This window comes from Trachinotus anak, unplaced genomic scaffold (assembly GCF_046630095.1).
Source record: "Trachinotus anak isolate AG129_WGS33_773 ecotype Australia unplaced genomic scaffold, CSIRO_AGI_Tana_v1 ptg000032l, whole genome shotgun sequence".
NCBI classification, from domain to species: domain Eukaryota; kingdom Metazoa; phylum Chordata; class Actinopteri; order Carangiformes; family Carangidae; genus Trachinotus; species Trachinotus anak.
Genome location: NW_027273883.1, coordinates 7,039,543 through 7,178,999, shown reverse-complemented (window position 1 = coordinate 7,178,999; position 139,457 = coordinate 7,039,543). Strand labels below are relative to the sequence as shown.

The 139,457-nt window shown below is 39.9% G+C and overlaps 12 protein-coding genes and 1 long non-coding RNA gene across 33 annotated transcripts; 6 read left to right on the top strand and 7 right to left on the bottom strand.

Moving 5' to 3' along the window:
- The first annotated feature begins 17,512 nt into the window (after positions 1-17,512).
- On the top strand, positions 17,513-18,690 carry LOC139613242 (uncharacterized). The gene is made up of 3 exons (XR_011686706.1): positions 17,513-17,835; positions 17,924-18,137; positions 18,303-18,690. It is a non-coding gene; the product is annotated as an uncharacterized lncRNA (long non-coding RNA).
- A 5,781-nt stretch (positions 18,691-24,471) lies between these two features.
- On the bottom strand, positions 24,472-25,517 carry hamp (hepcidin antimicrobial peptide). Its single transcript, XM_071470394.1, has 3 exons — positions 25,229-25,517; positions 25,050-25,127; positions 24,472-24,886 (listed from the first exon to the last, which is right to left on the bottom strand). Exons 1-3 carry the CDS (start codon positions 25,313-25,315, stop codon positions 24,779-24,781), a joined length of 273 nt encoding a protein of 90 aa, XP_071326495.1. The 5' UTR covers positions 25,316-25,517; the 3' UTR covers positions 24,472-24,778.
- A 10,072-nt stretch (positions 25,518-35,589) lies between these two features.
- On the bottom strand, positions 35,590-48,378 carry usf2l (upstream transcription factor 2, c-fos interacting-like). 4 transcript variants are annotated; one of them, XM_071469458.1, is made up of 11 exons: positions 48,091-48,297; positions 47,547-47,587; positions 47,146-47,252; positions 45,817-45,936; positions 44,977-45,130; positions 41,737-41,830; positions 40,093-40,131; positions 38,134-38,192; positions 37,655-37,749; positions 37,418-37,546; positions 35,590-36,478 (listed from the first exon to the last, which is right to left on the bottom strand). In XM_071469458.1, exons 1-11 carry the CDS (start codon positions 48,123-48,125, stop codon positions 36,389-36,391), a joined length of 963 nt encoding a protein of 320 aa, XP_071325559.1. In that variant the 5' UTR covers positions 48,126-48,297; the 3' UTR covers positions 35,590-36,388. The 4 variants fall into 4 exon arrangements, with proteins under 4 accessions (XP_071325559.1, XP_071325561.1, XP_071325560.1 ...); XM_071469459.1 differs by having other exon boundaries at positions 36,239-36,478; positions 41,737-41,824; positions 48,091-48,258; XM_071469460.1 differs by lacking the exon at positions 40,093-40,131 and having other exon boundaries at positions 48,091-48,378.
- A 2,020-nt stretch (positions 48,379-50,398) lies between these two features.
- On the top strand, positions 50,399-56,338 carry etfb (electron transfer flavoprotein subunit beta). Its single transcript, XM_071469647.1, has 7 exons — positions 50,399-50,536; positions 51,986-52,144; positions 52,497-52,655; positions 52,790-52,852; positions 53,600-53,758; positions 54,018-54,233; positions 55,281-56,338. The coding sequence occupies exons 1-6, from the start codon at positions 50,483-50,485 to the stop codon at positions 54,186-54,188; spliced, it is 765 nt and encodes a 254-aa protein (XP_071325748.1). The 5' UTR covers positions 50,399-50,482; the 3' UTR covers positions 54,189-54,233; positions 55,281-56,338.
- Positions 56,339-57,223: 885 nt separating this feature from the next.
- Positions 57,224-63,282, top strand: vsig10l (V-set and immunoglobulin domain containing 10 like). 2 transcript variants are annotated; one of them, XM_071469644.1, is made up of 12 exons: positions 57,224-57,429; positions 57,798-58,121; positions 58,813-59,085; positions 59,194-59,460; positions 59,709-59,954; positions 60,076-60,354; positions 61,690-61,782; positions 62,041-62,265; positions 62,379-62,498; positions 62,580-62,620; positions 62,852-62,938; positions 63,022-63,282. In XM_071469644.1, exons 1-12 carry the CDS (start codon positions 57,363-57,365, stop codon positions 63,094-63,096), a joined length of 2,097 nt encoding a protein of 698 aa, XP_071325745.1. In that variant the 5' UTR covers positions 57,224-57,362; the 3' UTR covers positions 63,097-63,282. The 2 variants fall into 2 exon arrangements, with proteins under 2 accessions (XP_071325745.1, XP_071325746.1); XM_071469645.1 differs by lacking the exon at positions 58,813-59,085.
- Positions 63,283-68,013: 4,731 nt separating this feature from the next.
- Positions 68,014-72,239, top strand: lim2.5 (lens intrinsic membrane protein 2.5). The gene is made up of 5 exons (XM_071468422.1): positions 68,014-68,259; positions 69,742-69,954; positions 71,166-71,315; positions 71,525-71,659; positions 72,074-72,239. Exons 2-5 carry the CDS (start codon positions 69,777-69,779, stop codon positions 72,133-72,135), a joined length of 525 nt encoding a protein of 174 aa, XP_071324523.1. The 5' UTR covers positions 68,014-68,259; positions 69,742-69,776; the 3' UTR covers positions 72,136-72,239.
- LOC139612646 (free fatty acid receptor 2-like) lies at positions 71,889-75,970 on the bottom strand. Of its 2 annotated transcripts, XM_071468419.1 has the most exons (3): positions 75,391-75,970; positions 74,836-74,904; positions 71,889-73,425 (listed from the first exon to the last, which is right to left on the bottom strand). In XM_071468419.1, the coding sequence occupies exon 3, from the start codon at positions 73,416-73,418 to the stop codon at positions 72,507-72,509; it is 912 nt and encodes a 303-aa protein (XP_071324520.1). In that variant the 5' UTR covers positions 73,419-73,425; positions 74,836-74,904; positions 75,391-75,970; the 3' UTR covers positions 71,889-72,506. The 2 variants fall into 2 exon arrangements, with proteins under 2 accessions (XP_071324520.1, XP_071324522.1); XM_071468421.1 differs by lacking the exons at positions 74,836-74,904; positions 75,391-75,970 and adding an exon at positions 74,011-74,618.
- Positions 75,971-76,012: 42 nt separating this feature from the next.
- Positions 76,013-80,864, bottom strand: LOC139612644 (myelin-associated glycoprotein-like). Of its 2 annotated transcripts, XM_071468416.1 has the most exons (5): positions 80,259-80,864; positions 79,261-79,560; positions 78,887-79,150; positions 76,505-76,780; positions 76,013-76,423 (listed from the first exon to the last, which is right to left on the bottom strand). In XM_071468416.1, the coding sequence occupies exons 1-5, from the start codon at positions 80,734-80,736 to the stop codon at positions 76,281-76,283; spliced, it is 1,461 nt and encodes a 486-aa protein (XP_071324517.1). In that variant the 5' UTR covers positions 80,737-80,864; the 3' UTR covers positions 76,013-76,280. The 2 variants fall into 2 exon arrangements, with proteins under 2 accessions (XP_071324517.1, XP_071324518.1); XM_071468417.1 differs by having other exon boundaries at positions 76,299-76,780.
- A 193-nt stretch (positions 80,865-81,057) lies between these two features.
- LOC139612640 (B-cell receptor CD22-like) lies at positions 81,058-95,561 on the bottom strand. 7 transcript variants are annotated; one of them, XM_071468402.1, is made up of 12 exons: positions 95,397-95,561; positions 94,456-94,546; positions 91,025-94,340; positions 90,307-90,654; positions 89,788-90,099; positions 88,608-88,871; positions 86,838-87,101; positions 85,157-85,420; positions 84,702-85,016; positions 83,793-83,871; positions 83,137-83,236; positions 81,059-83,051 (listed from the first exon to the last, which is right to left on the bottom strand). In XM_071468402.1, the coding sequence occupies exons 3-12, from the start codon at positions 91,068-91,070 to the stop codon at positions 82,635-82,637; spliced, it is 2,409 nt and encodes an 802-aa protein (XP_071324503.1). In that variant the 5' UTR covers positions 91,071-94,340; positions 94,456-94,546; positions 95,397-95,561; the 3' UTR covers positions 81,059-82,634. The 7 variants fall into 7 exon arrangements, with proteins under 7 accessions (XP_071324504.1, XP_071324503.1, XP_071324502.1 ...); XM_071468403.1 differs by having other exon boundaries at positions 81,058-83,051; positions 91,025-91,110; positions 91,755-95,561; XM_071468401.1 differs by having other exon boundaries at positions 91,025-91,070; positions 91,755-95,561.
- A 405-nt stretch (positions 95,562-95,966) lies between these two features.
- On the bottom strand, positions 95,967-102,790 carry LOC139612645 (titin-like). The gene is made up of 5 exons (XM_071468418.1): positions 102,299-102,790; positions 100,724-101,008; positions 100,338-100,428; positions 99,914-100,016; positions 95,967-99,833 (listed from the first exon to the last, which is right to left on the bottom strand). The coding sequence occupies exons 1-5, from the start codon at positions 102,654-102,656 to the stop codon at positions 99,579-99,581; spliced, it is 1,092 nt and encodes a 363-aa protein (XP_071324519.1). The 5' UTR covers positions 102,657-102,790; the 3' UTR covers positions 95,967-99,578.
- LOC139612643 (sialic acid-binding Ig-like lectin 5) lies at positions 102,474-117,264 on the top strand. 5 transcript variants are annotated; one of them, XM_071468412.1, is made up of 12 exons: positions 102,474-102,613; positions 105,460-105,649; positions 105,722-105,793; positions 105,980-106,058; positions 110,109-110,298; positions 112,359-112,760; positions 113,258-113,569; positions 113,648-113,911; positions 114,817-115,089; positions 115,501-115,603; positions 115,693-115,858; positions 115,954-117,264. In XM_071468412.1, exons 6-12 carry the CDS (start codon positions 112,685-112,687, stop codon positions 116,107-116,109), a joined length of 1,350 nt encoding a protein of 449 aa, XP_071324513.1. In that variant the 5' UTR covers positions 102,474-102,613; positions 105,460-105,649; positions 105,722-105,793; positions 105,980-106,058; positions 110,109-110,298; positions 112,359-112,684; the 3' UTR covers positions 116,110-117,264. The 5 variants fall into 5 exon arrangements, with proteins under 5 accessions (XP_071324513.1, XP_071324514.1, XP_071324515.1 ...); XM_071468413.1 differs by lacking the exon at positions 105,980-106,058; XM_071468414.1 differs by lacking the exon at positions 102,474-102,613 and having other exon boundaries at positions 105,630-105,799.
- On the bottom strand, positions 104,025-110,686 carry LOC139612639 (NLR family CARD domain-containing protein 3-like). Its single transcript, XM_071468396.1, has 8 exons — positions 110,569-110,686; positions 110,094-110,443; positions 109,388-109,465; positions 109,175-109,225; positions 107,272-109,078; positions 106,885-106,971; positions 105,907-106,074; positions 104,025-105,770 (listed from the first exon to the last, which is right to left on the bottom strand). The coding sequence occupies exons 2-8, from the start codon at positions 110,419-110,421 to the stop codon at positions 105,446-105,448; spliced, it is 2,844 nt and encodes a 947-aa protein (XP_071324497.1). The 5' UTR covers positions 110,422-110,443; positions 110,569-110,686; the 3' UTR covers positions 104,025-105,445.
- Positions 117,265-117,407: 143 nt separating the features above from the next.
- Positions 117,408-137,926, top strand: xrcc1 (X-ray repair complementing defective repair in Chinese hamster cells 1). 5 transcript variants are annotated; one of them, XM_071468409.1, is made up of 18 exons: positions 117,408-117,505; positions 117,834-117,985; positions 118,141-118,233; positions 119,555-119,662; positions 119,764-119,922; positions 120,262-120,339; positions 120,954-121,077; positions 121,241-121,347; positions 123,595-123,751; positions 123,838-124,081; positions 125,176-125,292; positions 131,900-131,981; positions 132,089-132,191; positions 134,255-134,303; positions 135,847-135,986; positions 136,270-136,360; positions 136,493-136,568; positions 137,105-137,926. In XM_071468409.1, the coding sequence occupies exons 2-18, from the start codon at positions 117,935-117,937 to the stop codon at positions 137,210-137,212; spliced, it is 1,887 nt and encodes a 628-aa protein (XP_071324510.1). In that variant the 5' UTR covers positions 117,408-117,505; positions 117,834-117,934; the 3' UTR covers positions 137,213-137,926. The 5 variants fall into 5 exon arrangements, with proteins under 5 accessions (XP_071324510.1, XP_071324506.1, XP_071324507.1 ...); XM_071468405.1 differs by having other exon boundaries at positions 117,434-117,533; XM_071468406.1 differs by lacking the exon at positions 117,408-117,505 and adding an exon at positions 117,545-117,678.
- Positions 137,927-139,457: the final 1,531 nt, after the last annotated feature.

The window sequence follows — 139,457 nt, the reverse complement described above, 5'->3', positions numbered from 1 at the left end:
TTGGTTCTTTGTTTTTGCACTGCATGACTTTCCATTCCCACATTTTTTTTTTTTTTTTTTTTTTTTTTTTTGTCAGTGCTTGAAATTGTAAATTCTAGGAATCAATCCAGGACTTTAAATAACAATCTCTTTACAATTTTATCTACATAAATATTTTCTGACCTACTCGTCGCCACTGATTTATTTTACACATCAATGATTCAAACTGTAACCAGCTCACAAACGCTTTTCGATTGTCTGTTGAAGAAGCTGGTGGTGGGAAAAGTCTTTTTTCTGGGAACGTTGCCTGGTGCACAGTCAGAGCTTCCTGGAATAAATAGAAGAATGGGCAGATAAAAGATGACACTACAGAAACTACAGAAACGTCACTAACAGAACATTTTAGTTAATAAAAATACATGACTACACCACCAAACAACTGAGATCTCAACATATACTGATGCTGTGAAAGGTCTGTTTACAAGAAGAATTTTGTTTCAGTTCTGTGAAAACATCCATCTCCAAAACATCAACGTTTCATGAAGAAAACAGCTTTGAATTCATCTTTCTGAGATGATTTATTTTGTCAAACAACTTCAGTTTATCTGAAAAACTCAAAATCACTGTTTGAACTGTGTTGATTTGTAAACACAGTAAAAAAAAAAAAAAAAAACAGGTCTATATTTTCAATTGTGATTCATATTCACTATAGGTCAAACCTCAACTATTTAAGTAAATATTGATGTAATTATATGGTAAAAAAAGAAAAATGCAGATCAGGTCTGAAACTTGATTTAAGTGCAGTGCAAAACCACACTGCTCACCATAAATGGCACCACTTAAACAGAGAAAACTGAGGATTTTGCAGATGAGCACTTAAAACATCTTCCTCCCAGATTCTCCCCTCAGTGCAGATCCAAACTGCTGCCTCTCCCCGAGCCATCCTGGTTAGCTACTATCGCTGAGTTAATGGGCCTTGTCCGTCTCTTCTCTTTTCCTTTAGCTGGCTCTATAGACCCTGCCTGTAACCATCCCTGCTCCCACAGCCCACTCCCCTCCCCGACCCAGTCGCACATATCCCCAGGACACACTCCACTGGGCCCCCTGGCTCTATTCATTTCATGCCCTTCACTCCACAGGCCACAAATCTCTCTCTTTCATTCTTTTGCCATCTCTCCCTGTGTACACTATCTCGATCTGCTTGATGTACGCTGTCCCATTTGTCGTACCTGTGATGTCAATTTCTGTCTGTCGGTGCTTTGTTTGTGTCCCCTCCCTCTGCTCCTCCTTTCATATCAATTCTTCTCTTCTTTCTTTCTTCGCCTTTCTGTTTCTTCCTTTCTCATCTTTCATTACTTCTTCCCTTCTTTTCCACACAATCCTCCAATGTGTTTACCCTTCCCCTTTCTTTCCAAATCCTCCAGTGCTTTATTGGCACAATGTGCAATTCATTGCCAACACATTTCTCATGGCTGAGGTGTAGCACCACATTCAAATATATTATAGAATCTGTCATGCAGAAACATTACAGGATATAAATATTTATTCTCTACTCTTCTATGCTGCTGCCTGCCTCTCTCTCTCTCTCTCTCTCTCTCTCTCTCTCTCTCTCTCTCTCTCTCTCTCTCTCTCTCTCTCTCTCTCTCTCTCTCTCTCTCTCTCTCTCTCTCTCTCTCTCTCTCTTCCTTTGACTGCTCTTGTTCCAACCTGCACTGGGTTAGGTCCAAGCCTGTGCCTGTGCTCACCCAGTGAGGAAAAGGGTCTTGTTTATCAAAGAAAAACACTTCTGAAAAATTGATCCACCATATCAAAGACCTCACCTCTTAATGAAAAAAAAAATCCATTTCTGTGGAAGCCAGACCAAACAACCATAAAGCTGATGCGCATTTGGCAGTCCCTCTGGGACTGGTAGACACAGAACATTTAAGCAGATAAAAAATAATTCTGTGCAGGTAAGAAATGATGAAACGCTTGGAGAATGCAATCATCCCCTTACATGTATTATTTCACATATCTCTCTAATTATCTCTTCTATTTCATCGTGGCCTTTGAGAGACGGCACCATTGCAGAGGATCTCAATGAAAATATGAATTATGTTCACAAACAATAAGACAGAATTGGCCTCCTTGATTACATTTTGCCCACTTGCTTCATTTTTTTTCCTGGGGAAAAAATGAAAACACTTCATCGCCCTGGACTAAACTAAAATTCAGTATTGAGATAATTTGCTCATTAAGCCAGAAACCCACAAACAAAGCAACCAGAACAATTATAACAGTCCCAACAGCAAAGGGCTTTGTGTAGCTGGTGTAATTAGAATGCTCACACTTTATCTTGTTCTCATTGTGTTGATGCTAAAGTAATTGACTTTTTATGATTCACCTGTTCTTTGATTCTATCCGATGTGCTGATGTAGTTACTACATTCACCAGCTTTGAGAACCATAACACGGTAATCCCTTGACCTTTAGAGGTTACATGACCCTTTCTGTTGTCCATGCTCCACTGTTTGAACATGAGTTGTATAAACACCAACTCCAGGCAAGTCCAGGCGTCTCACTTGTCTGATCAGCTGGTTGGCACCACGTGCAGTCATGACTGGGCCCTGAGTGACAAGGAGCCACTACCTGGCAGGAATAAAAACCAGTGAGGTAAAGAGTTGATTCCCACAATGCCTGGAGCTCTGAATCAGCACTGGGACAAGCGAGACAGGGCATCAATCACAGCGCTAGTCTAGTGTCAGCCTCTTCCTCCTTTCCATGTAGTTCTCTGCAGGATGAGTGCACGTCTTACAAATGAATCAGTGGAGCGATGAAGGCTGAATGAGGATAGGTTTTTAGGTCATACAGGATGCTGCATTCTCAGTGAAAGTCTGGCTGATCATGCTGCTTAGTTTGACGAGAAGAGGAAATGTGATTTATGAAGATGTATACATGTTCATACACAGTCTGCACATGCTGGGTTTGACTGTTTATGTATGCTAATGCATTTCTGGTGTTTCCACACAAGTGACTGATTTCCTCTCCTATAAATATGTGCAGCAGATTTTCATTTTTTTTCTACCCGACATACACATTCGGGGCAAGTCCATGTCAGCTCGATATATGGCCACATGAACCCCAAGGTATTTATGGTGTTGCCTGATGTATGTGTGAGAATGAGTGCATCTGCAAGGTTTTTGCTCTGGTGCATCAGTGTCAACCCGAGCGTTTCTCTCCTACCTGTCCTTGTTACATGACTGCTGCCTGTAGCTGGCACCACCAACAAGCCTGCAGTAATTAAAGTGTTTGATCTCCTTTCCCTCCCTGCCGAGACACACATTTCCAGACCGGCAAACACTACGCTATTGCCACTGTGATCAATGACTGAAGGAGAAGCGAGAGCCACAAACTGACAGTGCAGAGATTGAACAAGGGGGTGCGGTGATGGTGAGGGAGGGTGGCTTAGGGGGTAGAGGTGGAGAGGCGGGGAAAGTTAGCAGAGAGGAAGAGTGAATGGGACAGGGGTGAAGTGAGGGCTGATGGAATCATTTTAGGAATGTACAGGCTCTATACTGGGCGGCACATTTGGAAAAGCATCAAATTCTCATTATTGGCAGCTGCAGTACTCACATTACAAGAGGCTGCGTTTTTTCCAAAAGAGCTCCCTAAGTAGAGAACAAATCCACTGGCTCTACATATGCCTCTCCAACACAGCGTCAGGTCAGGGGAAATTACATTTTAATAAAACAGCTTCTAAGCTGCAGAATACTAAAAAAAAAATCATGATGTGTAGAAAGCGCTATGTCTATGAAAGAGCTATGTCCACATGTATTGCAATTTTAATTTCAACTGCATTATTCAGCGAAAATGCCACATGATTTGCAGGCCAAGCTTTGAGTGTAAAGCCCAGCTAACACATTTTTAAATAAAAAAAAATGTTATGTGGTTTTATGTTACCCTTATGGGGCACAAAATTGATTTTTCTGAGCTATACTTACTCAGCCGCATCCACAAAGAGATGATCTAGTGACATTTATACAGTACACTCATGAGGCACGCATACACACACACACAGATTCACACACACACACTTCACAAATGCAAACACATAGATCTACAGCCAGATACCACACGCACACACACACACACACACACACACACACACACACACACACACACACACACACACACACACACACACACACACACACACACACTGTAACAACAAGTCCTCCAACCTGAACAACCATAAGTTGTTTTTTTCAACCCTCTGATAAGACCCATAGGAGTGCGTCCTAAAATAGCACCCCTAGGGCGGCAGGTGTACCAGACCTCAGTTGTCATGGTTACAATAATAAACACACTGGCTGTACTGAGAGCGGCGTACCTACCTTAGTCGTCATGGTTACTATAATAACGGTCATTGCTTGGTTATGTCTAGTTAAGGAAAAGATGATTTGGGATAAAATAAGTGCCATCAGACAATCTTTGTTGTCATGGTTACAATAGTAACAGTGTTCGTCCTACAGTCATGGAAAATAGAGACAACATAAACTGCTGGTTTCACATGGGAGGTGAACACTGCTCTCCTGTGTAGTACACCTGTGTTTTGCTGACCCTATGCACTATGTCACTGCATTTTTCCCTTTGCTGATGTCATAATTACTGCAGCCCAAAGATGTTGCCTAACAACAAAACGTAACTATGGGTTAACCTCATGCATAAATGACCTGTGGGCTCTTTTTCTACAGGAGGACAAAATTTAATGTATCAGAGGAAAACAAAGATTCCACCAAATATTAGAAATGGCCTCCGCACTAAGACCCTGCATTGTATTCTGGTTTGTCAGGGCAACTGTAGGTTAGTAAAATGCAACACTTTCCTCTTTTATGCCCAGACAGAAGTGCTAGCTCTGAACTAAAACCCAAATCTTGTAAGCCAGACATGTCTCCCAAGTCTCTCACACTGCGAGTCACGTCTGGTCCTCCTCCCTCAGCTCAGAGACAGTAGGAATAAGGTGGCTGGAGCCACAAAGTGAAAAAAGAATGATCTGAAGAGGTCACTTTAAGCCACAGGTGATGTAGAAGCAAGAATAACAATGGCAGTGTGTGAGTAAGGCAGCATTAGCTGTGCTGATTCAAAATGTCCCAGAAATGTCACTTGCAGCAAACATGCACTTGCAGCATCTAAAACGTGATTTAATGTTTTTTTATGTTTATGTATTCACAGCACTTGGTTCAGATTAGGGAAAGATTCTGGTCTTGATAAAATATTGAAAAAGTCAACACTGACTTGAAACATTCACTTTATAAACCTTTCACCAAAACCACATCTTTGCCTGAACTTACCAGAGGTGCTTTTGTTGCCTAAACCCAACCACACAGTGATCTCCTGTCCTGCATTTTGTTCTCCCATCATACACCCCAACCACCTCCCTACAATGTGTGCATGGCAATGAAAATGTTTTCATTTATTTCAATTAATGAAATATTGCCACTGAACATACTCCAGGGAGCATTTCCCTTAAAATGTTATTGGCAAAACAAATTAGTAGTATATGTGCATAATTTCTAGGAGACAGGGTTGCATTGAATAAAAAGTAATCTGGGGTTTTTGCTGAGTTCTTCAGTATCAGTGTTCTGTCTAGTGAAGTGGTTGCCTCAGAAAAAATGTCCTCAAGGTGTATAAAAATCTAATTGGCTCTCATAATGGTACAAGCAAGAGAAAAGATATGTACACAGACAAGGACATATAGTCTTTATGTCTCTTCCTTTGAGCTATCCATCAAGGTTGATAATGATTTCTCCTCAAACAGCAGAGTTGGGTAAACACAGCAAGTTGGCCCTGGTTTCATTCCACGTGGCTGCAGAAACCAAAGCGAGACCAACACACTTAACCGCAGGTGGGCTGAGCAAACTGCATGCTGGCAGCCTCCGTCTCAGCAGCATGCTGATGGCGTTTGATGTACTTCTCACATCTTTTATTCCTTGCCACACACACAAAAAATAAATAAATAAATAAATACACATACACACTGAAAACACACAGGACACACAGAGGGCAAATGCAGACCTGCTCAGACCCAAGTCATGTACTTTGCTTGTAGACTCCCTGACATCTGTCTTCACTTTCTCTCTCACACTAATATAAACCTTCCTCCCACCTTCCGTCCACCTCTTTCTCCCCTCCCAAGCCTACATTCCCATTCTCCACGACTCTGCGGCTGACTGACCTTGGAGCAGCGAGGACGGATCAGAGACAGACAGGCCGGGAGAAGGAGCCGCTATTCATCTTATGTCGGCATGCCAGCCTGGCCAAACAAGCTTGGGGAAACAATCCCAAGCAAGGGAGAGCTGCAAGCATCGCCGGCCTGAGTGGCACGATCCGTCAAATTACCTGAGCTCTCTGGACTGTGGCCCGGCCCCATATCGAGAGGCCAGCTGCAGGCTTATGGCTGAGCACGTGAAAATACACACACACACACACACGCACAGATGTAAGACTCCTCCAGCAACATGGGATCACAGTATTTTCCATGACATTTATTTTTGGCATCGTGTTGCTCTTCTGTACTTGATGTCTTTGTGCTTTTGACTTTGATTCACCCCAGTCTTCTACACGCCTTGTTTATGGTGTCTCCCTTCTTCACACTACTCATTTAAATATCTCATATTGTCAGGATGAAGCACTTGAAGTTCTCTCACGCCCATCCCTCCTTTTTAGCCTGTCTAAAAGCAGCTAACCCCATCTTCTTCTGTCACTCGCCATTTTCCCCCCGTCTTGTGGGATGCACCGTCCCAATCACTGCTTATATTGTAGCCCTTCTATCCTTCACCTCCTCACCCTCCTCCCTTTCTTTTTCCTCTCCTCTGCCAGTTTCTGCCTCTTTCCTTCTTTTTTTAGATTTAAAAAAAATTTCGACACCTCTTCAGATCCACTGCAGTGTGTTTTTTCTTCTAACATGGTAATCAGTTTGCAAATCAGTGCAGTGTCAGGGAGAGTGTTGCCAAGTTGTTTGGATCACTCTGCCTTAATCTGCGAGATCGTTGCGGACTGCGGAGCACGCAAGTCTGGAGTGGATTTATGTTTTAAGGGAGGCTCAGAAGGCGGAGAAGAAGGAGATATTACATTTGAGAAATGAAGTGCTCTATAAAAATATCCCAAGCACCCAGGATGCGACAGAATAAAGAGGCTCAGAGTCATAATACTGTTCTTTATCATTCATTGATGAATTATATTTCAAAAAGAACTAGTTGGATGATTAGGAATCCACTTCCTGCTGTCCCATGCTGGCTGATGAGTCTCACTTTTCAAAAATGGCAAAACTTCCAAAAATCTACAGAAAGAGCTGACTTTGAAGTTTGATCAGTAACTGGTGATATTCTCAGAATGATGTTAAGCACAATAAGGTATGAAATCACTCTGTGTTTCTAATGCATATTTTATGGTTGTGCTATAGCATACACCAGGAGTAAATAGTCAGTAGTAAATTGTCAGTGGCTTTGTCTTTGTCTTGTCATGATAGTATACAGAAAAACAGCTAAAGGTCATAATGGTTTACAAGCTAAGAAGTCGATACTTTATCAGCCCTAGCTAGAATAATGGGAGGCATAAAACAGGAAGAGCAGGACGTGGGTTTTTATACAAGTTCCCCCCAGGGACCTTATCTTACCACAAACTGTTTCTACAGGAGATGAGAAAAAAGCTCTCTAAGCGTGGCGGGCTTTCCTCTTAAAGTTAGTCAGTGTTTCGGTTTTGGTTTTGACAGCTTTAATATAGTGCTTGATCAGGGATGGGAGCAGAAACGTTGAAACTGGAGGCAGACCAGGACACAAATTCAAAGAAGCAGGGCACCTTGTAAAATTAGTAAAAATACATTATGTTATTAATAGTCACATTGTTTATTTACTACAATAAATGACTACCAAACAAACAATTTTAAATATTCTAATTTGAAGTAATATCAATAAATAGACATTATTTGTCATGGGCTATGGGTCCCTGGACACAGACATGTAGAAGGCATCTACCCATCTACATACATTTACATAACATTTACTCATTTGGCAGATGCTTTTATCCAAAGCAGCATTCAAGTGAGGGGCATCATTAAAGCCTCAGTGCAGAGATCTTGGTGTAAATACTAAATTCTACATCAATTCAATAAGTTCAAAGAGAGCAGGTAAAGAAAGTGAAGAGAAAGTGCTAGTTAGGCATGTTAGGATGTTAGAGGTTTAAGAATAGGACATGCTCTCGGAAGAGGTGAGTCCTCAAGAGATTTTTGAAGATAGAGAAGGAAGCTCCTGCTCTGATAGCATTTGGTAGCTTGTTCCCACCACAGACAAGAGGAGTCTGGGCTGCAATTGTCCTGTGTGCAGGGATGGCAATGCCAGACAACATTTCTTGGGGGAACACAGAGGCTGAGAAGGAGTATAAGCCTGTTTGACTGAGTTCAAGTAGATGGGTGCAGAACCAGAAGTCATTCTGAAGGGAAGCAGGTCGATGAGTAATGGAGTGCCACGTGCCCTTTTAGGCTGATCGAAGACCAGATTGGCTGCTGCAGTCTGGACCATCTGTAGGGGTTTCAGTGTGTATGAAGAGAGGCCTGCCAGGAGAGCACTGCAGTAGTTGAGGCGAGAGATAACAATGGCCTGGACCGAGAGTTGGGTGGTGTGCTGAGTCGAGATGAGCGCTATGCACCCAGACTGTAGAGACACAAACCAACAATGTTACTGAATGTGGTTGCTCTGTGTTTTCTTGTGGTTGTTTTGTATCTTTTCGTTGTCATGCGATTGACTTTCCAACAAAAAATGTTAAGTCACTTCATGCAGAGGATCTGGTCCAGGGGCCCTGGGCCTTTGCCCAGTAGGTCTGTTCAGTAATCTACTAAAGCTAGACTTGTTCATGCCAGTCTGCATGGCCCCTACGCTACAAGGGCCCCCACCATGCATGCACTCCTCCAAGCAGCCAAGAAAGAAGTATAATAAGACCAACTAGGCGTCCATGGTGTCCACAGCTGTCCGTAGCTGTCCATGCGCGCATCTGTAAGGTAGTGTAATTGAGGCCTAACGAGCCAACAACCTATCACCTTGATGACTTTGATAGGGGCAGCATTAGATATCATAGGGGCCAGTGGCACCCAGGGCCACCACTCTGGCTCTTTCACTCTGCCCATGATTGGCTGGAAGAGCAGTGATACAGGATGTGAAGTGAGCTATGGTGGATGAGTGTAGGTGTCATGGCAGCAGATTTACAAGGTAGACTAACTAGAGCCAGGATTGGCACAATTCTCCAACTGAGGGAACAGCTGGGTGTATCTCTGCCCCCTCTTCCCAAAACCATGTTCCTCTTCATTTAGCTCGTCACGCAGCAGCAAGCACAGACGGGGTATTTTTCCAGGGGAAGTCACATTTGAGGACAAGGGGGGGACCCCCCCAGCTGTGCCACACGGTAGCCACTTGGCTGTGGGAATGTGGGTGTGTGTGAGGCATTTGTTTGCAACAGATGACAGACACATACTGTACCCTCTAATACCCACACCAATGCAGTGCCAGGAGCAGGGATGGATGGATGGATGTTTGGGGAATGAGGCCGGGGTTTGCTGATTTATGCTCTGTAGTGCCACTAGAGAGCTGAATCAGCAGAACAGGGAGATGCTGTGTGTGTATCTAATAAATATCTCTTCTTCAACTCGGCATCTTTACGCGGTTTCTACCCAGGGGAGAGGAGAGGAAGCTTTTGGAGGCCTTTGGCCTCTGTGCGGAGCTTGTGTGATCAGTTGTTGATGAGAACCTTCCCCTCAGGACAGGGAATGACATGTCGGCTGCTGTAACAAGTTTATTGATCATTTAGATTGTCATGAAACGGCTGAGTCATCGAACACAGACACACAGACTCACATATACATAATGCATACAATAAGGCTTTTGATTAAGCTACTGTAGCTGCTCAGAGAACACATAAAACACTTTCTTTGAAATCCCTCCGAGGTGACATGAGAAACAAATAATGCCGTGTTGTTATCATTAATGTGTTGCTTTCAAGAGGTGCTTAGAAAATCCCTCTAATGCCTTCTCTCAGGGAATCATTTTAGAGTTACATAAGAGGATGTAAGGAATTTGGGAGGCGTATGCAGATGAGAGCACAGCGCAGCATAGAAACCAGTCAAGGGTGTTAAATGGCGCTTCTGAACTGGTGAACCAGAGTGGAGACGCAGACAAGTGGTAGGCAAGTTGTAGGTTAATAGATAATAGTAACACTTTAGATTACAGTCTGCAACATACAGCATAATTATTTACAACTGACTATGTAATTTTTTGTAATTTGTACCAGTAAAGTCAGTACCAATATATACCTGTAGGTATAAGGGAGCAAGATGTGAAGTGTGGGAAATTAAAGGGTAACAGTCTGTGAATTTATTCTGTATTTAACAGGTACCTATTCTAACATTACAGGATACACAGTATGACCTGCTGTGCATCAGTATTGCGGTTGAGAGGAATACTGAAAGTATTTCAAATTTTGATATTATTCTAATATTAGAAAGCACAGAATGGCCATCAATAACAAAACGAGGATACAGGCAAACAAGGACATTGTTCCTTTTTTCCAGGTATGGAGCACTTACTAAATAACTATGGGCTACATTTTTGGTTTTACTTTGGAACAAAGGTCCAAGGGAGAGAGTAGGTTATGCTACTATAAGCCTCAGAGGACAATCTCAGCTGCCACTCACCAGCAAACATGCCTGTTTATGACCCTTGTGCAGCTCTCATGTGATTTGCCATTGGCGGATAAAATTCAACAAGCCTGCTAGATTAAATATGTCCATCACTTATTATTCAACTATAATTAGTCTCCCTAACAACTGTGTTTGACTGGCATTGTGGCCCCTCAAGGTGCGCTGCAGTATAAAACGAGCCTATCCTTTTCAGTAATAGGCTACACCTGTGCACAGCTTCCTTTTGCAAAATATAGAAATACAATATGAGAAAACACAACATGTGGATCACGGTGCATCTTTATGGTTGATTTGTTATTTTGGCAGAAAAATAAGCTTATTAAAAACTTTTCCCATTTTTTTTCTCTATAACCATGGGGTAAGAACAATATGTGTAGGCTGTGTTAAAAAGTGATGATTGTTCCACCCTTGTTTCACTTAATAACAGTAGCCTGTAATATTAGAACAGGTGCCTGTTAATTAGAAAATACACACAGTATACTTTGTATACTATAATTTTAATTCCAAGATTTACATCCTTATTATTATCCCCTGAACCTCACATCATGTCCCCTTATACATATAGTTACAGATCTCAGTGCCAGTACATTGTTATTACATACACTGTAAATTGAGTTTATTACACTGTACTTTGCAGGCTGTAATCTAAAGCTTCACAAAGATCATGAAGGAGAAGATGGTGCATTTAGCACTGAGCAGGCTTGGGAGATGGCTGGTGAGATGGTGGAGGCTTGAGCCGTAGAGCAGGGAGAAGGAAACACAAAGACAATGCAGGGAAGCCAGGGAGACAAGATGAGGAGCCAGGAGTCAGGGGGATGGAGACAGAGCAGATGAACTGCAGAAGAGAGGAGACAAGGGTCAGCATACAGGCAACGGGCTGAAACAGAAGAGCAACTTGCAAAGAAATAAAGTGCAGACTGACCGAAGCAGAGGCTGCAATCTGGCATGGTGGTAGCGGCAGAGCTTGATTACGGTGATGAGGTGAAGCTAGTGGGGCTCTGCTCTGACTCCGGCGCCACCTACTTCCACTCAGACAATCACAGACACAGGGAGAGAGAGGCAGAGAGAGCCACTGGGAAAGTGACAACAGGTTAGGGAGACAGAATGAGATGCGGAGGGAGTGTCAGGGGAGGTTGCCGGAGCAGATGACAAAGGGTTTTCTTAATTAGCAATGATTTTCCTCCAGCGGTGGCTTTAAATGAACTTTCCTTCTCTTCGATAATGCTTTAGACGGGAGTACCCTTGCACCGCAAGAGATGGGTTACACAGGTATTCAGCTGGCCACAAGTCAGCACATGTACATTCATGTGTCTTCCTGTTGTTTACTGACCTGTTTACAGATAAAGAAAAAAATCCTTTTTTTCCCCAGCATTCGCTTTGAGAGAAGCTTCCCATCTTGTTTTGTTGCTCTTTCTTTAATATCCACTCTGACTGTCTTGGCACTATCTGAATTGAACTGAAATGAAATTGCAATTCCACCTGGAGAAAATAACGTAGGGACGTTTATGTAACGGGGAAGCAAGCTGAAGAATAAGGAGTGGAGGGCCTTGGGAGAGGATCTTGCCAGCAGTGGGGGAGGAGAGACAGAGGAGGAATGCCCGATCGATGGATGGTGCAACCCCAAAGCTCATTTTTAAGTCCAGGAGGAAGTTATTTGTGCAAGAGCCGTGGCACTGGAGATGAGGGGAGCAGTAGACACACACATACACACATTTGCCTACAGATGTGATGCCGTCAGCAGGAAACATAGCTCTCCTGGGACTCCAAACGGCCTGCTAATATCTGTCCCCACTGTACCGCCAGCACGTGACCTTACAAATCACCAGCCTCGCAGCATTCAACTTGCTGTGCCACTGTCGAGCATATACACAGAGGCGGCTAATCGGAACCATCCATTATATGGGGGCAGGCTTGTTTCAGGCCACCGGCCATTCATGGTGATGGATGTGAATGAAGGCTGAGGGAGAGACCAAGAAAGAGAGAGACCTTTGGAAAGTGAGAACATATTAAGTAAGTTATCTATGGCATTATAGTATTACATGAAAATGCACTGATGCATGATCTCAGAGCAATGTATATTCCTTGTATTAGTTTAATACATAAATTCCTAGACTAATTTGACTACTTAACTCTGGACATGCTCTCACAGCTTTGCAAATACAATCCTTTGCGAGAGGTGTGATTCTATATAAGTCTTTACAATAGAGCACTTCTGACATGCACCAATTGACAAAGCGTCTCTTTAGGGCGGGGCTGAGGAAAGAACCTTATTAACCTTTCTCTTTATCTTTCATGCTGATCTGAAACAGTTACATTTATGCAGCGACACTAAACGACATCCACTCTGGTGTTTCTGCCCACATTGCCTGGTAAGTGATGGAACGTGTGTGAAAGCTAGAATGACAAATCCATGCTGTATGATTTTGTAGCACAGTTACATTGACTAGAGACACACAGGGGAGGCCATACAGCTCCATAGTGGAGTGTGAGCCAGTAAAACAATGACAAGCCCTATCTATCCACCCCCGGGTGGCTCCTCCGAAGTCTAGCGTATTAAACTGAGCCCTGAGATAAAGCAGCTTCTTGCACAGTTCAGCCATGGGAGAGATGTACCCACTCTCCTTGTGTATTCCAGTCGTGTTGCATATTGTTTGATATAATCAACGTGGACCAGGGGGTACTGCGCGGCACTCAAACACACAGCCCTCCCAAGGGTAATATAATTCTGGGTAACACTGACATGATTTATGTAGATTTCAACACATGGCTGTGTGCAATATTGCATGTGAGGGGACACAATTTTCTACAGGTTTTGGGAGGCACTGAGATACATAAATGCTGCTGGGTGATGGGAGAGTGTATAGTATCTATATTCCGGCATGTGCACATGTGTGTACGGTCACAAATCAAGAGAGAATACAGCCTAGGGGTATGTTCGCATTTGCTGGGGCAAAATGTGTCAGAAGCTGACCCAGCGGCTATGCTTCACCTCAGATGCATTACATTACCCACGCAAGTTGCCTCATATCCCAATGTAGACAGGAAGTGGGAGTGCACAATAGTTTTGCATTGCACTTGTACACTGTATACATTTCCACAGTTTGACTGGGGCTCAAGAAGCCATGGAAAATAAAGGAAAAAAAAGTTCCACATGTCTGAACCAAGATAGGACTTTACATACCAATGGGATTGTCAGAGTGTTGAAGGTTTCCAAAGCACTGGACTTATTTTTCAGAACTAAGTCTGTCAAAACCTCTGCAGACGCCCACCCCCCTCCACACCCCCTCAGTTTGGCATATATGCATTGTGAGGAGAAGCAGAGCCTATGCTATTCCAGTAAGGCTGGAAGGCTGCGTTGAGTATTTGACAGCAACAGACTGGAAAATTTTATAGGTAATGTAAATCATGGCATATGCCTCGATGGAAAAGAAAGAGGGGGATGGCGGGGGGCTGAAGCAGAGTGATTCTATCGAGAACAAATCCTCCAAATGCAGCTTTGAATAAGAATGAAATAGATAAAGCTTGGAGGAGCCATCATAGGAACTGTAATATTAGACAAACAGGAGATTTCCAAGACTGTTTTCTGAAATATCACAAGACATTATCAGTGCCTACCAGCTAATCTCATGCTTTTGCCTGAGTTTAGAGGACAGTGCACTTTCTTTCCTTCTACTTCAGCTAACAAGGCGTGTGTGGTGTGTGTGGGTGGAGTGTCAGGGTAGTGTGGGTGACTTCAGGTCGAATCGGTGCAGGGAAGCGATGTGTGAGGATGCTGAATCTGCTGCTCAACTCGCTGCAACTGTCAGAAGGTTAATTCCATGAAATGTCTGTGGAGAGCTGCCCACTCAATAAACCTTGTGTCATTCTCAAGTCAACTGACATTTCCTCCTCTTTTACAGCCAACACAGATTTCTACATAGGCTCTGAACATTGCTTTAAATGAGAGGATCTGCTATTGTATAACAGCAGTTGGATCTAGAATAGGAAAAAAGTGACTTTAATTGACTAATCCAACTGAGCTCAACAGTATGTTGGCCTCAATACACAATTTTTATTCCCTTCCAAATAAACAATCTCTTTTGAATGAATGCAAACTGCTATATCAATTAAATAACAATAATAAAGAAAAGGGAAAAATATGCAGCAGTATGAGGGGGCCTCAGTATTCAGCTGCTCTCCTCCAGAGGGGATGAGTGGGTGGGAGGGGAGAGGAGCTCCTATCACTCCCTTCTGCTAATTAAAACTAACGACTCCAGGTGCTGCACGGCGCCGGGCAAAGAAGCGGCCGGGCGGCGTGTTTGTGTTGGTGGTTCGCCTTCATTACCACCTCCATCCATTCTCCTTAGAAACCCACCGCAGTATCGACTCGGGTCCCAACACACAATGTGCAAAGCAAGAAAAGAAAGGGGTGATCTAAATGCAAATGGTATGGTGTGATGCATTATAGAGGGCGTGAGGAGAAGTGATATAGGCAGCTGGAAGAAGATCCTTTCTTTTAGTCAAGGCGCTGGAATCTCAATGATGGCCACTGGTCAATAGCCATATCAGGCTTCTAAATGTTCTCCAAAAGCTCAGGAATGGGGGAGGTTGTTTCTCAGCAGCTCAGGAGTCGATTAACACGTTCTCTCCTTGGCCTTTGAGCAAGCCTGTGATCAATGGAAGACGGGAAGAGAGTGAGAGAACACCTATGTCTATTCTCAGCCTTGTCTTTTTAAATCACACCTGGTCTCAAGAGCCCTTAGGTCATCCTGGCATTCCTCTAACGCACTCTCACACTGTGGAGTGTGGCTTTACCCAAGGGCTCCACTGCACAGAACAATAATTATGACAAATAGTTACCTTCCCGATACTGTCATGTAATATCACTAGTGTAAAATACGGCTGATTTTTGAATCTGTAAAATGGATTTGAATAAAAGGCAGTCTGGAGCTGATGATGGTCTTTTAGTTCAAGTTGATTTGCCACTGACAGCAGGTATCACATCCAGCTGAAATCTAAAAAATGACTGGAGGATTAAGAGATTTAAAATCTGATTTTTGCACACACCAGCTGTACCATGATCTTACTGAAATTGTGTCTCTGACTGTGATGTGGAAAGAGAGAGAAATTGTGTGTTTCCTGCAGATTGGGCCATCAAAGTACGAAGCTTTTCCAACACCAAAGTGTTTTCCCCTGAGTCAACGACGCTGTAGACACAGAGGCAAGTGATCAGTGTAGACAAACAGCTTTCTTGAGAATGATAATCTCTTTTTAAAAAGCACAAAAAAAAAGTTATTTAATGTTTTTTCAAGTGAATTTGAAGATTTGTATGATGCTTCCATGCTATGCGAGCTCTAAAATTGAAACACAAGAGCTGGCTATAAAAATCACTCACAAGGAATCAAACATTGTTCCTGTCATGGCCACAACTGCATCATCTCCACATTTTTTTCTTCAGTCTTGACTTTGTTGTTGCATCTCATTAAAGTGGCTGAATACTGGTTCTTCCTTCCAAAATAAGAGCCTAGGTTCACAGAGGCAAGAACAACATGTTCATGTAAACTTGTACAGACTGATTTGTCCAGTCAGAATATCCAGCCATTAACCAATCAGGTTAATGGCTGGTTTTTATTCCTGTAGCATTGGTCGATGTTATGTGATGAGTATGTCACCCAGTGTCGCCCGGGATTGGCTGACACTTACAAGGATAAGCAGTATGGCTAATGGATGGATCCGAACTCAGTCAAAAGAAGGCTGCATTGCTTGGAAACACCTCCTGTGCTTGGTTGGCATAAAATTGGGAGTGGAGGACAAGCTACATACAGAGCACTTTTACCGCTGCGAGATCAAAAACTCAGACTTGAGACAGAGACCAGACAGAACCACTTCACGCTGTAAATACAAGCTCCCAGTAAATTCAACAGAGCTTTACAATTTCACAGGAATTATGGACTTTTTTCACATGTGTAAAGAATAAAATTAACAATGGTTGAATTCTATTTAGCTGCTCTGTTTTCAGGTTCATAGTATTGTGTATGTTGGCTCACTGTCACATTCTCACATATCATGGTTTACTGGAGCATTTGAATAAAACGCAGCTGTTAATAATATCATGAGTAACATCTGTGCTTTTCCTGCAATCAGACATTACATTTTTACTTACAGGTGAGACAAAATTTGTTAACAAAGGCTCAGTTCCATCATGTGTCTGAGTAAGTTATGACCTTCTCTTAGTGAAATGCAGCCATCATTAATGTTATTGGAAACACCTGTGTGACGAAATGTGTGCCGTGAAAAAGGCTGCAGTCGAAAAGCCTTTCTTGCTGAGTGAAACAACCCGGAAGTATCCACGTGGCAGCCATGATAAGAGCCGGTCGAATTCTCTCAATGATAAGGAACGGAGCTTCAGTGCTTCCTATCTTATCTCCTTTAAGGAAGAAAATGCCATCCCATAGTTCCTTGCTGTAGTAACATTTGAAACGACATATCATTGTAGTTTTATCACAGCAGATCCACATGAATGTAGGAACAACAGAGCACTGGCTCTATGTTTGTGGCACAGTCCAAGACCTGCGGAAATCCTCATATGACTGGCTGAGCTCCAAATCTATAAATATAGATTTCTCTTCTTTCAAATCCAGTCAGGGGTCATCCTGAAGAGCAAGCATATTGAATTTGTAGTTAATATCATCATAACAAAATACTATATACATAAATGTTGTTTCAGTAACCCCCCGCCCCCCTCCTCCCCCCAGTGTGTAATGCACTGAAAAATGTATTTTCTCTAAATGTGTAAGAAAAAAAAACTCTGACTAAGACTATGGAGTCTATGCAGTAAGTAGGACTAAATAAGAACACCTGAGTTAAGCCTCATCATCTTAAGTAAGAGCACATGCTGTTGGTCTCAAGGTGCTCATAAAAACCCGGAATGGAATAGACGACCAGATTACTAGTGTGAATCTCAAGACCACACAATGACAGAGACAAAAAGATTTTGTTCAAAAAAACTTTAGTGAGTATGAAAAAAACACTTCTAAAACAAATTGTGTCAAACTATCCTGTAATTGAAAGTAAAAACCACACCGCTGCAGCGGAGCCAAAGAAAAAGAATGAGTGAGTCTAATGCAAGCAAAAAGGACAGTGCAACAACTTCAGGTGAGATATCCAATTTTTATTGGTGTTTCTTATTCCTTATGTTCATATTATTTATGTTGCTTATCTTGAGTGATAACCACTTTTATAGACTCTGTGGAAAAACCTGAAACTGGCTCTCAAAAAAAGAGAATGCAGACATTAGAAGAGAGTGATTTATAACTGGTGGTGAGCCTCCACAAAAAAAGGCAAGACTGATCGGTTAAGGGACTTGCTGTCTGGAGTAACAGAGCACCAGCAACCTCTGGATGATATACCAGACAATGATCATTTGGACAGTTCAGATGAAGACCTGAGCACAAATGGTAAATACAGCAAAGAAACTAAACTAGTTACCTTTTTCGATAAATACAGTTTATTGTCTGTGTCAATCTTATTTCTTCTTTCATTCTAAGGACCATAAGAGTTATTTTGTGGTTCTTACAGTGTTTGTTTTTTTTTTTTTTTTTTTGTTTTGTTTTTTTTTCCAGAGGAAAAGAATAAGATCAGGCTGGAAGACTCAGTTCGCACTGAGTGTGCACCCTCCACATCTACTGTACCATCGATGAGTGAAGATGCTGCTCCCACCTTTCAGCAGAGAACAAAAAAACATGACCATCCTTGAAAAGTAAGCCACAGAATTTCATGAGCAGAAAATGAAATATCTGAAGGAGAAACGTGAAATGAGAATGAGAAGAGAGGGCTATGATGCAAAGAAGATACAGTAATGAGACAATTGTGAATACCAGCCACAATGAACTATATGATTTGTAAGAAATAAATGTTTGGGGTTTAGTCACTCATTTAATTGTTCTGCATATTCAATTTTGTACAGCATAAACAGTATCAATGCAAAAATAATCCTTAGTGAATACATTTTATTCCAGTGCATCTCATTTATCTGAAGTGCTGCAATGTGAAAGCAGCTCTCTGTGCAAGTCCCCGTTGGTCACTGTCTGCTTGATCGTAATCATCCATTGGAGGATCTGGGCAGCAATGCTACCTCAGGCAGTTGTGCAGCACTGCTGTAGCAATGATCACTTTGCAGCATTTTCTTGGGCTGAAAAGAAGTGTAGTTTGCAAACAGTGGAATCTATTCTTCCACGCTCCAAACATGCACTCAACCAATCCTGTGGTTCGGATACGAGCTCTATTATACCTTTGCTGCTCAGGTGATTTAGGTATGGAGTGAATAAAAAGTTCCTCTGTCCATGACCACTGTCACCAAGCAGTAGTCTATTATGTTGTCCTCTCTGAAACTCAGCACACAGCGATGAGTTGAGAAAAATCCTTGAATCATGAGTTGCATCTTTCCAACAGGCAACAATGTTTGAAAACTCCAAAATTAAAACAGTTTTTTGCGGTTCCTGTACTCCTCAGCATCAGGAGTGGATGGATGTTTAATGGGAACATGACATCCATATATACACCCAATCACTCCTGGAAATTGCCCATATTCATAGAATTGCACTTTATAGTTGGCTTGGCCATCATCATCATCATCATCATCATCAGGAAGCTTGATGTAAACACTTCGAAGTTCACAAATGGCTCTGCAAACTTTGAACTATTCTGCAAACAGTTGCTTCACTGGCACCACACAAGTCCTCAGTTTCACGATGAAAAATTCCAGATGCCAAAAACCTCAACGTGATCAGAACCTGGAAAGAAGTGGATATGGGCCTTCCTCTTTGAGAAAGAGTGGAGAGTCTTGGCTCAAGCATAGATATTATCTCCAGTGCATTTTCTTTGTACATACGGAAGCAGGCTCATAAGTTATTTCATCAAAGTAATTCAAGGGCTTAGTCCTATCAACAAGGACTCGTCTGGCTGGCCTCTGTATTGCATGTTGGTCCTCATTTAGATAATCCAAGTAGTCCATGCTCTCTCACAAACATTGTCGAGCTGGAGTTAAACCTGCCTCCTTGGAGGATTATTTAGGCTTCAGTTTAGTCTTAGACTATCTCTCATCCTCCTTCTTGCAATCTTCTTAGTATAATCTAGAACAGGCTTAATCTGCTATTTTAAGATGCATCTGTGCAAGTCCCTTCGAGTTAAATGAACTTGAATGAGCATTTTGGTCTGGTTTAAGGCTTAAACCTTGTCTGTGAAACCAGCCATATATTGCCTACTCATGTCTGAATAGACTTTATTCTGGCCCCTTTACTCAGTTGCTTATTTTTATTGAATTATTTTTTTAATGGCTGAACTCTTTCTACTTGTATATTTCCTTCATATTATCATATTTCAACTATTCAATCCTGTTTGTTTTATTTTTGTGGTACAGGAGGGAGTATATATCATCCATGTGTTATAAATAAGTTGGGTTTTTTTTTTTTAAAAAAAAAAAAAAAAGGGCCAAGTATAAGTGCAGTCAGAGTCTCTCTGTACAGCAGCCTTAAGTCCTAATGAATTCTCCTTCACATCTTTCTTTGACCTCTTGACGTTTTTCATTTAGGTCACGTAAAAGTGGTCAGGGAAAAGAGCTTATTTTGACTTTTCGACCGCACGCCTGTTGTCAGGCTTTGTCCTACACAACCCAGAGCAGGAAATAATGTACACGCCAACACACTCATTACTCAGGTGGCTGCAGTCTGCATAATTAAGATGAACCTGCTCCCATACTAAACCAATCAGAGCTGGACAACACACACTGATAAACTCACAAGAGGGGCACAAATGTATCTCTGTGTAAGGACTGCAATTGGAAAATGTTTTTGCAAAATGTGTAAAAATTTTATCCATTTTGACTTGAAAAGATGTAGGCCCCAAACTGGGACACAGCATTTCTATCTCAGCAGGAGAAAGACTTGATCCCGTTGTGCTCTCCATGAGGGATTCCCCTGTTCTCATAGAAAAGGAGGAGAAGGAAGATGCTGTTTTCACACAGCTTGCCACATCCAGTCTGGTTCTACCTGGTGGTGTTGTGCGAGTTGTTAAATGTTCCTGCCATGCCTTACCTGCCCACTTGACACCTGCAGTGAGTTTCACCTGACACCTGACTGCCTTTGTGATTGACCACCTGCCTGGTTCTCATTTGCTCATCAAGTCCTTGCTACAAAGGGAGCCAGAGTTCCCCACATGCTTTTGTCGGGTCATTGAAGTTGTGTGCCAGCTGAGGTCTTGCCTGTTGATATTTCCGCTGTCTGTTTGCACGTTTCTACCTCCCGGCTTGTTGCTGGCTGTAAGCCCGCTCTTACACAAAGTAAACTTCCTGCTGAACACCTCGACCGTCATGTGGACTCTTCACCACTTCTTCCTCCTACACATAAAATTCCACACACGCATTGTCACACTTGATGAGGTAACTTTAATTTGAATGAAATGCAATAAACAAATTTGCCTGGAGTGGAACTGCTAAGCTATCAAGGATGAGACAACACAGATCATTTTGCATGTGATGCCTTTGGCATTCTTGTGTCATTAGAAATTCTTACTGAAGTTGTATTTGCCCTCAATGATATTGATTTTCTTTTGATGACTCTTTTTTTTTTTTTTTTTTTTTCTCTTGAACATATGGCCAGGTCCCGGTGTAAATTAAGTTTATTGGATGAACTTGGGCTTTGACTGAAGCATTTATTCAGCTCTGTGCTTCTATTGTGCTGAGAAGAACATCATAATATGCAGCAATTTGATTTCAAGAATAACTCTAGGTTTGGTTACTGTAACTCTTATGAAGTTATAGGAGGGCACAATATACAGGGCTAAGTTGGAGTTGCTCTGAAATAAAACCTTTTTTGAAATGCATCTTGGTTTTTCTTGATGAATCACTATTAGAAACTGAAATTTTAACAAACAAAATAAGAGGGTTTTTTTTTTTTTTTTTTTTTTTTTCTTGAGTTGGTTCCTTATTTGATGTGATTTTATGAGAACAATACATTATTCTACTTAACAGACAGTTGATAAAATGAAATGGTGATTCATGAAAGCTTTTAAACATATTGTACTAAACAGTTCTAGGCAGAGCTTCTGAAAACTCCTCGGGTTACTGAAAGTCAAGCATTGCACATTTACACCAGATGATCATTTATCAGCTAAAGTTTAAAAGGGTATCTCACAAATGAGTACTTTTTTGATACTTGCACTTACTGTGTTGCCTTTTTACAGTTGTCTGTGACTTTTTGCTTATTATTTTTCTAAACCATATTTCATCTTAAGGATCTGGGAGCGTGGGTTGGAGTGGGGAGGGAGGAGGGGTGGAGTGGGGATTATCTAGGTAAAACTATTCAATATGTGATTTGTACACAATTTAAATTGGAAATCTAAATCAACACATTTTTCAAAAATAAAATGAAGAAAAAAAAAACCTTCCAATTTATTTGTATGTTCAGACAGATTGGAAAAAACTATTTAAAGAAAATCTTTAGTTTCCACGTTTGTCCACCGTGTGACGGTGACAGCCACATTTACAAATGGCTGCTGTTAGGTTATAATAAATATTAAAGCATGTCAGTTGCAACATTACTCTTGGGTGTGCACACTGAAGACACTGCAATTTATAAAACGATCACCGATCCTGAGGCCTTGATTATTATGAAAACGATTGTCAGAACTGACTGATTACAGTGAATTCTGGCTGTGTGTGTGTGTGTGTGTGTGTGTGTGTGTGTGTGTTTGAGTAACCACACACACACAGTCTGCTATAGGGCAAACATTAAACTGGGACTGTCTTTCCTGTGTTAGCACGCTGATCACAGCTTATCACAGATGATGTGCTTGTTTATTCTGGCAGTGATGCTGCGGATGACAGCTCATTGCTGTGGTGTTGTGCTGCACTTCCCAGAGATGATTTAGTAAGAGCAGTTTTGAAATTTGCTTAATCGGTTTCAAGGTCTGGTACTATGATGATACTAATCATGACATCAGTGATACTAAAAATTATATCTATTTTCATGCTATTTATGTATTTGGCCAGTTGGGGGCAGTGCACAATTTGTGAGCACAACACTCACGTTTCGCACCCAGTAGCTGGTGAATGTAAATCCAGTATTCCCTCTTTTTTACCTCAGTGCTTGGTCTCTACCAACTCCTGAGGGAAATATCTGGCTTTTTAAATGCTCCACCAGATAGTAGCTAACTTTGTTTATCTGTTGTTTGGTGCTGACATGGTAGTGTAAAGTGGGGTTTGTAGAGTTTCTTTTTTGCTGCAAACAGCTATCTGCCTGACTGAAGGTGAACCAAAACAGTGAAGTTGCAGGGCCAGAAAGTAAAGCAATGTTCTGAAACTCTCTAACTCTACAAAGCTTTGTAAAACCGAGGGAGCTGCAGATTCAGGAGATAATCCTCTCTGTTCATCACTGCAAGAAACTCTGCGTATTATTGCATTGTTTTCACTGTGTCATTATTAAAAAAGCTGATTATAGCTGCTTTAAGTTGAAGTATATTTATGTTAATACTGTATCTAAACATGTTAAAGATGCCAGTTGTAGGAAATCAAATTACTTTGTAGTTACATAAGTGATGGAGGCAGGTAACCTAGAAACCTGGAGAGATGAGTTGAGAGACTCAATGGTTCAGTGTGTACGGAAATAATACGAACAATATGTTATGGTCTTAACAATCACCAGATTTCAGCCTAACTGAGCATCTATGGGAGATTTTGGACTGTCATATTAGACAGCGCTCTTCACCAAAAAGGGAGCAGCTTTGATGGAGGATGATCTGGAAGCATGGCGCTCTGGAGGCTCAGAGGCCCAGCTCCGTGCAAGATATTGTTTTTACCTTTAGTTTGTCACCTATTTGTCTATAATCATAGAGGAAAGACATGATGGGATATGTTTGGAGCACTGTAGTGGTTTCTATATGTCAACATGTCACTGCTTCACTCACTGTGCCCGGCTTTTAATCAGTGATACACACTCCACATGGAACAAATGTTGTGAACTGCTGCGAGGAATGTATTAAAATGAAGCAAACGGAACAAAGTTGCAGTTCAAATCAGGATCAAATCTTTCACATTCCTCTGCTTCATTTTCCTTGTGGATGAACTTTGAGTTTCTGCATGTGGTCTCTTTCCATTTTTTTTGTTCAGCTGTGGTGTCTACCACAATTTATTGATTTCTTTCACTCTCACGCACACTCAAAAAAGCAATAGCAGGAGTGTAACCCATACAACACACAGAACCTCCCGTAATTTAGACAAACAAATATATAGATTCAGTGATCCCATCTTGAAAAGGACGTACATGTGAGTCTTTCTCAGGATTTACCCTCTTACTGTGATAATCCAGTTGATTATCAGTTTGTTTTGTTTTTAGTCTAAACACCATGGGACCTCCTGCAACACAAATGCATTCATTTTCCCTGGCTTGTAACAAGATTTGCCCAGGTTTCGTGGTAGATATCACGCTCACTGTGGTAGAATAGTGAAGGCTACATCCTTCATAGTTATGTTGTGATTCTCACCTCTAGTAGCTGCAATAAGTGGCTCAGCAAGCAGGGGACATACTGTCGATTATTGATCATCTGAGGTGCCACAACTTTGAATTTTTCACACAGATACTGAAGCAATATCTCTGCTGCAACGGTCGCACAATAAAAACACACAGAATATTCATTCATGTAGGTAACATGGGATCTACATGCCCGAACTGTGAAAATACTTTTGCTGTTTAAAATGCTTTTTCTTTGTAATTAAAAAAGAAAAACATGTACATTTGCTTTAGATGTTTTTTTTATTTTTTTATTACAGATTTAATTTAGATAAAGAAACTGTTGTGTCTGGATTGACATGTCATTGAGTTTACAAAAAGAGTTTCCGGTTGAAAGTATTACAAACATACAAAATAAATACATAGAGAGGCTCATTTTGTTTCCAGTGCTCTTCCATGAATCATACCTCTTTTTAAAAATGATATAAAAACATGTTTATGTTCAATGGTAATGCATCAGAGAAAGAAGTCTAGAAAAAGGTCATTTCCTGGGGTAAGCGTAATAAATTAATATTTCGAGGTTGTGGCGGGAATCTTCAGAACTTGCAGCAGTAACCACAGCCCTTGTAGCCCCTGCAGCAGTTGCAGCACCAGCGGCACAGGGAGAGGTGGCTCTGACGCTTCTGCCTGATGTGATTCGGCATCTGTGTGGAGGACAAGAGATATGAGCAAGGTGCCCCATCTCCAGCGTGTCATCCCCTCCATGTGTGGAGAGAGCACCGGGGTACTCCATGGGGAAAACACAGCCACTTAAATTTTCATTTGCTCACAGTAATTGGCTTAATTCATCCAGTCAATTGAACATACCATCCACGATTCCATTGACATCTCTTGATGCGCCACAGCTGGAGTGTCATTGCTCCCTGCCTCCTCCAGCTCTTGCACCTGTTAATGAATTATGCACATTTAGGAGCCACATCTTAGCATCCTGACAAAACATTTATAGCTAATAAGCAAAAGAAGTGAGTTTAAGTCAAATTCCTTACCTCAGGGAACGGGACAGCAGAGCTCTCCAGAATGCAAACAAAGGCGAGCACGAGTGTCACTGCAACTGCAATGCTGAATGCCTTCATTTTATAGGATGTTTAAATGATTTGGTTATTAAATCCTTAGAAGATTAGAGTTGATGGGTCTTCTTTCTCATGGGTGTCAGGCCACCGAACAGCCTTTGTTCTTCAGCTCCAGTGATGGATGGTGATTGTCTGGGCAGGTGGATTTCTTCAGATCTCTCAGTGACCCCTGTCAGCCCCTTCTCGAGTCCTTCCACTCTCTGATCTGTGGATGCAGAGTGTGCTGTTATTTATACACACTCAGTGTTGCCTCATCACTCCATGAGGCCCGGCCCATTCCTGGCAGCAGTTACCTAACTCCACTGGGGAAGTTTTGGCCTCCTCATTTCTCCTCTTCATACTTCTGCAACAATGGGGGAAATTCTCTGAACTATTTTTGACTGTCGGCTCCACTGTGTGTTCAGCAATATCAAACCTATGATATCATAACTATGAACTTTTAAATTAAATTACTTCTCCACACACAATTCCACTCGTGAGCAAGTTGCAGCTGTTGCTGCCTGACATTTTTTTTACAACATATGAGAGCAATATGATGCTGTATTGTAGTGCTTAATACTTGCAGATGTGACTTTTCCTGGAGCAAGCAGGGAGAGAGCATTGGAAATTCCCACAGCAAAGGCCAAGACTGCATGGGTCAATGTATCGCACGGCTGACTGAGCTGCACTTGTTTTCGACCGGGGAAATCCTTCACTAAGGAGAGGGAGACACTTTGGAATATCCATTGCTCGGTCTAAAGGATGTAATTATAACCTCTCAAATGGAATAATTAGCCCTTCGTTTTCAACACATTCAGTTTTTGCATAATACACAGGAACCTGCAGTTGAACCAAATTAAATCCCTTTGAGAGCAATAGAATAGTAGCCAGGATTAAAAACCTCTGTTTGAGAGTCAAGGTGTTTCAGTGTGCATTAGTTAAAGATGAATATAATGTAATCTGATGAGGTATATCACATCTGAGTAGAAATAAAAACGAATTACTTAAGGTGTTTTTCCCCTGCAACGAAACAAAACAAAACATATATATGCAGAATTATATTTCCTGACTTAATGTATGCAACACAATCTGCTAACAACTGTTGATACTGTACATTCATAAAAATTTTAAAGTGTGAAATGAAAACGGTGTGTGTTTAATGACAATGACACAAGGATTGCATTTAAAAAAAACAAAAACAAAAAAAACCTCTAAAACTCTATAAGAATGATTTCTCCGCTTATCACAGGGGCAGCGATAAACACCTTTAGATTAATTAACCTGTCAGAGCAAGAAAACTTTTGCACAACAACACCAGGCAGTGGATAAATACGAAAATCAATAACAGTGGAAATGAAATAACAAAAAGGCTAAATAAAGGGACAAACTGATAAAGGGTGAGTTGTGCATGTTGATAAAATCAGGGGCCATTTGAATTCTCATTATACCTTCAAAGTCTTTCTAAATTGCCTGTGCTGACTCAATTAGTGACACAACATGTCTCAGGACCCCTGCGTCAGTCTGTCTCGTTCACTGATAACCCTGCTGGCCCCTGTGCTTGCCTTGGATGACCACAACATCAGTGTCAACAAATACAACCATGAATGGCTCCACATCTGTTGGAAGCTGTCCATACGTCTTTTTTTTGGAGAAAATCACACTATCTTTAAATATATGCAGTTTTGTTTCTGTGTGTATGACTGAGGGACATAAAGGAGGCTCGAGTCCAAAGTCTGGACAAGCACATCATCCCCACTCAATCATTTTGTTTGCCATGTTTCACAAAGCATGACTCAGCTCCTGAGAAATCTAAATGTGACCCTGGTTAATTATACTAGATAACTCCAGACTCTCTGTGAGTGTGTGAGCAAGTGAGAGAGGAAGAAAATTCTGAATATAAAAAGAGTTCAAATGTAAAAAGACAGAGTTTATAGATCTGGGTTTTCCCGAGCATGCGTGTTTCTTCGCAGCCACTGAGGCTATCAGTAATCTTCTGGCCAAACAAACCCAGGCACCAGCACGGCGGGCAGATTCACCTCAGCAGGCGCCACTCTACCTTTCTCTCCCGGTCGAGGGCATTGCCCCCGTCTGTCCCTGTTTCATCACCGTCCTATGCTCCTGTCCCTGTCCGTTTCTCACCCCCTTCCCCCTCTCCTGCTCCTCTCTCTCTCTCCCACCACACAAAACACTCCTCACCCCCAAAACATTTGCCCTCAAAGCAGCCAAACTGTTGCCCTGAGTGTTTACATCTTCCCTCAAAACTGGGCCACAGAAGGACCGGTGTTGGTACATCTGTTTACGGGGCTGGACGAATGCAATCTAACTGTCAGGCTGAGTGAGTGGTGTGGAGCTCGGGTTAATGGGTTGCTGCACTTTGAGAATGGGGACTGTGGGAAATTCCCCTGTGTGTGTGTGTGTGTGTGTGTGTGTGTGTGTGTGTGTGTGTGTGTGTGTGTGTGTGTGTGTGTGTGTGTGAAATGAAAAGAATGTTACAATATATTACTGGAACTTCCAGAGTATCATTGGACAGGGTCAATCCACAATTCCCTTCACTCCTAACAGTGTATCTGATTTAAACCAGTGGCTCCCAACCTTTTCCAACTCATGGCCTACTTGAAAATCTCAAATATTTTATATACTTGTACATGTATATGATGTGGTTCAGCGGCAAAGCGGTCTAACGGGTGATGACTTGTCCTGGCGTATCATACTTATCACAGTGATACGCTTTAATACTAAAAAAAAAAAAAATTGACAGTAGTTTTTAAACATTTTAATGCTCATTTAGTTTTAAGACATTTAAAAACTGTAGTTATATTTTTATATGTGGTTTTTTTTTGTTTTTTTTTTTTTTATGATTACAGTTTTTTCACCAAAACAAATATCCCCAATTTTCTTTTATATTTACTACTTTACATGATGTTGTACTGCTTGTTAAATCATGGTGACATTATATCTATTTCTGACCTTTGTTTAGGCCAAACTGGTCGTTGCTCAGGGCATAATACAGTTAATCTGGACTCAGTGAGTGAATTAAATGCATCCAGAATCCAAATTTGAGCTGTGATATGTCTGAAAATGCACCTTTAAAAAATACAATAATGATTTTAAATGTGTATTCCCTCCCTATTCCCCATTTATATTACATTTTGTAACAGTCCATACTGTTTCTTCTTCATGTAGAATCTGATCCTCCAGCCCAGTGTTTCTCCATTTGACTGCAGATGTTTATGAGATCTTTTTACTGCTTGAATCGTGGTAATATCTTGTCACAGCCATCTGTTTAGTGTTAATGTGTTTGTTGTGCACAGAATCAACAATTTCATATACAGGCCTCACTGAGTGACTCAAAGGAGCTTAATGGATTAATGATATCAGAAAATAATCATTTCAGAGAACACACTGTAATTTCTTCTGTGGCATCTAGAATTTGATTGTGAACTAATGTTCCTATTTTTGGTCGAAGATGCAAATATGACATTGTCAGTTTTCGTCCCCGCAGTATTTTATTAAACATTACTTACAGAAAGTATAACTCCCTGCTATTTCTTCTTTTTTTTGCGGGTACAATCCAAAACACATGCCCCCAAGCTTTGAGGTGGAGTCAAACATGTCTTTCAACATATGCAAAGAGAAAATGTTGAACTTTCTGATGGTTTGATCAGCACCTGAGATACTATTGAATCTGAGACCATGGTTTCTCAAAAAAAAAAAAAAAAATCTGAGCTCATTCATATCCCCTCATCTCCTGACAGCAGCAGAATACATACCTTTGTGCTGGTGCTACTATTATGAGCAAGACAGGTGCTGTGTAGTTATTAATGTTAGTCCCAGAAAGATGAGAGTCACTGTGGTACACAAGGTATGAGGAGCATGGTATGTCAGATGGAATAAGGCTCTTTCTGTCTGCCACTTTCAACAAATAACAACCTCCAAGAGACAGAAATTGCAGGACCGGCTGAGGCGGTGGACAATACCCGATCCTGACAGTGAACCACCAAGGTAAGACGAGCCTGCAGGACAAAGGTGGCAGAACAGGTTGGCCTGCATGAGAATCAGTCAAATGTGGACATGCCAAAAAAAAAAAAGGAAAAAAAAAGGCATTTTTCTAATTCACATCAAGGATTATGCAGCAGGCGGCTTTGTCCCACCCTCCAGGCAAACACGGAAACAGACATTTGCACAGTACTGACCAGACATAAACCGGTGTTTCAAATCCATTAAATATAATTCCAGCAATAACAATTTATTGCTCAAAGCAAAGACACTTTCCTCCTCCAATTAATACTTCAATTAATTGTAAGTGAATTATCTGCACTGAGAGGTGAAAGTGACAATCTGTGGTACACGCTTCACATTACGTTTGTTAGAGAAGAAAACCACGTGTGTGTATGACATTTACATTTCCCTTCCAAACTGACTTCATTTCTTTTTCTTCATTTCTTTTTCAGCACTAATAATTTAACAGTATAAAATAAGAGTAACAGTATTTCGACTATTACTTTGAACTGAAAATGCTTTATGTCATGCAGTGAGACAACCTGAACAAGCAGACACCACAAAGCAAATAGACAAAATTTACAAACAGAGATGAGACAAGACATTGATAAACAGAGCTAATTATCAAATCACTACAGGTGGAGAGTTATGTGTGTTGTTGGGAGACATAGTGCTGCTGGAGTGCAGCAAAACATAGCAACAAACCACCCAAGATACAAAAAATATAAAAATGTACATACATTTATTTAAATAATAACAAAGGATTTACACATTACAAATTAGCAGACAAACTAATATCCAAATGAACAAATGCAACTGGACACAGTTTGTGGAACACACTTGATTAAACCTGTGAACTGTACGACAGTGTGTGAGTGTGTGTGCATTCATAATGCCCTCTACTCTCTCCATTCAAAGTCTGTAACATTTGTGATCGATGGCATTGATGGACTGCTGTTTTTCAGGTTCTTTCTCCTCCATCTTGGTTCCCTTGTCTTGATTTAGCTTGAGAAGGCTCTTGTTAAGAATGTAGTGCTGCAAACAATCATTTTGATAATTGCTAATTCTGTGGATGATCTAGCCATTTATTGACTTCACACTTGAAATAAGACCTAGAGTCAAAGGGGAATAGCGATCTCAAATTGACTTTTCATCAGCTGTTATCTGTACAATACAAGCGTTGGTTTGAGAAAATCCAGTCAAGACCTTAAGTATTTGGACATTTACACATTTACAAATGTTAGGGGTTCAAATTTAATTGGACGCTTAAATGTTTCTTGGGCAGTTGGGCGTCATTTCAATGTTGGTTTGTGCACAAAGGAGCGTGCAGGTGACTCAGAGTTGACTGAGAGCTGAGAGTTGCCGTTTCATCTGAGCTGAAGTAAACATGCCACAGCCTGGCTGAGAGCGAGTCTGGGTGTTTAGGGAGGGGCGAAAGCGCACCGCTGCAGAGAGAAAAGGGGTTTGTTGGATTTACAACCCATGACAAAGCGAGAGCATTATGCAAAACAGAATGTGACACAAGTTTTATCTCAATTGTCTTGTCTTCATCATCGCCGAAGGCACTTAACGTGTGTCAGAAATGTGTCCAAACCTCCTCTCGTTGGTTTAAGATAACACTGACTTTGAATAATTACACTTCAAGTCTTACCTCTGCAGGAACTCACACAGTTGCTCTCACACAGTTCTGGTGGATAACTGATGCAGTGGCAGTGGTATGCTGTAAACAGCAGTATGAGGGCATTGCCACTGCAATCATGAAATGTCCTGCTGTCCGGGGAGAAGTCCCTACGGTACACAACGGAGGAGAAATTCACGTTTGAAGTCAGAGGAACAGTCTAACGTCATGACTGTCAGAAAAACAGATTTGAGGAACCACTGTAGAAATATTTTTACAGTCAAGAAAACATTCATGTGTTTATAACATTCATTTTCCACACAGTGTCATTCATGCGAAAACACTTGGTGCAGATCATTTATTTAGCTATTTATTTATTTGACTGGTGGTCACATGGTCAGTTATGAAATCAGTGAATGGTGGGGCATGTACCACCGTGATGATGGCCTATATGCGTAACCCCAGAGAGTCCTGATGTTGTTTTGTTGGAAACCTTTCACCACGTCCTCTTATTTCATCAAGAACCTCAGTCCAAATTTTTATTGTTTGATTTTCAAGGACATCTCTCCCGTCTCTATCAACAAAGTAGGTAATTGAGTTGTGTGCAATGCCCCAGTGTGTATTCTCAGGGCTTTAGCTTGTACCATATCCAATTTTTTTAAATCACTGTAGGAGATCCATAAGCCATTCATCCTTAATGAATAACTGATTTAATCATTGCTCTGTAAATCATCATCATTGACTCTCTGTCAGCCCTTGTACATCTGTGTGTACTCTTTATGACGTCCTTTCATCCGACCATATTCTCCGCCTCAGGTTCCTCATGTAGCTCTCTTCCAACCCTCACCTGTACCAACCTTGTAAAAGACATTTTTCTTTAATATCGAGAGTTGCTAGTTCTCTGAAGCATCACAAAGTAATGAATCAAATTTCATTCAGTGGTTGATAAAACCAGTTATACAGTCAGGTGTTGATAAGACCTTTAGTTTTTAGTCTGGCTTTTAATTAAATTCCTTTTATTTTATTTATATGTCCATTTATTTATATATTTTACGCTGTTTTACTGCTGTGTCCTTTTATTCTATACTTATTTTCTGGATCGTTTTTATTTCTGATTATTTATTTTATTTCTACTTTTTCTTTCTGGTTTTATTCACTTCCAAACATCTCCTCTCTTTTAACATTTTGTTAGTTTATCTTTACACTGTTATCTTCATTTTTATTTGGTTTTTAATTCCCTACCTTTTATTTCTGGTTTTGCTTACTTCAAAACATGTCCTCTATTTCAGTATTTTATTATTATATCTTTAGTGCTATAGAAAGTGTTAAACAAATAAAGTTTGGCTGGTTGATTGACTGATTGATCATGCCTTCCTCAGTACAATGGCTCTTTACTGTGACCTGTTCTGTTAGTAAATAAATGAGTTGTAACTTGATGACCTTTATTCATAAAGTCAATCTAACATTTGACCACGTGGTCCGTTATAGCTGACTGATGTATGTAAACTTGCCTTCGAAGAACAGTAGTTACATAACCTTAGAGAACGAAAAACGTCCAAGTCATAGGTGAGCTGCGGTACTTAAGTAAATAGCACCACAATACTGTATGGGGGCCATACTTAAAGGCAGAGGTTCCTAAAAGCGAAGTGCGGGGACCCCCAGGGAAATAACTTATTTTCACTGTAACTCTATCCACAAGTAACAGAATGACAGGATTTATGACTATCTTGGTCTGTGCTAAAACCTCTGAAAGCATGAATCTTATCAGATGGGGGTCCGTGGTCTAAACTGTGTCAGTTTAATGTGAAAACGTTTGAGAAGCACAGTTTAAATGTGAGTGATGGTATCATGATGGTGTATAGGAATGTATGCATGTGTGGAGATGGGATCACAAAGAAAACTTAATTTGAGCTATGCATGGTTCTCTTAAGAGAGCTCATACAGCTCTGGGGTGGAAGAGAGAGAGAGACAGACAGACAGAAAGACAGACAGACAGACAGACAGAACATATGTCCCAATCAGGGATGAACGTGGGATCAGAGATCAGCCACTCCAAACAGAGACAGGGACACACAGACGCCTGCCTGCCTGCCTGGTTAGCTTTGTGTCTTTGAACGGCAGCCGACAAGCATGGAGACATTAGAGGGGGGCAGCAAGACAAAACCCAGGCAAAGTGACCACATGGTGTCAGCCTAATGAACACTGATAAACAACGACTCTTTAAGTTATAAATAGTCTTACTGTTTGAACACGCACGGCTTCCCAGTCTGGAGCTAAAAGATTATACAAATCATGGCAGTTTTCTTCTTTACCAACAGCAGAATGATGCATAAATGACTTCAAACTCAGTGTCACCAAGCACTTAAATGCGCCTCTGATCCACCATTGATCTCTTTCACGCAAGGTCCCTCTCCATGTTCAAACTTTTAAGTTGGTCTTGATCAATTGGTTCTATGAAGTAGAGAGAATGCAGAGGTAACATATTTACTTCAAGGACACATAATCCTTTAAATTTATTTCTGTGACTGAAAATGTCAAAAACGTTCAGATCTGAGCTAAAGCAAAAACAGAATCATGGTGATCTTTAGAAAATACCTAAATTATAGATTTTTAGAGAATGCCTATGATGTTTGGAAAAATGAGAGGTTTGTACAAGGATGAATTGAGCGCAGTCTCAAGGGAGATTTGTGATCAGCGAGATTTTCACTGATTTCACTGAAATGAACGAGGATCCAGTGGAAAAAGGTGATGCAACAACTGCAGTTAGTCAAATCACACCAAAACAGTCCTGATGATGCAGATTACTTGAATTTTTAATGTGAAATGTTCATAATAATTTTAGTAGTAAAATAATAATAACTAATGTTGATTTCCAAACTTTATCTTTTTGATTTTTGCAAATGTGTCACAAATATGTACGTTTGTAAGGAAATGTCTGAATCAGGAAAAAAAAGCTTTTTCAGGGGTAAAACATTTTATGTACCAACTTTGGTGAAGATGGAATGAAATGTGCAGCAGACAATACGTTCAGGGTGTGGCCTAGTGAGCAATTTGTCAGATCCAGCAAAATCTGAATTTTGTTGTTACACTCCTCCACAGCTCAGGAGTTGTGAGACAAAATGTAAAATGAAAGTTTTTGAGATATTGTAAACAGATGGACAAATGTGAGGGACTGAAAAACCAACTTGTCAAAAGTAATAAAGTATTGATTGATTTTTTTTTTATTTTTTTTTTTATGTCTAAGGCCTCGGTAAGGACAATGAGCCACAACCAAAATCCATCAAGGTCATTGTCTAGTGAAAGTTTTATTTTCCACCATTTTCCTTAGAAAAGATGTCTTACGGTCTAACCTGAGAACAGTGAGGCTGCTACAGAGAGAAAAGGAGTCTTTTTTTCTTTCTTTTGCCATTTCAAAAAAGAAACGAGGGGGGGAAAAAAAAAAAAAAAAAAAAAAAAAAAAAAGGATTAGCCACGAATGACCTTTCATTTGTGAACATCAGCCCTCCAAAGTATTATTCATGTCTTCACATTCTCTGCTGTCCTCTCACTGGGGTGTAAAAAATCCTACTGCAAAACATCTATCATTCAACTTTGCCTAGGAGCCTTGTTTGATAGATCAGACACTTGCACTATCCATATCAGGTTTGGATCTAGCAGTAGTAGCAGAACAGCACTTCCAAAGCGCAAGCTGTTAACTGACAGAGTCAGAGGTAAGAGATATTAAAATGTGATAAGTCTGCCTGATTTTGCCAGGGGTCTGAGTGTTGGTTTTGCTTTGTTGCATCCTGAGCTGTTGATACAGGGAGAAGCAATCGTGCTCTAGTAAGTGACTCCGAAGCTTGATATCTCTCTTCCACTTTCACTCACACGGCCCCAAAGCGGAACAAATACACATCATGTATATTCATTCACAAAATCATCAACAATGTTAATATCGGCTTCTGCTGTTTGTACAGCCAATTACAGTTTACTCATTGTTCGCCTGAGTGGGTGGAAAAATGTGAGCTCACTTTCCAGTTTCCCACTTTCCAACTATTCCATCTTTTCATGGAGAACGAGTTGTGCTCAACTAAGAAGTGCAACAGAGAATTTCTGTATACTCCTTTTCCATAGTGAGCAGAGAGTCTTTGAGTACCGCTCTCCAGGGTGCCTCTTCCCCCGTGTGCGTTGAAGCTCCATTTGAAGTGTTGCAATACCAAAATAGAGCAAACAGCTTGAAATAAAACATGTGGGGATTATTCTTACACGTACTGAGACACCAGTAAATCACACGTGAAAAAAGGATGAAAATAAAACCCACAGTACCCATATATATATATATATATATATATATATATATATATATATAAATATATAATCTCCTATGGTAATTTAAAAGTTGGAATTTGCGCTGCACTCTCCAGTCCACAATCTGAGGTGAATGGGTTTGTTAATCACCTGCATGTTCCACAATTGTAGGTTTCCGTGTGTAATTGAAAAGCATTTAAACAGTTGGATCTTTGCAAGTGATTTTGTTGATATATATATATATATATTTTTTTTTAAAGTCATTATACCGGTTAAGCAAATGCCCAACAATTCAAGTATACCACTTTTTTTTCCTTTTTTTTTTTTTTTTTCCCCAAATCAAGCTTTAAGATTGCACACACATCATGGTAATTATTATGACAAAGGGCCAGCATGAAGTTAATGAGTTATTGATTGTTTACTCCCAGACATAATCTGCTCTAACATTCTGTAACATCTGTATTAAAAAATGAGAAATTATATTTACATAAATCAGCCCATAAGCAAAGGCCAGCACAGCTCCTTGTTTGTCTTTGGGTCTAGATAGGCTATGTGTGTGGCATTATTTCTGTCTACAGAATCATAATCTTTTGCATACTTTGATGTTGTTGTTTTTTTTTCTTTTCACTTGAAATTCAATCCGCTTCTCTGGGGTGCATGAGCTTCAGTGTAACTGGTCTCCATCAAGGCTTCTGTCAGCAAGCAGACTAATAAATTAAAGCAGCTAAAAACAACATATTAATACACAACTCATAAAAACAAACAGAATAAAAGCATGAACTAAGTCAAAATTAATAATTGGAGAAGGGGAGTACACTGACAGGGAACAAAGTTAAATGACAAACTTCATAGTCCATGAGTGAGGCTACATAAATACAAAACAAGGGAAGGAGTTCAGCAGAGGTTTCTCTTTCATAGGTAGTGCTGGTGAAGCACTCTGAAGGTGGTGAGTGGGCATCTTTTCTTGAAGCACATTTCTACTGAGTTGTAACGGGTGGTTATCTCAATATGATTGGAACAGTCAAGTACAGCCACAATTGGCCAGTGAAGGGTTCGCGACCTGGGAACCCAGGGAAGGATGCATTCACTAAAAAGAAAGTGATTCTTCACAAGTCCTTGTTTTCCTCGTCATCTCGCAGCGCCGGTTGTGTGTCTGAGTGGTGGTGCCCGTCCCTGCTCTTTTCGCCTCTCCTTCACTGCGGTGGCGTCTCTCCAACCATCTCGATGCCGTGCTGCTGGAGTTGCGCTCGGAGCAAAGCGTTCTCGTTCTTCAGCTCTTCAATCTTAAGAACAAAGAACAAAAAAAAAAAGAGAAAAATCTCATTATCAGTATCCTCATCCCCGTGACAGCTAAATATAGCTCAAAGTTTACAAACCAAACTTTTCCGTTTGAAGACTGAGTGTTGGCTGTGTGTAATCTACACACAGTGCTATGCAATCCCTGGGATTAGAGAGTAGTGTGTGCAGCCCTTTTTTTTTGTTTGTTTTTTTTTTTGTTTTTTTTTTTTAAACACACCCCTGTCCACAACCAACTGGATTATCACATCTTGATGAGGTTTGTCATCTCCACTACATTTCCCTTGGGTGAATTCCAAACTCACTGCCTCCCAGCTGAGGGACTGAGGAAAGGATATTGAGCTTTGAGCATCAGAATAAAAATATATTGCCAAGTGCCTTGCAGGTCTGGGATTCAATGTGGAGACGTGGAGGGGCTCAGAGCTGCAAGATCTCACAATACTTTGAGTGCATTAGCATGCAGTTAGTTCTCACACAACCCCTGTGTATATTATTCCCACAGTCTCTCCTAGCACTGATTTCAGGTAACACTTCTCATTATATGAGTGCAAACTCTTTGATCCTCTTCGTCAGGCTGTGATGATCAGCTATACGGGCTGAAACCTCAGGGGGGTTTGTTTTGGAGAAATGAAGATGCATATGGGGCTGGGCGGATTTCATGCGTCTGAGATTTAAGTGAAAGGATGTAGCAAAGCAAAACTCCAAAGCAAACTAATCAATTCAATGCAGTGGCAATCTTCACAGCCACACATGCAGCCCACGATGGCTGCCTTATTATGTGCAAGTTTATTTATCCGCGACACCCAACCACCTCAAAGGCGGATTTTGACATTATCATTCATAGACCTTCTTTACCCATTATTGAAGTCACGGAAACTTCACATGATGCCACATTTGCAAGCCGGAGCAAAGGCTGATATTCATACCTGCTGCCTGCACAACTCATTGTCCACTTGTATCCTCTCCACTTCCTTCAGACTCTCCTGCAGTCGCTGGTTGTTTTGCCTCAGCTCACGGATGTAGTCACAAGCTTTGGACAGGATGCCACCTTTGCTCTAGAAGAACAGAGACGGTGTCACGCAGTTGGAAAGGTGAAATTTTTAAAACAGAGACATCATTACAAAGGTTAGCAGCAGGGAGGAGTCGAGTCAAAGGTTGCCTACCGCTCCAGTCTTGGTGCTGTCCATATTGCAGTCTGGGATGATCTTAGAAAGGGTGACAATCCAGTTGTTGATCTTGTCTCTTCGCCGCCTCTCAACTGATATATTATTATACGATAGGAACAGATAACAGAAATTAAAAAATATATATAAAATAAAAGCAGCATTTCCTGGTGTACTACATTTTTAGACAGAGAGATCACAGATAATTGTGGTGTTTTCATTTCCAGGATGTTGTCATGTCAGTGATTGCAGGTGCTGCCTGACTTTGACAGCTAAACAGTAACCTCTAGTGGCCAGTCCTAAAACATATGTTGTCATCCATTCTTAATGGAATATTTTGACAGGGCTTGGTGATTTTCTTTCAACAACAAAAAATAAAAATAAAAAAAAAATAAAAAAAACCTGCTGTATTTCGGCACCACGCTGCACTGTGTTGCTCTGTCTGATGAAATCAAAAGCCACAATCGCTAATCACACACCTTCATTATGTTGCGCTCTCCTCCTTTCATCTCTTGGTGTTCGCGGTCCATCCATTTTCCTGCAGACAGACAGGATATAAAACACTTTTCAGACACTACAATATCTCACATCTCTACCCACCATACAATCAGGCAAAAATCCAATCTAATCCGCCAAATTCACCTAATCTTGTGCCTATTAAAACCTGTTCTTCAATGTTATCTCTATAATTCAAGTCTTCTGTAATCACATCCCTTGCCACTACCAATGTGCTATTTAAAAAGGAGCCTCTAAAGTTGTGTCATGCATTTAGTAGAAATACTGGGAGATGCGCAGCCACATGAGGCTGTATATTCAGTCCTGGGATACTGAGATCCATCCAACCTTCTTATTCTTGCTGGCTGTCCTCTTCCCAGGTGTGGCCCGGAGGGAGCGCATTGCTTTATTATGCTGTAAAATTACAGCACTGTAGAAAACCAGATGCTGTCTGTTGGAGTCTGGGCGTACGGCTAATGACACAACTGTCTCTTGTCTCTGTGTCTTCCCTTAGGTATTCTGTTAATTAAGTTTCTGAGACGTGACAGGGAGACTTATCCAACCACCCACCACGGCATGAGTGGGCCAATAACACACAGGTGGCCCACACGGTTCTGTCTCACTGTTCGAACAGACAATACTTAACTCACCAACCATGCTCAATCAGGCAAAAGAGGAGAAACAATTCAGAAAAAAATATTCCTTTGCCATAGGGAATGTTGTTCGGAGATAAGTAAGGCAAAGGAAATTAATGTGACTATTGTTTACTGATGCATGTCTGCTTGTCGTTGCATGTAGTTAATAATCTGTAAGGTCACTCTTGCTCCTCGTCTGTCCTCCTCCACAACACATCTTTATTCTACAGCAGTGAATTTGTGATCCATCAACACAACTCCACTGCTGATATCTTCGTCTGAGATAGTCAGTCAAGCCCAACTGCAGTCTCCCTTGTATCTCAAGACATCTTAATGGGATTTCAACTGTATTATGGATTCAGCCCAACAGTACTCTTGGGCAGAGCCTAAAAAAAGTGGGTGATTGTATGAATAACTAAATGTGCAGGCCTAGAAGAATATCTTTTTTTCCTACTTTCACAACTTATGGAGGCACACCTCAAATAAGTGCTCCTGAGAGTTATTGCCAAAGGAATGCAGAAAATTAGCAGGGCACAGTTCCACAGCTGAAGCACTTTATCCATATAATTTGAAGCATGGATTAAGTTTGTAAAGTCTTATATTGATCTTTGAAAGAGAAATACAATTTTCACTCCGTCTGCCCTCCCCTATTATTAGGCTATAGAATCACACCAAGCCAGGGCCTGGACAATGAGTGAGTAAAGTGTTTATTGAGACACAAGGGGACTGCAGCTTGGCCCTGTAATTCTCTCAATGGATGATATGAACAAAGATGAGCCTTACAACTATGTAGAAGAGATACGCTGAAATTGACATCACATGGTTTTCATGGGCTTAATTTGTCCCAAGATTCCTCTCATGTTAACCGAATATACAGATTTTACAAACCTCTAACGCTGTTCACACAGTGAAACCAGTAACTTGGTCCAAACTAGGCTAAATGAGGATAAAACTACAACAGAGGACACTTTGTAAATGACACTAAAATAATAGTATAGAGTGAGCCATTTGTTTCCAGATGGATAACAATGACCTAATTTCTAGGTCCTAATGGAAAAAGATGTTTGCCACAAGCACAACTAACAACAATGGATCGAGGTCAGCAATGAAGAAACGCTACATCTGTGTCTCACACATCAAGAGCAGGGAGAATCACCAGGGACTTATGGGTAGGAGAGGGGCAGAGAGGAGAGGTGGGCAGAGGTTTGTGTGCTTCTTCTCTCTTCTTGTGATCTAATGTGATTAGTTCATTTGCTGTTTAAAAAAAAAAAAAAAGGAGTGTGGGAGAAATGTGGAAACTGTCCTCACCAGTTTAAACCGTCATGTTGCAGCAGCTCGTTTTCATCTCTGCGAACGGCAGATAAGGTGGGAAGTTTTCATTCATTTCACTCACATGTCAACGATAATGTCACTGTTCATTAGTTTACACCTAAATATAACTCAAGAGGCTTGTGTCAAAATCATAAATGATTAATATCAGAGGAGATAAACAGAAACACACATATTGCAGACATTTTTAGAGAGATGAAAAAAAACAAAACAATTCTCTTCTTATTTCAACACAGCAACGCAGACATACACTGCAACAAAGCTTGCTCTACTCATGACTGGAAAGCAGTCTGTCGTACGCTGTGAACATCAAGCAAAATCAAAAATGGCAAAGCTGATGCCAGTTTTAAGGCGGATCCAGAACTCCACATAATGCTGCCCACAGGAAAGGAGCTTAACTCTTTGAGAAATCTTTGAGAAGTTCTTGAAAATCACAGAAGCACAGAAGCAGTGAATATCCTTGTTGTCAAATCAAATACTGTACATATCCAAACTGAAATGAAAGACAGAGCCTGTTAATAGTGTGGAGTGTCTCCTGCTTGTGTTTTCTTTGAATAATTACCATAATAAGAAGGTAAATGTGAGCTTATATGTTTCACAAGTTAAAGTTTAAATATAAGCCTGGTAGAAAACGAGGGACTATTCCCTTGGGTTATCGTTAACTCAATTTGATAATAGGTCATGTGTTCATTTTGGGTGACCAAACAAGCACATGTCTGTGCCTTGGTTTTTACCAAACGAGGAGAAAACACAGATGGTGTTTAAGAATCTTGCATTCCTCATCACTATTACCCATGTGCCAGCGTGTCTTTGGTACAAAAGTGCACTCTGAAAATAAAATAAACCATGCTGGAATTCTTTATCCGAGTAAGTACCCACAGCAGGCCAGAACCAGGCTGGTATGATGCAATTAAAGTGACAACTCAGTTTGTCTTTGCTCAGGTGAGCCTGCTGATTATCTTAATAACAGCAATCACCAGCATGTGGCTAACAGTTGGAGTGAGTCTGACATGGATTCTGTTTTGATGCATGATTATAATGATGCATGTTGTGAGTTTTAAGAAGATTTCAGAGGAGAATGACAAAAGGGGCCAACTGGGGTGTGTGCTAAAATGAAGATCCTCGATACTGAATGATATAAAAATCAACCTTCACAGCAAACGAGGCGAGAGATGAGGAAGACTCCCAGAGGAGAGACACAGTCTGGGGTGAAAGAAGAACTACAGTAGCCCTTCATGTTGTTCAGCCTCACTGTAGTTGGGATAAACATGGGAGTTGTTCTATAGTTGCATCATGTGAAAGTATGATCTATATCAAACAACTGGATGGTCCAGATGGTCAGTTCTTTCTCTCTGCTTACACTGCTGCTACAGACTACACCCCTACCCATGTCCCAGCATCTTGACTCCCACCGCTTCCCCATCCTCCGCCTGCATTAGCATCTAGATGTGTGTGAATTCTGCAAGCTTGCTTCCCTCAATATGTGTCAATGTTCATTTTAATGTTGTGCATCTCCGGCTCTGGTGGTTGTGGTTTCTTGGACTAGAAGAAGACACACAGCTAAACTCAAATGTGTGTTATTGTTGTAATTAACAGTTTAAGCCTTGACGGACTGATACTTACGCAGGGTAGGGCTGTGTGCGTGGGGCGATGGTTCGTGGCGTGCCTGTCTGAATGACGTCAGGTGGGGTCATCATCACGTAAAACTGACCTGTGGCTGTGGAAGGCATGGGAGTCATTAGTTAGTGATGAGGAACATGCTTTAATGAAATATTTTTACATTAAACAGAGGTGTCTATAGTGGAGAAGAGAAGAGAAAAAAATCCACATGGGCTCACACAAAACAGCTTTTACAAAGCTGGAAGGTCTCTCCTGTACAATCAACATGTAGTGGGAATACATGTCAATACTCTGCAAAGGGGGGCGGTGAATAGCCAAATAGGGTGCATACCACATGGGCTCCAATGCCCTGAGCAGCAAGGACCTGGTTTGACCCGCAGAGACCATTTGCTGCATGTCATTCCCCTACTCTCTCCCCGAGTTTCCTGTCTGTCTCTACTGGTTCCATAAAATGGCCAAAAAAATAACTAAAAGGAAATTAAAAAAAAAAAAAAAAAAAAAGACCACAACCCAGACCGACCCTTTTGAGAGAAAAATGCACCAACGCTGCATTAAGGGATGCAGACACCATCTGGTTCAGCACTGCTACAGGGCCTGTAGGACACAAACGCTTCATTTTGCTCTTGTTTGCTCCTGCAGACAGGACATTTAACTCCTTGACATTTTTTCAGATAGTATTTTCAAAAAAAGAAAATCAATTAATTTTATCAATGTTTATTTTTAATATCAAAAAATGGATTAAAATATATCACCAAAATCTTGACACAATTATAAAATTAAATTTTCTGCTCACACAGCCTCTAGTTTAGTCCTTTTCTATAAAAAAAAAACAACTTATGATTCGAGACTTCTGTGCACAATCAGCAACTCATTGGCATGTTTTGCTCAGAAATACTCTAAAATAAAATAGAGATTTAGAGCACTTCCCACCCCAGGTCCCAGTCCTGCCAGAATCTAGTTGACTGTCAGAGCCTCCAGTACTATCCTCCACTATCCCCCGCCTCATAGGAGAAGGCAGCTTGTAAAAGACTCTCCACCAACACCCTACAGTGCACTCCTCAGCCAGTATGTCATATCTGCTTAAACTGCCCCTGGCTCAGAGACGAGAAGGACAGCAGCCCACTTCCTCCTGCAAGGCCCTGGCTTTAACTGTCACCCACAGCAGAGAAACCTCATGGTCTTCTTCCCCTTCTGTGGCATCACCCGGCAGCCACTCACAACCCCCAGGAGGAAAAAGAAAAAAAAAAACACAGCAAAACAAAACAAAAATAAAACTACATTTCCCCAATGAAACCAGCAAGGTCCATCCAGAGTGTTGGCCAATCACCTCCTGTTACAGCAGATTTTCCTACTGAGTAAAGCCACAGTCTTAATGTTTTAAGATGCTCAACACACCCTAAGCATTTTACTTCCTACCTCAAACTGCCTTAACACTTCTGCTCTTGTCTCATTTTTGAAGTGTCACTTGAGGACAAGTGACCAAAACATTAGCTGTTTTTGTGGTTTTCATCATACAAGCTGTAATGGAGGTGAGTCAATTGATATGGCCTTAAGGATGTCAGACTGCTATGGGTGTGCGTCATGTGATTCAAGCAGACACACAAAAGCTCAGTGAGGGCGATGTGGATGTGCTGTGTTAGCCTGATAAGCTAAGTAAGTAATCAGTAATGGATATAACACATAAAAAATTTGCTAAAGGGGAACATACCATAGATCTAATGGTTCTGGGAAACTCAATGACCTTGTATAACCTTTGATTTAAGCCTGTACATTGGCGTTTTCTGGAATATGACTAAACTGCAATGTTTGACTGGTACATCTTGCTAAAAATCTATTTTTTAAAAAGGCAAATATGAGCTTAATATTACTTCAGTATAGCTACTCCTGGTTAAATATCACTCCAATACAAGTGAAAATTGTTCAGTCAAATCTTTACATGATTCAGAGTGCTGGAGTATTTGATTTTAAAAATACTTAAGTAATGAAAAGTTTGTGATTGCTTCAGAGTGCATTTACAGAACTTGTGACTCTGAAACAACCTACTGAATGAACTGACTTGTTTGTAGAACCTGTTGAATAAAAAACTTACAGAATATGCTACAAAGCCTGTAGAAACGGAAATAAAAACCCAATTGTGGAATTGCTGTAGATGCAGCTTCAACAGGAAAAAAAACAAACAAAAAAAACAACCTAACCTAGTTACACATCTCTATCTTCTAATGTAGGCATGATTAGGCCACTGCCAAGTTCAAACTGAGCTGTTCAAACAGCTCAGCAGCTGTGAACACAGTGAATGCTCCCTCACATTTTCAAAAATAAAAGGAAATGTAACCCTCTGACTAAATGCTCTGCTTCAAAGTAACTGCAACTTCATGGAAATGTAGTGGAGTCAGAAGTATAATATTTATCTTTTAAGTTTAGTGGAGTAAAAGTTAGAAGTTTCTAAAAAAAACAAAACAATAATATTCAAGTCAAGTAGAGACACTTGAAAAATATACTTAGGCACAGAATGTACTTTGAAAATACTGACAGTCCACCACAACAGAGTCTGAAGGCTACATCTTTTTCTCCAGGTCAACCAAGCCCTGACCAACCTCGTGGAAAGCAGAGGACAGCAACTTCCAGCTAGTGATATCCTCCTGACAGACCTCTTCTGGATGACCACCATAAAATTGCAAAGGCACTTAGTACAGCCAGATGACAACATATGGCAGTAAAGAGGAAGGGAAGGAGAGAGGGTGGACATGTGACGTGAAGCAAACACTAAAATATGATCAGCGCAACTAATTTTATTTCAGATATTTACGAACTGTTAAAGAAAGAATATTTCAAACTGTTTCTGGCCTTTAACTGAGCAAGGAATCAGATGTTGAACAAAATATCCTGCTGAGTGTAAATGACAGAAAATCTTTAATTATTCCAAACTTTATTAAGCAGCATGTAAATACCCTTTGATACACATTTTTCCAAAAATGTTGACGCACTATCAGGGGACATTCTGTGTCCACCTGTATCACAAATCATATTTCAATTTCAGTGTTCGGCATGAAAGAGCAACGTAATTGACAATCTACAGCGCTTTGTGTGGTCCTTTCACATCAGCCAACGCTGTGGTGATCATGGTCCATTTACAAGCACTGAAAAAAGGACTGTTGTTCAGTTTGTCACTGGAAATAATGTCTAAATTAGCCCTGTGGCACTGTGGTGAGCTTCAACCCAAATTAAGTGTGAGAACTGACTCACCCCCTGCCTGTGTGAGTGTGGGGTCCGTGGCAGCCTGCACAGACACAGTCCCATCGCTCACCGCAGTTGCGGGGAAGTAAGCGAAGCGCGTCTCCCCTCCCACCGCCTCTCCTGCTGGGCTTCCTCCATTACTAAAAGGGTTTTGGATCACAGCCTGTGACAGATAAGACAGAGACAGAGGAGAGCTTGAACAAGTAGCAATGGAGCAGTCACAGCAGGTAAACGCACACCTCAGTCTCTGTCAGACTCAATTCCAGTATCCCCTCTAGACCCCCAAGAAAGACACAGTGCAGTTTGACGTCTGGGATAAAGGAAGGGGGGAAAAAAAAGAATGAGTGATCTTGTTAGCAGAGATAACAACAAGACCGGTAAAGCCATCAGTGCATTACAAATGAAAACAAATTTGTTCTGTTCTTCCAAGGAGAATTGCATGTTTTTGACTACAAACATGTCCTAAATCTGGCTGAAACTGTTGTGCAATAAATATTTAACTCCGCAACAGCATCTGTAGTCTCTGTGAGTCGCTCTGGTTCAGGCAGATGCAGGCACATGCTTCTTTATACCACTTTGCTAGTTTTAGGAGCTCACAGGAATAACCTACAGTTGAAACACTGGAGTTGTGTGGCATCAGTGACGTTAGACTGTGCCTACAGAAACAACACTTATTAGGATACATTTGTTGTTGTTTTTAGTCTTTCCCTGTAGATTGTTGGAAATAGTAACACTGAAATAGCAACAGCTTTATCCTTCAAGACATGAACAAACAATACAGTTAGTCTTTAAAAGACAGGCTGTATATCCAGTCAGTTCTATCAATAAAAAAGGGGAAGACTGACGTACCTGAGCAACAGCCTGAGGAGCCCCGGTGAAGGCAGCTGTTGACACAACGCTCACTGCTCCGCTCCCATCATCTCTTCCCTCAAGGTGCTGGTCAGTCACCTGAACAACTCGGTACGTCACCTGCATGGTGGGACAAGACACAGGTGAGAGAAACAAACAAACAGAACAAGCAGCTGCTGTTTTGTGTCATTTTCTACAGTCCCTATGGCAGATGTATCATAGACAAATCAAAACAACCTTACCTGACTTGTGGATTTGTTTATCATATCTGCTGCTTCAGTTCAGCTGAGCCAAGTATCTCACACTATAGTCCTAACCTCAGTAGTGCATTGCTCTCACCATCCCACACAAAAGGCTTATGCATCAGAATGGGCTGATTCAATTTTAAAAACAAGTCGAGAAATGAGCTTGTTAGTTCCAAGAATCAGTATCTGTATCCCTCCATCATGTGACTCTCCACCTGACTGACATGTGACAGCAGCCCCATGCCAATCCTAGACCAGACTGGAATCACATGATCGCTCACACTACCGCTGTTTATGTCAAATGAGCCACATGGGTCACGGACTTAATTCCCTCCAAAGTAAATCATCCATATAAGGACAAACCAACTTGTATATCACACTACTTTCTACAGTTTATTCATTTGCATCACTGAACACCGCTGCTGTGAATACCACCATATTAGTGGACAGCAAGGAGACGCTCTTGACAACAGTCACCAGTCAATCATGGGACTAGTAATAGAAAAGCACACATTCATACCTTCAGGCAATTTAAAGCTCACTATCCTCCTGACTTGTCTTTGGAACAGGGGAAGCAGTTGACGCATCCGGCAAAAACACACAATAACGTAAGAAAACGCAATCTTACACAGACAAGACTATTCACTCGAGGAAATCTGGTTTTTCTCAACGTGAGGCCACAGTACTCACACCAAAACAGTCAGACTGACAAAGCTTATATTAATAATGAATGCGTACATGTGAAACAAAATGCTGTTTACCAACAATCACATCATCTTCCACTGTCACTATGCACGCGGCCAAATCCTTTCAACCACGTTTATCAATATGTAAAGTGGCGCTCTGTCAGTAGCTAATTTTGTGTCTCTGCACAAATACCCCTTGGACATTCATTCAACATGACATCTAAAGTAATTTTGGAGGGTACTGTTTTGTGTTAGGAGCGCTGAAAGGGTGCAATCTCACGCTAAACCTCTAAGCCCATATGACATTAAAGTCATTTAGTTTCTTCCTGAGATGGGCTGTTAAAAAAAAACAACAACAAACAAAGCTAGTGTCATTATTTCATCTGATAACTACTTACCTGCCCACCCTCAGTGCGGAACTGGTATTGTATGTTATGGTCACCAAATGCTGCAGCCTGCTGAACACTGGCTATTGTCACGGCTGTCTGCTCTTCTCCTGTTCCGTCTGAGAGAGGAAAGACGACAAAAGCCTTGTGATAATGGATACGAAGGAAAACTAATAAAAACAGCTCCCGAGCCCTGTTTTCATCTGCAAAAAAAAAACATCACTACCCCTGCATGTTTACCGAGATAATGAAATACATGCTATACTGTTACACCTTGTATTTACCGAATGAGACAGTTTATAGTTGTGTTGTAACCGATCATTATCTGCTTTTGGCTGCTGAACGACCTATACACATCACTGCTGTCCGTGTGCCAAATGTTGTCAATGACAGTTCAGTATGCAAATTCTCACCTTCAGATACCTGGACAACTTCTTCTTCTTGCTTTTCTTGGCTGCGAACCAGATGCACAAATAAGCAGTTAAAACAACAACAACAACACAGACCAGCTAACCTCCCGGAGAATAAAACGAATAAATATATTGCTGATGCTAAACTTTGCCTTTCGTGATGGCAAACTTGTGCAAGAAACCAGTCAACCAACAGCATTATCGCTAAGTAAATCACAAGTTTGCTATTGGTTACCTGCAGTGGTTGACAACTCAGTTATATTTGAATAGCTCGCTGAAGCTAACTTAGCTGTTGTACTGCTATAAGCTAATTACGATAATGTTTTTCTCAACTGGACATTTGTCCTCTGGGATACAACGAGTCAGGTATCTCGCTAGCAGAGCCATCCACCTCTCCTGCTAACTTAAGAGCAGTCTTTGGATTGAAATCGTTTTTGACAACAGTTTTTTAGGTCAGGCCTTGTTTAGCGTCGTAAACTAGCTATCCGAAATAGCATGTTGTAGCTAGCTTGTCTCAGTTAGCCATTTTGGCCGACTCTCGGTTTACCTTGCGGTGTCCAGACTCTGTTCGAGCATATCCATCAGGGTTGCAATAAAAAGTGATATTCGGTGTCACAGACGGAGATGGAAGTGCTGATCACGGGAACAAACACTCGGGTCATGTGAGAGAGACAGCCCAGGACACGTGAGGTATGGCTCGGTGTCGGAGTTAAAATGGAGGCCGCTGCCGCCGCTGGGTGATCCGAGGTGACTCCGCTGGGATCAGCTGACGCGCCGGAGGCTCTGCAGCTCACCGGTCACCCCGTTCAGAGCGACCGCGTCTGCCACACCAAAACTAACCACAACACCGTGAGACGCTGCCAGATAATGTCATGTCTGTGGTGCTGGACAGCTGAGCAGACAGAAGACAAAAAAAAACAAACAAACAAAAAAAACAGACTAATTAAAATTAATAATAATAATAATAATAAAAAAAACTGAATCACCTGTCTGGGCTGTGGGAGCAGAATTAATGTACCTGTCTGAGCGTCTGTATAAAATATCTTTAATGAGTAATTTTAGATGCATTAGGTAAAGGCTACTTTAATGGTCTGGCTCAGAAGTGAACAAGTGAAACGTTTGTGATACTTTAACATTATTATTATTATTGATCCCCGGTTGGTTGCAAAATGCAGTGTGTGTGGTTATTTTGATTCTCATTTCAGTTCAACACAGTGTCTTTAAAATCTCTTCTCAAAACTCACCTTTATATTTGAAGGGTGCACCATTAATAAAGTTATTATTATTATTCATTTAATTTTAAATTACCCTTTTGTTATTATTGAAGATTTCTGTTTATTTAACCGAGGAAAGTCAACATTTCCAGCAACACTTGCATGGAAAAGTGTCTGTAAAGTGCCATGTTCATATCTGCTGGTGATTATGGCTTAAGGTTACACTGCCATGATCAATAATATGCACTCACTTCCCAGTTTATTAGGTACATCAGACTAATGCAGTCCAATATAACAGCCACAATAACACTGCTCAGTTTTTGTTTAAGCTGGCAGTGAAACCTGACAGAAGTTGACTTAACATGATCATATAGGATGCTGTAGTTTGTAATGTCATGGAATTGTTTAATGTGTGTTACAAATTTTATGCACCCTGTTTATGTAAGTGAAGGTTGAGTAAATATTTGAAACACTTCACAGTATCGTAATATAGTGCATTTCACTGTATTTCAGTACCTAAACTACATTGTAGTAATGGTAAAGGTAAAATTAATGTTGTACTGTCTTCCAAATTTTAACTATGGAGAAAAAAGCGTGAGGGCTTGCCTTGAATATGTGCAAAGTAAAATGGCAAATACACTAGTCCATTCATTGCTCTCTTTCTCTGTCTCTTTCTAAATCACTTACATTAAGGATTTACAGAAAAGAAGGGAGCAACAGTCAAGACGGGAGAAGTAAAATGACAGCCAAGAGCAAGGTGAAAATAAATATGTTTTTACACATCCAAGAATTAAAATAAAAATAGAAAAAGCTCTAAGTGACGTGACCCTCATTACACTAAGTTTGCAGTTTATAAGGTACACCTAGATACGTTTACATTCACATTTACTCATTTGGCAGACACTATTAATAGTAAAGCTACAGTCCAGTGGGAAACCTTTGTGTAAGGTATTTAATAAGTGCTCAGATGATTGTATAAGGAAGTGCATCAGGAAGTGCTAGTTAGGTAAAACTAATACAGTCTAATAAAATAGTCCTGCAAGTAATCTTGATTCTACGAGGTTCCCAAGGGTAAGTTTTTATTGAAACCGTTTTAAAGATGTGTTAAATCAATTTATAGAAACACCTCTCTGTCTCCTGCAATGCAGTTCAACAATTCCACAAACTACATCCTCCAAAATTATCATACAGCTGAATCAACACGTCTCTAAAACCGTTTCAATAAAAAGTGAACATTATAAACACATCTAGGAAGGATTTATTGCAAGACTGCATTAGCGTGAACTTTACCCCACATAAAGCGGAACGTTTCTTCCTTGGGTTTTGTTCACGACACAGATATGAGAAGCACCACATTATTCACGGGTGATTTGCAGTAATTCGCACATTTTAAGCGGTTTGAGCAACAAAGCAATCGGCATCGTGAATTAAGAGAGATTAGTGGCTCTTTATCAAAAATCCTAAACAGGTTTTAGCCATCATGAAAAAGCGGCATCGACTGATTTTTATGTTGAATTTAACAACGACTTCAACCGCACCTCAGCCAATAGGAGTCGAGAACGTTGGTTTTTTGCTGCTTATCATTGGTCGGAATGGTAGGCGGCCCCCTCAGCTCCCTCCCCCTGGATTCACCCTAAAAAAATTCCGACCTCTCCTTCTCGGGTGAAGGTTCATTGCGGTGACTGTGTAACGTCTGCTACGGTTTAGTCAAACGTCTCATCCACAATGTCTGGCCGTGTTCTCGTCGGAGTTAAGCGTGTCATCGACTACGCAGTTAAGGTACTATGCTTCTACTGTTTTGACGGTCTTATTTACGGCTCAAAGTGTTTTTTTTCCCTGTGCTCACTCGTTTGACTTTATGCGTTATGCTAGCTTACGTTAGCCTGCTAACATAAGCTGGCTGTGGCACAGGAGCGAAGCAGACCACTGGCTGTCCACATATCTGACAGGTAACCTGTCAGTCTGCAGCTAAACTCATTTACGGGGTGTAGCATGATAGCAATCGAGATTATAGTTAGCAACGCTGCAGTGTTTAACGTCCTTCTGCTGATGTTTACAAGTTGTGTAACTTAATGATAGACTGAATCATTGGTATGATCTCCTTCAAGTCAGCTCAGGGGCTTTTTCCTATGTTTTATTAGTCTTTGAGACTGGTGTACGGTGCAGGCGCACATTTTCTGTAATCTCAAGGTACTTCTTTCACCTTTATGACTCATAACTTATGAAGCACGACACCACAATCATTATGTGTTTGCAGCAGTGTCATGTAACAGCAGGAACACTCCTGCTTCAGCTGCCTTTAGCAGGATCTGAACAGTGTCAGTGCTCAATACTGACACTGTAGCCCTCAGACAGATGATCAAAAAGTAATGAGTTTTTGCTACTATGCTGCTGTGTCAGATTTTGTCTTAAAAATCAAAATCAGTCATCATTTATTGTGATGATGATAATTTTAAAAAAGTATTTTTAGCATGATGTTTCACATTTGGATCAATTATTAAAAGAAAACATCTTTAAAACATGAGTATTTTGTACACGAAAGGTTTTATGGTACAGATACTACATTTGGCCAAAAGTATATGGACATCCTGGTCTATATACCTTTGTCTGCAGCTCTTTTTTTTTTTTTTTTTTTTTAATAGTTTTTGACTAGGTACCTTTTTTAAATTTTAAGGAACTCTTCATGCAATGCCAGTAGACAGACAGTATACTTCTAAAGGTGAGGCAACACTTTGTGGAAGATCCTTTGTTGTTTCAACTTGACAGTTGGAACGTGAGCTGTGAGCCAGGCCTTATCGCCCAATGCCACCGCCAGACTTCACAAGTACCCTTGTGACTCAGTGGGATCAAAACCCTGCAGCCAGGTTCCTGTTATAGCAGCTGATCAGTGCCCATGGTTTTGATATGAAAACCATGGACACAATCAGTCATGCTTTATACCCTCAAGGGAAGTTCCTCTCAATCATAATCTGATGATAAAGCACTGCAGAGCAATAAAAGCAGAGAGGACAGCTTTTCCAAAAATGAAGACATATTTTGCCAGCCACGGGGCTCCTGTTTAAACATGCCTCACAAGATGTCTCACCCTTTTCACCTCCATATACTGTGGTGGCTCACTTTCTGTGCGAGTCTCTGTCATTGCGCCTGAAAGCTTGCCCTAGAATCCAAACTGTCTGGATTGTTTGTCTGCTGGCACCCCCGCAGTGACTCTGTCTTTCTCCTTCTCAGATTCGCGTGAAGCCGGACAACAGTGGCGTGGTTACGGATGGCGTTAAGCACTCAATGAACCCCTTCTGTGAGATCGCTGTAGAGGAGGCGGTCAAGCTGAAGGAGAAGAAGCTTATTAAGGAGGTTGTGGCTGTAAGCTGCGGGCCACAGCAAGCACAGGTGGGTGAGACGGGGCCAGACTCTGCACCCCTGCCTCGTTAACCAATATCCTGGAGTAATGCACTGTGATGTGGCAGGCTGCATAGTTTTGGGAGGTGTGTTTCTTCCCATGGATATAAACCTAGAATAGTTGCAACTATATAATACAGTTTACACTGAATAAACAGTTATTGTTATAGTTACTCATATTGAGATAAATGTGATGTAAACTTTAGGCTCTACCGCAATGCATTTTAATCCTTTTGGGTTTGCCAACAAGTTTTAACTGGGGAGCAGCACCACCCAGTTTCTATAATCCCCCTCCCTCAAAGACGAGTTCTTTGACCCATATCCCCCCTCCCCCCCAACTCAGGAGACCATCCGTACCGCTCTTGCCATGGGGGCAGACCGTGGCATTCATGTGGAAGTGTCTGGAAAAGACTATGACACCTTGGGACCCCTGCAGGTCTCCAAGATCCTGGCTGCTCTGGCTAAGAAAGAGGACGCACAACTTGTCATCCTTGGCAAACAGGTCAGAGATCAGGATTAATTTCACTTAATATGCTCATTTAAAATCTCATCACACTTTCAGCTCTCATACTCTGATCAACACTCATGTCTTGCACCGCCGTGACCTTCATTTAATGACTTGTGTTGCTTTCACAGGCCATCGATGATGACTGCAATCAGACGGGCCAGATGACAGCAGCCTTACTGGACTGGCCTCAGGTGAGTTGTAACTTTCGTGCCGCCTTTTGAATGAGTCATGATAAAAAGGACTAATGCAATATTTCCCAAAAATAAGTCTGTATTGACCTAAAATTGATCTGAGTGAAATACTACAGGTTAGATTAAGTCAGTTTTTTTATTTTTTCTGTTGTTTGTTGTTACAAGAGTCGTATGTGTGACCTAGTTGTGCTCATATTAGCCTATGCCCCTGTCCAGACTGCCTTATCAAGGTTAGCGGAGACTAGTTTGAGTCAGTAAGAGCTACAGTGAACCTGCACAGATCAGCAAAGCAGGTTACAGGCTACTTGGACAGCTGAGGTTCCACTGGCTGACCAACAGATAGAGCACTTTGACAAGTTATCTCACAGTGTACAGGGTCAGCAGTCTGATCTACAATTTACAGTTTAAAACCAGACATTTTAACCAGCTCATTTCCAAAGTTATTACCATTTTCATAGAATTCTTACTCACATAGTATCACCACCCTTTTATTGTCAGCTGTTTATTTTTAAGACACATTTATCTGGGGAGTTGTCACAATTTAAACTGTAGTTGCACAGGATGGCCAGGAGATGGGGCATAATGACTGCCTCATGACCTCAAGTAAACTCACACCAGTTTTGTTTAGTGTTTACATTCCAGGGTTAGAGATGATGGAAGAAAATACTTCCCTGTTTTCCAGTTGTACAGTTTTAATAATAGTTCTTATTACATTTTATGAATCCATGCTCTATCTTCATATTTCAGGGCACTTTTGCATCAGAGGTGGCATTGGAAGGAGACAAGGTTAAAGTGGTGAGAGAAATTGATGGTGGCCTGGAAACTATTAAGATCAGCACACCAGCAGTGGTGACCGCAGACCTTCGACTCAACACCCCCAGATATGCCACACTGCCTAATATCATGGTAGGTTGCAAGAAGGAAACACAAGAGACAAAAAAGGCATGAAAATCATACTGGTTGCCAGAATCCAACTTCAATTTGTGTCCACTACAAAATGAAACTGTTCAAGGTTCAATAAATCCAGAAAGAATTTAGATTCGATACAGCATTCACGGCACTGAAAATAGTTGTAATGAAAAGTACTTTTTTAAAAACAAATTGCTTCTGACACAATATTACAAAATTTACACATTACTCTTCTCCTGTGTTCCCTTCCGTTCAGAAAGCCAAGAAGAAGAAGATTGCCAACATGAAGCCTGCAGACTTAGGAGTGGACCTCACATCACGGTTGGAGGTGCTGAGAGTGGACGAGCCCCCACAGAGGCAGGCTGGGATGAAGGTGGAGACAGTGGATGACCTGGTGGGCAAACTGAAGGAGGCAGGACGGATATAGAGGCATTAGGAGTGTAAGCAGGGGAGCACAGAACTGAGCAGAAGGGTGAGTATCACTGTAAATACCAGTGTAGAGCCTGACTTAAACTAGATTTTCACAACTAATTAAGAACAAATGTATATTTTCAGTAAGGGTAAACAATTTGTAATGATTTGTAACAATACGCTTTGTTATGTCAGCTCAGCTAGGGTTACAATTAACAGTTGTTTTCATCAACAATTAATCTGTTGATTATTCATTTAATAGTTTAGTCTCCAGATTCTCAGGGTAAAAGTGGAAAAGGTGCATCACAACTTCCCAGAGCCCAAAGTGACAACTTAAAATGTCCCATCAAGAGTCCAATATAGTTTATAATGACTTCAATCAGAAAACGCAAATCCTCACATCCTAGAAGCTGGAACCAGAGAGCGTCTAGTAATTTTGCTTATCAATTGACTGGCACAGTTAACTGATTATCAAAATAGTTTTTTAAGCCTTTATTAGGCTTGTATTAAGATAATGCCAGCAGAGAGATAGCAGGAAATGAGAGTGGGAGAGACAACAAAAATGGGGCAGTTTGTGGTTGTGTCTTAACCTCTCATTAAACCTCCCATTATCAAAATGGTTGTAGATTAATTTTCTAATTTTCCAACAATTGACCAAGCAACTAACCATTACATCTGTAATTCAAGCTGGTGACAGAATCTGAAGTAACAACCTGTAAATACCATTACATGTTAAGTATTCATAACATTGATATAATTTTTTTGCCTGGGCAGTAGACTAAGTTTTATTTTCAGGTTTTCTGGTAAAGGGGGCAGTTGAAACACTGTAAACCAAAAATTAATTGTTCTTGATAAACCTAACTCTGGATTATGACTTGATACAAGTTTGTGTGTGCAGAGAAGTTACCACTTGTGATGAATGATAGAATTGTTTGAGTGGAATATTAATATCCTTTTTATATTACCATCTCTTTGTGGCCAAAAACTAATTAATTGCTCTGACAAAGAGTATTATGTGTTTTGCGGTTATAAAAGCAAAACTAATTAAAGATTTTAATTGCAACTCTTGTCTTGAATTACATATCTACATTCTTTGCTCTCCTTGCAGGACTCTAATGAATAACTGGACTGCATTACATAAGCCTACCCAGAGGACTAGCTCATGTATCGGCCTAATCCCTCTGTTCGAGACAGTGACTCCTGAGGATATGCAGGGAGGTACTGACAGGAGAGGAGGAATACTGAGAAACACTGTCCTGCTGCAAACCCAGATAACTCCACTTGTCTTTTCTAGCTGACATGGATGGTTCTTTTATCATAAGCTATACTGATATAACTTTAGATAAGCAGCCTTTATGCAACAATTTAAACCCAGAAAACTTCCCTTCACTCATGCTGCTGTTTGTATTGCACTGTACACTCACACCACCTGTACGATGCATTTCACCTACCAAACACATGACTCACCTCTTTAATCTTGTACGTCTGTTGTTTCACATGTGAAGAGATGCAGTTTTTGTAAATGATATGTGTAAATATGGACCCAAACCTGTTGAGATGTTTACGTCCTCCAAGATAAGCATCATGTCTACTGGTCATCTGTATAGTTTGTTATGTAAATTCTCACTGGGTTTCAGTCCTCTGCCTAGACGGTGTCTCTCAGTATGAGCGAGGGAAGTTGTCCATAAATTTGAATTTTACCATAAGCGCCTCAGTTCTCAGTTGATTGTACAGAGCATTACCATGACAATAAAATAGCCAGTCTTTTTCATATCTAAACATGGTACATGTGTGACTGTTCTTTTGGCATTACTTTTTGTTTAAACCCAGCATATACCAACTACCCTGGATAGATGCTTATTATCCACAAAATCATGTCATATCAGCACTCACACATTTGTCCACACAGCATAGTTATCAATGTTATCAATGTAGTAGCATTGTTAACACCTATAAATGGGGAGGGAATTGTGGTATTCAACATTTGATATTATCATGATATTGTGAAATAATTTAATCCAAATCCAGTTGACAATCCAGTGTTGTTTATTTCAGGTTATTCAGGTAATTTCATTCCTGTAATTCTTGTTTTAAACTAATTCAGGCCAAAGGCTCTTACCAGTGTGTGTAGCATTTATGACATTAAATGATCTTTTGGAAAAATGACACTGTGAAATGAACTGTTACTGTGACAAGAAGCAGGATGAAATAACATTTGCTGAGTTTTAAACATTTACTGGATTATTTCACAGTCACATTATTTATTATACTTTTATTTATCCACATGAATATTTATTTCAAATTGTCTTTTTTAAAATTTAATTAAACACCTTAAGTCTGTACGTGAAGATAAGACTACTGCAGGGCTTTTGTATTAGACTGCATACATTTTTGTTCAGTGCACACAGTGTATGGCTGTACCTAATGAATTTACTGTTTAACACAAATAGGATATGTTCACTCTCACATTATTGGTTGTCAAGCAGACTGCTTTGATAAGGGTACCAGCTAGATAGAGCCTAGTGCAAACAACCTATTGCACAATAGATATGTTTTTCTCAAGGTCTGTAAATCCCAGTTATATCCAGTTACTCCCTGTAGAGAACCTTGTAATTTGGTTTCATTACAGGTAAAACAAGGAGTGATCAGTTGATAAGCTAGCACAACCTTGAGACGTTTATTTGGAGGGACATGCTGAATATGAAAGTGTCAGCATAAAATTAAGCATATATGGAAAAATGAAGTTTCCAATATTAAATGTGTGTGTTTAAATGGAGCCATTTGTTTTATTGAAATTCACCTTCAACAAAATTAGTCCCAGAGCTTTTTCCTGTCTTAGTTCCTGTAGTTGGCATCACATTACAAGGTTCTTTCCAGGTAACCTTCCAGGTAAATAACGGACCTGAAAAATAAAAGGTTACCGTCGCAGACACAAGGCATCAGCTGCACTGTTGTGTGTAATTAGACGGGGGGCGTGGCCTCACGTCCACAATCAAGGCTTTGACTCAGCACAGGTGAGTTGTTCATGCGCTCTGACGTCAGCGAACGCACAGGTGGCGCAGGACATCTCTTCACCCGTGGGTTTTTGTGCTGGAGACAGAACATACAGATCAACCACTTTACTTTGTTACAGGGGTCTAGGGTGTTTTTGAATTTGTAAGCTGCTCGGCTTCCGTCCTGTTTTACTGAAATGACGTGGTCGGATGGATTTGGGAGATCGGTTTTTCTGGGCATTTTACTTTGCTTGACTTTTCAAGGTAATTTTACAACGAAAATTTCCAGATGTCAGTTGTGAACGTGAGTCTTCCTGACTGTGCTTTGTTTGTACCTGGGAAAATTTAGAAGAAGAAGAAATCTGTCCGTTTGGGCAAAAATGATTTGTGTGCCTGTTGCTAATATTGTTCCCTTTGTCGAGGATTCATGTTGAAACATATTCATTCTATTCATTTGTGCTTATTTAAAAGGGAATAGACATCCACTAGTCCTATAAAAAGTAAAATAATATCTTTGGTATATATTTTCATTCATTTCACTGAACTGTTCCCTTTGGCTGACAGGCCGCCATATATTCAGACAATTAAGAAATCCATGTTTCCTCTCTAATTGCTTGCGTCCATGCTGACAGGTGCACACTGTCAGCTGGTGGTTTCTGCTGCCGGCCCCACCAGGGTGAAGGCAATAGCTGGCAGCGATGTGACTCTGGCTGTGTCCTTCAGCGGTGCCCCTGATCCAGCGGTTACCTGGTTCAGGGGGATTTTACCTGTGGTCACATGGACCATTGGCTCCAGCACTCCCCCAGACATAGCCAACAGGGAGGTGCTGAGGATTGAGAGAACTGGATCACTTACCTTTGTAAATGTGCCGCTCAACTACACCGGCAACTACACCATTGAAATGACAAAGTCTGGACTGGGCAAAGCTGAGACAAAGTTCAGTCTGGAGGTGTTTGGTGAGTACCTGACTGGGCTCTGATTTGGAGATGTGCTGTTGTAGTGGGGTCAGGCTTTAATGGCTGTTTAAACCGATGGATATATTAACCTGGACTTTCTACACCATCGCCATCATTGGAGGTTTTGTATGTGCTTGTTCCACAGTTTATATGCACTTAAAAAAAAAATTGCGATTGTCTATCTTAGATTTTAAAATCTGCTATAGACTTGTGAGTTTGAGGAAATTTTGTCAGAACTGTGCAGACTAGAAGCGAATGTGGGCTGGCTGAGGTTAATGGTTGGGCACATTTCGAGAAAAAAGTTGCCAAAGTAACTGGTTGTGTTTCTGAAAGCAGTTTCCTCAAGTGAAGATGGACTGCCCCATTTAAAAAGTCAAGCCACTCATGTTCCGTAACATTTTTAGTATCTAAATTTAATTCTTGACTGTGTACCATTTTAATATATATAAAAATGCATGAAATATATTTTTGGGCAGCAGCGTGGTGGAGGGTGACTGCTTCTCCAGAGGACCCGGGTTAAATCCCCTTCTCTGGAACGTGCTAAACCAAGACTCCGTCCCAGCTCTGGGGCTGCTAATAGATGGTTGCTTCTGCACTGTTTAATGCGAGAGAAGGAAACAGGTATAATCACCTTCATGACTTGCGTACTTCATCGTCCTGTTCCACCATCCCTTCACCTTTTCTTTCACAGAAAACATTCGGAACGTGACGCTGAGCATGCAGCCTGAATTTGTCAGAGAGGGAACTGACCAGTTCACCCTGCAATATAGCATGTTGCAAGGAGTGGTTGAGCAACAGATGTGGTTCTTCAGTGACAGAGAGATAAAAACCAGCTCGCACTACTCGGTGGAGGAAAGGAGGCTTGTGATCCTCAGACCAAACCGAGATGACACAGGACGCTACACAGTGTTGCTGACGAATCCCTTCAGCCATGTCACAGTTCACATGAATGTCACTGTGCTGTGTAAGATTAATAACTTAAATGGAAATAAGTATTCACCGCATCCATCCTGAGTGCATCTGTCTGCATCCTTTCATTTTGCTGTAACCCTCCACTCTATTCTTTCTGTAGATGGACCAGATGAGCCCATACTTGAGGCCCGTCCAGCCCAGCCTCTCTATGTATCAGGGGACTCTCTGAGCCTCTTCTGCCAGGCTGAGGGATTCCCGCAACCAATAGCTGAGTGGGCCTTTGGTGGTCAGACCCTTTCTGATTCCCGTGAAGGAGTCCTAAATCTAACAAATGTACAGACCAGCCAAGGGGGCGTTTATACATGCACGCTGTTGAATGAGAAGACTGAAGAAAAGCGCCAGGAGAGCATGATTTTAAATGTTTATGGTATGTGAAAGTCATGAGTTCAGAAGTTTGAAAATTCTTACATACATTTATATATAATTTGAGGTGTTTCAGTGTTTTCATCAGATCTGTGGGATTACATAATCATTTTTGCACCTATAAAGACTTTGAAAAGTTAGGATTTTATTAATGTGAGGTCCTCACCTGACATTGTTTGTTTGTCTAAGTTTATGTAAATATGGACCCAAACAAGTATAACTAGGCTTTTAATCAATTTTCTCTTGGAACAGAGAAGCCGTCAGGCAGCCCGATATGCTCTGTACAGTCAGTGAATGGGACCACCGACCTGCAGTATCACTGTCAATGGTCAGGGGGAACCCCACAGGCCCAGCTGTCTTTCCCAGGACTAAGCAACACCAGCAGTGGAGCAGGGAACTTCAGCTTGATTGTCACTGCCTCAGATACCTTGAACTGGAAAACTGTCTTTTGCATGGCAGACCACCCAGTTGAACCCAATAAATGCAACGTTACTGCATGTAAGTTTTAAGTTGTAAATTTCATGGATTAGCAGTCGAGGTTTTGTAAGTGATCAACAATCTGTGGTTTAAAAAAAAAACAAAAAAAACCAAAACTTCTGCAAATCCTTATCTCCCTCAGATAGTCCAATGGAGTTCCTCCCAGCTGTGAGAACCACGGTTAACTCTGAGGGCAAAATAGTGGTTGCAATCCACTGTCTCAGTGAGGCCTCACCTGAAGCTGTGGTGTCATGGTTCAAAGGCAGCGGGGCTGTCACCAGCGGGACAGCTTACCAGATCAGCAGTGACACCACACAGCTTGAGATTCGTGATTACAATGTCAGCAACTTTCTCCTCCAAAGCTACACCTGCACCTGCCGCAACCCTCTGGGCACCCAGGAAAGGGAAATACAGTTGCGAGGTATAGTATTGCTGCTCTTAGCAGCAAAGGAACCAGATACTTACTCAAGCACTGCCACTATGTACTATTTTGAGGTACTTGTCCACTAAGTATATTCATTTTGTGTAACTTCTACATTACTACCTTTCAGAGGGAAGTGTTGTTGTATTCCTTACTCGACTACATTTACAGTATCAGCTCTCAATATCCCTGTTCTCTACTTAAGAACAGGGGTATTATCAACAAAATGTACAGAGTGTATCAAAAGTAGTGGATCAGCAGAAAAATAGCCCCAGAGACTGAGATGTTATATGATATTATTAGACTTTTATGCTGAAATGTGGAAGCAGCATATTAGTGTTGCTGCTTTCTGAGGTGGAGCTAGTTTTAACAACTGAACATACAGTTGCATAGTTTTATTAAATTGTTCCCAGTCTGGGGTTTGGACTCCTCTGAGATAAATCAAGATAAATCTGATGGATCTTGAGGTAAATGATTAGGTTGGGGAAAGTTCTGCAGCACAAATTTGTTTTGGAGTGTTTTTTTTCTTCTAATCTTTGTTGTTTTGTGAAATATTGAATTACGTGACATCTTTAGGTCTCAAACATGTACTTCAGTAAAATCTTATTTGATAAGGAACCACAGCTTTCATGAAAATGAAAGTTCACAAGTACCTCACAATTGTACTTTAGTAAATAGATTATGTTCCTTAAAAAACTCAACAGTATATAAAGTACATAAATGTAGCCCCCACATGAACCAACTAAAACATTAAAATGCTGCTTATAAATGAATCAGACTCTGAGGGGGACGTTCTACAGGGCAGAGCTGCAAATACAAGTCAGTCAATTAGTAGATAGAAAATCAATCATCACCTTGGGTGACATTGCAAATTTGATAGTGGTATTTTTCATTAGACATTTTGTAGACCTAACTTTAAATTGGTTAATTAAGAAATAACAGACCGTGAAATTATTGGTAGTTGCAGGACTATTATTTTTTTATATTAACTTAGACTTTTTTTTTACTTTCACATCTAATATGAAATATTGAAAGATATTTCATGTAAAGATATTTTGATGTTGTGATAATGCTTAAGGAAAAGATGTGGGTATGTCATCCACCACTGCTATACAGCCCAGTATGTCCTTAAATACTGTAAGGGTTTTGTTACCTTCAGCCTCTAATTTGGAGTACTACTAGCATTACCAGAGTCAAAAGACACAAAGGACCCTCAGACAGAGAGCTAAGTAATACCTGGGATTGCTCTTTCCCTTTCAACAAAGCTCTTCAGTCTTGGTGTGCCCTCACCCCCCCTCTCCCCACTCGTTCAAAATCCCCCTCTCCCCTCTCCAGGACCGTCAATCTCAGATTCCAGTTTGTTTCCTAATCAAGATGGAACTGTCATCACGTTGACCTGGGAGGTGCCGCCTACCTCTGTTGTTACAGGTAAAGCAGCAACATGTCAGCATATCTACTGTGAGAGGAACGCCAACACAGTGCTGAAAACAGAAACCGTACACAGAAGATAGGGGTGTAAATATTGTGTAATGTGTGGGCAGTGCTCAGTGTTTGGGAAAAAATATTTTAAGAAACAAAAGTACTGTGGAAAGCAAATGTCAGTTTTTGTTTAGTCTCTGGCACCACTATCTGGTTTGGTGACTGGGCAACTTTGATGCTATTATTATTGCTTTTGCTTTTGCAAAGGGTTTGACATCCAAATGAAAGGACCGGACCTCCTGAGTGAAAATCGTAATGGCACCCAAACTAGAGGCACCTCAAACAAATATCGCACCATCCAGAAGAAACCTGGCTCTGCTCGGAGCACGGACATCTTTGTCCTTGATCCCGACTTGACGTACCGGTTTCGGGTCATCCCCAAAGCTCTTATGACTGAAGGAGAGCCATCTGAGGTACAGAGGATTGGTCCAGGTATGACAAATTATCAGACTGATTATGTTTAAGTATCACATTTCTTATCACAGGGTGAGAGATGATGCTACAGCTGTAAAATCATTGGTTACCGTCTGTGCCATTGATACTAGGTGAAGGCCTGAGTGGTCCTGCCATTGCTGGCATTGCAGCTGGAATCCCCTGCAGCCTTCTCTTCCTGTTTCTGCTGGGCGGCCTCATCTACCTCTGTGTCTACTGCAACAAGAACAAAAGTAGGTGAAGTCTTTAAATGGTGACCGATTCTCTTTACATTCTGTGATGAATAATTTTGACTTTTTTTCTGTGTTTTGTAGGTCGGCAGACAAGATATCCAGTGTCCAGAGCAGTTGAGAAGGTTAGAATCGCTTCACTGACATAATAAATGTTGTGGAATTATCTATGTAATTTCAACACCAACAGATTATATAGTTACAGTTGGTGGGGACCATGTGGAGTGTAAAATATATACCATACTCTACATATCATACAATCAGATACAGTATCAAGCAATTCATTAGCACGTTCCACAGTGAATTATGCAATAGTTACTTTGGTTGTTTTAGCTTCCTCCTTCTCGACTCGACAGGTAATAACGACCCAACCAGACACAACTCCACATAACCTGCTGACAGGAGGGCTGAAGTCTCCCCCTGACTACAACAGATTACAGCAGGTAGTCTCTCCATTAAACTAAGTGAAAGATTGCTTCTTTTGTTGATTTGCAGTAAATGAATTGGCTTGTCTGTTTTCTTTCAGACTCCCTCTGAAAGATCAGTGGCTCTCCCCACATTTGTCCCTCCACCGCCTGCCAGAGTTGCTACAACTGTCTAAACACTAATGTTTTTATTTTGTATATTACTTTTGTATAACATTCTTTTTTTATGTTTTATTTTAATCTGAGATATTCTATATTTGTATCGTTATTTTAACTAAAATAAGGATAAATGTCATAAGCTGATTTAAGTCTCCACCTTGTAACATATTTATCGATAATAAATCTGAGTTAAAATATCTCTACATCTGTTTACCTTGTTATTAAGGAAATCTTTAATCAATAACACAGCTGTAACTGTATTGACGTCACAAAGAACTCCTTTAGTTACTGAAAATTAGTCAAGACACTGTATTTATAAAAGAGAAGCTGTAACCACAGTCTTGGTGGGGGGGGGGGTTTACCACACTGCTCTTGCTCAGCGTCACATTTTGTTACTCACCCTTAACATTTTGGTCCCTCTAGAACTTCAACAAGTGAGACATCACAATACATAATCTAGGTTATGTAGTATTAAAATTATTTGCTAAAATTACAATCTAGTGAATGTAAATATCCCTTTTTCTCAATGTGGGTTTTTGCTCAACCCAGCTGTGAAAAAACTTTCTCAACATGTGGGATTTCTTAATCCACATGTCTAGACACGAGAATTGAGAAAAACGTGCAGCTCAAAATACCTTACTACTTGCAAACAGTTATCACCCTAAAACTAGGTCTAGCAAAAAATCAGTTTTTCAGACTCAAACAAATTTGTCACACCACAGAGCATTTTATTGACAAGTTGATATATAAAAACGGATATGAAACAAAGGTTTCTGGAACGGGGTTATCCATCTGATTCAGAAGGATATCATATGGCCTCACAGAAATCAGTAAATGAATTGTTTGCAAAATAATATAAGACATGCCCCATCACGTTTAGCACGAGCTACACCCCAAACTGCCACAGACTGGGCTCAATTAATAAACACTGGCACATATTATCATCAGATCCAGCAATGTCCATGGATGTGAAGGCACCGCCATTAATAGTCTATCAAAGACGACATAATCTCAGATATTCTAGTACATGTGACGATAATACCAGGAAAGTACACAGACCTTGTTCAGACCTCTTCCTCAAAATGGTTGTTATCAATGCAGAGGATGTACTCAATGCAATAATGTGATCAAAGGTAACTATTTTACTCATCTTCATACTGGGTAAAAGTACTTCATCAAGGATGCCATTGCATGTTCCACATTGTATGTAATCTGCATGATCAAATGTCCCTGTGGCCTATCCTGTGCTGGTAAACTAAATCTTTATGCTTTCCTCAGAACAGATCATGATTCTGAGCTTTGCCAGAGGGCCTCTCCCCTGGAAAAATAATTTCTTGAAAATGTTTGCAAATTTGAAGCTTTGAGACAAGCTAAACAGACAAAAACATGTGTAAGGATGTCAGATGTTTTGTTTTTTCCAGGGGCATGTGCTGTTGTGCTGTCATAATCCTTGTGCTGCGTGTGTGTCTCACCTTTACGTCTTATCATTCTCCCTTTATTTGCTTGTGCTTTGATCAGCCTCTTTTCTGTTTGAGTGGTTAGAGGGTAAAAAGTGGTTACACAAGAAAGTGGTTACAGAGGAAAAACTGCCTGCTTTTTTCTTGAGCATACTTATTTCTTGCAGGAACAGCAACTTAATCAGCAGTGCCAGTCGGTCCCGTGTCTCTCCCTCTTCTTTAGGAGGCACAGAGTTGAGGCAGGGATGAACAACACAAAGAAGGAAGGGGGAGAGGAACGCCTCCTCTGAACAATAATGTTTGTCGTCTAAGCAAAGGATCATGGACATGTGTTAAGGCGAGGTCACACACTGAGGAGAACAACTTGCCACCGTGGAAACAGTGCTCAAACTGAGCTGCGAGTTCAACCCTGATGTGGACGGTCTGTGCAGTAGATGGTGCTGTTGAGTGTCTAATTTCTCCATTACTCGATCAGCTTTTACCAATACTCAGTCCTTAATCCAGATATAAAATAATCCCACTATCAAACACAAACATAGGACTGAGGACTGCTGTCACTTGCAAACTGATCGGGATTATATAGAAATACCAATAACCCTAGAGACTGCAACTAAATATTTGACTTAAATGTTACTGATGATTCTGATGCTGTGAATTCTGGTGAGTTAAAAAAAAACCAAAATGCTGATTTACACCTTAAGATGCTAGTGTTCAGCCTTCACTTTGAGGAAGTGCACTTGTCATTATGGAATGAGGAAGGCCTTATGCTAATAGGGCAAAGTGACATTGTGGATTTAATCCATCTAGCCTGCATCTGTGACCATGCTTACATGTTGTGCAAAACGAATGTTAACACTTAACTTTGTTAGTCATGCAGCTGTATCCCTAGGCTCTCCATGTCATGCAGTTGTGTAAGTCTGTGTCATCTCTTTGTGCAACACAAGTTTGGTGTGGCGTTCTTAAACTTGGCAACTAATCATAAACAGCCCGCTAGCTGCTTCCTGTGAAACAACACTCAGGGTGGAATTCTCACTGCTCTCAACCAAAGTGCACAAATCATCATATTATTTGGTCAGAACATTTCACACTTAACTTCGTCAGTCAACACCCAGGCCCTGGTCAGAGCGAAAATACTCCCTAAATGAGTTTATAAGAACTCATTGCCTGTTTCCATATTCAAATGCAGTTGCAAATGATTGTAAATCATGTGACAATTCAAAATGCACTAATGTCCTAACTTGGGTGAGACCACATTTTTGCCCAAGTCCAGCCTTTCTATCTTAATGGTCACATGTTTTGCAGGTGTGCAGTCAGAATTCATCTTCTGGCAGAAGTGGAGGTTAGATGGACAAACTTGAGGCCACCTCTGCTGACCATGCATTTACCAAAAACCCATTATATGTCTCTCATCATGTAACAAATGCATGAGGAAAAGGGGCCAAATGTATGACCAGTCCAGTATGGTCCCAAATCAAAATGAGGTATAAATGCTCTTTTCCAGCTTCATGACTATGTGGTGTCTTCCAGGGTCCAACTCTGAGGGAAGGCAGTTTTTCTAGACACTTTTCACTGGTCACTGATGGAGGTCAGTAAAGGTCATAAAATACCTGATGCTTATCTTTGCTAATTTTTGGTTTATGATTTATATACTATCATACCTCTCTCTCTCTCTCTCTCTCTCTCTCTCTCTCTCTCTCTCTCTCTCTGTTTCCTTGTTTCTCTCTGTCTCAGATGCCCAGTCCTACACACTCCCATGTTTGGTGGTGGTTGGGTTAGTGTGTGATAAATTGCCATCCAACATCAGGCTAACATCATCTGGACACCACTGCAGGCAACTAAAGTGGAGGATCTAAACATCAATTCTCATTAGACCAAAGCAAAAACATAATCACTGATAAGCATGGACACGCTATGCATTTCTACACCTTTCTATAATCATACCATTTAGGTCAACAGATCATATATTCTGGTATTTTATTTATCTTGTGGCAGGTGGATTGTCTGTTGCGTTTCTCTATGAAAGAGTTAGATTGGATTTTGTGCTAGTGCTTTGTTTCCTTTTCCAACATGTGGTTCTCTCTTTCATGAACACTGTGGTTGATGAAAGGTTGACAATATTAATGAGAAAATGGCACTGGAGAGTTCAATGGATCTGCCTTTTGTAAATGCTAGCCACACAACTATGTATTGTTACAGCACCATGTGCCTTTGTCTCTTCCTTGACCTGTCTCTCCTTTAGCTCCACCCAGTCGGTTCCCAATTAAGCCTCCGCTGGATGCACCTGGCCTCTGAAGGAAGGTTTAAAAGCTCTGGTGCTAGCATCAGGAGCCGGAGGTCCAGCGTGGGGACTGCTGTTTCTGCTGCCTGTCAGACTCGGGTTTTGGTTTGGTTTGGTTTGGTTTGGTTACAGTGTCCTTACTTTATGTTTTCTATAGTCTTGATTTGCTGTCTGGTTATTGGCATATATTTGTGTTAAATAAACTCTGTAGTTTTTTGATTGTTTCGGAAGTGTCTTGTTGGTCTGATGTAGGCCACTGGTGGCATGTTGTGCACCCTTTAGAGCCACCCAAGGGTGGGGCATAACTATGTTACTGCTATTGACTATTGACTACAGCTATTGACGTGTGAAAACATGTCACTAGCTGTGTGCAGTTTAAAGACAGTGCTGAGTTTTTTTCTAAGACATATAAAATAATGTCAGGATATTGAAGTATTTTTTTTTCTCTGCATCCACAATGGAAATAAACATTTTATTTTTCATTTCAATCGTTGTGTTTATCTTTAGAAATCTTTGCGTTAAAGGCAGTTAGAATATTCATGTATTCTATTATCAAAAAAATCTAGTTACTTAAAAAATCCCTTCAGCAGATTAAAGACTTAGGTAATTAATTACATAAGATTTAATTGCTGAGTTCCCTGAATATAAACACAGACCACCTGATGTAATCCTTTTCTTAAATAATCCATCCAGTGTAGAAGCTGTGAATGTTTTGACACAATGTGCAGGCCAGGAGAATTACACTCCCTTACGACTTTATTAGGTACACTTGCACAATATAGTGCAATCCAGTTCAACAGTACTGCAAGATACAACCTCAATAAAAAAAAAAAAAAACAGTTAAATGAACACCTCTCTGACAGTGTTAACCACAATATGATTACATATTCACAGTTAACATTTATAGCACACTCTATCTCTACACTCGTATTTAATTTCATCATGCAGCTCTGCGGTCATGTGTCTGCTTTAAACGTGTATGTGTCCCCATGACCACACCCCGGCCGCCCTGAAAGAAAGTGTGCACTTCAGCATGTTCCATTGACCACAGCAGTACTGCAAGCCTTTGCACATCCACAGTTCCAGAATGCCTAATAGAACAACAGACAAGGACTGTGGTGCAGCGGCCTCGTATCCCAGACCCTCCCCCATCCCCCAGCACCATCACCCCTCCCCTTTCCCCTGACCCCCAAAATACTCCCATGTAGTTCAATGTGGAAGAGTCACGTGGCTTTTGGCCCACCAGCTCAAGTGCATTTGTTCTGTGCTGATTGTTTTAAAGGATTTTGCCTCCATCAACAGAAAAGTGGAGGGGATAACTTTTTGGAATTCAGCCTAGGGCTTCCTCTTTGACGTTTCGCTCACTCCTGGCTTGCACTCTCTCTCACTCTTTCCCTGAGGAAAGGCTGCTACTTGAGAGGGTTGGTATATCCTGAGGAATTCAGGTAAGATGATGTCAGGTCTTTTGTTGATGGCTGATGTCACTTAGCTGGTAAGAATAGGGAGTAAAAAGTAGAATGCATACCATGGCACATTAACCATTGAGTCTCAGCAGTTCTCACAGGTGGAGAAAGGGGGCCTTCACAATGTGACAGTGACAACCTTCCAGCATTTTAGCTCAAGTCATTACATCCAATATGAATATTTTATATAAATGTGTGGTAGATGTTTTTATTGCTGTTTTTTCCAGAATATCTATTTGATTATACTTTTCTCAAGATTTCATGCCGAACTTAATATAAAAGATTTATCTGGTTTCTTTCATATATACAGAGAAATCTATGGTACTGAGACCCACCACCCAAGAGTGTAGACGATGATGTATGTTGTCTCTGATAGATTAGAGCTAAATCGACCCGACTGACACAGGTGTTTGACATGTTCTGCTTTATGCTGATTTCTTCACATCACTTATCTCACTCAGAACCTACACAGGAGAACATGATTGAACCTGACAGCATGGTGTTATCTTCAAGGAGTTGGACTCATTTGCCAAAAACATGCTGCTATTTTTCTTATCTAAGCTGCTGTCATTGTCTTTGTTTTAAAACTTTGCTCAATATTTGATTTCTAGGTTTCATTTGTATCCATCAGTGTCTCTCACAGCATGGTTAGTTGCGTGTGAGTTAACTGTGCTATTCTTGGTGGCTATTTTCTCATTCAGGTTTTGTCTGGTTGGTCTAGGAAGTGTGCACATTTGTTGTTTATGCAGTAGTGAGTATTAAAATAGCATGTTCAAACAAAGAGAGAGCAAACGTTGCTATGAGCTGACCTCATTGTGGTCGGTATGATTAATCTGTCCACTCCAGCAGCAATTTCTGTGCTTTGTTGTCAAAGCTAACTGTGTAGTCAAGACAAATAGACATGCATTTGTAGATAGACTAGTTCCAACATCCCCGTGTATCTTCAGGCAGAATGAGGAGCTGCATATGTTGCTGCTGGTAAATAAGTGCAGGCCCATGACAAATATAGCTGAGCTGATAACGCATTTCCGACTCTTTGCACACTCACAGATAGTCTACAGGTAGGAGTCACTTGTGCTTTTCAGTAAATGCAGTAGTATACATTCAACTGTTTTCAATAGGTCAAGTAATGGTTAATGAAGATGGTGTGTGCCAGAAAGAATGATGGTTTGAGCCCCCAGCCTTGCTAAGTCAATCTAAACTCATCAGATATTTAAATTACATTGCCCTAACACTAGCTCAAATATAAGCCCCCATTGTTACCTGTGGTTGTCAACATCACAGTTGACTGACTACATTTGGCAACTCCTACGTGTCAGTCTTTTCCTGCATTTGCATCTACACCGTCACCCCACTCCTGTTTACTTAACCTACTTAGTTAATATTCAAATCCTATACTTAGAAAAATGTTAACGTCATTGCTACAAGTTCACAACTGAGTCTTCTTGTTTTCTTTTTGCACAGTGCATAAAGCCCTAAACGCTGTCATAGTGTCACTCATGATGTACAGCTTCATGGGAGGGGGCCTGTTCTGTGCCATTGTGGGGAACATCTTGTTGGTGGTCTCCACAGCCACAGATTACTGGATGCAGTACCGTCTGTCTGGCAGCTTCGCCCATCAGGGCCTGTGGAGGTACTGCATGTCTGGCAAGTGTTACATGCAGACTGACAGCATTGGTAAGTGGGAAAATATCCTCTTGGACCCTTTAAAAAAATCCCTTTGGATCTCTCTGACACATCAAAACACTTATCAGAATCCAGGTCTGCATATTTGAACACAATGATAACTGTCCTTACTTTTGAGGAACAATAATAAGAATTTCTAGGTGTCTCTCATTGGATGCAGTTGCCATAGTGGCAGTCAAGACTAGGAGGCTACAGTCATGCTAGCATCTCTGTAAGACTGTACTTAGGCACACTGATGCTCCGAGCTAAATGCTAACATCAGCATGCTAATATTCACCAACTTAGTTTAGCATGTTACCATGCTAAAAGTTGGTAATTAGCATAAACACAATGGGGATGTTATTAGTTTTGCAGTTATTTGCTTACAGACCAAAGAAAATGACAAAAAATGCTGCTAGATTAAAGTCAGGAGGTCACAAGTAATTAGAATTCTTAAATGTCTGAAGCAAATTTCATGGCAATCCATCCAGACATTTCACTCCGAACCAAAAATGTTAACTTCGTGGCACCATTAGAGAAAACATCGGGCAATAACCAGGGTCATTAGCATATGTCATGTTAAATAATTTTATGGCCAATTCATCTTATAGTTTCTGAGATATTTGTTGGGCTAACCAACTGACAACAACAATATTGACATGTCAGAGTGCTCCAGTAAGTAACTAAGTAAAAGCCATGCACTTCACTGAAGTAAAAGCCATGAAATACTGTGCAATTTATTATCAAACATCTTGATCCTGATTCTGTCTCTGAGAGTATTAAATGATAATTGTGGTTACCTGTGTTATTTTAACTTTCTTGACTTCCTCCTTGATTACTTTGCTGTGTAAGACCAGGCCCATGACATTTAAAATGAAGAGATAAAGAACAGACAGGATATACAATGCTGTCATAATGTCTCAATAAAAAAATCTGACAACCAAATTAGCAGCTTGCCTAGGTGAAAATACGCCTACCTACCGAGCAACATAGTGGGTAATCGCGGTGTAGTATTGGTGTCAGATTTAGAGAAGTTTCTCTGAAATCTAAAAATGTAAAATGTTATGAAGAACAAACTGTCTGAGTTCATGTTTAAGGGGTTTAGATTCATTCCCAGCAAGCTTTGAAATGAAAGTGAGATTTTAGGTTTATAATTTTCAAATGTATCTTCTTATGCATATCTTTATAGTATTTTTTCTCTTTCTTGTTTTGCACCTCCTCAGCCTACTGGAATGCAACTCGTGCTTTCATGATCCTCTCTGCCATGTCGTGCTTTGCTGGCATCATTGCAGGAATCCTCTCCTTTGCCCACTTCTCAGCCTTTGAGAGGTTCAACCGCTCATTTGCTGCTGGGATCATGTTCTTTGTTTCAAGTACGTCTCGGTGACTTTAGTCTGGTTTTCAACATCACAGTTGCCACAAATAACGTATCATGCAATGAATTTGCATGTTGTGTAACTCTGGGACAAAATTTTCCTAGGCTTGCCATCGAAACTGTGCACAATGTAGCCTTTAACTGAAATGAACTTTACAATTCTTGATATTCATTTTAATATATGTCGCTCTCTGTCCACACGTCCAGCTCTCTTTGTTCTGCTTGCAATGGCCATTTACACTGGGGTGACAGTGAACTTCCTGGGCAAGCGTTTTGGTGACTGGCGCTTTTCTTGGTCCTACATACTAGGTTGGGTGGCACTGCTCATGACCTTCTTTGCAGGTTTGTTCATATAAAGGAGTGCAGTAGAGTTCAGTGTAATTACTGTATATTGGTAAACAAAACAGTTTAAATTCTTATGAATATTACAGATTGTAAAAAAGTAAATAAATAAATTAATTAAAGGACCCTTTTTCCCCATCAAAAAAAAGAAGAATATTACAGATTATTGCAAACTGAGGCTTGGTCTCTGTTCATGGAAAACAAACGATAAAATCACAAATATGCTGCTGTCACACGGACACTGCAATTTTCGTAAAATTTTATTTACATAATTCTTGTAAATAAGTTGCTTTAGAGCAAGCTTTAGATACACCACAGACCTCAAAAAGTCCCATAGTTTGTAATTATATTACCATCTTGTACTTTGCACTTGTGCCATACCACTTTATAGCTGACTTGTGTTTTGTTTTGCAGGTATATTCTACATGTGTGCCTACAGAATGCATGAGTGCAGAAGAGTGGCTGGCCCGCGTTAACGCAAACTACTGTGTCCAGAGTGCAAAAGATCAGAGTTCCATTTCAAATATAGATAGAAATTACTGTAAAACAATAAAATTTGGAATTTTGCATATGCATAAAACATGTTTTGTGGTTTTGTCATGAAATAGTTGTTTGGGGTGGAAAGCAGAACAATCCCTTTGAGCAGGGTCAGATCGCACTGAAGATATTTTAAGGGTGTGAGACATTTATCAATATAAACAACTATTACATATGGCCACAGGTGAAGTTACAACAACTGTTAAAGAAAGCTGTACAGTAATACACATTCAGACATAATATCTCCAATATAAAATACAATAACAACATTGAAGCAAAGTAAATATAGCATAGAAAGTGTATCTTACTCTCAGCCAGAGCTTGTGCCGTGCTTTTGTAATCCTGAAACATTGTGTCTCCACCTCCTAAAAATAGACTTTTCACTAGTGCAGTGGAAGGTGGAGGAGGAGAAGTAGAAGATGATGGGATCAATACAGGTGTTGAAGGTGCTAAGCAGCAAGGTATAGTACCTCCACTTTGGGCTAACACCCTCGAAGTAACCCACTACATGAGAGAGATTGTATGGCACCACACAAATGAGAAACACAGCGAGAGTCCCTAAGGCCATGCCAATGGCCTTCTGCTTCTGCATCTTGGCTATCCTGGGGCGGCTGTACAGGATCAAGATGCATTGCAAATAGCAGTAAACACAAATTAGAAGAGGTACAAGACAGAGCACAAAGAAAAACTCCAAACGCACTGGGAGGAGGATGTCCAGCTGATTCCTTGTGAAATTCTCATAGCAAACAGTGGAGTTTTTGCTGGATAGGGATGGGTGGTGCTGGGTGATGAAAGTGATGCTGCAGTGTGCCGCTGAGATTAGCCAAATTACAGCACTGATCACTATTGCATACACAGGTTTGAGCAGCTGATGATAGGTGATGGGGTGAGCTACTCCAATGTAGCGAACCACGCTGACTGCCATCAGCAACAAGGAGCTGGTGTAGATTGTGGAGAAGAAGGTGAAGGAGGTGAGGGAGCACAGGAAGCTGGACAGATTCCACTTCATGCCTGATGCTGCCTCATACATCTTGAGAGGAAGGATGATCAAGAAGAGCAGGTCAGAGACAGTCAGATTAAGAAGCAGGATGTCTGTTGGAAGCGGCTTGGAGTGGATCTTGACAATGAAGGCATAGAGAGCGAGGAGGTTGGCTGGCAGGCCTATTAAGAAGGTGATGATGTAAACCGAAAGAATGACCTCACTCCTCACGATTAGCTCCATTTGTACCCTAAACAAAAGAAGTGAACAAACACCAACACCACCTGTTAGAAATTATAGACTTGATCAACTGTGAATAAAGTCTGGATGTATGATGTAGTCCAACTAAGAAACATGTACCTTGTTTCTGATAATGACCGTGGATAATGAGGAAATATTAGATATCATCTTAAAGGTAGCCCCAGCGGCAAAAACACAATCAGACCTGCCATCAATCCAAAATTAACTAAAAGGTATTAAATTACTATTAATGCTGGTACTATTATTACTTATTACTATTAATGTAGGTAAAACTCAGTCTATCACCAGACAACATATGAGTGATTCCGTTTGGTGTGTTGTGTTTATTTACAGCAACAGTTTTAATAAACGCACAAGTATTTGGTTTCTGTATGTGAATATACTACAAGTATATCTAGTCAAAGACATTTGATTTTAAGGAATCATTATCTTTATCTATCTCTTATCTCTTTCTATTTTCTATGAGAATGGATAAAATTAAAATTTCATGTTTCTGATCTCATTTCAGTTCCAAAACAAATGAGCCATAGTCAGCTTGATCGGAGCTGAAAGGTTAGTAGTCATATTTGCTTACCTGGCAGTAGATGTTTTCAAAAATGTTAAGGCTTGCGTTGTTGACCTTTCATCGAAGACAAACAGTTTATAACTTGTGATTTCAAAGATGAGCTGATATAAAATGATCTAAGCCGGAAGCCGAGAGTCATGCTCAGAGTCATCACAGTTATATCCAGTCTGACACACTTCCTACTGAGTACCATGGAGCTGCCAGTTGGTTAATATTAACTGAAATGCAAAACTGCAGCTCGTGTTGACTTTTATGCTGGACGTGTTAAAAAGGACCTCCTCCCACTACATCAATCCTGAACATGATTATTAGGTTCAGACACGATTGAGAAATGAGCCTGCATTTGTCACACAAAGTTACGCTTACGCCACAAGCTCAGAGAATAAATCATCATTTCAGAGGAACAAATTATCTTTCCACACAATCAATTTAGGACATCCTTTTCTGAACTCAGCTGCAGCATTGCATAATTTCTTTAGAATAATTTGAGACGTGAGGTTTCAGCAACAGAGCGGAGAATAGCTTTACATACTATAATAGTCTTTAGCCTACAGTAGATTAGTTTTCTGCTGCGTCAGGACAATTTTAATGTTGGTTTCCTTCCTGTCAGCATTACCTACATTAGCAACAGTTATCAATGCAACAGGAAATAAACACATTCACATTATGTTATATTTTGTATGTAATTCAAGGCCTTTTGCAAAACTCAAGTCACTATGTATGATATGTTAAAGTCTGAATATTTATCTGTGTAAATAGCCATGCTCAAGTCTGCAATGAATTTGTTTTAAGCAATGAACTTAAATGGGAAATACAATACAATAAGGAGCTTACTCTGTGAGAGCAGCAGCAGATATCCTCTGATCAGCAGTTTAGATATATATCCATATCACAATGGACTTCCTGTGAGAGGTTAAAAGTACAGATTTAGCATTTTTAAGTGTTTGAGCAATAAACACAAAAGCAGGATGAAGGCTTAAAAAGGTGATCAATGTGGAGAGACTAAACAATGTAGCACCAGTTGTCTATGTAACACAGTCTCTGCCTAGCTTTATGATAAAAAAGGATGGTCTGTGAAATCGCTGAAAGGCAAGACATGAGAGGAAAGGGTTTTTTTGATAATGGGAAGAAAGAAAAAGAACAACAACAACAACAAAACAAAACAAAACAAAAAAACCCCCAAAAAAACAAAACAAAGAAAAATAGAAAAAAATGAGACAAAAAGAAAAAAAAATCATTTGTGTATCAGGGGTTGTTTTCACAGATTAAAAAAAAAAAAAAAAAAAAAAAAGATCCTGGCAAAAAAAAACATTGACTTGGCCTTCAGGGCTTCCATAATGTTCTGTTGTGAACACCTGCATCATTTTTCATTAGTCACATTCACTGCACCTCTGTGAGCGGCTGTGTTCCACCTTGGGTTTTAACGGCTGTTTTGTTATTCTTGTGCTGTTCAGCTCTGGCTGTTCGACGCATGTCTTCGACAAAATCATTGTCATAAACACAGGAAGGTTCGTCCACCTCAGGGTGTCTCTCTGATCCATGTGGACTTGATTGTATGTCTTCATCTTGTGATCTAACAGGAAGAGAGAGAGGCTATTCACGCTTTTCTTCAATTTCTTACTAAATATTTTCCCTTGTGTCTCTTCCTCCTCTGTTTGTCTGTGTGTATGTGTATATGTGTGTGCGAGTCATGGGCGGGGTTTACCACTCCTGGCTCCTGGCAGCTCTACACACCTAACTGAAACCAACTCATCTCCAACAGTTCATGTACTCCGGCTCACCGCCCTGCCTGCTTCAGTGGTCGAAACTCTCTTGGCCACTCAGTATCTACTGCAGTAATTTCTTTCCTTTTGCTCCAGACTAGCCTTGTCTCTCCTGTGCTGGTGTACCACGGTTCCAGACCAGCTTTCCTGCTTACACTGCCTCCACTGACTCATCTAGCAGACTGCACTCAGTCTTTAGGAGACACCACCTCTTACTGTCTGTGTCTGCCTCTGGGTCCAAAAATAACCAAAAATAAAAAGCACTTGTGCCGAGATTGACAATAAAATAGTTTTCTTTACCTTTGAAGACTGGAGTATCTTTGTTCCTGTTGGACATTGTCCAAAGAGTTTTGTGGCCTTAAAAAAGATGCAAAACTGAGTTCTAAATTCAGCAACATCTGAAACAAATTCTTGTCCTTTTAAACACAATTCCAGTTTCATACCTTGAAGGGACATGACTGCTGCACACAAAGCCCAGAGATTGTCTATGGTTAATTATAATGACAAGATTAATTGTCACAAACACAACCATAATCTATGAAAAGGGGCAAAGTCTACCAACCTGTTTCTGCAATGTTTTCTGTAAATGAACACTGCACATCCAAACAGCCAAGCAACTCCAGGGAGCATCAAAATGGACAACCACACTGGCAAAGAGGCTGTAAAAGGAAATTAGCTTGATTAGTGTGATACACACACACACAGACAACAAACTGTCATTCACCCAGAGTGTTACCTACATGACAAGCTGCTTATAGACAGCTGTTTGGTGTCGTTGCCGAGTGAGTTCCAGGCTGTGCAAGTTACAATAGTCTGGACTTCAGCCAGGCCACTTATTTCCCCAGAGACAACATTTGTCTTATTTGTGAAGACAACATTGAAGAAGGATGGAAGACTATTATTTCCATCAATGGTCAAGTATATAAAGGCATTTGGGGACGCCCGAGCTTGGCAAACACACTGCAGAACCTCCCCAGTCAGGTGGCAGGAGGACTCAGGCAGAATAACTGGGGCATCTAGGCAGATGGAACAAAAATACAAAGTGATCAAACTGTTCCGGCATTTGGTCAGTAAGATAAAAACATGACACTTTTCCTACTAAAAACATGATATTATTAATATAAAGTTTGGTGTAGTGGTTTAAGAAGTGTGCCATAACATCCCTGAATTTAACACTGCTGGGAAAGTCTATCCTTTCTGTCTCCTCGTGTGTCCTGTCTGCAGCTGTGTATATATAATAAGGCAAAAGTGACAGTAAAATATAATGTTTAAAAATTGTATGATTGTATTAAATATTTTATATGTATCCCAAATTATTGTACATAATCTTTTTCTCTGTCCTCTTCAGTTTCCCTTTCATTCAGCTGCTCCAGGAAATCAAAGTAATTTATTAATGGTAATCTACAGTTTTAACATTATCTTGAGAGATAATGACCCTCCTTCAGTGTTATTAGTGCAAATCATTACAGAGAACCTGCTCCCTTTCTTGCAGGATCAGTTTTGTCCAGACAGTTGTCTCTAGTGGAGTATTGTGTGCTATAATGTAAACTAAGTGGGCTGCTACAGATACAGTTTGTTTGCCCTTAACCATGCCTTGCAAGTAAAAGTCATTATTGCTTGTGGCAACAGATGAGATTTAAAAAAATAAATAAATTCTTGTATAAATATAAAATAATGGACTTGAACTGCATTGTTGCGGTTATTAACGCTCTCAGTTTTTTTTTTTTAATTAAATTTAATTAATTAATTTTTTTTTTTTTTAACCAAATTTCAACTCTGTTACTAATTTGGATTAAAGGTGATAATTAGTCTCAATTTCTCCCGCCATTACCCAGTTTGCTTAGGTAAGGGTTTCTTATCACTGTATTCAGGAGGGTGACGCCCTGGCTAACGACTGAGCGGTGGTTAGCTCCCTCCGCCATTTTCCACAGGCTAACGGTAGTTTGGGTCCATAGACTGTATATAAAAGTTTGGGGCCCTAAAACAATCAAAGTGAGTTTACGTCGTTGCTCTATCGCTTCAATAAATAAAAGTCACAGTGAAACCAATCACAGGTAAAAGACGACGACGTTGTACCTTTTCTTTCGGTTAAGCTAGCTAGGTAGTACGCGGCTTCGTGGCAGCATCTCAGACCTATGCAGATTAACAACCGACCCGAAGGATATTAACGTTTTCCTGGGATGATTTCACACCGAAACTCCGCATCCACAGTTATTTTAGTGGTAAGTAATAATTTTATTTATTTATTTATTTTTTAACTACTGGCGTTATTTTACTTCGCCTGCCTTTTTATTTTGTCAACAGTGGAAATGTGCCTGGTTTGTTAAACTCAGTGGTGAAAGAAAAGAAGTGATAAGATATTTTGCTTAAGTGAAAGTACAATAGTAATACCAGCAAAATCTGCTTTGAGTATCAAAAATCAAAAAGTAACCCTTGAAAATTGGTCTGTGTAATTTAGAAAATGAGATTATTACATGAATTTAATAGATGGTTAAAATGCATCCCTGGGCAATCACCACTATACTAGTTTGAGTTTTTATCTGTGGCTTAGTCCAGTGGTTTCCATACACAAATTCATATTTTCTTTTTTTTTTTTTTTTAAGTTATTTAAGTCTAATTTTAATGAAACAATCTTAAATTTAGAAGGCGTGTGTCTCTTTGGTGTAACAGAACAACTGGTTTAATCTTTTACAATAAATTTTGTTTAATGATGTTATGATGCTTTTTAAAAAAATATATAAATTCTTAATCTGAATAGTAGTTTTAGTTTTAAAATAAATATTTCATTTACTTTGAAGGAGGCTGTGTGATTTGATCAAAGGCTTCTGAATAGCAACTATGTGGGCCATGTGTTAAGATTATTTGGATGATTACTGTTTACAGTGTCATGAGTAAAGTGTCAGTCTTAACTATGTTTAATATGTTGCCAGTTACTGCTTGTCTTGTGTGGTTATGACCGGCATAGAAATGAACCAAATTAGCACGAACATTTATGAGATGGTAATGTTTCTACACCAGCTACACTGAGAAAGTCCCTGGTGTGAATGTGTAGCAGTGTATTGCTGAATAAATTAAGAGTGCATCAGCTGCAGTGGAGGAAGTAGAATGTAAGATTTTTTTACGTTGAACATTCAGATGCAACCAGTTGGACTTCCCCAGTCCAACTTCATTGTGAGCAATGCAGGAGAGAGAAGTGTCTCGTGTGATGTTGCTGAAGAACATTCTTCTCTGAGTTGAATTTATTTCGCTGAGCTGATCCATCTGTCTTCTGAGCCATGAGTACACGTGTGGTCGTGGGTTAGAATTAACAGTACACTCTATCATAATACTGCCATGCTCCATCACCGTTTCCTTTTCTGGTATCAGGGTCACAGTCACAGGTTTATCTACGGATATAGAAAATCATACCATATAATTAAAACAGTGAGACAGTTCACTTCTAACGTACCTGACAAGCAAATGTACTTCTGTGTTTAGAACCAACTATAACACTTACATAAAATGCTGAGTGTTATTTGTTGACTTTCTGTGGTCAAGGTTGTGAACTGTGCAGAACATCTCATTGTGCTCTTATGCATTTCATACGTTGCTAGTCCATGCATCATCTCTGTGTATAACCATTGCCCCTGCACCTTCTGGCTAAAAGCCATTAGAGAGGAGTTTTTCAGAAATGAACTTATGCTCCAATGAAGGGGTGGAGGTGAGAAAGGGCAGGAGCAGATTATGCTACAGTTAGCGTGGAAAAACTCCTCATCCACTATTTGCTTCTGAACGGAGATAATGGGAGCATGTCTCTCTGCGAGTCAAAAGAAAGTGATCATAAGAAAAAGAATATCACAGAATCAGCTTTTAATTTATGAATTAACAGTGTGCTAATGAGATCTCTGTGTTCCTGTTGTGCACACAGAGCAGCGACTAACCCTAACCCTCTACAGTATCTGAAACATGACGCGTAATTAACATGTTAACAGCTGTGTAAATGGATAGTTATATGTCGTACGTTTGCACTTTTAAGCCTGCACACTAAAGATTTTTGCTTTTCAGTTTTGCAGTTTCGACCAACTCAGCAGCAGTTGAGCTTGTTGCAGGTTTAAATATCTTTGATCATATTGATCATGTTGTTTATTCTGCAGTAATATTATTTCTACACAAGCTTCAGATGAAAATGTGGCTGTCAGTTGTTAATTCTAATCATTAATTTGCATGTGCACACTTCTCCCCCTACTGAAAATATATTCTTGTGCGAAATGCATATGCAGAGGTGTTTCCTGGAGGCTGAAATATACTGTCAGGTTTTGATATATTGTTGGCCTAATTCATTTTTTTTTCCTATGGTTATTATTTGCATGGTAGAATATTTAATACAGAATCAGCCCTCTGAATGAATGCTTCACCTGGATAGTCAGCTCTAACCCTCAGACTGATTTTTTATTTTATTTTACATGCAGGCTCAGACTTCTTAAGTTAAATTTAAATTTACAAAATTTTACTTACCAACAATTATAGTTACTGTTTGATCATAGAATTTCTGCTTTGTTAAGTCTGGGTGGATCCACACATAAACTCGCAAGTTGTTGTCATCTCCCCTCACGTTGTTAATCACCAGGGTGCAGTTTCCCTCTGCAGCATTACCTGGTACTGAGGTTCGTCCTCTGAACTGGTCTTTAACTGCATCTGGGTTAAGTTTGTCATACACCACAGGGTAACTTAGTGTATGGTACTGGTACCAGGTGACCCAAGAATGAGGTTGTGTCTGACACGGAACCACAACACAGCTCCCCTCCACTGCATGAATTGTTGTGGGTACATTGATGCTCCAGCTTTTCACGTGCTGGAGAGCTGTGATACCTTGAGGGGTGAGAAGAGGAGAAGGGTAGAAGGTATTATAAAACACGACCAAGGTTATTTTTGGTGATGAGTGAGAAAGTAGAATACACGACACAGAGCTGGAAACTCTGATGCTTAGAGACATGTGACTTTGAAACTCAGTTAACCACAAAGCAGAGTTTCTTGCAATAGGTAAAGCCACTCACCTTTCCGAAGTGATGGGGAAAAAATCAATTATTTCTTTGAAACAAAATTAAAATATTGTTATGGCATAATACCAAAGATAAAGGTTTGTCAGTTTTCTTCAAGACTATATTACAACATGCAAGGACAAAATCAACATCAACCCTTTTCTAAGATACAAAACATAGCAAATAGTGTTGAAAAATATGGAGCAAAATGCTGCAAATACTTTCAAATACTTTTTTATTTATACCATATTATCAAACAATGTACATTGCCATAATTTCATAATCATTACTTTATGATTAAGAAGTAAAAAGTAACTACACCCAAAAAAAAAAATAGTTATAGCAAGTTTCTCATAATAATGATGGTAATATTGAAGAGCGTTGGTTTTTGTTATATTCTTTTGCTTGCATGAGAGCTTTCAAGCTGTTTTTTAACTTTTCCCTTTCTCAGCTCTCAAACTCCCATAAGTTTATTAAAGTCCTAATACAAACAAAAGAGGAACAGAAAGCTCAACATTACCCGTAAATAAGCTGAGCAGTCTAAGCAGATGAGCAGTCCCCATGAAGAGAGTAGTCACTGTACACTGTTCAGTAAGTCACCACTTAATTTCTGTAACACAGCAGCTGTAACAATGGGTCTACTGTTAGATTATGACAGTCTCTGCAGATTATTATGCTATTTTACACCATGCCACAGAAGACGGTGTTGAAAATACTGAGTAGATGTTTAATGATGTCTTGTACATTTTTCATGTATTAGTAAGTCACTGTGTCACTACAAATCCTCTTAAAGGCCTCAAACACTTTCAGGCTTATCTCAGTTCAGAAAAGGTATTCTTAATTTTCTGTTCATGACAGTACAGCCCATTATTCCATAACATGTCATAAGGAAGTAAGTGCTGTGAAAGTTGTTTTGAGAATTTGGATTTTATATTTTTCTGCGACTGATATGGACAAGAGGGCTTACCTTGCTAGATGAGCTGCTGCACAAATGTGTCTGTGATGCTCCACTGAGCTATTACTGTGAAGCTCACCACTTAACCACCACCTAATCCCCTCTACAACTTCTTTGCTCTATTCAGTCTCAAACAGGAAACCCGCTGGAACTCATTTAAAGCAGTCAGCCTGAAAAATGAGAAAGCCGAAAAGAGAGGCTCTCCTGCCTTTTTCTAAATTCTGGTATACTAAATACTCCACCACTTGCTATACAGTACATGTCTAAAACAAAGTGGCAAGGGTAAGATATGTTGAATATAAAACTGAAGATTGATGGGAAAGTTCAGCTAGAGACCTTTTCCATTGCACACATTTTGACATGTTATAGGAGGTCCCAATGAGCCAGCATGTGCAATTGCAGGACTCTGGAACCAATTTTCCTAAGTGGAGTGGATTTGTTTTTAATGTCAGCTACATTTCCTGCAATGACATACCAAAATGTCTGATGTGAAAAAGGTCCTAACAGAACAAACACATACTCTTTATCAATCCGTCTCTAACATCCGATTCAAACAGAAAGCAAATGTTACAATCTAGTAAACAAAATACACTATGCTACGCTGCCAAATAAATGGAAAACAGCAGGGCCTCTAAATTTACATATGACTAACATCAGCATCAGCATATGAGTAAAAAATATCAAGCATTTTATACTGTTTTACACAACATAGTAGACGTAGCAAAAAATGTTAATTATTATGTACGTACAACATAGTAAACAAAAATCTTCAGTGACAAAAAAAATAAACAGTCATGCGCTGAAAAGCAAAGGCACTTAATAATCATGTTTATCTAAATTTCTATGTTTCTGTATTAAGTTTGATAAAAAAGCAACAACCACCAACAGAACAGTGATCTATTTGCTCATAACACTCTTCTTTTTAAATTTAACTTGAGCGTATTCACATTCCACTTCCTTCCTCACATTCCTAGGCTCCACTTCGTCATATATTCCCATCTCCAGTGCGTGGCTCGCAAAATTTCTGCCCATGTCTCCCAATGTGCACCTCTCCTCCTCCAGATAGGAGCTACCAGGCGGAACCATGTCCACAGAGTCTTCTCGCTTCTTCTTCTTGCTTTTGCTCTTCCAAGTCACAGTAGAGTAAATCACATCACTCCCATCTTCATTCTTCTTCTCTGAGCTTTTACTGGCTTCTTCTGCATTATTTGCTCCAGAGCTGTTTGGGTCAGAGGTAGTTGCAGGTTGGGAGATGTCTGCCTGTCTCATGTCATTGGTGTTGGTATAAATGTCCTCTTCTGTTGTGTTGGATGTCTAAATTAAAGAGAAACCCTTAGTGGTGCAGATACTGGGTTTAATTACCTAAATTAGAAATTGGCTTGAATCTAAATCAAGGTACCTCATTTCCCTCGGTTCTTGTCAGAAGTTGGTCCATAGCAAATGTGCTGGTGTCACCTGTGCATTGACTCTTAGGAAGCTTATGGTGAGTCCTCTGAACCCTGGAAAATATAGCAGAACAATGTACATGGATATATTTGATTCGTCTTTGTTTTTCCCATCTCCATCTTTGTTAGCAAAAACAAAATATCATAGGAATGGACTTGAACCACTGCTACAAAGGTGGGTCATATTAGTCTGCCAATCAACATTTTAGAATATTCGTTTTTGAATAGAAAAACAATAACCAGCAGAGCATTCAAGAGGCTGAGTCATATAGGCTTAAGTTGCGATGGATTGGTAAAATAAAATATTTCTCAAATCATGTGATATGTTGGCAGACAATAGTGCTGAAATTCAAAGCAACATATGCCAAATAAACAAATTGCATCTATAAAGAAGAGTGGTGGTCAAATGTTAAAACTAACCAACAGGCAAGTGATGGAAAACGTTTTTTTTATAATTTTTTTTGGAGTGGCAATTTGACAAAATTAAGTTGTTGCCTTTGGACAGGACCTGGTCCACTTACTGTAGAGTTACAGAATTTCCACTCAAGGAGTCCAAGTAAAAGTTAGTAAAACAATGATGGGTAGTGGTAGTCTGAACACTGTTGCGTACCTGATAACAAACAGCAGAGCACATACTAGTACTCCCAGAGCGACCACTGTGATGATGAAGACTGGCAGCGGCACTTGTACTGAAACATACAAGGATAATGGAAAATGAGTGTGAAGAAATAATTCCTGTTAAAAGTAATAAGGAATTCATCTTGGTGAGTTGTTACCCTCAGATCATTTGAAAAGTACTACAAAGTATACAAGGTTATATAAGTATTGAAAAAAAGTCCCCAAAACATGCAAGTGAACAAAATTTGAAACATGCAAGACACAACAGATGGCAGGAAGTGTGGAGAGTCAGATATTACATGTATTTCCACACAGTTAAACTGTCCACTTTGTGAGCAGTTTGACAAAATGTAAGACTTGTAAACTAGACCAGCAGCACCATGAATCACACTACTAATTTAAGAAGGTGACATTGTCACGGAGTGTGAAGTTGTAGAGAGGAGCAGTCAATAAAGGATGAGTAACACTAGCATTGGTAGCTGATGCTTCTACCAAGACAGTCTGGTCATTAACTCCTTACTGAAGCCATAAACGAATATTTAATGTATTTTCTTTCACACTTGAAAATACAAAATTTAGATGGATGATATTGATACTAGGATCTGAGGTAGACTGCATTTTATTTTGTGGCTTGTTATAACATCTCACTATCCATGTTAAACAATATTGGTGTGGCAGTAGAAATAATTTTTTGCAGCAATACTGACTCAGTGTTTGAAACAAAGTTTGAGAAAATACTTGCGTCCAGTAGTGTTTCGGCCATTCCTGGTCTCCGCTACAGTATGCATATGAGTAGTAGTAAAATGACATTAAAATTAATTTAGGGGCTGTCAAGCTTACAGTTCACCCAGTGGCTCCAAGCTGATCACTGACATTTACAAACGATATACATAAGACAGACCTCGACTTCCTGCAGAGGTTTGTTGCTCAAGGCTGGTGACACAGAAACGTTGAGTGGCAGCTCCCAGAGAGTTGGAGCTGTGGCAGACCAAGGTGGAAAGATCCCTCCATTGTGGCTGATTCACAGTGATGACGCTCCTCAGACCTGTGTCATTTAGCAACTCAGTGCTGATAGCAAACTTGTCAGAGTGATTGACAGGTAGCCCATCCAAAAACCAGTGTAAAATGGGGGAAGGGTTTCCCACAGTCTCACAGGAACAGTTCACATGATTTGTAGTTTTGGTGCAATCAGACAAGTGTAGAATCTGTGGAGGAACTTTAATAAAGAGAAGACAGAAGAGTGCGGAGTATAATAAATGGTGGTACATACTGGTATAAGATTAAAAGAATTAGTTTACTGAAATAGACATTACAGAAGGCTTTATGTAACAGAAATTTTAATCATGTGATACACACATTGAACATCTATTTGACTGATGTCAGATCGTCCAGCTCCAACATAATTTTCAGCCATGCAGAAAAAAGGAGCAGTGAGTTCAGAAGCTTTAATTTTGAAAGTCTGTCCAGTCCCGATGACAGTCTCCTGTCCTCCATCAGCTCTGTACCAGGTATAGGTCCTTACTGCTGAGTTGGCAGCACTAGTGCACGTCAGTGTTACACTGCTGTACTCTGGCACTGGACCAGAGGGACTGACTGACACTGTGGTGTTTTTTGGTGAATCTGAAACATGAAGAACAAATTATTTAATTATATAATATTTTTAAGTAAGAGGTTGGTAAATAAAATGTGTCAATGAATACATGAATAAGCAGATCAAATTTATAAAGCGATTCATGAAAAACTAAACAAAAACATTACTTAGAAAAATTAATATATATTCATACAAATTAATATATGAACTTGTAAATTAGTTTACTGAAATAAGCCAGGGTTAACAAGACAAGTTTAAAACGTAGTCTATGAATGGACTGTGTATGGTCAGTGTACAAAATGGAGGACACAGTTGAAAAATGTTGTGGAACTGCTGTGAACAACTGAAGTCATTGTGTCGTATGAATTCAGCCTAGTGTCAGCTGGTTTCAGCTCTTTGTGCCCGATCTTACACACGACCTGTCTGCTAGTTTCAGAATGACGCAGTTGTCATTTCCCCGTCCAGCACCCGCATTGTTTAAATAGCAAATACAGTTGCGCCCATCTAAGGGCCTCTGGGTGTGCTGGTCTTAAAATTAGGTGTGAGGTGTTATCAAGAGAGTAAAATGTGCCTACATATGCAGGTGCAGAGAGAGCGCATATGCTGTCTGTTACACACAAGCAGAGTGTGCTGATAGTGAGCTTCAGATGTTTGGATAAATCAAGTGGAACATTAGAATACAGCCTCAGAGCCTCGGAGCATCTTTTCTGGCATGTTGTGAGTTGCACAATGTTGTCATGCGTCTTGTCTATGAAGCACAAGGCTCATAGAGAAGTGTTCTTTCAACAGAAAAAACATGAAATTGTCACTGAAATAAAGTCCATTAAGACTACATGTTAACCAGCAGTCACTTTCAAGCCATTTCCAACCTGCTGCTCTGCACTGCCAAACTCCTGATTTTATAACCGTGACATCATCTGAATAAATCACCATTCACATGGGTTAAAGCAGGGGTCGGCAACCTTAAACACTCAAAGAGCCATTTGGACCTGTTTCCCACAGAAAAGAAAACACCGGGAGCCACAAAACCCTTTTGACATCGAAAATGAAGATAACACTACATAAAGACAACAACTGTGCTGTGATTTCGACTATATTTACTTGTTAAATGGTCACTCAGAGAGAAAGTTAGAGACAACAAAATATCTTTCTTATTTTGTCTCTCACACAGCACATAGCCTCCGTGTGGGTAACAACGTGCTGCTTTGCCTCTCTGCCACTCACTGAACAGAGGAGACACAAGAGAGGTGCCTCTCACTAGGTGTTTTTTTTTTTAAAGAAAAAAGCCACTAAGGGGTTCTGAAAAGTTGTTCAATTTAGTAACAAACGTGGCAAGTTGGCAACACTGCAGACTGTAAATGTCTGTTCATGCCAATTCATCTTGAAAGACAGGACTGGCCCTGCTGTTGCAGTCCATCCATAAACTCTGAATCATGTGATACATACATTGAACATCTATTTGACCGATGTCAGATCGTCCAGCTCCAACATCATTTTCAGCCATGCAGAAAAAAGGAGCAGTGAGTTCAGAAGCTTTAATTTTGAAAGTCTGTCCAGTCCCGATGACAGTCTCCTGTCCTCCATCAGCTCTGTACCAGGTATAGGTCCTTACTGCTGAGTTGGCAGCACTAGTACATGTCAGTGTTACACTGCTGTACTCTGGCACTGGACCAGAGGGACTGACTGACACTGTGGTGTTTTTTGGTGAATCTGAAACATGAAGAACAAATTATTTAATTATATAATATTTTTAAGTAAGAGGTTGGTAAATAAAATGTGTCAATGAATACATGAATAAGCAGATCAAATGTATAAAGCGATTCATGAAAAACTAAACAAAAACATTACTTAGAAAAATTAATATATATTCATACAAATTAATATATGAACTTGTAAATTAGTTTACTGAAATAAGCCAGGGTTAACAAGACAAGTTTAAAACGTAGTCTATGAATGGACTGTGTATGGTCAGTGTACAAAATGGAGGACGCAGTTGAAAATTGTGGTGGAACTGCTGTGAACAACTGAAGTCATTGTGTCGTATGAATTCAGCCTAGTGTCAGCTGGTTTCAGCCCTTTGTGCCCGATCTTACACACGACCTGTCTGCTAGTTTCAGAATGACGCAGTTGTCATTTCCCCGTCCAGCACCCGCATTGTTTAAATAGAAAATACAGTTGCGCCCATCTAAGGGCCTCTGGGTGTGCTGGTCTTAAAATGAGGTGTGAGGTGTTATCGAGAGAGTAAAATGTGCCTACATATGCGGGTGCAGAGAGAGCGCATATGCTGTCTGCTACACACAAGCAGAGTGTGCTGATAGTGAGCTTCAGATGTTTGGATAAATCAAGTGGAACATTAGAATACAGCCTCAGAGGCTCGGAGCATCTTTTCTGGCATGTTGTGAGTTGCACAATGTTGTCATGCGCCTTGTCTATGAAGCACAAGGCTCATAGAGAAGTGTTCTTTCAACAGAAAAAACATGAAATTGTCACTGAAATAAAGTCCATTAAGACTACATGTTAACCAGCAGTCACTTTCAAGCCATTTCCAACCTGCTGCTCTGCACTGCCAAACTCCTGATTTTATAACCGTGACATCATCTGAATAAATCACCATTCACATGGGTTAAAGCAGGGGTCGGCAACCTTAAACACTCAAAGAGCCATTTGGACCTGTTTCCCACAGAAAAGAAAACACCGGGAGCCACAAAACCCTTTTGACATTGAAAATGAAGATGACACTTTTTACCTTTATGCTATGTGTAAAGAAACTATAGTGTGTTGCATTTATGAAATCAATGAACTGCTGCAGAGAAAACTAAATTATTTGGGGGGTCACACATCGGCGGTTGTGACGCATCTTTTGAGCGACAAAAAATTAAACACGTTTTATTTTAATGTTACAAGATCACCGTAATCTTCAAATTTAGAATCACTTTTAAAACACTAACGAACTAAAATAAAATAAATTTAAATTAAATACTCATTATTTATTTTTTTCATGCCAATTCATCTTGAAAGACCAATAACCAACGAGGGAACTCCAACACTTGGCTGGTTGACCAGCGCTGTAACTTCATGACTCACTCATACAGCATTTGGCTGACCAATGGTGTAACTTGATAACTCGCTCAGTCAGTCAATCACAGACATTCACAGTTACAGGACTGGCCCTGCTGTTGCAGTCCATCCATAAACTCTGAATCATGTGATACATACATTGAACATCTATTTGACCGATGTCAGATCGTCCAGCTCCAACATCATTTTCAGCCATGCAGAAAAAAGGAGCAGTGAGTTCAGAAGCTTTAATTTTGAAAGTCTGTCCAGTCCCGATGACAGTCTCCTGTCCTCCATCAGCTCTGTACCAGGTATAGGTCCTTACTGGTGGGTTGGCAGCACTAGTGCACGTCAGTGTTACACTGCTGTACTCTGGCACTGGACCAGAGGGACTGACTGACACTGTGGTGTTTTTTGGTGAATCTGAAACATGAAGAATATATTATTTATATTATTTAATGATATAATAATTTGCCAATAAAAAAGAAAATAAATGAAATATCTAAATGAATGCATTAATAAGCAGATCAAATTTAGGGAGAGATTAAATTGTGTTGTAGGTGTAACCTTATCGTAGGCTCTCGTATCTGTAATGAAATAAAACCAGGTTATGTCAGAACAACCAACTGTAGACTAAACACATCCTCAGCATTCACTACATTTGTGCTTGTAAAGCAAATCATTCTCCAGCCCTGTGTTGCCAACATGTCTCTAACCTTTTACAAATTTGACATGAAACAGCAACATAGCTGTTTAACAAAGCTTCAGTTATGTAACAGGCTGGAGAGGAAGCCACAGTTGTGAACTGATTATAGGAGACAACAGTTTGACTAATGTTATTGTCCTGCAATGGCAGTGGGTTGAGACAATAATCCTAAACTTACCTCAGTTATGAGCAGATGAAAGGAGTAGAGTGAGAAACGCTGGATAGATAATGAACATAAAATCTACAAAGTAACAGGTTCTACAGACTGGAGCAGGCAGATTGTTCACAATGTTTTTGTTTTGATTCTGATGTACATTTACATGAAGGTTTCTGTTTCCCAAGTAACAGATTTGACGTTCAAACTAGAGCTGTAAGTAACAATTATTTTCATTATCGAGTAATCTATTGATTCTTTTAGTTTAGTCTCTAAAATGTTGGAAAACAATGAAAAATGCCCAACACATGTTCTTATCTCAAAACAACGTGTAATAATTGTCCAATTATTTTTCAGTTGATTTACGAATCAATTAATTGACTAATTTTTGAAGCCCTTATTCAAACTAGGTAAAAAAGAAGACGGGGGATCAATTCAATTACACTGTTAGAATTTGAACAGAGGACAGATCAACTCACATGAAATAGCAGCTGTTAAATCCCTGCTAAGAGATGATGAAGAGCTGCCATCTTGTTTGTTGTAGGCGGCAGTACAGGAGATGGTCCTTCCATGATGGAGGTGAGAAGCAGTGAAGGTCAGAACAGAGGTCATGACTTTAGTTTTGTCCTGATTCTCCTGCAGTGTCTCCTGAGTGTCACCCAGCCTGGGGGTCCATGTCAGAGTTGGAGGATGAGACCAACAGGGAGCTGGAGCAGAGCACGTCAGCCTCACTGAGGTTCCCTCCTGCTCCCACAGTGTGGACGGAGTCAGAGTCGGTGAGGGAGGATCAGCTGGTAGGAAGTTACATTTTGAACTGTTACTAAATACATTCTTACTTCTACTTCATACTTAAATATCTGAAAACTTCCTCATATGATTTGCATATGATTTAAAATGCAGTAAAACAAGAAATTTAAAGTAAATAGGAAACAAGGATAAGGCAGCTCCACAAATGTAATTCATCTGTGAATTGTGCGTAAATCGATATAAAAACCTACCTTCGACCAAAATGTGCAGAACATTGTGTATAAAATTCCATTTCAGTCTATTCTCACATTCCAGTCTGAGGTAATATTCATTGCTGTAATCAAGATGCATATTATTGAAGGTTGTGGTGCAGTCTTTTCTTCTTAAGTCTCCTGTCATTTCTTTTGTTGTAGTTAGTTTTGGTTCACGGCTGGCATAGAAATTCTCATTTTTATTTTTCCATATTGCTCTACATGTGTCATCTAAGTCATTTTCAAATCTGCTCTCTACGTCAAAGGAGCAGGGGATGGTCACACAGGATCCTTCCAGAACTTCTATAGTCTTTGGTAAAGTGGCCATGAACTGTCCACTCAGGGCACCTGAAACACACAACAGCAGACTTTAAAGAAGAAAAGGAAACAGTACTTTACAGTAGCAGTGTAGTTGTGATGCTGTGCTTGCTCTGCTCGACAATGATCACTGTTCCTATACCATGATGTCAGTTCAAGTTTTTTGACATTCAAATAACAATGAGACATGTATCTGTATCTGTATCTGTTAAATATGTAAGAAAAGGCTGGCCAGAGATTTTGGTCGTTTACTGCTTCTTTCATTTTGTAGGATATCATCCTGTCATCACAGGCACTGACATGCTGCACTCTGAATGCTTTAAATCAGCAACAGCGTGTTGCTATGATTTTCAATCATCTTTATAGTTTTCAAAGCAGATGCGAATGCACTTGAACTGACCTTTCAGCAGACAGACGACGAAGAGGAAAGTCAGAGCACGAGCCATCTTAGTTTGTCAGAACAGAGAAGGTCAAGTTTACAGGAGACTGGAGGTTACAGATGAAATATGTTCATGTTTGGTAAACTTATGCTGTATGCTGCTGAAAGCCGACATGAAACATGACTTTTTAAGTTTGTTTATTTAACATGAAGAAAATATTTTTGTCAAGATAGTTGTTTCTTTTCAGAGGGTTCGAAGCTGTTAACAGCAGTTTGATCCTGCACATATTTATCACTCACTGACCAAAACAATGTTTCATCATTCATATTTTAAAATGAGCAGTTTTTAAACATGAAGGCATCAGTTTAACTAATCAGTGCTTTTTGAAAGATTTGACAGACAGTGTAAGTAACTGTGGTCATGGTAATTCAATAAAAGGCCACTGCTGCCAAATAATCTCACTGTAGAGATAAATGTTGTACAGCTCTGCAAAATTATTTCACCAATATTGTGAAGGAAACTTTCAAAAAACACACTGCTTTTATTTAACATGAAGCAGAACATGAAATTACAGTTAAGAATGAAACCAGAAAGTCAAAAGAAAAAACAAGAAAACAAAAAAATACAAGCATTTTACATCCTCTATAGTTGTATTTGAAAGCTGCATATGTTACTAATATCAACATCTCTAAACACCAACAACAGACTGACGGCTTAAAGTGTCAACATTTAGAAAAGAAATTCTCTTACCTCTTGCAGTGGACTTTTTTTTCTTAATCAAGCTTTTGAAAACATGGTAATTAATCTAAAGCTCAGTAAATCAAAGAATCATAGAAAATCTTTTCTCTCCTTATTGTCAATTGTCTCAAATGTTGATTTTCATTTGTGTCATTTTCCTGAGGTGAGTAGAGAAGTCCAGTTTGTCTGAAGTGAGGCTATATTAAAAACATTTTCAAGAAGTGACTTAAAAATGAGGAACTCACATATGTACCAATGAGTGTAAGGAGGAAATATACATATTACCAGAAATAACTGTAAGTCTTTTCTCACCTTTATCTCTGCAGGAAATCTTACATAACTAAATACACTGTAAACGTTTGTATTCACTGAGTTATAGTGGTCAAGGAAAAACCTTTGGTCAAGTTTATAGAAAATAAAATGTACACTCAAGCTAAATTCTAGTAAAATGTCCTTATTTTACAACATCTTTCAGACTCAAACATAAAAAAAAAAAAAATGCTGAAATATTTTTATGATAAATCATTGAAGCAATTCACCCAGAAGACTTTGGCTCCTCCTTTTCTGTCATCGTAAACTGACTCTTTGAATTTGGAACTGTTGGGCAAAGAAAACAAGCAGCTGTGAAAGGCAAGGCAAGCTTATTTATAGAGCACCATTCAGACACACGGCAATTCAAAGTGCTTTACAGAGGCATGGTAATACATTCAAAATAGAACATTAAAACCATTAAAAACAAATGTGAATAAATAAAATAAAAATATTTGACTTAGTCATTTTTCAAAAGTTCTGCAGTGATAAAAGGCATTAAAACAGCAAATGATGTGATTTATAGGTAAGATGCAGAAAACAGTGATGTTTTAAGCCCAAATTTAAATGAACCGACAGTTTCAGCAGATCTCAGGTGTTCAGGAAGCTTGTTCCACAGGTGAGGAGCAGAGAAACTAAAAGCTGCTTCACCTCGCTTGGCTCTGATTCTGAGGGTAAACGTGTCCCAGATGACCAGAGGGGTCTGGATGCTTCATGTGGTACAAGTAGATCGGAGATCCAAGGCCATTTAGTGCCTTCTAGACAGGTAGCGCGATTTTAAAATCTATCCTTTGACACACAGGAAGCCAGTGCAGTGATTTACGGACCGGAGTGATGTGCTCCACTTTCTTGGTGTGAGTGAGGACTCTGGCAGCAGCATTCTGGATGAGCTGCAGGTCTGGTTGATTATTTAATAAGACCTGTGAAGATACCATCACAGGAGTCAAGCCTGCTGAAAATAAATGCATGAATAAGTTTCTCTAAAAGGCATTTTCATTTTCTTAACATTCTATAAACATTTTATAAACAAATCAATGATTGAAAGAATTACTTGCAGCCGTAATTGGCTTCACATCAGAGCAAAACCAGAGTGAAAAATTGGACCAGGTTAACTTTTGTTTCAGCTCCCTCCTCCTCATTTTCACACCTCTCCAGTGTCAATTTCAGTCATATTGATAAAAGAGAAAATCCCCATGTAGACGTTTTTCTTTGCAGTGGTGATAAGACAAGTTGACACAAGGTGGCAGTGTGTTCATATGCTATAAATGAGGAGGTCAAAGTGGGAGTGGACAATGCAGTGAAAACAACTTGTGTGACTGTACTTTAGCTACATCTGAAACACTTTTACAGTTACATGTTAGGTTCAATGACTGTCATCAACTTAAAAATATATCTTACAATCACTGTAGAAATTTTTGGGGTTTCATTTCAACTGTCTGAGCTCTAAAGAGGTGTAATTGTCCTTTAATTTGCTGGAAAATTGGTGTTAAAAATGAGCTAGTTTTGAAATTGTCAGACCGACTGAAAGAAGGAGACATTGCAAAGAGAAATAGCAGTTGCTGCTTTGCTGGGAATAAAAAAATGGTAATTTCTTTTTATGAATTGTTTCCATGATTTTGTCTGAATATAATTCATTTCCAGTTTTAAAAGTGCTGATGTTGCAGTGATAGTTTGATCAAGGAGAGGTCTGGTTTTTGACCAGGTCCTTGTCCACTAATGGAACAATGTCGCTCAACCTGAGCACTCATATACACACACACAGGGATATTTTTGTTGCTGTTTTAATGTGAACACTTTTTGTGCAGCATGTCGGCAGTGAAAGAAATCGACAGCAACAGTGCTGGTAGGCATCAACAGATATAGAAGGGATATATTTTTCAAAATTAAATTTCATGCAAAATAAAATTGAGATTCAATGTCAAATTAAAATGTCAGAGGAATTAATGTATAACCTTCCATTACTTATAGATTTGTTTACTTTTATGGGGTTTTACCTATGTTTGCCACATTGTGATCCATAGATCAATATTGGAAAAATATGTTGTGATATTAATTACAGTCATAGCAACCATCACAGTGTAATAAAGACAGCCCTTGATGCTCAGGCTTAAGAAATACAAGAAATCTTGAAGTAAAATGATCTGACTATTATCAAGATCATCATCAGTGGAAGTTGACAGTCAGTTTCGAGGTTGGGCAATGATATCGTACTCTGAAGACTTTTCTCTACGCTCCAGTGACATGTAAGTTCTCTCTTCTTCTTTTGGCTTCACTTTCCTGCGTGCTTTCCTGTGATGAAACAAACAAAAGAAAAAGACATGTACTTTTCCTTATTTAGAATATTTAGTTCTAAAAACATCAGCTGAACTTTCAAATTAAAGCAACATCCCATGTAATCACATACCAAAGGAAAGCCATGAAGATGATACAGAAGACATTCACACTGAGAGACACACCAGCAACAGCCCAAGGAAGGAATCCACTGTTAGGTCCACCTGCCATGAAATGTGGGATTGAAAAACATCATCTCACTTGGTGACTGGTTACAACATCTCACTATCCATGTTAAAGAAGATTGGTATGGGGGTCGAAATAATTTTCAGTGGCATTTCCTGATTCAGTGTTTGAAACAAAGACCAGCTACCAGTGGTTAACTTGTAAGATATATATTTATTTGTCTTTGTGTTTTTATCATTTTGTCTCTTCATAATTGTCTTTTACACAGATGAGGGTCAGTGGTAACATAGACTAAATGTAGAGAAAGTATACTACAGCAAAATTATTTAAAATATATCAATTTGGGCTATTACTTGTTCTTTAAAGTTGGAACTTTTGTCCAAACATAAAAAAGATTTTGATAAACGAAATGTCTAAATTAATCCCTGAATAAACTGATCACATTTAGAAAGACACAAAAGCATTAAATAGATCAATTTAAGTGTATTTTTTAAAAATGTATGTATTAACATTATAAATTGTAAATTAATTCACTGAAATATGCCAGGCTTCACATAACAGGAAAAACATAAAAATATGAACCATGTGACACACACACACACACACACACATCTACAATCCTGTTTCCAAAAAAGGTGGGACTGAAATGTAAATAAAAACTGCAACTAACAGGTATCAAGTCATCTATTTATTATTTTAAATTTGTCAAGGGCTAAGATCTTGTCTTCAAACAACCTGTTTTCTCTTACCAACTGTCCAAAACCTAGATATTAGATTAAGGATAAATTGATTGCATATTAAATTTTTTGGCAATTATTTTTCTGTTGATCAACTCATCAATTAATTGACTAATTGAGTCCTAATTCAGCACAGGACAAATCAACTCACATGAAATAGCAGCTGTTAAATTCCTGCTAACAGATGACGAAGAGCTGCCATCTTGTTTGCTGTAGGTGGCAGTACAGGAGATGGTCCTTCCATGATGGAGGTGAGAAGCAGTGAAGGTCAGAACGGAGGTCATGACTTTAGTTTTGTCCTGATTCTCCTGCAGTGTCTCCTGAGTGTCACCCAGCCTGGGGGTCCATGTCAGAGTTGGAGGATGAGACCAACAGGGAGCTGGAGCAGAGCACGTCAGCCTCACTGAGGTTCCCTCCTGCTCCTCCGGTGTGGACGGAGTCAGAGTCGGTGAGGGAGGATCAGCTGGTAGGAAGTTACATTTTGAACTGTTACTTAATAAACAATCCATACTTTAAGCTTGATTATTTAATTTGAAATAACCAGTAAATCCACAACTGGATGAAAATAGACAATGGGAAATTCAAGATATATGATTTGTCAAAAAAAAAAATTTAAACTGTTACTAAATAGATTTCTTAGATATCTACAAACTTCCTCATATGATTAGAGAAAATTGAAAATAAACAGGCAGCACCACAAATGTACTTCCTCCATGAATTGTGCGTAAATAGATACAAAAACCTACCTTTGACCAAAATGTGCACAGAGGTGTTTGTAAAAGTCCCTTTTAGTTTCTCACAATCCAGTCTGAAGTAATATTCATTGCTGTAATTAAGGCTCATATTATTGAAGGTTGTGGTGCAGTCTTTTCTTCTTAAGTCTCCTGTCATTTCTTTTGTTGTAGTTAGTTTTGGGTCATGGCTGGCATAGAAATTCTCATCTTTATTTTTCCATATTGCTCTACATGTGTCATTTAAGCGATTTTCAAATCTGCTCTCTACGTCAAAGGAGCAGGGGATGGTCACACAGGATCCTTCCAGAACCTCTATAGTCTTTGGTAAAGTGGCCATGAACTGTCCACTCAGGGCACCTGAAACACACAACAGCAGACTTTAAAGAAGAAAAGGAAACAGTACTTTACAGTAGCAGTGTAGTTGTGATGCTGTGCTTGCTCTGCTCGACAGTGATCACTGTTCCTATACCATGATGTCAGTTCAAGTTTTTTGACATTCAAATAACAATGAGACATGTATCCCTGTTAAATATGTAAGAAAAGGCTGGCCAGAGATTTTGGTCATTTACTGTTTCTTTCATTTTGTAGGATATCATCCTGTCATCACAGGCACTGACATGCTGCACTCTGAATGCTTTAAATCAGCAACAGCATGTTGTTATGATTTTCAATCATCTTTATAGTTTTCAAAGCAAATGCGAATGCACTTGAACTGACCTCTCAGCAGACAGACGATGAAGAGGAAAGTCAGAGCTCGAGCCATCTTAGTTTGTCAGAACAGAGAAGGTCAAGTTTACAGGAGTCTGGAGGTTACAGATGAAATATGTTCATGTTTGGTAAACTTTCGCTTTATGCTGCTGAAAGCCGACATGAAACATGACTTTTTAAGTTTATTAAACATGAAGAAAATATTTTTGTCAAGATATGGTTTTAACCTACTCTGTTGTTGCATTTGAAATCTACATATGTTTGGGGTTACTAATATACCCTTATACTCATACACAAGAACAGACTAACGGCTTAAAGTGTCAACATTTAGCAAAGAAAATCCCTCACCTCTTGCTAGCTTCTAGCTTCTAGCTTTTTAAACGTGATTCATATAAAGCCCAGTAAATATTTGAAAATTATAGAAAATCTTCACCATTTTTCACTTGCCATAAATGTTTATATTCATTTGTGTCATAGTGAATTGTCATAACTTACATATTCCTGAGGTGTGCAGCAAAGTCAAGCTCCTAAGAAGTGAGGTTACATTTCAAAAGTGTTCAATGAGGGGACTTCAGAACGAGGAAGTGAGGAAATGAGGAAATGAGGAAATACTTGAAATTATGGTAAGCAGTCTCCACCATCTTCATCTCTGCTGCACATTAGTGTCATTGTGTATATTTGCGAATAGATTAGTGGATTAGACATTGGTGAATATACTCGTGAATAGATGGTAAATGTTTGTGTTTACTCAGTTATAGTGGTCAAGAGAGAATCCTTTGCTTTTTTTTTGCAGAGGTTAAACAACTGATGGTGTTTCCATCATTTTAAAATCTAACTGATAATGAAGTAGACTTGATATATGCCATTAAATTAAATTTCTATTCATGTAGATATGACATGGAAACTGAATTGTGATCATCAGACAAATTGTAATTGAAACTGAGGAAGTGAACTTATAGAGTTTCTTTTTTAAAAGTGTTTTTTAAAAGAAATAGTTTGGGTTGTTGGCAAGGTGCTGGTCCACTCATCAAGCTGAAGAGTTTGTAAACCTAGGACCTGCATTGCTGGTAAAATGATCTTCTAGCATGTCATCATAACTCAGTGTTCTTCCACACCCTAATGCAGCTTTTGTTTTTTTTTTAAATGTCTAACATGAGTTTCACACTCACTTTTTTTTGACATCTTAACAAGTGCCTCACAGCAGACTTGTTGAATCAGATGTCAAAGTTCACTTGATGTTAATGCAACAACTGTCAACATTTTTTGTCTTTAAGAAACAGAAGTGTTTTTCTGTGTGTGAGTCTCAGTGTTTTAACAAAACCTGGTTAACATTTGGATAAATCAGTCTAATAATGGTTACATTCAGTAAATCTTTGGTTATTTTTGGTCATGACTGTAAGAAGAAACCTTTGATGAGTCCATGGGTTGTTCTTTTTCATAAATAAAAGGACATTTATTTTCATGTATGGTAAATGAGCCCAAATAAGCCTGTGATGAAGCTTCTTCAATTCCTAATGAAAGCTGATATAATGGAAGATTTTCAAATGGATAATTGTTAAAACTGACCAGGAATTGACAAATAACCTGTGAAGCACATCCTAGTGGTGTTTTAGATCACAGGACATTGGAATTTAATTATAGTTCAATTTGGAACCAATGTTTTATGTGTGAAATGTGCCACATGTGTTATGTCTTTATTGACTTGATATGGTCACGTCATCAGTGGGAGACATGTTGAAGAGAGACTATGCAGGTGAAACACGCAGCGCTGCTATCCAGTATGTTCAATGTTTAAATGTGTTTTGCCCATCCCTTTTGGTATTTTAGCAGAGAAGCAGGAAAAATGCAAAAGGACAGGAGTACCTAACTATTGAAGACACTAAACCTGAATTGTTATCACTTCATTTTAGGCAGGTACATAATAGACTAATGGAAGTTCAAACTGTGCATCTCTGTATCTTCTCCCAAATAGGAGCTCATTACTTATTACACAGCCCAGCTTAAAAAAAATCTCTCAAATTACAATTATCCATGTTCATAGAAGAATTTAAACTTTAATCTTGTAGTTATTACAGTTAATACATTTGGACAGTGGCAGATTGTTTCTGCATGTGGGGGCTGAAACGGAAACAAATTCCACACACAAAATGACACTTGGTGAGTGAGTAGAAGTGCAAAGTGTTGTTTCACTATAATTTTTAGGGTGAAATTGTCTGATAATCATCCAGAAATTCACATTAAGGGCTAAAATTCAATAGACCATCCTAATTATGAAAAGGTGGATAGACTCAGACACGTAAACACAAACAGCCTTACTGAAACACATTGTTAAAACCAACATGGATATTCAAATATCTATGATGTATTAAATCACAATTAGTCATGATTTGCACTAAAAACGTACACATAATGAGAAATACAATCTTAAATCTTAATTCTCTTAACCTGCTAAGAAATGTGGAATCTGGATTTGAACTGCGCCTGAAAGAAATAATAGCTAAGAATAGTGAATAACCAGTGCAGTTATGCTACAATGAAAGCAGCTGTAGAAATAGCGCATGCATCAAATAACAAATAACTTTATTTCCATTATCATATCTTGGGGGGAAACACAATGGCATTCACACTTATGCTTTATTTCACAGTTCAATCTTAAAAAATCTATTATTGTTGTGAAACTGTTCGTGGGTGATCATTTGATTCTGTGGCAGTAGTTTACAGTGTTGTTTACATACATGACCCAATCATGTATGTACATGTAAGGGACAAAACACTGACAATATATTGCCATGCATAATCATTACAAGGTCAAATTGTTTGTGATATTGTTGTCTCTAAAGGTTAACTGGGGCATATTCAGTGCACACTTCCTTCCTTGCATCTTCCTGTCTTCAAGACATAATGTTGTCATAAAAGCTCTCCTCTGGATAGCAGCTACCAGATGGATTCCTGTCCCCAGATCGTTGTCTGTCCTTCTTCCTCTTGCTCTTCCAAATCACACTGGAGTAAATCACATCACTGTCTTTCCCATTCGTCCTCTCTGAACTTTTAATGCTAGCCTGTTGGTGTCCTAGATGAGTATTTGGTTTATCTGACGTTCTCATTATATTTGTATTGACATAAATATCTTCTTCTGTGATAGACACCTGAAAAAAAAGAACATGAGTGGTACAAATATTCTGCTATATTTCTCTGTTTAATATCTAAATTAGTAAACTGTCTGTACCTCATTTTCTGTTTCACATGGCAGGCCTTGCCCCATCACAGCTGCCCTGGTGTCATCTATACACTGGCTCTCTTTAGGGTTATGGCCGCCAGTCCTCTGAGTCCTGAAAAATACAGGAGGACACACCAAATATGGAACCTTTAAAGAGGCTGAATCATCTGAGTAAAACTGAAAACTAAAAAAATCTTTGACTTGTTGGTCATTCTGATTTTACATATGTTAAAGTTATTTTTCATGAAATGTATTCATTATTTTGTGTTTTTGCAACCAATCAAGAGCGTCAGAAATTGATAGAGCGATTGGTTTTGAGTTTAGTCAATTTGCAGAACTGTCCTGTTAAAGCTAGAAAAGAAACTGATTTGGACAAACACTAGTGGTAATAGTAGTAGTCTCAACCACAGTGGATTCCAAAGCTGATACCTACCTGATAGCAAAGAGTAGAGCTGATATTAGAGCTGCTGTCTGAACACCAACTATGATGATTAACACTATCAGCATCTCTTCATGTGAACACTCTGTGCAAGAGAGGATACGAGATTAGAGAGGTCAGCATGTTTGTTTTGTTTTTTTTTGGAGCTTCATAGCTTGTCGTTAGAGGTGTAGGTTTTTTTCTGTATCAAAGTTTGACACATATTTAATGTTGAGAGTGTTACTACAAACTAAAATGTCCCTTATATGGATCTCCCCAAAGAGTTTACAAGACTGTAGATAATGTGCAGATGCAGAGTATAGCGCCTCCAGGTCATGCCAATTACAATCCTGATAGTTTGCAGCTAATCAATTAAACAGGTATTCAGCAGAAAGACAAACCTTTCTTTCCAAGGCTGAGGACGTAAAACTGCTGAGTAACAGATCCCACAGAGTTGGAGCTGCGGCAGAGCAAGGTGAAACGATCCCTCTCCTGTGGTTGACTCACAGTGATGTAGCTCCGCAGACCTGTGTCATCCAAAGCCTCATACTTGTCAGACTGATTAAGGGGCAACTCATCCGAATGCCACTGTAAAATGGGAGGAGGGTTTCCCACAGTTTCACAGGAACAGTTGAGCTCGGCTGCAGTTTTTGTGCAGCCAGAGGTGGACAGGATCTGTGGAGCAGCTGTAAAGAATACAGCAGGGCAGAAAAGGTAGTTTGGTTAAGGAAGGTTAAGTTATAATAAATAATAATAAGAAGAAGACAAGGTACAAGGTAGCATTAAAAAAAAATTTAAATACAATGTTCTTCCTGCACAAGAGGCATGGTTATTGAATTTGTATATTAGCATGTATGAAAATCCTGAAGCTGTCAGAACAGGATTTAATATTATTTATTAGGAACACAGGGCCATCAGGAATGTGATGGATTTTCCATTCAGTCTGTAGCTCTATCCGCCAAGTCCCACACTGACACCCGAAACTCATGTCAAGCTGATCAGCAAAGCTTTGATCACACATTTATTTCTGCAGTTTTAGTGAAAATGGTCTTCAGAAAAACTGACTCTGACCAGGTCGCTGTAGCTGAGTCTGCACTCAAGTAAACTGAATTGTTTCTTTTTAGAGGATAATAAAGATTTCCCACACATTACCTTTGCATTCATCCAGTTTGAGGCACAAAAACAACTCCACATGTTGATCTTCTCATAAGCTGTGTTTTTAGTGTTCTTTTTTTAAATAGTGTTTTTGGTGTTTTACAGTGTTATATTGTATTAAGTATATTGTTGCAGCTGTGTTGTCTTTATCTGCTTTTATTTGTACTGTAATTCAAGCTTCCCACTTGAGATAATACAATGCCTGAATTCTGAAAAAAAGCTCTCAGACATTCCCATTTGTTTTCTGTGGGTCCACCTAATAAAGTAGTCAAATACCATCACCTACAGGCCATCTGCAGCACTGAAATACTGCTTACACATTAAGGAATGGAGTTTGGGAGTTTCCCAAGATGAGGAAATTTAGTATCACAATATTTTATATAATGCTACAGATCAGTCTGAATGTGACTAGTACTGGTGCTCCTGGACCTTAGCGCAGCAATCAACACAGTGGACCACCACATCCTGTTAGATAGACTGAAGATCTGGGGGGGGGGGGGGGGCTATCTGGCACTGTTTTACAATGGTTTTTATTTTGATTGTCAAATAGGAGGTTCTGTGTCTCTGTGAACAACCATCTCTCTTCCTTTTCTAATGTTAAGTATGGTGTGCCTCAGGGGTCAGTTAACAGGACCAGTTTTATTTTGCTTATCCATGCATTTTTTTATCTGTTTTCCATCTGTCGATTTCATTGATTTTATTTTTCTCTCCTTGTCAAGCACTTTGTAATGCAGCTTTTGAAAAGTGCTCTATAAATAAAGATTATTTTTACTATAATTATTATTATTATTACTAATTTCACAGAGGACAAAATAACTCACATGTAATATTAAGTGTTAAGGCTCGGCTAACAGATGGCACGGTGCTGCCATCTTGTTTGCTGTAGGTGGCAGTACAGGAGATGGTCCTTCCATGATGGAGGTGAGAAGCAGTGAAGGTCAGAACAGAGGTCATGACTTTAGTTTTGTCCTGATTCTCCTGCAGTGTCTCCTGAGTGTCACCCAGCCTGGGGGTCCATGTCAGAGTTGGAGGATGAGACCAACAGGGAGCTGGAGCAGAGCACGTCAGCCTCACTGAGGTTCCCTCCTGCTCCTCCAGTGTGGACGGAGTCAGAGTCGGTGAGGGAGGATCAGCTGGTAGGAAGTTACATTTTGAACTGTTACTTAATAAACAATCCATACTTTAAGCTTGATTATTTAATTTGAAATAACCAGTAAATCCACAACTGGGTGGAAATAGACAATGGGAAATTAAAAAGATAAACCATGAATTGTCAATGAATTGATATCAGAACTTACCTTTGAACAGTATATCCACAAACCATTCACGTTTCGTATTAAAATTATATTGGAGTGCATTGTTGCAGTCCAGTCTGAAGTAATATGTGTTGTTTTTGATGTTATTCAGTGTTGTTGTGCAGTCTTTTTCAGTCAGTATTCCCTTCAATTCACCATTTTTTTTAGTTTGTTGCTGGTTAGCACTGTCAAACACGTTTTCATTATGTCTGTTTTTCCATATTGCTCTGCATGTGTTACCGAAAATTTTTTTATAGATATTCTGTATGTCAAAGGAGCAGGGGATGGTCACACAAGATCCATTCAGAGCACCTATAGACTTTGGAATAATGACATTGAAAACCAGACCCAGGGCACCTGAAACACAAAAGACCAAACTTAAAGATTACACACAACTTAACAGTAGCAAGGCCATTTAAGTCTTGACACAATAAAACATCCATAAAATCATACAAAGGGACTCCTTCAAATGTTATGGGCAAATGTATTTATGTATGTATGTATGTATACGGAACAGTAAAATATGTATATTATAGATGTATAGTTACTGAATTTCAATAAATTTCTCACTTCTCACCTTGTAGCAGACAGCCAATTAGAAAGAGATGCAGAGCGCTGGCCATCTTTGTTTACCAGGAGAGGCAGAGACTCAAATTTAAAACCGTCTGGAGATAGCAGATGGAACAGTTTACGTGTTTGTCACATTTCAGTCCTAAAGTAACAGGGTGTTTAGAGCAGGGTTTATTTGAAGGTCAAAACTTTTTACATTTCAGGTTATTTATTTTTTACATACTTTTAAAATCTTTCCCAAGGTGGAAAGGCAACAATAACATTTGAGTGAGCCACTAAACTTTTCAACATAATTCTATACAAATCGAATTAAATTACACAAATTCACACAATGTGTTTGCACATACTGAAGGCAAAAATGATACCGTACACCTGTTTATCACTTGAAGGTAGTAGATTTAAAATATTGATTTGTAAAACCACAATTAAACAATTAAGATCATGTTTCATACTAATTTTATAAAAAATTCTTGCAGGTTTGAAAGATTTTATGAAAGTTTGATTATGGCAACAATAAAGGGGAAGAAACATGAACTGATGTGCAAAAACAAACATCATATTTCCTAATAAGGTACTAATTGTGACAACACTCTTTTTTTTAACAGGATGCAGAGAATGAGACGAAGATTAAAAAAAAGAATAAACAGGAAATGATTTTGTAAGAGAGACTGTGATCAAAAAATGATGTACTTATTTTCTGTTTTATTTAAACAAATTATTATTTAATGAACCAATACACACAGTTTGCAGTTAATCAGGTATGCCATGCTAAAACTAATGCAGTCTAGTAAAACTGTACTGCGATGAATCCTCCACCAGTACAGTTATAATGATCAGTTTTTACGCAAACTTAAAGGGGTGTGGATTCAACTTTATGTTCATTTTAGAAGCTACAGTTGTGGTGCTGTTGTATGGTGTTTTATTGACAGGTGTTTCTATTATTTTGGCTACCCCATTTAAGTCAGTGAGGACAGATACATTACAGACACATCTCTCTAGATAATGCAATCCACTTCATCAACAAAAACCATTAAAAGGAACATTATAACCTATAACTGTTGAATTAGACTGCATTACTTTTAGCTCAGTTTTCCCATTAAACTGCCGACTGAGTGTATATTCATGAGTTATGTCAAACAACGTCAAAAAAACACAATTGAATTGAACAGCCTTTAGTGAATTTGTTGCTTTCCTTTATACATTTTCAAATGATGATTACTAACGAGTCAAACTTTAACTCTGTCAAAGCTCAACCTTGATATTTGAATCTTAAATTTTGACTTGTTTACATACATTCTTAAAGTTAAAATGACTTACATACTGCAGATCTGTTGTCCAGATAGATGCAAATGCAGTTCCTTAGAGGTGAGGTTTCAAATTTAGCTTGTAGGATGAGGAACTTGCACAACAAGAATAGGGAGGTGAATATCCTCTGCACCACATTTTCTACCACATAACAGCACAGTTTTTACTTAATATGAGCGTAGAAAAACTTGTAGTCATTTAGCAGTAATAACCTTTGTCCCCTGTGTTGTTTTCATACCTTAGAAAATAGGCAGTTAAACAGCTAAATCTTAACATTGAGACAGAGAGAAAACTTCATTATGTAAAAAAAAAGTATTGAAGTGTTAACTCTTCCTTTTTACATTAATTGGGTTTGCACATTAGGTAATGGTGGAAAAATGCAGAATTTACCATTATTATTACACCAAATACATTTTAAATGTGATATGGGCTTTACATGAAAAATATATACATTACATTTGTTTTGCCAAATGTCCATTCAAAGACAAGTAGACTTAGAGTACAGTAGACTTCTGAAACATCTGCTCAGTTTAAATCATGTATACAAGCATTTCTTAAAACAACTAGCAGAAGTCATTAAGTATCAAGGTGATAAAACAATGGTGTTTTACCAAAGTGTGTTTTTTGAGCTGTTATCAAGCTTTCGGGGACCAGAGAGGGAACATGAAGGTCAATGTGAATCACACTTTTACTGATAGAAGTCAGAATGCTAGCTGACTCAAGGTGGGTGACACAAAAACATCTGCCACTTCAGATGGAGCCCTGCCCTCACACAAAGTACACTAAATAAACTTGTGGTCATCTTTGTCCAGTCAGATGCTTAGAAGACTTCAGCAACTCCACAATCTTTGTCTGGAGCTCCTTGGCTTTTTCTGCGTTCTCTCCTTTCTCCACCTGGTCTCCTGCCACCTGGAGCCCTTTTAGCACCGACTGCAGGGCGTCTGCATTCTTCACTGAGTCCAGTTGGTCTCTGTCAACCCGGATCTCCTCCACCCAGTCCAGGTAGGCCTGAAGTAATCCAAGGTCATCCACAAAGTTTGCAATAATCCGGAGTCCCGGTCGACTTTTCCCCAGCTCCTTCAGCCTCCTCCTCCCCACCTCTCCGATGTCATTCCCAACGATACTGATGCAGGAGAAAACGACCAGGTAGAAGTCATTATTTTTCATTCTTATAAGGCATAACTCACACTAGATGGCAGTGTTTTCATACATAATAACACTGAGAACACTGAGCAGAAGTTGGTGTGTTTAAATCTTACGTCAGTGTCTTCAGAGAGGTGTTTTTGCTGAGACAGTTGACAATGTTTTCCGTTCCTCTCTCTGTGATGCCAGTGATGTCCAGATAGAGCTCCTCCACAGTGGTGTTGTGCTCCAGAGCGTTCCACAGCTCCAAAACCCCCTCTGGACCCAGGTTATTGCCACACATACTGTATGAATGGAAGAATTGTGTTGCAATAAAATACAGTATAGTGTCTAATGACTCATATTAAGGGCTTGGAGCTAGAGGGGTAAGGGTGTGAGTTGGTCTTGAAGTGTCAAAATTCACTGAAATAAGTTCCCTCAAAGGAAGGTCTAAGACAGTTTTAGGAGGCCTTGAATTACATCTGCCATAGACAGTAACATTAGTTATGACTTTTTATAATGCAGTTACAGGCAGACTGTCAGGAGACCTTCTACATCTTGTAAACTACAAACGAGACTGATGTGTCAATAGATTGTGCGCACAGGAGGCTGTTTTTGTGAGGTTTCAGTCAGTGACATCAGACCTGCAGCAAACAGTCGCCACTGTTACTGTGATGTTAGCTACATTAATTTAGTAAATCATCGTTTCATAAAGGGGAAGTGGCAATTTTAGCAAGAGAACTTAAATTAATGAATTAGTTTTGTATTGGGTCTGGATCCAGGTCATTTAAAAAGTGTTTGGTTTTCCATTATTCTTTAACCAGCATGACTGTGATGGAGATAATAAATTGCATTTTATGTGTTATTATAAAGTATAAACAAATTAAATGTGCTGTAAGTGCAGGAGAGTTTAACAAAGAAACAAAAAGTGAGCCTAACTTTGATCGCTGGTTGTTAATGTGTTTTGATAAAAACAATTAGATTAACATTTCCTCTCAAGCATTTGCTAATTTATGAATTTTATGACAGTCACACCCTCATAGCTCTGAGCCCTTAATGTATCATTTTCAAAATGGTGGGATGGTAATTGAAATAAATACTCTGTAATGACTTACAAGAGCTTCTTCACTTGACACTCATTTGATTTCAGAATCGCAGACTCTAAAATAGCTGCTTGTCTATCAAGGCAGTTGTATCTCAAACTGTAAGAGGATACAAAAACATTAGGTTGGCATTGTATTTGCCTGTCCATTCATTTCCAAAAATGTATATTACAGTCAGGTTCACAGGGAGGCTGCAGTCTATCACAGCATGCATCAGACTGAGGGTGATGCTCACCAACATTCCTCGTGGTAACTTTCAGACAGACAAACATACACACACAGACAGAAGATGCAAACTCCACACAGCCAGGAAATTCTAAACCAGGCTTGTATTCAATGCCCAGTATTCAAATGGTTACTCTATTTGTTTGGTAGTTTAATATAAAATCAGTTACTCACTAGAGAGATTCACAGCGATGCAGGATTGGCCCCAGTCTGTTCAGTCCTCTGTTTCCAATGTTGGAGTAGCCTAAGTTGAGCTCCTGCAGCTTGTGTGGGGAGAACTGCAGAACATAATGCATCGCTGCACAGTCCACAACACTTAGCTTCATTTTAAACAGGTTGAGTTTCTTGATCTCTGGTGCTGCAATACTGGTGGCTTCCTTCGTGTGAAACTCCATCAGGCAGTGGAGAAGATTCAGGGCTTTCTGGTTCTCCAGCTCCCTGCTCTTAAACTGGTCTTGGAACCACACACCCAGCTGAACAGCGATGCCATCCCCTCGCTCCATCGGGGAAAGAACAAGGCCATCCAACTGACCTGCCAGCCGTGCTCGCAGCATTCCCATGAAGAAGCGTGTGAACATCTGGAGGCTTTCCAGCTTGTCCATGTTGAGGTCAGTGTTTTGCAGAGGGGCAGCACTGGAAGATGGTGGATGTATCCCAAAGCACCAGAAGTCCAGAGCTTGGATTATGTCCTCCTGGCTGAAGAGGTTGATTGCGCAGTAGAGGGCAGCCAGATGTTCTTGAACAGTCAGGTGGAAGAAAGAAAACATCTCCACTGTCTCCTCCTTGAGAGGCTGGAGGATGTCACAGAGAAATGTGCTCTGAACATCAGCAGGTATCACACCATATTTCTCCAAATCCGCTCTGTTGAACATTATCTTCTTCTGTAGAAGGTTTTCATAAGCCAGTTTGCCCAGGTTTGTCAGTTGTTGCTTAGCTAGTGAGAGAACCTCAGATCTAGGTGTGCCTCTCTCTGCACTCCCCCTCAGTGCATGATGCTTGACTGCAGTAAACAGGTAGCAGAAGTAAACCTCGCTGACTGTTCTGGGCGGGTTCAGCTCCAGAGATTTTGAGTCACCAACACCTTGACTCCCTGAGAAGAACTCAGCCATAGCAGTACAGATGATGTAACAATAAAGGGGGATGAAGGACAGCACGAAAAGGTTGTCATTGTTCAAGATGTAATCGTAGACTTTTTCAGCAACTTCACTGTCTTTGTAGAATTTGCTGGTATATTCCTTCACCTGGTCCTCCTCAAAGCCCAGCACCACACAACATCTCTGGAAGAAATGTTTTGGAGCTTCAGTAGATGGTCTTGTTGTGAGAATGACTGATGCCTCTGGGAGAAAGCTTCCCTTGATTAAAGCCACCATCAGCTCTGACACCGGCACCTTTGAATTTACGTCAATGTTTGTGCCAGGAATGTTCCAGTCCAAGGGAAACTTAAACTCATCCAGTCCATCTAAGATGAAGAGCAAAGAGCTTGGTGAGGCGAAAAGGTCAGGTAAAACTGCCTTCAGGTACCGGAACCTTTCCCCAAGGAGCTCCAATAAGCTCAGTGGTGCTTCAATCAGATTGAGCTCTCTGAAGCGCAGGTCAAAAACACAAGTGAATTCACGCATGCTCTTCCCGATTGCCCACTCATAAACCAGTCTCTGAACTGCTATGCTCTTTCCGATACCAGCAATACCCTTCACTTTAACCCTTTTCGGGGACCTTCCTGATGTTCCTTCTGGGCTCAATAGATGGCATGGCCGGATGCGCTGGCAGGCCTGATGGACATAGATGCGAGCTCGCCTGCTCGCCAGATCAAAGTACTCATGTTGGCTGCTGTCAACTAAGTCATTGTCTTCTGTTACAAAAAGGTCAGTGTAGCGGATCTCGATGTGAGAGGCTGAGTTTGAAGCCACTCCTTCGCCCTCTGAGTAACACTTTAACTGCTCTGTGCGTTTCAGTAGCGTTGTTTTATGGGCAGTAATGGGAACTGCAGTGGTAGACAAGAAAATGAAATATATGGTCAACAAATTTTAAATGAAATTCCTCTGTAGTTTTCCTCTTAAGTTCACCTACATTGACATACCTCGAATGTTGGCCAACTTTGCACTCCTGCTAGGCTTCTGTCCTTCTTTAGCTGCATAATGAACAGATTATGAGATCATTTTACTTGAATACATTATCAAATTATGAGAATATTACATGGTTGCTTTCATAAATCATCATATGTGTAGGACTTTTTATCAGTTGAATGAAAACAATTGAAATAATATGGATTGTAAAATCTAGGTTTCTGTACCTTTAACCTCAGAGATAGGGGTGAATCCTTTGCTCTTTCCTTTGAGCAGTTTAGCAAATGGGCTTTTAGGCTTCTTTTCTGCAGATACCACAGGATTCATGATATATATGGTATTACATCATGTAAATTCATATTTGGTTGGTTATTACACATTTGATTTAAATTGACAGACTGACAGGGATGAATCTCTGTACCACATTTCACATCAATCCATCTGGCAGTTGTTGAAACTTTTCGCTCAAGACTACAAACCACAAATATCTGTACCAAGTTTGGTGCCATTCATCTAGATTCAGATATTTCACTAAATAGGTGAAAACTTTGTGCTGCTAGTGACACTAGAGGAAATGTCAGGGGATGGACAAAGTCAGTAGGATTCATCCTCAGGAACCATGAATGTCTCTACAAAATATCATGGCAATCTATCCAATAGTTGCTGAGATACTTCAGAAAAGACCAAAGGTGGACCGACTTTAGGTATTTACACTCCTTCATTGCCAAAGTCAGCAAAAATAACTTGGCAAGACATCACAGTTAATTGTGCCCTGTTAATAATCTTCTCACACCTCTGTTTCTAAGCCAGTAAAACTTTAGTCCTTCACTTTGCACTGCAAGGTTTTGAAAAATAATATTATTTACTTCTCTTCTTCGAATGTACCTGTTCATATAAAAACTTAATACTAATCACTGTCATCACCTTCCTCACCTTCAACTTTTACAGGTTCAGCCGCTGGTTTACTGACAGCATCCCTCCTGCAGTGTCTCTCCACCCAGGCCTGCAGATCCTCGCAGTAATAATCCTGCACCTCCCTCAGCACCAGCAGGAACTTTTGGCTGCTCTCCTCCGTGGCACACACTGTCTCTAGAGCCTGGGCCACAGCATTGACAGGGGACCTCTCCAGCAGAGACAGGTACTGGGGGGACGAAAGCACCTCAGCATCACGCAGCCAACGCAGTAAGGGCGCAGGGTGGTCACGCGTCCAGTTCAGCAGCACATCTCTCTGAGAGCGAAGCAGCTGCTGAGCTGAGGTCATGACTTCAGAAAATGTTGTTAGACTGTCAGGGAGAATAAAGAAAAGTGAGATTTGATTCTCAGACACACTCTACACACAAACTACAACATGGAAAACAACAAGGAATTCTGCAGAAATACTACCATGCACAATGATTAAAATGCTTACCTTAAAGAAATATTTTAGTTATGCTCTGTTACTTTCCCTCTTGTCTGCTTTGGTGAGTGTAGTCATGTGTATTGGCATGAAAGCTGTTTGTGTTCTGTCTTAAGGTGCAGTAGAGGTGGAGTGCCATAACTAGGGCAGCAATTCAAACAAGCTTTCAATAGGTCCATAGTCCATTCAGTTCAAGTCTTTGTCTCCTAAATCTGATAACACGGTTCTGTTTGATGCCACAGAAACTTGCCAATCACCTCTAGGTGGCAGTGAGTAGGAAGTAACAGTGTGAAGAAAAATGTTGCAACAGTTGCAGTTATTGCGACTTAAAAATCCAGTGAAATGCTGACAAATGAAACTCACTGTAACAGTTCCAGTTTTCACTTACTGTATATTTTTTGTGTATTTAAACAAATAGTTTGACCAGCTGTCCATTGTAGTGTAAACCATTCTGACCTGTCTCTTGTAATGCAAAAGTGTTAGGTTGCCACTTTTCACCTTTGCTTTTATCCTTTTAATCATTGCTGGGTAGAAAAGTTAATCATCAATCTGGTTTATTCTACTGTCTGTGGAACTTTTATCACTATCACATCTGTGACACTGTTAGAGGTTTGGATAGGACAGTGTGTGTAGACAGAGGGAATCAGAAATGAACACATTTAGTTGTTGGAGCTTTTGAGGAAATGGCCAACAGCATGAGAGTGACTCACCCATTGTCATGTGTTGTCTTACAAATACTTGCTGAGGTTTTTCTTTCCAAACAATCCCCAGTTCCACCACTAGAAAGATTTTATTCGAGCCTTTTGAAATGTTGAAAAAAGTTGTAAGATTGTCATCTATTGTGAAAGGATACTGGCAGCCATTAGAATATAGCTCACAGGAATGTAATGATTTGATATGTAAACACAACATTGGAAGTTTAAGAGGAACCATCAAAGTGAAGTCATAGTACCAGTGGCATAATGACGAGACCCCCCCCACCCTCCCACCCCCTTTTGCCTCTGTGTTCATCCTTCCCTCTGTCTGTGCTGGCAGAGCAAGGTTGCAGTCATGCATGTGGACACTGTCTTTCTTATGTGTCCCCTAATATTTGGTAAGTTGATCAATTTTTTATGTTATTTATGCATTTAGTTTGGATTTTTGTATGAATTATACCAGGGTATTTATTATTCCCTTTGTGATGTAAGCTACAACTTGTGCCTGATACCTCTGACTTTACCATAATTATTATAGGAAGATGAGTAGAAATTGTTATTTCTTGTAGAATATACTGCACTGGCCAATTACATTATATTGACCTATTTGAATCATTTCTGTTGCTTTTAAAATGATCTGCTCATGTATTTTCTCCATGAGGCTCATGACAGTTTGAAAATAAATATGCAATTGTGCCCTAAAATAATAAAAGATAATTCTTATTTAATCATTTGACCACATTATATTCACTGAGTAAAACAAAAAAATAGTAGTAAATTAGTTCGAGAGCCAAAAGTGCAGTAGCCCTCTTCCCTTTTTTCTAAATATACATCTGTTGCGAAATGTTTCTGGGTCATGTTATGTGTTTGCAGACAGTACAGTGAAATACAACAATTCCAGCCTTGTGCTAAATGAAGTTTGTACTGTATGGTAAGCTTTCTAAAAGCTGTCATAGGATTCATTCAGTTTGTTTTTCGATTGAAAGTGAAGAGCTAATTTATTGCTAATAAACCTCCTTTTCCCATTATTAAAACCTGAACCCAGAATAAGGCAGATTTACAACAGATCCTGCCTGGTATATGATTTTCTGTTCTCCATCACAACAGCAGCCTTGTGGAGGGGGGTCCAGACTGTCTCTCCTGTACCCTCAGTCCCTGACCGTGTCCGAGCTCTGGTGGGCTCCTGCGTGGTGATTCCTTGCTCTTTCACACCTCTAGCTCCTCATCGTCTCAGGGGGAGGAAGGAGAGGGTGGACGTCCGACTGAGATTCAAAGGTGGTGGCCATTTTTTTGCTCTTCGGAGCACTGCTTATAACAGCGAGGACAGGGATCAAGTGAGCAGGGATTTCCAAGGCCGGACGTCCCTCACTGGGCGAATCACAGAGGGGGACTGCTCAGTGAAGATAGAGAGGATCAGCCTGGATGACTCACGGATGTTTGAGATCACTCTGAAAAGAGGTGACGACTTGCTCTGGGGAAAACCAAGGAGCTTTAACCTGGATGTTGTTGGTGAGTAGGGAAGACTACTGCCCCCTTTCTACCCAGTTCTGAATATTTCAACCAGGTAATATGATCAGAAACACATTAGTACAAACAAACAGAGGAGCTGTAGACAGTAATATTTGTCAAGTGCATGAAGTGCAGATGTATCTTCCCCTCAGATCATCATCATGGCAAACAGAAGTAAATAAGTAGATAAAAATAGACGCAGTTAAAGAAAAAAAAACTGAAAGAAAGTCAGATGTCAGAAAAGAGAAAAAAAACAATGTGGACTCACCCACCACCTTAAACAGAATACCTTAAATACAATTAACACATTCATTCAACACTGATTGGATTGTTCCTAAAATTCATAAATATGGAAATCTGGAACAGTGATGTAATGTAACAGTAATGTCCCCTGTAGGAGATCCCATGTGATGCTGGAGTGGAATTATTATTTCTCTTTAATAAAGCAGACGACAGCAGTAAAACACTGTACTGATCAAGCTTTTCCTCACTGACAGACACTCCTGAGGCTCCTGTCATCAGTGGCATGTTGTCGGCCACAGAGGGACAGCTGGTCTCCTTGAACTGTTCCGTCAGCTATTACTGCCCCTCCAGACCCCCTGCCCTGCAGTGGAGGTGGGAGCGAGGAGACCCCCTGAACAGCACTGTGCCTGGGGAGGTACAGACACTCGACCCAGAGCCCCACAGGCTGATGTTAGTGGCCCCTCTGTCCTTCACTGTGTCACACCAGGTGAAACCCAGGCTCAGATGTGAGGTCAGCTACCCAGGGGCCAAAACATTGACCACTTCGAAGGATCTGCATGTGACATGTAAGCATAGCTTTAACTTATATCTTTGCACCTCTTGGCTCAGTTTGCACTAAAACCTTTTTTTTTTGTGCTCTATAGTTCCACCAAAAGAAGTGAAAGTTCAGGTCCAGTCCATGATGGTGCAGGAGGGGGGCAATGCCTTACTGGTCTGCTCATGCAAAGCTGACCCTCCAGTGTCGGAGTACCGCTGGTCCTACACTCAACACGGCCGCACGGTGCACCTCCACCAGCGCACACACTCAGTTCGGGTGTACAACGTGACCCGAGACATGAGGGTCCGCTGCTCAGCACAGAATCTGATTGGTCGAGGAGAGTCCCGGCCCACACCACTGAACATACAATGTAATCTTATTTCTTGTAAACCTGCCTCAAATGGCCATACATAGATTTTAACTAATTGTAAACAAGCCTGTCCTGTGTTTGTTTCACTTTCACTAACCACCCCCACAGTGATGTCACAGTGTATGAACCTCACCCTGGAGTACACTTTGACATCACAGCAAGGTGAGGAGTTAAATCACTCGTGGTCAGCAAACACAAGATTTTCTTCTGGTGTTAAGGTGTCCTTTCAGGTTTTACCAGGGATTCCTGAAAAATCTAAGTTCCCTCTTTTAATTTCAATGTAACCCAAATGTAATTGGAAAAGGGCCTTAAAGGAATAGTTCTGCATTTTGCTAGATGCTCTTGTTCTTGTCAAGATTTCGATGTAAAGATCAACACCACTCTGTTGTCTGTAGAGTAAATGTGAAGCTGCCACCAGCCGCTGGTTAACTTAACTTGGCAAGCAACCAGTAGAGACCACAGGAAGATCCTGAATTGTGATTTCACATTAAAAGTAACGAAATGAAAGTGTTATCAGTCTCCTCATCTAACTCTAAGAAAGTGAATAAGTGTATTTTCTAAAATGTTTCTTAATATTTTAGTCATATTAATCTCTATCCCCTGTTTTCACAGAGCACAGTACTCTTGTCAAATCTAGTTACTTTTATTTATGTTGTGCAAAGTCACAAGCTTGTCTTAAATCTGTACAATATATGGCGCTTTTTTCCCCTGGAGCCTCAATTTTATGTAGTTCAAAGCTTTATACACAAAAAACCCTTTGACATGGAAATGGTTGCATGTGTACAGAGCAAACAACAAAATAGGGTGAAACAGTTAAAATATTACACAAAAGTATAACTTAAAGAATATGAAGTAAATATTGTGATATTTATTGTATGAATAAGTTCATCATTTCTCTCCTTCAGATAAACCAGTCATCCACCGGCTCTCCTCCACCTGTGTAGTAGAGGAGTTAGAGGTGCTGTGTCGCTGCTCAGTCGACTCCAACCCCAAACCTGCGGTCACCTGGAGCGTTAATGGGACTGTTCCGCCTCCTGATTACAATGTGTCGGTAACATTGGAGCCTCAAATGCTAACAGCTACTCTGAAGGGCCGCATGGACAAACCCCTGACAGTGATCTGCTTTGCTTTCAACGCACTGGGAAATGACTCCCTGGTTCTGCTGCAGGGAGGAGAAGGTGTGTTCAAAACACAGTTTTTCCACACTAACAAAGACAACAGCTCTGCCTCTTGTTTATTCACTCTGATGTTGCGCTGGCGCTGAGACATCTGCGCAGCATGCCGGCAGCTTGATAACATAAGTAAAAGAGAATAAACTGAAGAATGAATTAGGTACTGCTGCAAAGAAAACCATATGTTGTTGTGTTGTTATTGAATTATGAGCGCAGCATCACATTTGTGTTTAATATTGCATTTCTTCATATGTTACAGAATTTATTATAAGGAATATCAAAGTAAAGCCATTACATCAGGCATGAGTGACAACCATAATCCATGTTGTTCTACACATGATGGAGAGGGAAAATTGTAATTATCATGTCATAGTTTCACATCATATGCTGACCCATCACTGCTCTTTCCGTCCACAGAGACAGCACTTTTGTGGTGGTTGCTGATACCTGCTGTGGCCATCTGCTTGGTCATTTCCCTTCTGCCTCTTATTTTCTGCTGCTGCCGAAAGAGAGCTGGAAAGTATGTGAAGCAAACCAACGCTTTTAATGTTCACTGAAATGTCACAAACGTTTGCTGTGGAGTTCACACTCTTATTCTGCTCCTTTCAGAGATGTTCTGAGTAGACATCAAGCTGTGTACCCTGAAGGACTGGGAATTTATCAGGACAGGATGCCCCTCTATATTAACTGCACGGAAGTGACTCATATCTACAGCAATGGCAGCTACCAACTCGTATACCAGAATTGTACGCCTCTCTTTGTCCATACTAACCAGGTGATGGATTAACCTAATCTTATTGATAAACAGATTGTACTGATAAAAATCTCTAAAAGCTCCTTAATTTGAGAATTAATATGTCTCTTTTTCAGATTTGTCCGATGGGCAGAAGAGGTGGGGAGAGAAGAAGAAGAGGAGAGGGTGCAGGATTAGACAGACGAGCCGCTTTGGGAGTCAGAGGCACAAGAGAGGTGCAGGGTACTGCTGTGGCTGACGCTGAGACGGCCATCTACCTGGAGATCCTCTGAATCACGTTATTCATCTGTTGCATTAGAATCACATTAGGCTTCAGATTCATTATCTTACTAATGGTAATATGTAGTTTTCAGGTTATTGTATATAGTGTACATCTATATAGGGCATCAACATTTCAAAATCATGCACTCTGATCTCTTGAATAGCAAGTGGTGGTCCCTCTCTCTCATAATCTCCATATTGAACAATTTCTGTCTCTTTGATTGTTGGCCTGTGACCTACCTCTGTGCTCTTTTTATAAAAGATGAAACGGTTTGATAAAAGAGTTTTTTTTTCATCATTTCATCTTGTGCATATACTCTATGATTCCCCCCAGCACACAAGCGCCGACCTTCAGATTTGATTTGGTCTTACCAGTTAGCTGCATTTTTAACAGCAGCTGCAGCATGTCTAACACACAGTAATCCTCAGGCAGTGTCTAAAGTTCCTGTCAAAAAGACTGCATGAAGTTTGTAACATATATTACATCAGTGAGGAAGTGTACAATGATGATTGTGCCAAGGTGCATCTTGTCATAGCAGACATGTCATTACAGGAAGAGCACAGGTGTAATTAACATTAACAATAGCTCTGTTCTGTGAAGTGTCCCAGGAAGAGTCAAGGAAGCACAATAGGGTACAGGAAATGTAACATCTATTTGGAATGGAGACATTTTTATTAAACTTTTTTATCAGTTTTTCACATCATTAATGCAAAATGGTACAGGCATGTGTTTATAGAACTGGCATTTACTGTAACTGCAAAGTAAGAAAAAAAGGTTAGAATAAAAGAAGAGAAGGGAAAGAAAAAATACAGGGAATCCACCCACACAGTCCTATCCATCTATCAAGTCAAACAACAACAACAAAAAAACTATTGTCTGGAGACTGTTATTGCAGTCTAACGTTCACATCTAATTTACATATAAATTTAGTCAACCATGTCTAAATGTTTTGACGTTAAGAGGTCATTTACATAGCAGTTTGTGGTGCTTCTGAATTGTATTGCATTATACAAAGAGGTGGCCCTGTTGTTTAGCCTATCTTCATTTATTTGAATAGGGTGAACAAAATAATAGCAACACCTGTCAACATCAAACAATACAACTCAACAGCGCCACAGCCTCCTGAATGATCACAGAGTTGAATAAACACCTCTTTAACACAGTTTCAACACAAACCGAACAGTATAACCCTCATGAATGCTGCATTACACTGCATTAGTTTCTAATAAACTGACAACTGAGTGGATTTTTCCTGATAATACAAATTTCTTAACAAGTGCATGCTCTTAACAGTTGGCGGCGACATCGCCCTGGTGATGCGCAGATTAAATCACAGAAGAAGAAGACGGGCGCGCTCATTGGCTGGAAATATTGTGCGTCACAGCACGACACCCGTCAGGCTTTTGGTGGGAAAATGAGTTCACCTCCGTGCAGGTTTATCTTAAAATTTAAAGTATTAATATGTATTTTCTGAGGTTTACCCCAACGCTGAAGTAAACAGCTATGTGTCAAGTAAATGACAGTTTGAAGGAGTCCTTCACAATAGCACTTTGGGTTTGTTGAAACCACCAGGCTAATCGTAAGAAGTCCACTCTGCCTATTGTTTGCTAGCGTGCTAACACGTTAGCCAGCGGTCTGTCGTTGAATAGAAACAAGCTGTTTTGTTTTTGTTTGCGGGGCTGAAGTTGCTCCCACTGAGAGTACACTGTGTGTGTGTTTTTGTTTGGTTAACAGGCCACGATAACGCTTAGGGGCGAGGCAAGCGCCCGGTTGGTTTACTCACCTCCACACTTGCTAATTGATCAGTGTTGGACCTGTGAGGAATCAACAACAACATGCCAGAAATCAAGATAAAGCACGTCGTGTCTTGCAGCACCGAGGACACTGTAAGTTCTTCTGTCGCTTGCACTTAATTCTTGCAATGAGTCATGGTAAACTCGCCGTCATGTGTTTTTTTTTTGTTTTGTTTTTTTTTTGTGTCCAAGCATTTAGCCAAATATGAGCCTCCCTGTTAATCACCTTTTGTCATCATGCAAAACAGACCCACAAGGCAGACAACCTGCTGAGCTCTGACACCTACAGAAAGTGGAAAGCAGCGAGATCCGGGGAGAAGCAGATATCAGTTATCCTGCAGGTATGTTTTTACCCTCCCACTCCCACATGTGTCCTAGCCGGAGAATAGTTTTAAGCCTTTGAAGCCTCTGTTTTATTTACAGAAGTCTTTAATGTTTCTCTCGTCCACTGTAGACAATAATGCTATTTCTAACGGTGCGTGTGCACAGTTATGAAAAGTTTTGAATTGATCTTAAATTTCATTGTCATCTCCCTGCCATAGACAGTAACATTAGCTATAACTTTCTTTTGAATGTGGTTGTGGGCTGTTGAGAGACATCATACACCTGTAAACTACTAGTGACACTGGTGTGACAGTGGATTACCTTTTTTAATTAGGCTTAAATTTCAATTAGCACCATTATACTTGTAATAACACTCTTACTTGTTAAAGTTGGTAGGAAGCTCATTGACAGAATTGATAAATTATTACCAGAAATTATTGTTATATACAGCTTGGAAGTATTGATAAATGAAGTATAAATGAATTGATGATTAAAAGTGAGACTGGTTTAAGTGGATTGTGCATACAGGATGCTCTCAATGTATCATTTATTATTGTTGTTATTACTGTGTATGTTTCAGCAAAAACTAATTTCTTATTTATTGATTACTCAGTCTACTGTCTGAGACTTTTAAGGAATTTATTGTTATATGCAGCTGGGAAGAACTGACAAAATATCAATGAATTTGAATGTCAATAAATTCACATACATAATAAGTTATTGTCGGCATATTTGTCCCTATTGGCTTTCTATCATTATTTGACTGGTTTGACTGTGAAAAGGATCTTAAATTCTATTCCAAGTGTAGTATTTAAAAGGTATTAAAAAAAAAAATCTTAAATCCTAAATGTGAAGCTTACTCAGTTTCTAAAAGCTTAGTCATAACACCTGGTGATCCAGCTAATTTTATCTAAATCAGACAATGACTCTGAGATCCAAGTGATTAGGTTTGTGCTGTCATGTTTATTCCAGTTTGTAAAGTGTAGAGCTGTTTGTGTTCTGTGGTTTACCGCATCAGAAAATACTCCTCCTTTGTTGATATATTTATATCCTTTTGGGAATCCCCTTTTTTGTATTGTCTTACAGTTGATACCTTCCTCAATATGCTGCCTATTATTCTGTTGCCTTTTTTAACTACAGACTATCCTGAAAGAAGTTACAGTTTAGGGATTTGGCAGAAGTAAAGTTGCTGGCTCTTAACCAAGTTTGGGAGATGAGCGTATTTCAATCATATTTCCCTCTCTTCACAGGCTGCTACTTGCAGCCACTAAAGGTTGGCAGCTACATTGCCTTTTCATTCATTTATTTTTTTAAACTGGTGCTGGTTTCTTCTCTCAGTTAGAGAAGGAGGAGCAAGTGCACAGCATCGACATTGGAAATGAAGGCTCAGCTTTCGTCGAGGTGTTAGTTGGGAACTCCTCAGCTGTCAGAGACCAGGACTATGAGGTATTCTCACAAACCAAACCAGTTAAAATATATCCTAACCATCTTAACTAATAATTACTCCATATTATGTACTTATTCTTTGACTTCAATCTCTGTGTTAGGTTCTACTGGTCACGTCTTCTTTCATGTCCCCAACTGAGAGCCGCAATGGCACCAACATGAACCGCGTGCGTTTCTTTGGACCCAACCAGTTGCAGAAGAGCACAGCACAGGAGAAGTGGGACAGAGTGAAAATTGTGTGTACCCAGCCATACAGCAAGGTAAGTAGCCTGACTTTTTAAAATAAAAATATCACCTCAGAACAGAAGACAGAACAGCTATCTAAATCAAACAGTTAGCAAGTAAAATATGTGTATTTTGAGGTGAGATCTCATTTGATCACAGAACTGTTACCATAGAGCAGTGCAACAGGACTTGAAATATAGTGAAAATAATTGCTTTACACATGCAAGCAGTATGGTTGCATCTGCAGTGAGTAGTTCAGTTAAGGTAACTATAGAATTAAAGCTAATTTCTGTGAAAAGGTGTACACAAATTGCATATATTCATTGCTGCAATTGAAATGAAATATAAGATGAATTTGTTTTTGCATTTGATAGAACATAGCATACGGACTGGCCTTTGTTAAGTTCCATTCACCACCCGACAAAAATGATCCTCCGCCAACAGCTTCCCCAGTAAGTGATGCAACGTCTTGTTCTCTTTTTATCATTTCAGTTGAGACCGTGAGGATATTTTAGTGCTAATAAGATAATGAGATACCTGAGTTTTGGTGCCAGTGCCAGAGGGATGTTTAAGATGCCTTTGAAAAATACAAACCAAACGTCTGAGCCAAACATCTCAAAGGTTCATTGTTGTCTAAACACAGGACACCATAGGACACTACCATACAGCAGCTCTTCCTGTAATAGTCTAAAATCTGAAACTGTCAAATTATAAAAAGAGTAAACAAGACTAAGAATCTTAGTAATCTCTTGTGACATATGGTTTTATGACACATTTCATCCAGAATCCAAAAAGTATTGATGTTGGACAGCCGGCCCAGAATAAGCAAAGAAGATATGTATTATTTATATATTTTTTTACTTTTTATTGATGCTCGAGTGGGAATCCAGCATTAATACCTGGCACAGCATCTCATCTTGATCTTCCCTCTGAACTGCACAATGTTTTAGCTTATGAAATCATTTGTCAAGGGGAGACCTTTTACTGCATTAATAGAATGAGCACTGCAGTTAGTCTGTTCATCTTCTCTTCTGGCCCTGAACTTTACCTTCATCTCTCCTTTCAGAAACTGACAAAGCTGGGACAGTTCAAGATGAAGGATGAGTCTCCTTCATCTGGGCCCAGCCTTCAGCCTGGCAGTCTCTTCTTCAATCGGGACAATGCAGCAAAATCCAGTACTTCACCCAAAGGTGAATCCATTTATTTGAATTTACCAGCCTCTGAAGCCCAGTAAGATAATAAAAACATAAAGCCATAGAGGTGATTCAAAAAGACATTCTTTATTATCATGCCACTTTGTGGGAATAGTTGTCCTTTGTTTCCTCACCAGCCCTCTGCACCTCTCTGCTTTAGTGTCTCCTCAGAGTGAGAAGTTGAGCTACGCTGCTGCTGCCCTGCAGGCTGGTGGTACCTCCCACTCACCGGGTCAAGCTTCCTCTTCCACCTCTGCCTCACCACAGGTACTAAACATCACCATCATTTTCTCCACTGAAGGACGGCCAGCAAATAGCTGTTCCCTTAATGAGCAGTAGTTTCTCGTGTCATTTTAGACAACGGGAAAGCTGAGAGGGACGTTGATTGAATGGGCAATAAAGCTTGTTGAAGGATGGGATCTATAGAAATTGAGTTTTAAATACCACATCACATCTGGGAAAGTTAATTTTTATTTGATTTAGAACCAAGCAGTGTCTGAAAAATCAAGGTTTTTCCTAATAATTAGAGTGAATTTCAATCAGAAAATAATCTTTAATTAAAGATGTTTTGTTTTCACTCCTGCCTTCACATTACGATCACAGTTTCTGACATCAGCTCTGTCTCTTTCAAATTAAGCTTTCAATAAAAATTTGTCACACAATCCCTTAGGTACAGGTACACCAAAAATTGTCTGATATATTGATCAGCTTTTTTTGGCCAAAACAGTCAATATTTTATAAGTAAGGAATATTTGTTTTAGTGTTTCCCACAGGTTTAAAATATATTGGTTCATACATTTTCATGCAGGATGTTTATGAAAAATCCATTCATACATTTCAATGTAATATCATTACTAATATTACTAGTACTAGTTTTATGTAACAGGCTTTTAACATTTTTCACACTATGGGTCTTATTTTTGATAATTTTTTTAAATCACAAGAACAAATAAGCATAATTAGGGTGAACAAAATACACAGAGCATGTGTGCAGCAATAACGGATTAAGGCTTCAAATGTAAATAAACTGATCACGCTCCAGCCAGCTTTTAATTTGGCATGTTCATGTTCATTGTAAATCATTCTGCATTTATCTGTAAATTAGTATGAGTGACTCTGAGATCTGTATCTGTTTTCCACAGCTGCTTTATACTCTGTGAAAAAACTTTGTTTTCAGTAAATAAAATCTGTGGAGCCATCTGAAGGCAGCAGGACACATGTTGATAAATCTGTAGGCTCTGATTTCAGAAGTGCTGCATTAGAGTGACGCCACTACACATAGCTGCCTACTGTGTTTCTTATATTATATCACATGCAGATGACACCAGACTGCTGCAAAGAAACCCCATACATTACAACACACATCAGACCGGTCCATTATGACTCGATATTCTGTCAGATGACAGTGGCTCGTTACACAGTGGGAGCATTTATGATAAAGTTCAGTAGAAGTAAAACTGAAATAGCGTCAGATTAATGTGGTCGTGTAAACAGCCTAATCTTTCTCATTATTTATTTCTATCATAATTGTACAATTTCAATAAAACCCCACACCATCTGCCTCTGGCTGCAGATTGGAGGTGCTGCGGGTTCAGGTCGGGCCGCTCTGCACATTCCATCCGACAACATAATTTCCTGTTGAAGCCTCTTTCCGTTTGTTGAGCTGTTGTTGTTACGGCCCAGCTGTTTCAAAGCAGTGGGACCGGTGACGTCACTGGCTAAGTGTGAACATGTTAATCACCGCGCTCTCTGACTTATATTCCATCACAGCCAGCCCTTTTGCACTTTGCGCTGCTGCACCTACATGAACCGAAATAGCAGGTGCACTCAGAGACGCCCACACAGTCCGTGCCCCCATGACTGACTGCTTTGTGCTTGACATTGCGCTTGCATGGCGAAAATAGGACCACGCGTTTTAACTCATTACATCACTCTGTTTTCCGAAAGCACTTTCTTAGTTTGTAAAATCCAATTTATTGAAATTGGAAATTGTTACATATGCAGCAGCTAATATTTGTAGCTTTCATCAACTTTTAAGAACAGTTTGAAACATCACATTTCCTGGCACAAATAAAATTCATCACTGTAACTTTGAGCCCTCTCTGAGAAAGGGGGGGGGGTGGGCTGACACAGTGGAATGACACTGTCCATATCAGCCGCGTGTCACTTTGACTTTTGAAAGGAAAAAGTAAATATAAAAAATCTATTTGGGTTAGCTGCACAGATTCATTCCTGTGCATAGGAAAGTAGTCTAAACAGATATCCCAGTGACTGCAGTTTCTATTTCCAATTTTCTACTCTAATTGCTTTGCAGCTCTTTTCTGAAAGCTATTACAATCTGCAAATTTGCAGAATCTTTTTTTTTGCATACTGAGGGGACATGTCATCTAATAGCATCTCCTCGAACGCACTTGTCTTAAACATACCGGTACACAGTAGTCTTGACATTCTAGTGACTTAAGCATGAAAAGGTTCAAATTATTAGGTTTTTTTTTGTTAATTGTTTCTTCATAGCCACCAGCGAAAAGAAAATTTGAGTTCAGCAAAGAGCGGCAGTCTGGCCCTCCTCCTTCGAAGAAAATAAGCCCAGCAGGCTCACCTGAGGGCAAAGCTGCAACCCCCAAACACAAGCCGAGCCCAGCCAGCACGCCCAGCCCCAGTGCTGCGAAAGGTAACACTTAACTTTGTGTCTGAATCTTAGCATGCAGATTATTTCCTCACTGAAGCCTTCCTTGACTCTCTGAACTGTCTCTCCAGCTTCCCTGGCACAGAAGTCTGCTGACAAGAAGAGGGCGAGTCAGTCCAAATCTGAACCTAAACCCAAACAACAGAAAGCAAAATCAGAGGCAGCCCAGCAAGTCCCATTCAACCGGATCATGGAGGGGGTGGTGTTTGTCCTCAGTGGCTTCCAAAATCCATTCAGAGGGGAGCTGAGGGAAAAGGCTCTGGATATGGGAGCCAAGTACCGCCCGGACTGGACGCCCGACTCCACACACCTTATGTGAGTAGCTGGCAGGAATCAAAAGGGGACGTGTGAAAACTCCGTACTAAGGTTGTCCTTACTTTAGCATTTATCATTCTTTATGGATGCATTACTTGTTTGCAACCCTGAAGGAATATATGCTGAAAATATGCTTATTCGCTTTCTTGCCGAGAGCTAGATGAGAAGACTGATCCCAATGTCAAGTCTGCACAGTAAATACGAAGCTACATCCAGAAGCAGCTTAGTTTAGCATGAAAACTAAACACAGGGGAAACAGTTAGCCGGGCTGTGTTCAAAGGTAACAGAAATCCACCCACTAGCTTCTCTAAAACTCACTAATTAACAAGTTATATCTCATTTTGTGCCAGAGACGTCTGCCTGCTTGCTGTAGCCTCTAGTCTCATATTGACTGGACAGACATAAGGGTGGTATCGGTCTTCTCATCTAACTCTCATGAGGACACAAATAAACAGATCTTCATACACAAATTATAAAACAGTTAACATTGCTATAAATACCTCAAGCAGTAAAGTAGTCCACACATCAAAGTCTGATAGACGTAGATGGATGAGAAATTAATTGTAATTTTATGAAGAGTGTCGTTTATCACTATACTTGTTTGCCTTCCTTTTGGTTTTCAACAGATAAGCTTTAATTAAATCAGATTTTATATTCCCATCACAGCTGTTGCTGTAAGAGACACTGTTCACTTTAGTTTTTAATAAACTGAGGAAGATTTGTTTTCTTGCAGGTTTCTCAGCATATACTGTCAAATTGAAATATTAAGGTAACATAGCCGAGGTGTGATGATGTTTAAGTTGTGGAACTAATGTGATAAATGTGATGATCTTAGTAAATAATTTTGATCTTGTTCCAGAGGTGTCCCGTCACAACAGATTTTTATCTGTAGTTCATGTTTATCATTAAAACAGATTACAGGATTGTGTCACAGCCGTGTTAGCACTCTCAGTAATTCAGTTTGATTGCATCTTGATCTCTGCTGTCTGAGCAGACTATTGCCCTTGACAGCCTCTCTTTAGTGATGTAACTGTGTGTGTGTGTGTGTGTGTGTGTGTGTACACGTACGTCTGTTTCGACCCATTAATCTCCAGCTGTGCCTTCGCTAACACCCCCAAGTACAGCCAGGTGAAATCAGCAGGGGGCATCATCGTACGGAAGGAGTGGGTGATGGACTGCCATAAGCGGAAACAGAAGATCTCCTATAAACGGTAAGAGATGATGAAATATAAAACAGAGACATGATTTCATAGTCATAATAGTGAAGTTAAACTGCACTGAGTTGGAATTTCAAGCCTGGACTCAGGCTTGACCACTGGAACAGCTGGATTCAGTGTCTTGTAAAAAACCACTTCCACAGCCTGGTTTTAGTGTGGAGCATGTGTCCACTGTATGAATCCACATCTGATTAATACTTTCTCTTAAGCCCCTATATTGCGCCGTCTGCACACAGCACTCACACTGATTGAAGCGTCCAGAAATACACCTCTCACAGCAGGGATGCCCACTAGCTACAGGGAACATTGTAACCTTGAGCAGCTGATGCCTGCTGTGATCATAGATTCATCCCAGGCAGCTCCAGCAGCTCTCTAATTATATGCCTCATTACAGGGGGAGGTTTCGCAACATCAAGGTCTTCTGCCATTGCTCCACATGAATCTGTGTCTACTGAATTATGTAGAGCTGAATATTCATCTCAGGCAGTGGAAGATCCAAATGAATTTGAACAGTACTGTACTTGTGTTTTACTGTATGACACTTTGCTTAATCATTGAAGGAGTTCCTTCATACTTGTTGCTTGCATAATGATTGTGTCTGGCTTGAAGATGAATCAATCTCAAACCGGGCTGCCACACTGCTAAGTTTATCCAAGGTTACTGAACTCATTAGTGTCAGGCTTCTGATGCATTCAGACATTCCCAATATGCAGGATGAATATTGTGTAGATATGGTATTAACTGTCAAAGTGTTGATTCTAATATCATAAGTCCTCCTTTCAGCCATTTACACTGTTCTTCAGCCACACAAAAAAAAATTAAAACAGCTGATTTCTAGAGAAGTGCTGACAGAGCAGTTTTACTGTATACCTTGGAGCCACATACTGATGAGCCCCTTTTTATATAAAGATCCCCTATATTGGTGTTATAAGAAGACCTCTCATTATGCTACCTTTGATTGTTTGGACTGAACCAAACAAAGCCGATATTCTGCTTCCACAGTGTGTGATTTTTAAAGAGCATGTCAGCATTACAGAGTCAGAGCGTCGTGTGAAAAACAACAGTGTAGGCGTCTGTCCCTCCATGCCGGCTCTGCCTTTTACACAGAAGTCAGTCGAGCTCTGTGTTTTCCTCTGCTCACCCATTCAGGGTTTATATCTTTTATACACAACGGCAAGGTGGATTAACAGCGCACCATTCTCACCTTGAGCAGGCTGTGTAAAAAGAGCTTGAGTTACAGCAGAGACAAAAATTTAAAACATTGTGCGTTGTGTTATTACCACATTGCTCCTGCCTTCATTAGCAAATTTAGCAGCCGGTTTTGATTAGCCACATTAGGGCTGTAAACAACAATTGTTGTCATTATGACTCAGTCCACTGAATATTTTCTTGATTTAATCATATAGTGTATAAAACATCAGAAAACACAATTTATTATAATGTAAAAAAGAAAGTAAAGTTAGAAAAAAAGCTTAGTTGTCACATTTGAGAAACCGAAACCATCAAATGTTTGGTATTTGTGCTTGAAGAATGACCAACACTTAATCGATTATCAAATTAGATTCAGATAAGTTTTCTTGTCATTGACTTATTGATTTATTGACTAATCATTGCAGCTCAAAACCACAATGAGCACCTTTCACCAGGTCAGTCAGAAGCAGAGAGTACAGCAGGTTATACCATACTGTGGCAATATCTTGCTATACTAACTTTAGCTCTTCAACATGCTGCATCATGGCTAAATCATGGATGCTTATTTGTACTGTAATTTTTTTAGAATTTTTTATAAATAAGCATTTTATGGAGCTAATTTACTCCCTCATTCTGGGAAAGATGTACTGGTGTGGGCAGAGTTGTGTTTTAATTAGCCAAAATGGAGACGGCAAGCATTTTACCTATCTGTATATGTTAAGTGGGGGTGGAGTGCTATCCTCTGATGGTAGTACTACTGGTTTCTAAGAGCTCAATATAATGAGGACGATCTCAGCTGTTAATACCCTTGTGTGAAAAAAATAATCAAAATACAAGCAATATGCTGCATTCAAGGTAATTTCCATTCAAAAAGCTGGACAGACTTTAAAATGTTTTTTTCTTCTTACCATGATGATTTGGAAATTAATGACATCAAGGAAGAAAAGCGGTCGCAGTTCTCTCACAGGCTGCACCAGTGATGGTTTTGAAAACTTATCTTGTAGTTGAATGGTTGTGTATCTGCAGTGATGATTGATGATGGTCGTCGGCCGTGGAGACTCGTCCCACCTCAGAGTATTCCAACTCCGTAGATACCTTAAATCAAATTTCTCATCAGCAGCCTCTGGTCTGTCTTATCTCTATGCAGCCCAGAGGTGTCAGTGCATTGTTCAGATGTGCTTGTGTCTCTCCTTTGCTCACATGCTATATTTACAACGTTTGGCTGGACTTTGGTGCTGGATTATTTGATCATTGTGATTTTCCAAGCATCTTTTCTTTGACTAGAACTAGAAATGTTTGTTTGTTTGTTTGTTTAGATTCCCATTAGCTGTTGCATTGCAGCAGCCATTCTTCTTGGGGTCTGTACGCTTTTGATGTTGACAATACAACCATACATAATCACTGTACTCATCACAACACACATAACGCATAATAAACATAACACAATGCACAACACATAACAATGCACACAACATTAACAACTGACTCAATTTAACTGACTCCGATTGAGTCTATCATTATCTAACAGATAAATAGAATCCTACAAAACTGCATGCTCCTGAATCTATACACACAAATAGATATATAAATTATATAAAATAAATAAAATGTCTTCTTAGATAATGCTATTTTAGTGACTGCATTCATTCTGGACTGTCACTGTGTAGGAAGTGTTATACAATCATTACTACTGTGGGTCCAGTCCAGTCAGATTACCAGTGTGACCTTTACAGATAACATTTTTCAAGCACAGCACCATCTTGTTAAAACCTGATCATTCTCTAAATGTAGTGCATGTGTCTGGAAGAGGCTGTGCTGGTGTTAATATCTCAAATCTATTTTATCACTTTGTAGTATTAAATATTTGAATGTAGTGGTGAAAATATTTGTTTGTTAGCTGATTATGTGATAACAGAGATTAAATTAGGTTGATAACTGATTCATCTTTTAGTCATTTTTCAAGCAAAAATACCAAACATTAGCTAGTTCCAGATTCTCAAATGAGAGAATTTGCTGCTTTTCTTTGTCTGATATGATTGTTGATGAAATATCTTTTGGTTTTAGACTTTTGGTCTGAATTTCAAGATGTCACAATAGATGCCATCAATTAACTTTTTTTTTTTCTTCTCTCTCTCGAGTGATTGAGTGATTAAACAAGTAATTGACAGATAATGGAAATAATTATGAGGTTGCAGCCATAGTGGAGTCCCAGACCTTCATTTGTGTGCCTTTCTGTGGTTATGATTAGTTATTAGGACGTGACTGTCATTTCAAAGAGATCATTATTATCCAGCTCACGAGTGCACGAAAATCCATTTTTGCTGATGTTAGGCTTCAAAACCAGAAATGAAAGCGATCAGAGGTATGTTTTGATGAGATTATTCCAGGCAGTCACAGTATGCATATGAGCTCTGCAAACAGACTGAGAGTAATGTGGAAAGCTTTTTTATAAAGTACTGCTGAAGGGCGATGGTGAAACAATGCTGTGGTTTTATGAAGTCTGATCCTTGCTTCAAGATTCTCAAAAAGTGCATTGTAATGAGAAGTTCACTGCAGCCAATGTCATCATTCCCCCTCATGTTCGCCTTTCTCAGTCAGTTTCTGATTGTGCCGAAGATCCCTCACCCCCGATCCTCCCCCCACTGCATCCCCCCCTGTTGTTGTCAGAATAATCCATTCCCCTGCCCACCTCTGCTATTGTGCAGCACATAGAGTGTGCAGCTTTGATGATGTATCCTTTATTTAAAAGCTGCATCTGCTATGGGTAATTAAAGGGACCACTTACTTTGATGATGACAAGTACCCAAACAAATACGCACACTCGCACTCTCAAACTGTTGCCCAATCATGCACGCAAACACTGTGTCACTGGGCGTCTGGAGGCAAATGCACAGCTTCCCTGAGCTCCCATCAAGCATATACATTGTTTTAGTGTATATATTAATGAGATTGTGACATCAGCCAAGCACCGCAGAAATGCTTTCTCCACAGACATTATCCAATCTGTTCGGATCCAGAGACAGAGAGAAGAGGGGAGAGCAGAAAACACTCAAGCTGCTCTACAACATCCCATCACAATAGATCTGAATAAGTAAACATATTTCTCATTAAAACCAAGGCTCTGTTGCAACATCCCATGAGGACTTGGCGTGTTGGAACCAAAAAAATCAGCACAATCTCACCATGATTAATTTACGACACATAAAACTTAATCACATACAAAAACCAAACACATAAAAGTTGTTATCTGAAAATAGTCACTGCATCCTCAAGGACTTTGTGCCAGAAGTGTACAAGTCTGTCATTTTGTCATCAATAACTAAATGAGCATTTATTAAAGACAAGCAATTTTCAAATTGTCACATTGGGCTCTGGGAGTTCTTCAGACTTATGTTTGGTGTTTTGTAGATTAAATAATTAACCAAAATAGAATCAGTAGATGCATCAATCATAAACTAAAAAGACATGATGCTGATCTCAGACAAACTTTAAACCTGACCAGTTGGATTGCTGTATAAAATTAAAGGATGATTAATTGAGGGAAGGAAAAGCATATTCAAAAACCTAAATCAAATAGCAAATTATATGTATTGCACTCAACTCCACAGATGTTCAGTTAATTGCTTAAAAAATAACATTAGTATAATTTGGTTTATAACCCTCTCAAACATGTCTCCAGTTCATAAAACAGCACAGATCATGCTCGTTGGTCTGCTTTTCCAATTTCCTGGGCACTGAGTTTTATAAAACAAGAAAGCGTAGGTCAATAAAACGTCTCCCTATAGTGTGCGCGGAAATTATTGCGCCTTAACGTTGGCATTTGAACTCCCTGTGTTTCACACTTCCAGACTGATAATGTGTAGGTGATTTTACAGTGGCTTGAGGGGATATATGGAGAGGGTGGGGAGAAATGTCACATCCTCATTTTACTGTGTCTGAGTGTGAAGGCAATAGGCAGGAATCTCCTTCCCTGTTATTCTGCCCATCCATTTCCTGGATTATTATCACCACTCTTATGTATTCTCCGTGGAAGTTGCTGTAATATTTATTTCTCCTCACCTTTGCAGAGAACATTATAGATGGAGTCAGTACATCTGATCTCAGTACAGTCCCTACATCTTTTATGGATATCTGCCAACGAGGTTTTGTTTGCCATCCTGTTTATTTGTTGTATTTTTTTACATACATTTAAATGTATTTAATTCAATTTTGCAGAAACTTCAGCTATTGGCCAATGAAGATGTGCTTAGTCTTTGATGTGGATTATTATTGTGACATAACGTATCTGACTAACTCTAATGAAAAAAATCTAGCACATTATTCCGTGATCAACTGTAACTTTGTATATTCTGATACAGATCTGAATTTCTAAACCTTTTATTATTAAAATAGCAAAATAGAGTTGCAAAGTGAGAGGAGCAATTTTAGGCACCTGTATGTCCAGAAGTAAAGTCCCTTTCATTTTTTTCCCTAGACGTCCTCTACAACTTGGATCTTTGTGAAGTCTTTGTTATTACTGTGAAAGATTAACAACCATGTCATAAAATGCCTGGTTCTTTGAGAAAAAGCTGAAGGCATAAGCCTGTTCACATAAAACTTAAGAGGTTGAAGTTAATTATAACTCCCAAAGAACACTTCACTAAGAAATGCCCAGTCACTGATCTCGAAATGCTTTGACATATTCCACTAAGAGCAGGCCGAACCTAAAGAGCTGGGGATTTATTATTCATGTGAAAAGCAGTGGTCCCTCAGTATAAAACTTTAGCTCTCCTCCTGACCCGCCATTGTTGCACTTTTCAAGAGAGGCTATTTGTAACATCTTGGGAATAGCTCAAGAAAAAGCAGAACAGTAGAAGCAGTGATACAGCAATCGTTATGGCCTTTTATACAGAGATCTCATTATATTGCCATGAAGAAGATTACGTCACCTTTGTTCGTTTACACTGAGCCAAACACAGCCCGGTGTAATTCTGCCGCAATGTGAAGATTAGCAATAGCATGCCAGTGACATGTCACACAACAGTGTCAGCATCCTGTCCCATCGTGTTGGCTCTCTTTTACACAAATATCAATCTTGCTCTGTTAAAGGCGATTGGAAGACAGGTTTTTGTGTTTATTTCCTCCCTCTGCAGTAGATTAGACCTGTCTCCCAGCATGCAAACGTCAAATTATTTGATATACAGGCGGTGGTAATGTTTTAAACATCAGGGCATCCTGGTGAAAAAAATATTACCTTCACTTTGAGCCTTGCTTTCATCCCACTATTGCCTGACAGAAGGCCCACAGCAGTTTGAAACATTGTTCAAGTAAAGCTGATTGGGAGTAAGATATATTGTGCAGGCATCGCTTTGCCTCTGGTCTTAAATCATGATGACACATTTTGTGCGCCCGTTTCTTTGTCTTCCTCCAGGTTCTTGATGGATGGTGCGGAGTCAAGCTCAGAGAGCGAAATGGAAGTCGACGACCAGAGTGAAGAGGAAATGAACACAAAGGTAAATTTGTTTTTTATATCTCAAAAAATAATAATCAAATAAAAAATCCTTTTTCCAGCTTGAAACTGTCAGTCAGCTTTAACATTGTGTCCATGCTGTTCTTGCAGACTCCACAGAAGCAGCAGAGACAAGTCGCCCCCAAAAAGACACCAGAGAAGAGGAATGAGGATGATGATGAATATGCCGGCTCCACTGATGTGGATGAACCAGGTTTGCATTTAACTACTTAACAGGAAGTCCCACTGTGAAGTAGATGTACCTGAACTTTACCTGACGTTTCTTTTAAGATTCAGTCAACATCGGCAGTGCCACTTCTGTTCCCGGCTGTTGGAAAAGAGAGAAAGCTCGTTATTGTTCTGAAAAGTAACTACAAGATGGCAGCGTTGAAAAATGTTAGATTTTAGTTTTCAAATGAGTTATAGCCTACAGGCAGACAGACAGGGTGTAATGATATGAGAAGAAGTGGGCAGTCAGTCTGCTGAAAAGATTAAATAGAGGAAATGGAAGAATGACAGCCAAGGTCAGAGAGGCACTTAGAGTTTGGATACAGTGCAAGTGGAAAGAAACAAAAGAAAATGTTGGTTGAAGGTTAAAGCAGACATTTTGTGTCAGACAGCTTCTTTAATACAACACATTTTCAAACTAAAGTCCAGTTCTAAAAAGACTGGGTCGAAGGGGGGGGGACTTAAGTGTCTGAGTTACACAGCACCCACAAAAGCGTTGGAGGCTTCTCATGCTTCTCATTCACTTTGAATAGGGTGACATGAAAAGTTCGACTTTTCAAGTGGCCTTGCAGGTGTCAGTGTATGAAATCACATTGATGCAAATGTTCCAGCGCTAGCCAGACATCCCGTGAGAGTGGGGTGGGTACAGGTCCAATCTGGAATTCAAGACCAAGATGGAGGAGAGGTTGATTATTATGTTTGGGAATCGCCCTGTTCTCTATTACCAGAATTTATTTACATACCTCGAGGTAAACTGGAGAATTCAAGCCCGGAGAGAGCTGGCAGAGGCAGGTGGTGAATCTGGGATGTGTTCATCTGGTTGTGAAATTTATTTCCCATGTATTTTCTTTTTTTTTTTTTGGAAAGGGACAGGGATTTTGACGAACTTGACACTTGACAGTCTAGAAGAGACAGGAAAAAAGGGCAGAGAGAAAGGGGAATAACAAGACAACAAAGGTCCCCATTCTGGTAATCAAACCATGGATGTTGCAATTACGTGCTATACACTTCAATCACCGGATGCCCATCAAATTTTAGAAACTCTACTCACTGCTTTGATTAAGTCCTCTTTTGTTTGTTTCTGGGAATCAGAGTTTTGCATTTTTTCTCTCTATTTACTCAATTTTATTTGAAATGGATAATTTCCCATAGATATCTGAATTGTAAAGACCCAAGAGTTGAATTGTAAATGGCTGTGAGCCATGGGAAGTGAATCATTCTAATAGCTCAAATAACTAAAGAGGGAGAAGAGGACTGAATGAATTTAGAAGGGCAAGAGGACACTGTGAGAGCTCAGGGATTAGACAAAAGGGATCATCTTTATGAAGCACTTGGAAATGCATGAGTTGACAACGCCACCTTGCAAAGAACAAGAACATCATACATACTGGTAGATGCTGTTTGAGGGAGACACAGGAATGGAGGGAAGACGTAATCACTGTGAAGGGACTTGTGCATGATTCTCATTTCTATGTTAATGCGAGGCCAGAAGTAAAGTGTCTGGGTGCATCAGCGAGACACAATAAACAGTGACCCACCAAACACATATGGGAGGCAGCATTTTAATTGGAACTCGCTCTCTTTTCCCCCACAGCACAAGGTTGTGTGGTAATGAGAAGTGTTGCCGACAAGGTTACCTCCGTTAAACTGCTGATACATGTTTCATAGAAACTCACCTGTAATTTTTCTCTGCCTGCTATGTGTAATGAAAAGTAGTAGGATCATGTAGAAAACATGATAGCAAGATTAAGCTCTTTTCCTCATATGACCAGAAATTTAAAGCAGATGGAGTTCTTTGACATTTGATTATTGTAGTAAATTAGTTTTAAGATTGAGGCCAGAGTGCAGTGATGGTAATTTAAGGAAGTGAGATACAGCAATAATTTCATGTTCTGTCTGTGAAGTGATGTTTTCCTCACTACAACTTTTCATGGTGATAAACTTCTATTTCATTTTCAGCTGGTCCTTCTCTAGTATTACCATAAATCAGACGTGTCAGTTTTCTGGTTAAATGTTCCTCTGTTGACATGTTAACAATTCATTTTGTAGGAGGTGATGATGATGAATCTGCCGTGGACACAGAGGACGAGCTGCAGAGGTAAACCGAACAATAATGTCAATGATGCTCTTTGTGTTATTGATGTGGACGAGTTTGTTCTTCTGTGTCCTTCATGGTCGTTGACGCCGTCACTGCTCTCTTGTTGCTCCAGAAGTAAAATGGCCATTGATTCATTTGAGTCGATGTTTGATTAATCATCACACAATAACTAATAACAAGTTTGCTCTTATGAGTTTGAACCCATAAGGTGATCTCTTGAGAAAGCCCTCCAAAAAATGACTGCATATTATTACTGAATTAGAGAGACATTGTTTACTTCTACGTCATATTCATACAGAAATACAGAATTAACAATATTAGTTAAAAGTCATTGAAAGAGCTACTTTTGTACTTTTACAGAAAGTGGCAATCTTGCAGATTTTCTTTTAAGTAAGTGTCTTAAGTCACTATCCATCACTGAATGAGGCAACACGATGGTGATGGAGCCTATAACCCACTGATGAAGTTATGTGACAGTCCCATCACAAGGCACACGAGTCACTAACTCAAAGTTAGTGACCTGTGTGGTTCAAGTTACCACGTATGACCATAGGTGTCGACAAAGATAACGAAACAAAGATCCCAGAGCCGAGACAGCCACACATAAATGCTTTATTACACCATCTCAAATGACATATGTAATGTGTTGTTTATTGTAACAAACCCACAGACAATTTTAACCCCAGTCTGCCGTTTGCCTCAGCTCTATGGAGCGTTTTAGTGTCTTTTAGCTCATTGTTTTGGTTTTACAACCAGCACCGATACCGTTTTGGGTCAATCTTATTGCTCCTAAGCACAAAAAAAACTAAAAAAAATACACTGCACCACGACAACCTGATGAACTTAGTGGAGCATTCACACATTAAAGAGCCAAATATTCCCCTCAGGAGATGGTAGAGACCAAAATCAGAGCCGAAAGAGAGCGAGTATTGGACTTAGCTGTGTAATTAGGCAACTGTTTATATACACGTTTGCACGTTGCAGTAACTTAAAATGAGATGAAGATGATCGCGTGTAAATGTTGTGCTCACAGCTTGTTTCTCTGCCCCTGAGTGGCCAAAACATGTATTAATACAGGTGCTATGTGATGTTCTCTTATAAACAAAAGTTCTGTTTACCTGCAGCGTTACTCACCAGAACAATGGACATATCCCTGAGTTCTTACAAAGTTCTTATAATTTTTAACATTTTGAATACTGCATTGTTTACATCCATATTCGCAACTTGTATCTTTCTTCTTCCCTTCATCCTTCGATTATGTTATTATTCCACTTTTTAATGCGTTACTGCCACCTGTAAATCAGCGGCCATGTCGTAGAACAGTGCAACAGTAGAATTTGGTTCAGTTTTTCTTTGAACAGATTCATTATGTCCATAAAGAGGAGACCTGTGATGCCTTGCCAATGTAACCGTGACTACCATAAGACAAAGTGTTCAGACGAGACAAAAAAAAAATGTAGAAGACAAATTGGAGGTGTCTTCTTTTGAGAGGCAGGTAACATGTAGAATAAAGGATGTAACACTCTTTTTGTCCCTGTGAAAGAGTGGAGAACGAGAACAGACAGAAGAAGAAAGCAGCAGCACAAGTGAAGATGGTGAAAGAGGAGGATCCATACGGGGGGTCGACAGATGAAAACACAGACGCTGAGGCTGAAGAGGATCATCCCATCCCTGAGCTACCAGGTATGTCTCTCTCTTTGTTCTTATCTCTATGCCCCCCTGTCTCTTTTGTCTGTTCCTGTTCCTATAACAGGAACTGTCCTGCGCTCCTCACGGGACATTGCAAACACTGACAGAAAGTAATTGGATGCCTTTCTGCCTTTCAGGATCACCACTCACATTCTGTATTTCCAGTTTTCTTTCTCCATTTATCAAAGACGACATATAATTACTCCTCTTACATATTATGTAGTCACCAGTTGAACTCCTCTGCTCCTTTCTCTTCACGTTTTTTCATTTCTTCCAGACTTCCTGAACGGAAAGCACTTTTTCCTCTACGGTAAATTCCCTAACAATGAGAGACGCCTACTGTTGCGATACATCATTGCCTTTAATGGGTGAGAAAGATTTCTAGAAGTAACTCGCTACAGCTTTGATTGATCTCAGGAATTCACAGTGGAAAAAAGCAATTAAAAGCAAATGCCTTGAATTAAATCACGTTGTAAGACACACTGTTGTCTCTGCTCCAGAGTGATCGAGGACTACATGACAGAGAAAGTGCAGTTTGTGGTGACCAGTGAGGGGTGGCATGACTCTTTTGAAGACGTGAGTTGAGTCCTCTCTTCTTTCTCCCTTTGGTGTTACATCAGTATTGCTTTGGCAGTCACAGCCAAATATTGATGTCTTAGTCAGACCTGAAAATGATGAGCATTTTGTGTAAATGTGGGTTTGAACATGTGTACGGCATGACTCGCATGCTCCCACAGACAATTGTGTGAAGGTAACTGTTGAGGAAACTTTTAAGTGTTGCTCAGTTACCAAAGGGGCACGAATGAAAATCTCTTTTCAAAAAGCTGCAGGAGGAAAAAAAACCCTTCATGTCACACTTTGTCAGAGACTTCTTAGCCATTTTCTGTAAAACAGTAAGCACTTATTATAGTGTTGGAAGGTATAATCAAATTGGTGTCCAGCCATTTGAGGGCCTTGTTAGCATCTGATTTACCTTGGTTACACAGCCTGAGCTTTCAGTTTTAATTATTCAAAGGGTTTATACCTATTCCTGTGAGTCCATTTCTAATGCAACAAAAACACTCCATGACCTCTTTGTGTTTCTCTCGTTTTCACTCTCCCTTCCACCGCAGGCACTGATGGAGAACGGCAATCTGAACTTTGTCAAACCCGCATGGATTTACGCAATCAATGAACGACAGAAGATGTTGCCCTACCAACCCTACTCTGTTGTCCCCTGAACAAGTGTGTGCAGACACATTCAGACTTCATATCCTGATGAAGACGCCACGGGGAAAGCCATAGACATTTTCTTCCTTTTCCAGATTCACCACTTTTCTTAGCAGAAGCAATAAACCAACTCTGGTTCATTAATGACTTTATACTCACAATTCATGAAATATCTTCAGTCCTTGTCAAATTTACATAAAAGTTTTCACCACAGATGTTCTCATCTTTTGGCCAAGCTAAGAAACATGTCTGTTTAAATGGTCTTTGTTGAATTAATGCTAGAATAAGATTTTGGTTTATCATTAGTATTTTATTTGAAGCTTGTTAGTCCTAGCTTGGCCACAAAGTAACATCATCAGTGTGCTTCTGACTCTCTTTGGCTTTATGCACAAAGAACTCTCTCTGATTCAGGACTTGTTCAAATTTCTTGGTTCCTGTGCTGCAGTTTGCTGCTGCTTACCTCAGCTACCTCAGGCTCTGTCTGGAAATGACTTATCACCCTGTCCTGACTGCCAGCGGAGCAGATAAGACGCTGACTTGTGTAAGCGCGCAGACTATTATGAGACCAGCCCAAAGTCAGGTGAGAGCTGCCTGTTATTTAAGGCTGCAGCCGCCAAATGCAAAAATCAGGGCAACTGAATCCTGAAAATGAAATTTTAAGACTGAGGGACTGTGTTTGTTTTTCTCCTTTTTTATCTTATTAAATGCCAGAAGTGGTAAAGTGATGGATTTCTGTGTGTTGTGTAAATTTGATTTATCTGAATTTGGTTTTATTGATGTTAAATATTACAAGAGATGGACTGTGTTTGCGTCATGAGTCGCGTGGAAATGTCGGGCTTACCATCTGCTTTGGATTTTTCCTTGTCCAAATCGGCTTGTTTGAGTCACTATCTTAAACCTTTTTTTCTTATAGTACTTAATTATTTTGTCTAAATAAAAAGAATAGATTTTTAATTAAACGTATTGCTCTCACTTTATTCATCAAGCTGTTTTTGCACTTAGCTGCTCTCGTCCCTTCCTGTGCTTTCCTCTGTTTGCAGCTCAAGAGGCACTCTCCTCCTTTTCATTCCTTCTCTCATCTCTAGCCCTCTCTCCTCTGTCTAATTTACTTCTCCTGTTTTGCACCCTGGAGCCACTGGGTCCTCTGCTCTTCAGTCAAGGGGATTAGAAAGCTGAAATGTGGATGAGAGACAGGGAAGGAGGGATGGTTACAGGGGAGAGAGGGGCTCCAGGAAAGATGAAAAGGTCTGGATTCTCAGCAAGTATGCATTTTTAAAGTGGCCAAGGATCAGTGTGTATTGTTCTTCTTGTGTGAGGTAAATTGACACACACATACCACCAAGTGTGAGGCATGTTTGCACCGCTTCCTGCAACTTCATATCAAGCTTTGATTTGCTTTCCATAAAAGAAGCCATGCAAGGGCAAATCCATTTAGGTCTGGAAGCAGGAAAAATTTACAGCAGCCAACGGCATCATCCTGATACAGTGTCATATTTCATTTAAATGTATATCTGTCGCCAGGGTGCACAGAGGATAGGCTGCTCTCAAATTGTCCCGTTTGACAGGTTGGCTTTGTTCAAACAGCAGCGTTTCCACCCTGTTCCTGTCACATGTTTCTCTTCTGGTCAGATTTATTAGCGTTTTTATGTCTCCCCTGAATCTCAGCAATGACCTTGCCTGACAACCTTCTTACTAAAGTAGCCAGACATAGTGTGACTGATGCACTGATGCACAGTATTGTGTGTCTTGAGGTGACAGATGTTTTTCTTTCATTTTTATAACATTTCTTTATTCCCTCTGACTGTTTGTTTTCCTTATTCTTGTTTTGTTCTTCCTTCATTATCGATGTAGAGGGGGTGAATACGTGTGCAAAAACTTTTTCTATTTGTAACTCATTTAGATCACTTTTCTTTTTTTCTATTAGACGGTGTCAAAAAAATTAAATCCACATTAAATCTACTTCCAAGGGGGTTTGATAGTGTACAAGGAGAATTCAATGCAACTTTTTTCCTCAAACCAACCACCTCCTATCACTGAGGCGTGGCTGAGCTCTTCAATACACTGAGACCAAGTTTACTCTTGTGTCGGAACTATTCTTCTTAGTTTCTGTAAGGTATCTTTCACTCTTCATTTTGTCTCCCATCATTATCATGCAGGTGCCATATGATGTAAAAAAAAAGGTTAAAGTAAAAGGTTATTCACTCTGAATTTTAATTCCAGTGTATTATTGATGAATAGACTGACCTTATGTGTTAC

Bases quoted from the DNA above. Each gene is read 5' to 3' on its own strand.
- hamp (XM_071470394.1), bottom strand. From the start codon at position 25,315: ATGAAGGCATTCAGCATTGCAGTTGCAGTGACACTCGTGCTCGCCTTT. The intron at 25,128-25,228 runs GTAAGGAATTTG...ATTCATTAACAG, and splicing joins CTGCTGTCCCGTTCCCTGAG to GTGCAAGAGCTGGAGGAGGC. The intron at 24,887-25,049 runs GTATGTTCAATT...TCCTCCACACAG, and splicing joins TGTCAATGGAATCGTGGATG to ATGCCGAATCACATCAGGCA.
- usf2l (XM_071469458.1), bottom strand. From the start codon at position 48,125: ATGGATATGCTCGAACAGAGTCTGGACACCGCAAG. The intron at 47,253-47,546 runs GTGAGAATTTGC...TTCCTCTCTCAG, and splicing joins AGTTGTCCAGGTATCTGAAG to ACGGAACAGGAGAAGAGCAG. The intron at 40,132-41,736 runs GTAAGTATCAGT...TGCCGTTCGCAG, and splicing joins CGCACACAGCCCTACCCTGC to AGATGAAAACGAGCTGCTGC.
- etfb (XM_071469647.1), top strand. From the start codon at position 50,483: ATGTCTGGCCGTGTTCTCGTCGGAGTTAAGCGTGTCATCGACTACGCA. The intron at 50,537-51,985 runs GTACTATGCTTC...TCTCCTTCTCAG, and splicing joins TCATCGACTACGCAGTTAAG to ATTCGCGTGAAGCCGGACAA. The intron at 52,145-52,496 runs GTGGGTGAGACG...CCCCCAACTCAG, and splicing joins GCGGGCCACAGCAAGCACAG to GAGACCATCCGTACCGCTCT.
- vsig10l (XM_071469644.1), top strand. From the start codon at position 57,363: ATGACGTGGTCGGATGGATTTGGGAGATCGGTTTTTCTGGGCATTTTA. The intron at 57,430-57,797 runs GTAATTTTACAA...CCATGCTGACAG, and splicing joins ACTTTGCTTGACTTTTCAAG to GTGCACACTGTCAGCTGGTG. The intron at 62,499-62,579 runs GTAGGTGAAGTC...TGTGTTTTGTAG, and splicing joins CTACTGCAACAAGAACAAAA to GTCGGCAGACAAGATATCCA.
- lim2.5 (XM_071468422.1), top strand. From the start codon at position 69,777: ATGATGTACAGCTTCATGGGAGGGGGCCTGTTCTGTGCCATTGTGGGG. The intron at 69,955-71,165 runs GTAAGTGGGAAA...GCACCTCCTCAG, and splicing joins CATGCAGACTGACAGCATTG to CCTACTGGAATGCAACTCGT. The intron at 71,316-71,524 runs GTACGTCTCGGT...CCACACGTCCAG, and splicing joins GATCATGTTCTTTGTTTCAA to CTCTCTTTGTTCTGCTTGCA.
- LOC139612646 (XM_071468419.1), bottom strand. From the start codon at position 73,418: ATGGAGCTAATCGTGAGGAGTGAGGTCATTCTTTCGGTTTACATCATC.
- LOC139612644 (XM_071468416.1), bottom strand. From the start codon at position 80,736: ATGTCTCTAAGCATCAGAGTTTCCAGCTCTGTGTCGTGTATTCTACTT. The intron at 79,561-80,258 runs GTAAGTAAAATT...TTTGACTCGCAG, and splicing joins AACAGTAACTATAATTGTTG to AGAGACATGCTCCCATTATC. The intron at 76,424-76,504 runs GTAGGTAACACT...TTCCTTTTACAG, and splicing joins GTCTATAAGCAGCTTGTCAT to CCTCTTTGCCAGTGTGGTTG.
- LOC139612640 (XM_071468403.1), bottom strand. From the start codon at position 91,070: ATGGCTCGTGCTCTGACTTTCCTCTTCGTCGTCTGTCTGCTGAAAG. The intron at 90,100-90,306 runs GTAGGTTTTTAT...ACTTCCTACCAG, and splicing joins TCTGCACATTTTGGTCGAAG to CTGATCCTCCCTCACCGACT. The intron at 87,102-88,607 runs GTATGTATCACA...TTCATGTTTCAG, and splicing joins CGGTCAAATAGATGTTCAAT to ATTCACCAAAAAACACCACA.
- LOC139612645 (XM_071468418.1), bottom strand. From the start codon at position 102,656: ATGGATTGTTTATTAAGTAACAGTTCAAAATGTAACTTCCTACCAGCT. The intron at 100,017-100,337 runs GTAGGTATCAGC...TGTATTTTTCAG, and splicing joins GCTCTACTCTTTGCTATCAG to GACTCAGAGGACTGGCGGCC. The intron at 99,834-99,913 runs GTACAGACAGTT...CTTTTTTTTCAG, and splicing joins CATGTGAAACAGAAAATGAG to GTGTCTATCACAGAAGAAGA.
- LOC139612639 (XM_071468396.1), bottom strand. From the start codon at position 110,421: ATGACCTCAGCTCAGCAGCTGCTTCGCTCTCAGAGAGATGTGCTGCTG. The intron at 106,972-107,271 runs GTGAGTAACTGA...ATCCTCTTACAG, and splicing joins CATCGCTGTGAATCTCTCTA to TTTGAGATACAACTGCCTTG. The intron at 106,075-106,884 runs GTAAGTCATTAC...CCATTCATACAG, and splicing joins TGTCAAGTGAAGAAGCTCTT to TATGTGTGGCAATAACCTGG.
- LOC139612643 (XM_071468411.1), top strand. From the start codon at position 111,607: ATGCATGTGGACACTGTCTTTCTTATGTGTCCCCTAATATTTG. The intron at 115,090-115,500 runs GTGTGTTCAAAA...TTCCGTCCACAG, and splicing joins TCTGCTGCAGGGAGGAGAAG to AGACAGCACTTTTGTGGTGG. The intron at 115,859-115,953 runs GTGATGGATTAA...TCTCTTTTTCAG, and splicing joins TCTTTGTCCATACTAACCAG to ATTTGTCCGATGGGCAGAAG.
- xrcc1 (XM_071468409.1), top strand. From the start codon at position 117,935: ATGCCAGAAATCAAGATAAAGCACGTCGTGTCTTGCAGCACCGAGGAC. The intron at 120,340-120,953 runs GTAAGTGATGCA...CTCTCCTTTCAG, and splicing joins CTCCGCCAACAGCTTCCCCA to AAACTGACAAAGCTGGGACA. The intron at 131,982-132,088 runs GTAAATTTGTTT...CTGTTCTTGCAG, and splicing joins AAGAGGAAATGAACACAAAG to ACTCCACAGAAGCAGCAGAG.